Source organism: Biomphalaria glabrata, chromosome 17 (assembly GCF_947242115.1).
Source record: "Biomphalaria glabrata chromosome 17, xgBioGlab47.1, whole genome shotgun sequence".
Classification (NCBI taxonomy): Eukaryota; Metazoa; Mollusca; class Gastropoda; family Planorbidae; genus Biomphalaria; species Biomphalaria glabrata.
Genome location: NC_074727.1, coordinates 1193815 through 1320207, shown reverse-complemented (window position 1 = coordinate 1320207; position 126393 = coordinate 1193815). Strand labels below are relative to the sequence as shown.

At 36.0% G+C, this 126393-nt stretch overlaps 2 protein-coding genes across 3 annotated transcripts; one reads left to right on the top strand and one right to left on the bottom strand.

The window, feature by feature from the left end:
* The first annotated feature begins 50826 nt into the window (after positions 1 to 50826).
* Positions 50827 to 107532, top strand: LOC106073145 (structural maintenance of chromosomes flexible hinge domain-containing protein 1-like). The gene is made up of 51 exons (XM_056015214.1): positions 50827 to 51009; positions 54181 to 54256; positions 55090 to 55248; positions 55491 to 55573; positions 56237 to 56376; positions 57077 to 57094; positions 57362 to 57512; positions 57632 to 57751; positions 59682 to 59845; positions 60284 to 60380; positions 62259 to 62472; positions 62602 to 62722; positions 63402 to 63461; positions 63572 to 63695; positions 64494 to 64688; positions 65149 to 65262; positions 65365 to 65471; positions 66133 to 66215; positions 66800 to 66910; positions 67096 to 67173; positions 67393 to 67512; positions 68035 to 68179; positions 68927 to 69026; positions 69126 to 69195; positions 69969 to 70105; positions 70427 to 70561; positions 71356 to 71515; positions 72073 to 72140; positions 72834 to 72979; positions 73535 to 73661; positions 73836 to 73913; positions 75953 to 76102; positions 76657 to 76782; positions 77599 to 77678; positions 78165 to 78322; positions 78412 to 78521; positions 79852 to 79910; positions 81815 to 81899; positions 83203 to 83334; positions 83620 to 83769; positions 84409 to 84541; positions 98909 to 99028; positions 99402 to 99487; positions 100022 to 100144; positions 101417 to 101518; positions 102303 to 102391; positions 102628 to 102734; positions 103409 to 103479; positions 103589 to 103760; positions 104676 to 104834; positions 105931 to 107532. The coding sequence occupies exons 1-51, from the start codon at positions 50875 to 50877 to the stop codon at positions 106194 to 106196; spliced, it is 6114 nt and encodes a 2037-aa protein (XP_055871189.1). The 5' UTR covers positions 50827 to 50874; the 3' UTR covers positions 106197 to 107532.
* Positions 107533 to 108090: 558 nt separating this feature from the next.
* On the bottom strand, positions 108091 to 125931 carry LOC106058184 (mitochondrial folate transporter/carrier-like). Of its 2 annotated transcripts, XM_056015215.1 has the most exons (8): positions 125433 to 125931; positions 123362 to 123524; positions 122455 to 122543; positions 121952 to 122103; positions 121704 to 121817; positions 121054 to 121199; positions 120136 to 120298; positions 111246 to 117294 (listed from the first exon to the last, which is right to left on the bottom strand). In XM_056015215.1, the coding sequence occupies exons 1-7, from the start codon at positions 125608 to 125610 to the stop codon at positions 120154 to 120156; spliced, it is 987 nt and encodes a 328-aa protein (XP_055871190.1). In that variant the 5' UTR covers positions 125611 to 125931; the 3' UTR covers positions 111246 to 117294; positions 120136 to 120153. The 2 variants fall into 2 exon arrangements, with proteins under 2 accessions (XP_055871191.1, XP_055871190.1); XM_056015216.1 differs by lacking the exons at positions 111246 to 117294; positions 120136 to 120298 and adding an exon at positions 108091 to 110621 and having other exon boundaries at positions 125433 to 125930.
* Positions 125932 to 126393: the final 462 nt, after the last annotated feature.

Here is a 126393-nt window from a genome sequence, read left to right as displayed (position 1 = left end):
TCGCCAGCAAGCAAATATTTCAATAGAATAAATTTCAAAGCAAATAAGTCGTGGGACAAAAACAAAATTTAAAAAAATAAAGGGGGGGGGGAGGTATAAAACAGTGACAAGGGATAGAGTGAAAAAAAAAGAATTGGGAGATTGAGAGAAAGTTAGGGAGAGAGAGAGAGAGAGAAAGAAAGAGAGAGAGAGAGAGATAAACGCTTTAACTTGAAGAATACTTTATGTGGAAAGATCAAACTAAATGTGAATTGGGGGCGGGACACATCGACTGAACTTAGAACTACCTCAGGGTAATTTAAATAACTTGTACTTTAATGACAGGTATACTTATTACCCTGAGACAGTGTTTCTCAAACTGCGAGGCGGGCACCTCGGGAAGGGGCTGGAAAGCGACGTACTGACAAAGATGGGTCGGGAGGTTCTTTTTTTTTTCAAGGACAAAGACTCCGTTCATTTTGCATAGTAATTAAAAAATCCAAACGTGATTATTAATCAATTAAAAACGACAACAAAACAAATTTTTAAATATAAAATTGACATCGTTCGTGACTGAGCCGGCCTCGGATCGTATCATCTCCTTAGACGAGATTTCATACTGTTTTCGCAAGAGTCGTCTGTAACAAGTTTGTTTCTGCACTAGGGGGGCGTTACTAGTAAAATGTTTGAGACACACTGATCATCCTATCTTATAAATTACTGTCGTTCATTCTTAACAGACGATAATTATGTCCAACGCCCATTCATGTGTCAATCTAGTCGTGCATGCTAAGCAGGTACATAAACCCTGATCATGTTTCGGTCTTTAGACTTCTCAGCCTTGCTTTAGTATACAGAGCTGGAGCCTTGATCATGTTTCGGTCTTTAGACTTCTCAGTCTTGCTTTAGATACAGAGCTGAGGCCTTGATCATGTTTCGGTCTTTAGACTTCTCAGTCTTGCTTTAGATACAGAGCTGAGGCCTTGATCATGTTTCGGTCTTTAGACTTCTCAGTCTTGCTTTAGTATACAGAGCTGAAGTCTTGATCATGTTTCGGTCTTTAGACTTCTCAGTCTTGCTTTAGTATACAGAGCTGAAGTCTTGATCATGTTTCGGTCTTTAGACTTCTCAGTCTTGCTTTAGTATACAGAGCTGAAGCCTTGATCATGTTTCGGTCTTTAGACTTCTCAGTCTTGCTTTAGTATACAGAGCTGAAGCCTTGGTCATGTTTCGGTCTTTAGACTTCTCAGTCTTGCTTTAGTATACAGAGCTGAAGCCTTGATCATGTTTCGGTCTTTAGACTTCTCAGCCTTGCTTTAGATACAGAGCTGGAGCCTTGATCATGTTTCGGTCTTTAGACTTCTCAGCCTTGCTTTAGATACAGAGCTGGAGCCTTGATCATGTTTGGGTCTTTAGACTTCTCAGCCTTGCTTTAGATACAGAGCTGAGGCCTTGATCATGTTTCGGTCTATAGACTTCTCAGTCTTGCTTTAGTATACAGAGCTGAAGCCTTGATCATGTTTCGGTCTTTAGACTTCTCAGTCTTGCTTTAGTATACAGAGCTGAGGTCTTGATCATGTTTCGGTCTTTAGACTTCTCAGTCTTGCTTTAGTATACAGAGCTGAAGTCTTGATCATGTTTCGGTCTTTAGACTTCTCAGTCTTGCTTTAGATACAGAGCTGGAGCCTTGATCATGTTTCGGTCTTTAGACTTCTCAGTCTTGCTTTAGATACAGAGGTGCATGGGCGTAGCCAGGGGGGGGGGTTTCTTGGGGTTCAACCCCCCCCCCCGAAATGAAATCCCCCCCCCGGGGGGGGCGGAATTAAGTGACTGATTTTTGCTTTCATTTTATTTATTTTAGGTGAGATTTTAATACTAAATCATCACTTACCACAGCACAGCCGAGGCAGTTTTGAGTTAAAAACCCTCTATTAGGGGGTTTTGAGTTTAAATCCCCCTACCAGGGGGTTTTGAGATTTTAAAAACCCCTATCAGGGGGTTTTGAGATACAAATCCCTCTACCAGGGGGCTTTGAGTTTAAAACCCCCTACAGGGGGTTTTGAATTTTAAACCCCCTACCAGAGGTTTTTGCAGTTAAATCCCCCTCTTCTATAAAACAAATCAAAAAAAATGCAAACAACAATCCCCAAATTCCAACAGCACAGTTGAGGAAGATTTTGATTTTAAAACCCCATCCAAAATTTACGATAACCCCATCTTCAATATAAAAAAAGCAAATTACACACTCAAAATTCTATGAGCGTAGCCAAAGGGGTTTTGAGTTTAACCCCCCTCCCCCTTCCAGTTGGGGTTTGAAGCTAAAAAGTACCTCTTCAATATAAAAAAAAAGCAAATTACACACTATAAAATCTATGAGCGTAGCCAAAGGGGTTTTGAGTTTAAATCCCCCTCCTCCAGATGGCTTTTTCTTTAAAGTTTAAAACCCCTCCAGATGGTTTTGAGTTTAAAATTCCCCTACAGAGCGTTTAGAGTTGAAAACCTCTCTCTTCAATATTATTTTAAAGCAAACTACAGTCACCAAATTCTATGATCGTAGCTAAATGGGGTTTTGAATTAAAAACAAAAAAAAAAAAACTCCAGAGATTTCTCAACAGATGATTTGACGGAAAAACTTTCCTTGTCGATATAAAATCTAAAGCGAAATACAGGCATGTAATTCCAAGAGCGTAGTCAAGAAAGGTTACAAATTTCTACCAGTGGCTTGGGCTCCATTAATTAAGTGTGAATAGTCTTCTGCCGAAATTGAAAATCATTAAATGTGTCTCAACAAAGATGGCTAAGACAGATTTTAGGAGTCAGTCAAAGAGATCGGGTCTAAATCAAAGAAATCATATGCCGAACTGGGAGTCGAATCCTTAGTAAGGTTGTGACAGAGCGTCGCATGAGGTTTTGCGGGACATGTTTTCTGACAAAATGAATTACGCAAAATAAGAGTTGCGGAAACAGCTTGCCGGAAAATGCGCCGAACGGCGCGAGAGGGACTAAGTCAGTAAGAATAGCACATTAGGTTTTTGAAATAAAACTTTTTAATAGCAAGATAATGCACTGTAGATACCTCAGAATATGCATTTTGTTGGCTTTCAATACCAGAAATAGTGCTCGGCGGCGGGGCTTCGCCCCGCGCTGAGGGAGCACTGCAAACTCCCCCAGACCCCCTTGCTAGCAAGGGCGGGGAGTCTACAATAAACAATAAACGTCTTCCGAAAGGGTCAGAATGTAATAAAGATTAATTATGTACACACACACACATATATTTTTTTTTTCGCGGGGGGAGGGGAGAGGTCGGTCCCCCCCCCCCCCCCAAAACCCTCTCCGAAAAAAAATCCTGGCTACGCCCATGCAGAGCTGAACTCTTGATTTCAATTTCTCCAAACGCACATATTTCGTGCAACTATCAGTTTTAGTTCGGGTTCATTGCGACAGTCCAGTTCTAATGTTTGATTGTGTGCGCTGTGTGTGGGTAGATAAGTAGTCCTTGGTTAATCCGCGGCGGAGCATAGCGGTGATTGGGTTGTGATAAATACGTCAGCGACCTATTAACTGTTTGTTGTAGTTTGTTTTTTTTAAATAATATTTCATTCCGTTATAGGTCGCTGATGTTTTGAACGCCATATCAGTAATTCTTTTCAGTTTTACTTTTGATCAGCAATTAGATATTACTTGTGATTTTGCTTTCAAATTCTGGAAACCTCCGCTGACCTACACTGCGAATAATTTAATAGTACTTTCAAAGTATTTTTGGTTTTAGTTTCAATCACTGCGCCTAGTACGAAGTACCGTTCACGAGACGGTAGAGCGCGCAGGGAAATAGCGCCACTACTTTCGTGACCCCAAGTAGCTGATGTGATAAGATTGTCATCTTAAGCAGAGCTACAGCGTTTCTCAAACTGCGGTCTTTGGCTACAATAGTTTCTTATTGTCTATAACGTGAACATTTAGGTTTGAGACACGCTAGTGTTAAAAAGTTAGAGACACACTAGTGTTGAAAAGTTAGAGACACACTAGTGTTGAAAAGTTAGAGACACACTAGTGTTGAAAAGTTAGAGACACACTAGCGTTGATAGTGTTGAAAGGATTTAGATTAGTGTTGAACAGCTAGAGACACATTAGCGTTGACAGTGTTGTAAAGATTGAGACATCATAGTGTTTAACAGATAGACATAGTAGCGTTGACAGGGTTGAAAAGATTGAGACAAACTAGTGTTGAACAGTTAGAGACATAGTAGCTTTGACAGGGTTGAAAAGATTGAGACATCATAGTGTTTAACAGATAGAGACATAGTAGCTCTGACAGTGTTGAAAAGATTGAGACAGATTAGCGTTGAACAGCTAAAGACACATTAGCGTTGACAGTGTTGAAAGATTGAGACAGATTAGCGTTGAACAGCTAGAGGCACATTAGCGTAGATGGTGTTGAAAAGATTGAGACAGATTAGCGTTGAACAGCTAGAGGCACATTAGCGTTGACAGTGTTGAAAAGATTGAGACAGATTAGCGTTGAACAGCTAGAGGCACATTAGCGTTGACAGTGTTGAAAAGATTGAGACAGATTAGCGTTGAACAGCTAGAGACACATTAGCGTTGACAGTGTTGAAAAGATTGAGACAGATTAGCGTTGACAATGTCGAGACACGCACGTAACTGAGGTACAACTAATGTTGAAAAAAGAAAGATACAAATATGTTGAAAAGTTTGAGACATTATTCAATGATGAAAAGGTTGATACAAGCAAGCGTTGAAAAAGTTTTCTTGGATGCCTTTGTGTATTGCGCATGTACAGCAAGCTCTTTTGTGGAACAGACAACTCACACGAGTCAATATTTGTGCTTAAGTCCCCTTGCTAGGTAGTCAAAAGGTTACATTTATATTAGATAGATAGATAGATAGATAGATAGATAGATAGATAGATAGATAGATAGATAGATAGATAGATAGACAGACTGACAGATAGATTATTTTTATATATCAAGAAAATATTACGAAACGAGAACAGACACAAAATTGAGCAGTGAGATTCATAACAAACGAATATTCACATTTGACTAGAGTAACACCATTAGTAAAATTACTAAATTTAGAAAGCCTTCAGGACAGAAGACTCAAAAGTAAAGTAGCAATTATACATAAAACACTGAATCATAATCTTCAAATACAAAAACAAAACCTAACAAAATACTCAGAAAGACACAAAAATAAAGGACTATTCTTTTTCCAAACGCAAGGAAAAAACTCCTTCTTCCCCTAGTGCTATTAAAGCATGGAATGAGTGGCCTGAGTCAGCCAGGAAAACCAGTGAGTTTAAGTCATTGATTAACATGCATGACTAGATTGACTTAGGGACATGCGTAGGATGTAATTATCTTCTTTTAGAAGAAAAGTTTCTATTTCATTATATATATATATATATATATATATATATATATATATATATATATATATATATATATATATATATATATATATATATATGAACACCATTTAACCAGTCTTCATGAATTGTGGAAAGTAGAACAGAAACAGCTTCAAAAACAATTTTCTTTATTCAACAAATTAAAAACCATCTTTGTTTGCAAGAAACAACAGAAATCCTGAAGTATTCGTTGATACGATTGGTTGGGCCATCTGATTAAATGATCTGAAAAAAGGGGGAATCCCCACAGTATTCGTTTTTCAAAGGAATGATGTAGACGAGAGTCTTCCCAGAGTTCAATTCAAATAAATCGTCCGTTAGAAATTTGTTTCCTCCAAAATTGATTCGAAAATGAATCATAAAGAAAATTTACTTTGAAAAGTTTCCTTATATAAAATTAAAATGTACCATTACTTTAAAAAGTGTATGTCATTTTATGAAAAAGAAATAATTTGCATCTTGGTGGAAGAATCCCACCACTAAAATGTAACAAGAAAAAACTTTTCTAAAAATATATTTTTAAAAAGACAATACCTCCATTATTAAACTAAAATTGAATCAACTTCAAATTTTCTCAGTTATGGCATAATAACGGTAATACGGCTGACTACACCATGTTGGATCTAAACCTAGATATAGTCTCCAGCCAAAGTTACATTTATTTGTTACTTTGAAAAAAAACAAACGGTCAAACTAGAGTTTTCCCCATTTGGCCAACGAGCTAGTGATTCGTTTCTCAGCGATATACATCAACTGTTAAATGTCTCGGAAAATCGTTAGAACCGTTTTTGAGATCAGCTGTCCAGGTTCCTGGATCCATGTTTCTTACTTAACTCTTTCTCTCCGTAATTATTTACCACATTCTGGTGGAATCAACGCTGGTATCGTCAGTTAGGATAGAAAGAGTTAAATAAAAGTATTGTCAAAACGTAGAAGGGCACTTTGAAAGCAAACAAGGCAAAGATAACTTCCATTTACAAAAAAAAAAAGGGAAGATAATTTGGGAAATTCCCCTACTTTACATTCTTCTTCTTTCCATGATGTCTTAATATTTAACGATATTTTGGTTTAACTAATCTTGGAGTCGCGGTGGCTGGGCAGTAAAGCGCCTGGCTTCCAAATCGGGGGTCCGGGGTTCGAATCCTGGTGAAGACTGGTATTTTTTTAAATTCCGGGATCTACGGGTGCCTCTGAGTCCACCCAGCTCCAATGGGTACCAGGGATTAGTTGGGTAAAAGTAAAGGTTGTTGGTCGTTGTGCTAGCCACATGACATCCTCGTTAACCGTGGCCAACCGAAACAGATTACATCATCTGCCCTATAGACCACAAGGTCTGAAAGGGCAATTTTACATTCACTTTTTACCTTATATCTTCAAGTATATACTTTGCCTAGATAGTAGATTTGGATGACCAAACCTAACTCCTAAAGTATTTCGTGTCGACTAGTACAATGGACCTCATTCACCAATCGTAAACAGACAACATTTAGCCACGTGGTTCTCAATCTCTTCTATATAATTTACGATCTCATGTTTAATTTTATGACGGTTGTCACGTGACAGTTTGTTTCGTTGTTTTCTCACGTGACTAAATGTTGTTTGTTTACGATTGGTGAATGAGGTCCATTTCACTAGTGGACACAGCATTGACCAAAGAACTTGGAGAGATGAGTGGCTGAGAGGGGAAAGCCTAACTATCCAAGGGGGTCAAGTTCGAATCCCGACTCGAGGAGAGATGAGTTTGTTGACAGCCTAAAAGTAGCAAGGAAACTTACTCCTATACTGGTCCACAAAAGAGGTTGGATCATAGCGCACTGGCTTTGCGCCGAGATTGGATCATAGCTCACTAGCTTTGGCGCCGAGATTGGATCATAGCGCACTGGCTTTGGCGCAGAGATTGGCTCATAGCGCTCTAGCTTTGACGCCGAGATAGCGCACTGACTTCGGCGCCGAGATTGGAACGTAGCGCACTGGCCGCATACGGCTTCGGGAATGACACAGCTGGAGATCACTTACAAAGGCCACGGGATACACATTTGAAACCAAAGTAAATTCACTGCCGAGGACAAACGTAGACGGCCAAAAGAATATCTAAATCGACCAACGGCTGACATTGATTATGTCAGCGCTGGATGTGGCTAAATATGTAGGTCGCAGCTGGGGCTACGTAGCCACGCGAAATACTGCATTCCTCAGTAATCTTCGGGCTCTAAAACAAACCTTATAATGATTCTTTTGTTTCTTAAATCGTTCTTATACATTTTAGTTGAGTTGAAAAAACAAACAAACTTAGAAGTGACTGTAAATATATTCTACTTCCTCAAATAGTTTTTAGTTCTAGAAAAAATTAAAACAACAGTTAGCTTCCAAAACTGTGACAAAATGTTTTATAGATAGGTGAACGTTACACATATGCACATTTCAAAGCCACTGAATATAAATATAAAGAACAGAGAGGTAGGTAGATAGTATACAAGAGCCACTCTGTCGCTGTCATGCTAAGACTCAAATGGAGATGTATTTATAGAGATGCCATTATCAAGTAAAATGAAAATAAATAACAACATCCGATCGTCGTTTATTTGTGTGTTGCTGTGTGGAGTGTGCTGTGGGGAGTTACGTTGCTGTGTGGAGTTTGCTGTGGGGTGGACGATGTGTGGAGTTGTGCTGTGTGGAGCATGCTGTATGGAGTAGGCTGTGTGCTGTGTGGAGAATGCTATATGGAGTTGTGCTGCTAAGTGGAGTATGCTATGTGGAGTATGCTATGTGTAGTAAACTATGTGGAGTATGCTGTGTGGAGTTGTGCTGCTATGTGGCGTATGCTATGTGGAGTTGTGCTGCTGTGTGGAGTATGCTGAGTGGAGTTGTGTTGCTATGTGTAATAAGCTATGTGGAGTTGTGCTGCTATGTGGCGTATGCTATGTGAAGTTGTGCTGCTGTGTGGAGTACGCTGTGTGGAGTATGCTGAGTGGAGTTGTGTTGCTATGTGGAATATGCTATCTGGAGTATCATATGTGGATTATGCTGTGTGGAGTATGCTGTGTGGAGTATGCTGTGTGGAGTATGCTGTGTGGAGTACGCTGTGTGGAGTATGCTGTGTGGAGTTTGCTGTGTGGATTATGCTGTGTGGAGTACGCTGTGTGGAGTACGCTGTGTGGAGTATGCTGTGTGGAGTATGCTGTGTGGAGTATGCTGTGTGGAGTATGCTGTGTGGAGTATGCTGTGTGGAGTACGCTGTGTGGAGTATGCTGTGTGGAGTACGCTGTGTGGAGTATGCTGTGTGGAGTATGCTGTGTGGAGTATGCTGTGTGGAGTATGCTGTGTGGAGTATGCTGTGTGGAGTATGCCGTGTGGAGTATGCCGTGTGGAGTATGCCGTGTGGAGTATGCCGTGTGGAGTATGCCGTGTGGAGTATGCCGTGTGGAGTATGCCGTGTGGAGTATGCCGTGTGGAGTATGCCGTGTGGAGTATGCCGTGTGGAGTATGCTGTGTGGAGTATGCTGTGTGGAGTATGCTGTGTGGAGTATGCTGTGTGGAGTATGCTGAGTGTTGATGAGAATATACGACATAAAGATTTTTAGTGTATGTGTGTGTGTGTGTGTGTGTGTGTGTGTGTGTGTGTGTGTGTAGTTTTCAATGAAATTTTCTTTTGGTAGCACCAAGAATTGAAGGTAGCACAAGCCTGCAAGGTAGCATCATGTACTTATAAAACAAAGTTTAAAAAAAAAAGCGCCCGGCCTCCTTTATCTACCTTCTACTTTTTTAGGCTTTTAATAAATTTTAAATCTAATTTTTTCTTTTGTCACTTGGTATATTTCAAACACTTCCTTGTATCAACGCTTTGAGATCTATAGGTAAGTGGCAATTTACTGTTCTCAATGGACCTCCTTCACCAATCGTAAACAAGCAATATTTAGTCACGTGATCATATTGATAAAACAACGAAAAAAAAAACTGTCACTTGACAGCCACTGTGTATTAAAATTAGATAGTAATTTGTATAGAAGAGATAGAGAACCACGTGGCCAAATGTTGTTTGTTTACGATTGGTGAATGAGGTCCATTATAGGTCACTTATTTATTCTAAAGGTTTTTTTTTTAAGTTTGACTGTTCATTGAGTCTTTTATTAGACTGCCTGGTCGTGTGGATAGCAATCAGGGTTGTAGTCATTCGAGTTCGGACCCCTCCCGTCGCCTTCCCCTGCGGTCCTGCAGGAGGTCCGGACTAGGACATAATAATCTTCGATTCTGAAGAAATGTCCGTATTTTTATATAAGAAAAAGTCGATCAACTGGAGCCAGTTGTTGTTGTTTTTATAAGGCGCCAATCTTGTTAAGATGAATATTTTCGTAACTAATACTACACACAAACTGAGATGACATTGACAATACAGTCCATGTCACGATATATAAGCACTAGACCAGGGGTTCTCAACCTGTGGGTCGCGACCCCCTTGGGGGTCGATTGACGATTTGCCAGGGGTCGCCTAAGACCATCGAAAATATAAATTGTTATTGTCTACTCTTCTATTACTGTATGTGTGTGTTTGGGTGGGGGGGGGGGGTCGAGGCGGAGTGAGAGAATGTAAAAAGGGGTCGCCGAGCTTAAAAGGTTGTTATCAAGTCTAGTTCCGTCTGTGTTCACAATTAGTACTGACGTATCTGTATAAATGTATAGGCCTACACACAATATATATTACTCTGCTATTTGAGATTAACGAGCTTTCAAAATAGATCGTTATGTGAATAAAGTGTTTCAAAACAACTTTATTAAATTTACATATTTTATTTACATTTGTTTTTGTTTCAATGTGAAAAATTAATCAGGATAATAATCTCTCTCCCTTTCTCTCTGTGTTTCCATAAACAATGGTACACATTAAAGTGATCAGATGTACACACAAGCCATCTGTCAACGGGAGGAGCGTACGGCTAACACACAAACCTTTTTTTTCGCTTAGCTCACTGATTTGGAAGGACATAGAACACTTTTTAAAGGCTTCTCTTGGGGATTCCCCTTACAAGCTATTTTTAAGTATTGTACACCGAGTACCTATTAAAGCTTTAACTCCTCGGAAAAAAATTATTAGATTAATAAATTTACACTAGATATGGTCGCTTGGAAATCATAGTGGTAAAAAAATCGCTTTCAGCTAAAAAATGAATACCATGGGTCTTCTTTAAGCCTACATAAACATTGTAGTTTAAATATTGAAATAAGGGGAAGCGAATAGCTGGTTCGTCTGAAATTTCCTTAAAAAAAAAAAGATAATAATATATTTTTGGGGGGAAAAAAATGTAGGCTAACAGTAATATTTAACAAAACATCTAGTGAAGGGATGATAAACAATCCAATAGTGAAATTTTAAAGGGGAAAAACATTCAAACAGGCCAAATAATAATTACATTTTGGCTTTTCGCCTGAAATCAGCCACGATTTCAGTGAATTATAATGCATTAACCTTGGATCCACATATTAACACGAATAAGAGGAACATTTACAAATTTGTGGTTAACAGTTGAACTCTTTATGCTGTGTCTGTTGTATTTATGTGTATTTTTCTGCTGTGTTGTCTGTATATGAGAAAAGAGAACTTGTATTCCCAACAAATTTCCGTAAGGATCAATAATGCAGTCTTAGAGAAAATATCATTTGACAAAATAGAGCAGTGTCTGTCTTAAATCAGATGGTCAGTTGGTTAGTACTGAGTCTACTGACTATAGCTAATTAATAATGAGGGCAGGGGGAACAAAGGCTTGAGACTGGAGTTTTGTAATACAACGAACTATTTATGTTGATTAAACAAGATAACTTAATACATATTTTTTTTAGATGATACCTTGCGTTTTCCAATACTTTTGGTCCTGTGCAAGCCTCTTGTGTTTTTAAAAGTTCCTCTAAAACAAACCGCAGGATTCTGACTCGTACAGCAAGTCTATTTCTAACCGAGAACAGGAAAACCCAGACTGATGAGTACTTTTAACTAAGATTTTCCCACACTAAAGGAAACTTGTGTTTGATATGTGCCCATATAGAAAAGTACTTTTTTTTTTTAATGAAGATTTCCACACCCCATTTTTTGTTTTTGATTTTGACACAGAAGTAGATTTCTTCTGTTCGGGTTTTTTCTTGACTTTAGCTTTTGTGTCTCACCTCCCGAAAGTCATTGTTACCTTCAAAACACCTTCGGGGAAAGTAGGAAAACACATTATTATGATAGATTACATGAACCTACAAGCTAGCACATTTCTTTAAAAAAAAAAAGATAAAACTCAAGTATATATATTATAAAATTATAGGCAATGGACCTCATTCACCAACCGTAAACAAACAACATTTAGCCAAGTGGTGCTCTATCTCTTCTATACAATTTACGATCTCATGTTTAATTCATGATGGTTGTCACGTGACAGTTTGTTTTTTTCATTGTTTTATCAATAAGATCACGTGACTAAATGTTGTTTGTTTACGATTGGTGAATGAGGTCCATTACAGCTCATTTGCAAGGAGTACAGACTCTTACCCTGTTCTAACAAAACTTTTTTTTTTTATTAAAGAGACCTCGTTCTGATAATCTATCGACGGATACAAAGAAACAAACTTGTATCTCATTTGTATGACTATTTATTATCTCATATCTCACATGAAAAAAAAAAAAAGAAGTCAGTTATGAGGCACGTCTTATAAAGAAACATGTTTTGTACGATTTAAATGACTGCCTCTAATACTTTAAGAAGATGGGCAGGTGGTCGAGTTGATAGAAACTTTGACTTGTAAACGAAAACTTTGGTGGTCACGTAATGACAGAACCTGGGAATCTCTTTGGAATTTCCCGAGTTGTCCGTCATCACCTGACATACGTTTGGAGCTAGTAAAAATAGGAAAAAAAAATATTTCAGAAACTCACGTGATCGGGTAAAATCTGCATGACCTAACGATACCTTATAGACAATAGTTTCTGGATTGAGATAGCTGGCTCAGTTTGTGTTTCGTTTGCTCAAGATGGAGAACCTGACTCAGTGACCTCACAGTTCTAGTCAGCGTAATAAATCACCAGAACGGGCTTACAGATCGAGTAAGGGCGCAAAGTGCAAAGGTTTATTACGACTTTAACATTGGGGTACATACTTTTACCTATCCCTTAGTCTGTTGGACCGTTGGGGCACCATGCAAGATTTGTAGACCGTCTTTCTCCATTCCGCACTGTCTTTTACCTTAGTTTGAACCTCTTTCAATTGCAGGCCCGTCCATTCTATACATTGTCTTCCCATCGCTTTCTCTGTCTGCCTCTTCTTCTTTTTCCTGGTACTGTTCCCTGAAGGAAAGTTTTTGTGAGCCCTGAAGACCTTGTAATATGGCCATAGATTTTTAGCTTGCGCTTTTTTACCATAGTTAGCATGTCATCATGGGGTCCAATCGCTGCAGTAACCCTGTCTCTAATCTCTTGGTTTGTGATGGGGTACATTAGACATTCCAAAAGATTTTTTTTACATAAGACAACCCACAGATACTTTCTATATTTAATTAAAACTATATTATTATTTAACTATATTAAAAATATATATATTTAAATTATGTTAATCATTGTAGGCTAAACATCTTAGTAAAATATACAGCATTCATTTTAGAGATTTCCGGCTATTTTTCTATCAAAATAATTATTGTAAACTCTTTTCGCAAATTTCTCTATTCAAGTCACAACTTCGTGGAATCTGGATCCAGGAACCTAGATCCAGAAGAAACCAGGATCCAGGAAGCTGGACAGCTGATCTCAAAAACGGTTCTAACGATTTTCCTAGAAATTTAACAGCTGATGTATATCGCTGAAAAAAGAATTAGTAGCATGTTGACCATACGTGGAAAACTTTGGTTTGACAGTTATAATTTGTCAAATTAAGAACAATAATAGTAAATTTGGCTGGATACTATATAAGTAAGAAAGGGAAAAAAAAATTTGAGCTAACGAACAATCATCTTCAAATATTTCTATTCTATTTCTTCCTTTTTGTCAGACCTTCTGAAAGTGTATATTTGTGTGAATTCTTTTTATAATTCCTCTTTTCAGCTTGCAAACTCTTCATGGGGGAGAACTGGAACATGGACCCGTGATTGGTATTTCTAAAACGGCTCTAACGATTTTCCTAGAAATTTGACAGCCTACGTGTTTCTTTGGGGAACAAAAATACTAGCTAGTGAAAACTCTGGTTTGACAGTTATAATTTTTCAAAATATATTCATATTGAAATTAAAATTTTGGCTATTTTGAACACGCTTTTCACCGGGTATTTCCGCACTTGACTCAGACATTTCTTTGTACTCATTAAGAGTTCAATAAATAAAGAGAAGTGAACATTTTGCGCACCGTCTTATGGGTAGAAATAGAAGAACCAGATTGTGCAAGAATACCGGAAACACTCCTTACAATATTGAATACCGGAAACACTCCTTACAATATTGAATACCGGAAACACTCCTTACAATATTGAATACCCGAAACACTCCTTACATTAATGAATACCGGGAACACTCCTTACAATATTGGTTACCCGAAAACTCCTTACAATATTGAATACCGGAAACACTGCTTACAATATTGGGTACCCGAATCACTCTTACAATATTGAATAACCGAATCACTCCTTACAATATTGAATCATTACAAGAAACAAACAGTATGAAAAAATATTTCATAAGCAACATAAAGAAGGCGTGGTGGCTGAGTGGTAAAGCGCTTGGCTTCCAAACTTAGGGTCTCGGATTCGAATCGGGCGAAGGACTGGGATTTTTAATTTCGGGATCTTTAGGGCGCCTCTAAGTCCACCCAACTCTAATGAGTAGCTGACATTAGTTGTGAAAAGTAAAGGCGTTTGGTCGTTTTGCTGACCTCATGACACCTTCGTTAACCGTGGGACACAGAAACAGATGACCTTTACATCGTCTGCCCCATAGATCGCAAGGTCTGAAAGCAGTGGCGTAGATAAGGATCTGGGAGGCCCGGGGGAGCTCGACCTCTTTAGGGGCCCCTTCATTTTGTCATTCGACATCATGACATGAGATAATGGCGTAATATTTAATGTAAAAACACATTTCGGACACTCATTTAAGGGGGTGCCCCTCAAGTGCGGGACTAGCTACGCCACTGTCTGAAAGGGAAACTTTACTTTTAAGCAACATGAAAGGGAAATGATTTTCAAAACAACTTTTTATATTGCTTGTTCAAGTGTAAATGAAAAAGGAAATGTATATTCCAAGAAACCACTACGTTTAGAATGTGTTTGACCTCAACAGTTTGACATGTATATCGTCTGCTAAGGTCAAGGTTCATTTGATACAAAAACATATTTTGTTTATTCTGTTTATTTTTATATTAAAGTGCGGTATCCTCTCTATGCAGTACACCAGCTGTGGGTCCGCGACAAAACAATTTCAGGCTGAATTGAAAGCGTACAAATATTCAGAGGTACAAAATAACTAGCCTTCCCGTCCCTTACCAGAGAAGTCTAACGTACTTTTCAACAGTACACGTAGTCGACTTCAACAAATGTGTATGGGAAATTATCCATGTGGCCGTGGTCATTATATACAAAAGAATGCCTTTCAATTCTTGTATCAGAGTTCATTGTAAAAAGAAAGATTCTGTAAAAATGATTATTTGCAAAATATTTGTAATAGGTAATCATTTATAATGAATAAACAAATCAAACGAATGGTTACCGCAGATTGCGACGATACCAGCCTAAAAAAAACTCTATAGTTGATATATGATCTATAGTCTACTCTTCCGTCAGTCCCATGATTTCGTAACAATCTAAAATTTTCCCTTGAAAAAAAAAAAATCTCAAGTTCAGCAATTTTTGACTACTCGTTACTGGCCTAGAGATTTTTTTCACGGAAAGATTTATGTTGGCGAAGACGACCTCTGCCCGCCTGTTTGTGTGTGTTAGTTTGCTAGATTGTGTGTGTATGTGTAAATTTGCAAAAGTGGGTTACTTTTGCAAGTGTGTGTGTGCGTTGTTTCCAAGCGTGTGTGTGTGTGTGTATTTGTTGCATAGACTTTCGCCATCGGGGATTAAAGAAACAAAACGGGTCTTAAAACCTGCAACGTCCCAGAAGCTACGTGAGACGTCACTGAGCCAGGAGTGCGTACATAAATTTGTTGCAAATGTCAACACTGGAGGATAGAAATTCCAGCTTTGAGAAGCCCTGCTTTTGACCCACATAAACTGCTCTAGACTTGGTCACTAAGATACTTTATCCAGAATTTTGAATTTCTAGAAAATTTTCTATGAGTTTTTTCAGAAAATTGTAGATTACATTCTCATCACAGTGACATTGAAGGAAAATATTATCTTCAAAGAAATAGTTTCTTTCTATTTTCTTTTAAAAAGCTAATCTAGAAGCTTTTTTTTATATAAAAAGAAATCACATACAGAAGATAATGTCTAAAAGTTCTATTGTCTACCGAAGAACGGTTAGGGTTAGGGTAAGGGTTAGAACGAATAGTAATGGCGGGCATGTGTAGCAGAAGAACAATGAGAGGAGCTAACATCAAGGTATGGATAAGTGGATTTTCTGGGGATTTTTTTGAATGGCTTAATAGATTTTTAGAGCAGTGCTTCCCAAACTGTGTTCCGCAGAACCCTAGTGTTTTGTGAGGTGTGGATAGATGTTCCACGAAAGCCTGAAATAATTAATCTTATCTTATCTTATATAATACAGGCGTTACTTCAAAAAAGAAGATGATTACGTCCTACGCGTAATGCATTTAGTCATGCATATTAACCAATGACCTAAATTCTGCCAAGTCACTGGTTTTCCTGGCTAGTTCAGGCAACCCATTCCATGCTCTAATAGCGCTTGGGAAGAAGGAGTATTTGTAAAAATTTGTCCTAGCATATGGGACGAGGAATGTGCCTTTATAATTAATTAGTATGCCACCTTGTGAATTAATCTCTCAAAAAAAAAAAAAAAAAGATAAATGTTTCGCTATATCTCAGAATGTGCGAAGTGTTCCGTTACGGCAGCGGTTCTCAACCTTTTAAGCTCGGCGACCCCCCTTTTTACAATCTCACTCTTCGGCGACCCCCATCCACACAGCAATAGAAGAATAGACAAAAACAATCCATATTTTCGATGGTCTTAGGCGACCCCTGGCAAATTGTCAATCGACCCCTAAAGGGGTCGCGACCCACAGGTTGAGAACCCCTGCGTTAAGGAAAAAGGTTTGAGAAACACTGATTTAGAGTTAAAGGTCTATTTATTTAAAAAGAAAAAGATCGAGTTGAAACAATGACGTATCAATACGTTGACTGTTGAATAAGTTAATATGTATTAGACGAAGTACACATAACGTATAATAACTTATTTATAAAATTCTGAAGTTTTTTGTACAATAATAAATTTTTGTTTTGCTTCTGTCATTGGAAACCACTGGTACAAAAGACGCGTCAGTTGAAAACACACACCAAAAGATGTGTCAGTTGAAAACACACACCAAAAGATGTGTCAGTTGAAAACACACACCAAAAGATGTGTCGGCTGAAAACACACACCAAAAGATGTGTCAGTTGAAAACACACACCAAAAGATGTGTCGGTTGAAAACACACACCAAAAGATGTGTCAGTTGAAAACACACACCAAAAGATGTGTCGGTTGAAAACACACACCAAAAGATGTGTCGGTTGAAAACACACACCAAAAGATGTGTCGGCTGAAAACACACACCAAAAGATGTGTCGGTTGAAAACACACACCAAAAGATGTGTCGGTTGAAAACACACACCAAAAGATGTGTCGGCTGAAAACACACACCAAAAGATGTGTCAGTTGAAAACACACACCAAAAGATGTGTCGGTTGAAAACACACACCAAAAGATGTGTCAGTTGAAAACACACACCAAAAGATGTGTCGGTTGAAAACACACACCAAAAGATGTGTCGGCTGAAAACACACACCAAAAGATGTGTCAGTTGAAAACACACACCAAAATGTGACCAAAAGATGTGTCAGTTGTAGATTTATCAGAAACCAATACTCACATTTAATTTAATTCTTATAAAATCACTACATTTAGAAACACTTTCAGGTCAAAGTTGAAAGAAGTCATCAATTATCTAAGACTAAAACCAAAACTTGGAAATGCGGGCACAGAACAAAAAATAAAAGAAACTAACAAAACCCTTATTGCGCATTCCAGAGAAAAAAAAACAAATAACTCATAGATATGTTCTTTTCATGTGATATAAATAAAAAAAAAAGTAATGAAATTTGAGTTACCAGATTTTTATAGAGTGTATGTGTGTGTGTTTCTATGGTGACGAAGGGAAGAGGTTAGCGATTGATTGTGAATGATGCAAGATAAACGGTGTTGTCGTCAGCGGTCTTTGGTAGGGGAGACGACTCTAGAACGTCGGATTGAAAAGACGTGTTTTTGTAGTGAGTCTGAGAAAACCATTTTATATTATTACTAAAATCTTATCTTATCTTATCTTATATGATACAGACGTTACTTCAAAAAGGAAGATGATTACGTCCTACGCGTCATGCATTTAGTCATGCATATTAACCAATGACTTAAATTCTGCCAAGTCACTGGTTTTCCTGGCTAGCTCAGGCAACCCATTCCATGCTCTAATAGCACTAGGGAAGAAGGAGCATTTGTACAAAGTTGTCCTAGCATATGGGACGAGGAATGTGCCTTTATCTTTGTGTCTTTCAGAGTCTACTATATTTATTGCATTTCAAGTTGAGTTTGTTTACATTGTAATAAACGTTCTATTTAGTTCTGCTCATAAACAAGTTGTTCAAGTGTTTCAAGTTTCGAAAGTTAAGATATATTACACCTACAACGGTCTAGTTGTCTACCAGCAGTTTGGTGCCTCAAGTCAACGACCGTCAACAAACACCGATACCTTGTTGATGTCTAAGGGCTGAGCAGAAGGCTCTTCGAGCCCTAAGTTTGAAAAAAAAACCCTGCTTGGACGCCAAACAGTAAAAAAAACCAACCTGTGTGAACACACAGTTCTGTTTGGGAGAGACCCTAGACAATGCCTATGTAAAGCATTGCTGTTGACCGATGCATTTGGCCCCCAACGCGTGGGCTAGACACGGCCGAAGGCCGAGAATACACCGGGATCTTCTGCCATTTTCCTTCAATGTACCAAGGTAACTGTACGGGACCCGCCATTTATGTAACGGTCCCTTTGAGGAACAGCGCATGGATTGGTGACAGGTTTGTGGGGACTTTATTACAACCCCGCCCGTGCAATGGGTGGACTCTCGTCTACCCGTGGGCATCCTGTGTTGTTGTGGAGTCCTGTGTTGTTACCCGTTTAGCCTAGCCACTTCCTCTAATGGCCGTATCCACACGAGCGCCACGATGAGGCAAGGCAACGTGCTCGCGAACACTGATACCTGAACGTCCATGAGGAGATACAAAAATAGAACGAAGCTTATCAAAGAAGTGAAACAAACAAAAAAAGGCTTTACCTTTATTTAGTAAAAAATATGTCAGCAGATTAAAGTCTATCAAACTATTAATATTTAATCCGTGAACACACTGGGCGGTTAACGCCGTAAAGGAAAAGAATACCGTACGGCTGAAGGTATGAAGAAAAACGAAGAAGCTGTCACGTGTCACGTGACAGCCTAATGGATGTCATAAAATATGTACAAAGTATACTCCTTATTGTTCTGTCTGTAAAATCTTTCTATTATTATATTATCCACGGACAAATTTTACTGTTTTAAAGCGTGGTCGAGAGGCTAAGTACGCTTGAACCTGGATTCGACATCCGACTCGGGCAGAGTTGTGTTTACTGAGCGCCTAAAGGCAGCACGGAAAAACCTTATCCTAGATACCCCCTCTCCCCCCCCCTCCCAAAACAGAGATTGGACCAAAGCGTTCTGAGAATGCTATAAGCATGAAAGTTGTGCTATATAAAAAGCCATAATTTATTTATTTTTATTTTATTTATTTTACTTCCTAATTTAAGATTAATGCATCCTAGCACTAAATTTCCGCAGAACAGAGGCCGATGGTGAAGGGAAGGGTTCAAACCCAAGGCCATGAAGATGCAGTAGCGTAGCTAAAAATTTTGGGGCTTCTGCATTTTGCGTAATAATTAATATTTAATGTAAAAACTATTCCGGGGGATTTTTTTATTTCTCCACCTCTCTCCCCCCCCTAGCTACGCCTCTGTGAAGAGCTCTTTTAAATAATGAATAAACCTTCGCGGCGTCAGGCCCCTTTAACAGAGAGACCACCTCGCCAATGCCTAGCGCCACCTCTGGTTGTGAATGTCTATAGCGCGTTCCACATACTTCCACATACTCTGCACAACGATAATTTAATATTCGTTCCTTGACTTTTACGAGTTTCTGACACTCAAAAGTTCGTAAAAGATATTTGTGTAGTCCAAATGGTTCGTCTCCAGCCAAAAAGGTACAGTAATTTGGGGCTTTCCGTGGGTGGACAATTTTTGTCAGGCAATTTCTGAGTATCATTCTCTAATGACTTCCATAATTTCACAACGACAGAATCCAAGTATTTACCAAAACTTCCTGTGTCGATATCGATAAAACTTGATTTGGAATCCGCTACAGCCTTTAGAAGCTCAGAAGCGAATGTTTTCCATTCTCGGCTCCTAAGCAGTGAAGAATATCTCTAGTACATGTAAGTACAGAAGCGATTGATTCCCACATCTCTGTTGTTGGTGTTATTTCTTGTGGAGTTCTTCTCCTTAAATAAGTTTTGTCTTTTTTTTTTAATCTATTTTTATATTTTGTTTGTTTCTGCTCTCTGTCGCCGCGAAAGTTACGTGGGGTAACTCTAGTCCGATTTACAGAAATAGAAGAGTTATCTTTCCATGACTTTTTCATCGAGGGTTAGAGAGTTGGCGTGCGTGCGTCGTGTCCCTCATGGTTGGGCGACGTAGAGAATTATATATACAGATTCTTAAGTTACACCATCTATAAGACTGGGCGCGTTGTAGTTGGCCCCTTTATAGATTTATCCAAATATGTTCACAATAACATGAACTTTTTTATTTTTCTCAGCCACCACGTCCCCGTACAAAATGAACAATAAAAGCGTGATTGCCTGCCGTCATTCACGTCCAGTGCACAATGTCCTTATTGACGCCTGTCAGTATACGACCTGCATGCTTGACTGAAATATATGAATGAATAGGTTTGTGGTAATTTATGTTTTTGTCATTGTATTTGTGAAATGGTTTAAAGAAAAAAGCAAGGTTTAAATGAAACGAATTTTATTCGATATACTTAAACTAATGAATACACCGTTATAATCACACACTTCGTTTCAAGAGGTCTGCTCCTGATACTTTCGTCTGCTCCTGATACTACCGTCTGCTCCCTGATACTACCGTCTGCTCCTGATACTACCGTCTGCTCCTGATACTACAATCTGCTCCTGATACTACCGTCTGCTCCTGATACTACCTTCTGCTCCTGATACTACCGTCTGCTCCTGATACTACCGTCTGCTCCAGTCTCCATTGAGTACAATAAAAGTTCACTGAATGAAATAACGGATGGACACAGCAAAAGTTGTGGGTGGGGTTTCAAGAGATACGAGAGTTGTTAACTTTTATTTGACCAATCATATCCGTCTTTCCCATTCTGTGCGAGCATGTAGGGGTGAAAGAAATGAATGAAAGCTGTTAGAACTAACTTTGATAAGACTTGCCGCCAAGGTAATGAGGTCACCAAACACTATTACTTAGGCACATTGGGGGGAGGGGAAGAATAGGCTCTAGGTCAAATACAAGATCCATTTCAATAACACACTATCATAGTAGGCCTACTCTATCCGCATTCCTGATAAACAAATTTCAAACTGGAAAAGTCATGAAAAATGGCAGGATGTGGGGGTAGCACCAAAGATCCTGGAACTTAATCAAGTTTAGTTTTCTTCAGCCACGAACTAATAATTGTCTTTGAATTTTGCCAGCTATTGAAGTAAATTGAAGTTCCTTCTGTATTTCATGAAGAAAATGACTTCCTTTATCCAGGAATGGGAGTGGGGGGGGATGTACGCGACTGCAACTAGCAACAGAATAGGAACTGCCTCAAATCATGTCGGAGAATGTAATGCTCATACTCCACACTCCACAACCAACTATTATGTAGTTTCTTTTGTAATAGGAAAATGTATGAAATTATGAACAAAATTTATCTGGAAGTTTTAGACAAAGTAAACAGCTTCTAGATTCCATTGTGCAACATTGGTGTAAAGTTTATAAGCTTTTATTCAATAGATTAGAAACTAACAAAAATTGCAATGATTTCGGGGATTAAGGATGAGTGCAATATTTCTTATCATACTTATGTGTATTAAATAAAGAAATTACTTCATAAAAGAAGCAATTATACATAAAACACTGAACCATAATCTTCACATACAAAAACAAAATTTAATAAAATACTCTGAAAGACACAAAGTAATGGCACATCTCTCGTCCCATATGCTAGGACAAATTTGTACAAATACTCCTTCTTCCCTCGTGCTATTAGAGCATGGAATGGGTTGCCTGAGCTAGCCAGGAAAACCAGTGACTTGGCAGAATTTAAGTCATTGGTTAATATGCATGACTAAATGCATGACGCATAGGACGTAATCATCTTCTTTTTTGAAGTAACGTCTGTATTATATAAGATAAGATAAGACGATTGGGTCCTACGCGTGTCCCTAGGTCAATCTAGTCATGCATGTTAACCAATGACTTAAATTCCCATTCAACCCATTCCATGCTCTAATAGCACTAAGGAAGAAGGAACATTTGTACAAAGTTGTCCTAGCGTATGTAACGAGGTATGTGCCTATATCTTTGTGTCTTTCTGAGTATTTTATTAAATTTTGTTTTTGTATTTGAAGATTATGGTTCAGTGTTTTATGTATAATTGTTACTTTACTTTTAAAGTCTTCTATCCTGAATGGCTACTACATTTAATGATTTTGCTAAAGGTGTTACTCTAATCCAATGTGAATATTCGTTTGTTATGACTATATTTGAATAACTAATATGGCAGGAACATGTAGACCTTCGATCTATATAAAGGCATGTAGTTTATTGATCAGTTACTTTCAGTTGGTGAACAATAGAGTTTCTTTATTGAGACGCTGTGTGGTGAACGGGTGAACGAATGGAAAACTACACGGGTACTTGACATGACTATTACAATCCTCACAAGAGATTAAACCATATATGTATGTGTACATTCAGAACATGCTATACTACTACTATTTAATAAAGTAAAGTAAGACTTTTTAGGGCTTTGAGGGCAGCGAGAGTGTCATGTGGTTGATACAACGACCAACCGCGTTTAATGGACCTCATTCACCAATCGTAAACAAACAACATTTAGTCACGTGATCTTATTGATAAAACAACGAAAAAAAAAAAAACTGTCACGTGACAACCATCATGAATTAAACATGAGATCGTAAATTATTTAGAAGAGATAGAGCACCACGTGGCTAAATGTTGTAAAATGTAAAATGTTTTATATGTTTCGGATGTTCCTTCAGAGTTGAAGATAATTACTTCCTAGTGCAAACCTCCCGTAGGACGACGGGGGATGGGAGCGGGCAGGGTTTGAACCCGGGACCATCGATGAATCTGAACGACAGTCCAGCGTGCAAACCGCACGACCAGGCAGCCATCCAATGTTGTTTGTTTACGATTGGTGAATGAGGTCCATTGAGACCATTTGTTATAGAAGACCTCAGCACTGACCTGCGACTTCGCAAGGTGTGGGCAGTTTAGAGTTTAGATGTTTGTTTGTAAAATGTTTGACATGTTTCGGATGTTCCTTCAGAGTTGAAGATAGTTTACTTCCTAGTCCAAACCTCCCGCAGGACGACGGGGGATGGGAGCGGGCAGGGTTTGAACCCTCGACCGTCGATAAATCTGAACGACAGTCCAGCGCGCAAACCGCACGACCAGCCAGCCACGTCGTACAGACCCGTGACGAGGCAACGAGCGTTTGGTCTCCCCTGTCAATAGTTTTCCACATTGCATGCCTTCTCTGACGATTGGTCTCAACGGACCTCATTCACCAATCGTAAACAAACAACATTTAGTCACGTGATCTTATTGATAAAACAATGGAAAAAAAACTGTCACGTGACAACCATCATGAATTAAACATCGTAAATTATATAGAAGAGATAGAGCACCACGTGGCTAAATGTTGTTTGTTTACGATTGGTGAATGAGGTCCATTTACCCATTAGAGTTGGGTGGACTTCACAGGGACTTGAACATGAGACTCTCTGTTCAGAGGCCGATGTACCCCTCTAGTACCACGCCCCTTCACTTCTACTGTTACATTCTGTTCTAAACATCAAAATATCCGATAAACGTATGTGTCTGTCTTCATATAATATATGAATGTTTTGGATGCAAATAAGTCTGCCTCTTCTTTTTGTAAAATGTTTTACATAATTCGGATGTTCCTTCAGAGTTGAAGATAGTTTACTTGTTAGTCCAAACCTCCCGCAGGACGACGGGGGATGGGAGCGGGCAGGGTTTGAACCCTCGACCGTCGATAAATCCGAACGACAGTCCAGCGCGCAAACCGCACGACCAGGCAGCCATCCAAGTAGGCCTTTTCTTCTATCTTGATACTGTTATCTGCCAGCCCAGAGGATCTCATTGTCTGGCTGTATAGTTTTAATATAATTTATTCTTGTTATTTACATGAAGGAGAAGCAGACTATAAGGAAGCGATGAGAAGACAGCAGTAAGAAATGGGCAGGCCTGTCTATGGAAGAAACCATAATCCTGACAAAAGACTACTTTTTTCTTTTCTGAAAACGAAAAGTTCTAAAATATCATGATATCGGATTTTCCCTATCTTTTCTAGTTTACGAGATTTAAACGGGACGGACAGACGGACGAACGGACTAAGGGACATTTGAAGCTAAAGATGTATTAAGTATATAATCTGCTGAAATTGTACATCTGAACATAATTTTTATAACCAGGAATGCCGGGAAAAGAAGCAAGTAGGTCAAACACGTGGATAGAAAAATCACCTTTTTTTTTAAATATTTTTTTTTAAATGGAAGGAAAGCTTTAAGCATGTGAGTATTGGGTATCAGTGGTTCTTTGGTATGGTATTTTTCCACTTCACTATTTTCAAAACATTTTTCAAGGAGATTATTTTTAATCCGTAAATAATCAAGTAGTTCTTCTTCTCTACGAAAGCAATCAGAAGATTTTCTTAGAACATATAGCTAACGGGTTTATGCGCTATCCCTAGGGCACATAATTTTCTTGTTTCTCTCAAACTTTGTTTTTTTTTTTGTGTTTGCTGGGTATTTCGGGGTAATTTATTCAGCAACACTTTTGATGTCTTCACTGTCCCCGGAAGGAATTACAATTTCCAAATATTGTTAAAATATTTGTTTCAATAGGAAACCAAGATTCCATCCGGATTGGGATAGGTAATCTCCGATTTTAACGGGACAACGATTTTGGCCTTTGATCACAAAAAAAAAATAAGCGAACGCATGACTTCACTTAGTTATTCACACAAACCTACACTCTTTTTTAGCTTTGTATAGTATTGGTAATATTCCCGGATCACTCATTTTTATTTTTCCCATCCATATTGTTTGGGTAAGGCTCGGATATTTCATATCCTGGAACAGAGTCGAAATAACTAGGTCAGGAAAGATCCGTGTACTGTTTCGAAAGACTTGACTATTCATATATAGGTTACGTGACGCACGGCGCATGCTCAACAAAAAAAAAAAAAAAATGTTTGCGTAAAGACAGGTAAACGCTTGAACCGTGACCGTAACGCCCTCTATGACGTAGAGTCAATGTGTAACTAGTCCGGATATTTTGAAAGACACTGAGCTCTATTAGCTGTAGTAACGCTCGTTAACTGCTAGATTTACACATTTATTGAGAACTTCGAAAAACAAACGCAGGAAATGCGTCATTACGCCAACTTTCAGCATACTTGGAGATGACCGCAAACAAAATATTTGTGTCTTTCTCTGTCCGGCTTCAAACGTTTAAGACGAATTCTTAAGATTTATTTTTTTTTTCATTTATAAAAAATAAAATGTTATTTAGTGGACATTAAGAAAAGTCGTAACCCTCCCAGCGGGATTTCTCAAAGTTTATCATCACATTAATCACATTTCTCTTTGTACCAGCTCCGCCTTGATAAGAAATATTTACATTTAAAGCAAACAAGATATTTAATTTATATTGACATTTATGTAAACAGACAGGAATCTCTGTAACTTATAAGATAAGATTTTTGTACTTCGTTTTGTGGCTACTTTAATCTTGTATTAGAATATAGTTAAGGCTTCCTCGTGGGGTGTCCCGAATTAACTGTTCATATTGACGAATACCACTTCTATTGCAATGCAAACATAAATCAGATTTAATAATTTGAATATGCGTAGGTCGCACCGGTGTTACCTATAAATTACAGCCGTCCAAAGAGAGGATATTTATGGAAATAGGTTTTCGAACTGGCAGGAAGACTTGGTGAATACAATCAACATGTCACAATGATGATCTATTTTTAGCATGACCCCAAAAAGGGGAATAGCCGCTATTAGCTTTGTGTGGTCTGTTTGTCCGTTCGTCCGTCTGTCCGTCCCGTTTAAATCTCGTAAACTAGAAAAGATAGGGAAAATCCGATATCATGATATTTTAGAACTTTCAAAATTCTGATGCAACGGCTACTTTTTTCTTTTCTGAAAACGAAAAATTTAATTTTTTAAATCAACTATGCAAGCAGTTTTTTGTTTGTTTTTTTTACATAAAAATACACCATTTTTACAACTATTCACAACTAAAAGTGAAACACACAGAAGACTATTTAGTAAGAGAGGTGACTTTTTACCATGTTTTTGACACATTAATGCAGACGGTTTTAAATTTTTTTGTCAAAAAATATTTTTTTTAAATTGTATTACTAAATTACTAAATTTCTGTCATTCTAATTACCTTAAATTTACAAAAAAAAAAATACTTTTTTTTAAAGAGAAAAAAATCTATTTAGTTGGCATCTGAATGAAACGTAATTTAAAACAGCAATAAGTAGGCCAAGTGTTTTATATTATACACGTGCACTGTAGCACCTTCCCCCAATGCCCCATCTTAGACACATAACTACAGGGTGTCTTTTTATCTTCTTCTTATCTTATATAATACAGACGTTACTTCAAAAAAGAAGATGATTACGTCCTACGCGTCATGCATTTAGTCATGCATATTAACCAATGACTTAAATTCTGCCAAGTCACTGGTTTTCCTGGCTAGCTCAGGCAACCCATTCCATGCTCTAATAGCACTAGGGAAGAAGGAGTATTTGTACAAATTTGTCCTAGCATATGGGACGAGGAATGTGCCTTTATCAGAGTATTTTATTAAATTTTGTTTTTGTATTTGAAGATTATGGTTCAGTGTTTTATGTATGATTGCTACTTTACTTTTGAGCCTTCTGTCCTGAAGGCTTTCTAAATTTAGTAATTTTACTAAAGGTGTTACTCTAGTCAAATGTGAATCTTCGTTTGTTATGAATCTCACTGCTTTATTTTGTGTCTGTTTCAGTTTCTTAATGTTTTCTTGAGTTGAGGGGTCCCAAACGGAGGATGCATATTCTATTATTGGCCTAACCAAGGTTAAATAACATTTTAGTTTTATGTTCTTATTTGATTTATAGAAATTTCTTTTAATAAATCCTAATGCTTTGTTTGATTTGTGTGGTTAGTCGAACTGACAATACAACTGTATCGGAAACAGTTTAGACACGAGCTCGTCTCTTCTTTTTTTGTATCGACGGTTGTAGGTGTTGATAGTTTGTACTTCATAGTTTCTTATATTCGTTTTGAAAATATGAAAGAAACCTGTCTATTTTTACATGCGGGGGCCGATTTTGAGTTTTGTGTTTCCACACAAACTGTCTTTTAACTTTTTGTTTTTTTTGCAAGCTTAGTTAAAGAAGGACGGTGTAACAGAGGTGTCGAACCAGGCAGCTTTTTGATCTCACTGGCAGCAGATGGCGTTTGACAGAGACAGTTGGAGATCACTCACTAGCAGCAGATGGCGTCTGGCTGAGACAGTTAGGGAGAGCTCTCACGAGCAGCAGATGGCGTCTGACAGAGACAGATGGAGAGCTCTCACGAGCAGCAGATGGCGTCTGACAGAGACAGATGGAGAGTTCTCACCAGCAGCAGATGAGACAGTTCTAGAGCTTTCACTAGCAGCAGATGGCGTCTGACAGAGACAGTTCTAGAGCTTTCACTAGCAGCAGATGGCGTCTGACAGAGACAGTTGGAGAGCTCTCATTAGCGGCAGATGGCGTCTGACATAAACAGTTGGAGAGCTCTCACTAGCAGCGGATGGCGTCTGACAGAGACAGTTAGAGAGCTCTCACTAGCAGCAGATGGCGTCTGACATAAACAGTTGGAGAGCTCTCACTAGCAGCAGATGACGTCTGACAGAGACAGTTGGAGAGCTCTCACTAGCAGCAGATGGCGTCCGACAGAGACAGTTGGAGAGCTCTCACTAGCAGCAGATGACGTCTGACAGAGACAGTTGGAGAGCTCTCACTAGCAGCAGATGGCGTCTGACAGAGACAGTTGGAGAGCTCTCACTAGCAGCAGATGGCGTCCGACAGAGACAGTTGGAGAGCTCTCACTAGCAGCAGATGGCGTCCGACAGAGACAGTTGGAGAGATCTGCCTAGCAGCAGATGTAGTCTGACAGAGATAGTTAAAGAGCTCTCACGAAAGCCGTGAGTACACATGAGGCCCAAAGAAAAACACCGTAGACAGGCTAAAAAAACGAGTAAAAATTACTTTGACTGCATAAAATATGACAAAATTTGCAGGTAGCTATTAGGTTTGTGCGTAGTCATGTGCGAAATTTTATAGTCACCTTTGACTAGAGTAACACCATTAGCAAAATCACTAAAATTAGAAATTTTTCAGGATATAAGACTTTAAAGTAAAGTAGCAATTATACATAAAACACTGAACCATAATCTTAAATTTCAAATACAAAAACAAAATTTTAATAAAATACTCAGAAAGTCATAAAGATAAAGGCACATTCCTCGTTCCATATGCTAGGACAAATGTGTACAAATGCTCCTTCTTCCCTAGTGATATTAGAGCATGGAATGGGTTGCCCGAGCTAGCCAGGAAAATCAATGACTTGGCAGAATTTAAGTCATTGGTTAACATGCATGACTAGATTGACCTAGGGCCATGCGTAGGACGTAATCATCTTCTTTTTTGAACATAGAATAAGATATTTAAAAAAAAAAACAACTAACAAACCATCCTATCAACAACTTTATTTGTCCAGCCAGTCAGTCTGTCATGAATAGTCTCCACAAAAGGTCACTAAGGTCAGACACTATACACACACCTGTACGTCTGTCGCAGGTATTGTTACATGGATTTTGGGTATGGGAGGGGGTGGTGGAATATGAAAGACGGCTCAACAAACACACGCATCACAGGTCAAATTTAGAATTTAAAAATAAACAAGAAAATATTTTTAGAATACTTCTAAAAGCTTTTATTAAGCGTACTTGTGTCAATTAGTTTGGATCATTAATGTAATTAAATTTGTAATAGATCTAAACTAACAATAAAAAAAGAATTTATAAAAATAATTTTTAAAAAGGGGTAAAGACCTGAATTTGAACTCACTCAAGCCTTCTCAGGCTTCAGGCTTCTCAAGCCAACACGGTTACCACTTTGCTAGTGAAGAACTTATGAACATGGAAGATTATAGAGTTATCAATTGTTTCTAAAATTAAAAAATACTTCTAAAAAAAAAAAAGCTTATATTAAGCGTACTTGTATCAATTAGTTTAAATCAGTAATGTAATTAAATTTGTAATAGATCTAAACTAACAATAAAAAAAGCATTTATAAAAATAATTTTTAAAAAGAGGGAATGACCAGAATTGAAATATATGTCTCAAGCTTTCTCAGGCTTCTCTAGCCAACACGGTAACCACTTTGCTAGTGCAGAACTTATGAACATGGAAGATAGTAGAGTTATCTATTGTTTCTATAGTCTCATCTTATTTTTCAGGTTTATGCTCATTAAGACTCAGACGATGACCTATAAAGGGGACTAATTCAGCTTGGTCAATTAAATTTCTTTCCATAGTTCGAGATACCAAACAAAATAATTGATTAGCAATAGTTAATTGGTTAACTAATTAATTTTTTTTTTAAATAATTCTTGTGTTATTAGGTAAAAGAAATAAATTAGCTAAATTTCAGCTTGATCCGAGTTTGGGTGTGGGAGAGATCACGTGTACAAACTTTTTACCAAACAGACAGACAGACAGACTGACTAATTTGTGTGTGTCAATTATTATAGGGCTTTGTAAAACTTCCTCTATCTCGAACTAGAGTTCCTTCAGTGTGGTAGTCACGTGCTGTATGCCACGGAACCACATATCCATATATCCTCTATGTTGTCCAACCTACAGTCTAGTAATGGAACAAAGTGTGACCTTCGACCCACACTTCAGAGTAATTTACTAACCTGATAGTACAACGTATGCTTAGCCTGGATAGCCCTTCCCTGAAACTCCACTATGAGCTGTTTACTTACTTCCCCTTGGACTCACCACTTGTACTCAAAGGAGTTATCTGTCTTGTCTTGAGTCCAACTAATAAGATTTCTAGTGTTTTCTCTCCTCTTTTCACCCACCTCACACTTCCCCGCTCTCCACCCCCCCCCTTATCACCACCTCTCCCACCCCCCCCTCTCTCTCTCTCAATCCACTGACATCATTTATTAAATGACATAACTCAAAACACAAAATATCTCATTGTCGATTACAATGGCTGGGCTATTCCCGAAAGACGTCAGGCAATAACAGTACCGCTGAGGTTGTCAATTGTAGTCAAACTGAATTACCATTTGATTGGATCAATAAAAAATTATCTTATCTTATTATTTATGTAATTATTTGAAGTCTGTGCTGATACAAGGATTACACTTAGACGTTTACTTCAATAGGTTCTTAAGTCTAAACAAGAGAAACATGGTCGACCTCATGTTACTGTTGTAAAATGATAACTATGAATTATGGATATATGTTTTATGCAAGGCCTTATTAAGCTAGAACGAAACGTGAATTGACAAAAGATATTCATACTTCGTATTTTATAATGCAGTACCTACACTACTTCCAATATAAAGAAGCATTTCAAATTTCACAACAACAGTACACCCATAAGATAAGGCAGGGGTGGCCAACATGTGACGCATGTGTCAAAAGTGGCGGATTGCACCCACAAGATAAAAAAAAAAAACAAGGTTACAAAGACAGTTTGTGTGGAAACACAAACTCAAAATCGGCCCCTGAAGTGGTCCACCCAGGCAGGAAAAAAATGCAGGTTTCAATATTTTCAGAAGAATATCGGTATTAAATTTTATCAGAAGAGGTCCACTCAGGCAGGTAAAAAGGCAGGTCTCAATATTTTCATATCATAATGAAATTCTATCAAAGGCAAATGACAGAGAAGAATGGAGAAAGAAGGTTGACAGATCCTGTGTAGTGCCCCAAAGGTCCAGCAGACCAATGGATAGGTGAAAGTGAATGTGAAGTTAGATGTGAACCTGGCCTAATTGATGTCTTAAAATGAGTATCTTATTGATCTAATTGTTTTGTATAGGGTCAATCTCTCATTCCAAGCCTCAAGAAAAAAAACTTAATATATATTTAAAAAAATTCCTTTAGTTTTGTCTTTGATGATGATATTTTTATATTACTTTTTATTTGTAAGTTCTCACATTTCACAAATATTAAATCATAAAGAATTAAAAAGAAAATTTGAAACATGATTAACCTATACTTAATTACTTCGCAAAAATATAATACTAGTAATGAAAATATTATTTAATAGCAAAGACATACTTTTTTTTTTAAGGAAACCTCCGAATTTGCGCTATTCAATTTTAGCTTTGTCATCATATGAATCCTTTGGCCTTAGGCCTCTTTTCTTTGCCTCTTTTTTTGTGGGGGGGCTTTATATGCCTGCGGATGGTGTCAGTGCAACAAGGACTACGTTTCGGGGTTTTCCCTTTTGCCTGGCACTGCGAATAGTGTCGCTTAGTGCAAGAATGACTGCGTTTCGGGGTTGTCCCTTTTGCCTGGCACTGCAAATGGTGTCACTAAGTGCAACAGGGACTGCGTTTCGGGGTTTTCCCTTTTGTCCTGGTACTGCGAATGGTGTCACTTAGTGCAACAAGGGCTGCGTTTCGGGGTTTCCCCATTTCTCCATTCGTCTCCTCCATTGTACGTACATCTCTACGTCCTTATCCGGAAGTCTACTAGTGCTCTCGCAGCCGGAACAAAGAGATAAATCTACTACTAATATTTTTGTTTTTGTATAACATGAAAATGTTTTTAAAGACTTTTTATATTTGGCCACTGATTAAGAATGCAAAGACTCAATCACCAATTTTTCCAACTCTCTGTCTCTTTCCGTTCCGTTCCATTTAGCTCTCTCTCTCTCTTTCTCTCGCTCTCTTTCTCTCGCTCTCTTTCTCTCTCTCTCTCTCTCTCTCTCTCTCTCTTATAATAAGCACCTTTATAAAGTTTTACAAATACTAGTGTTACATTCCGGCTAAGCCCGTGAATTATTATATAAGGTAATAAACCTGGTGGTGACAGATGGAGGTAGTGGTGTGTCTGTGTGTGTAGACAGCCGACACAAATCGCCCCAAGTCAAGTACAGCCAGGACGCCTCGCTAGCACGAGATGGCGTCTTGATCCTGGTCTGCGATCGAGTCCGACACAACGAGCCCAGTGTGTGAAGTCAGACCTGAACAGTTGAACCCAGTGCAAGCCCGGAACGAGAAGTTGAGGCCAGTGCAAGAGTTGATACGTCGGTACGGTTGTTAACTGAGAAATATTTGTACAGCCTGTGTTACGTGATGCCTATTGTAAAGTATTGGCTGTAATTTATCGAGCATTAAACCTTCATGTTATTTTGGAGCCCTGGGTTGTCTTTAGTTAGATTCGTTACAGTATGTTACAATGAAATGGTCTAAGTCTGAATCATCTGAATCTATAGGCGTATCATTAGATTTGTATTAACTCTGAGTAGATTAAATATTTGCTTATAACTAGGAATTTTTGGGGGAATAGGGGTAGGGGCGGGGTAAAAAAAATCATTTTATTTACCGACGTTCACACGCAAAATCATTATCATTCTTTGCTTTCCCTCTCTCTTTCTCTCTTTTGTCTCTTTCTCTCTCTTTCTCTTCTCTCCTTCTCTCTCTTTCTTTCTCTCTCTCTTTCTCTCTCTCTCTCTCTCTTTCTTTCTCTCTTTCTCTCTCTCTCTTTCTTTCTCTCTCTCTTTCTCTCTCTCTCTCTTTCTCTCTCTTTCTCTCTCTCTCTCTTTCTCTCTCTCTCTTTCTCTCTCTCTTTCTCTCTCCTTTTCTCCTTCTTTCCCTTTCACTCTCTCTTTCGCTCTGTCTCTCCTTCCCTCTTTAACTCTTTCTCTCTCGAGATGTTGTTAGGCTAATTTTTTTAAAAACTTTAGATTGGACTGTGGATGCGAAAATGACGTGATGAATATTAAAAATAAGATGACTTAGGGCGACTTAGGGCGACTTAGGCCAAAAAAAATATACTTAAAAAATACAAGGAGTCTTAGTTTTTGTGCTATTTTTATTTATGACTGCTGCTTTTCTGGATATACCAAAAAATAACGCGAATGACGGCGTTCAGGCTGAGAGTCTGTCAAAACCGTGTCTTGGTGAGCTCCTAATGGTAAAATGAACCTGTATACGAAATTCCATACGAATACGTTAGATAATTTAAGAGATCAGTAGTCTTTTAGGAATATAGACGCCACGTAGCATAAAGCAGCTATTGCATTAAGTTTATTTTTAGATTGCATTTCTGCAGCGCAAGGTCATGGCTGTATGTTGTTGTCAAGTAATGACAAGTTAATTTAAAACGATGACTGTTTTCCATAAGCTTTAAAAATAGTTTGGACGTTGCTAGAAAGGTGTGTGTGTGTGGGGGGGGGGGCTAGAGTTAGTACTTAAAGACTTAAGCCTATTCAGTTATAGAGAGATCAGCTAGTATAGTAAATGAATTTAAAGACTAAAGCCTATTCAGTTTCAAGAGAGATCAGCTAGTATAGTAAATGAATTTAAAGACTAAAGCCTATTCAGTTTCAAGAGAGATCAGCTAGTATAGTAAATGAATTTAAAGACTAAAGCCTATTCAGTTTCAAGAGAGATCAGCTCGTACAGTAAATGAATTTAAAGACTAAAGCCTATTTAGTTATAGAGAGATCAGCTAGTATAGTAAATGAATTTAAAGACTAAAGCCTATTCAGTTTCAAGAGAGATCAGCTCGTATAGTAAATGAATTTAAAGACTAAAGCCTATTCAGTTTCAAGAGAGATCAGCTAGTATAGTAAATGAATTTAAAGACTAAAGCCTTTTCAGTTTCAAGAGAGATCAGCTCGTATAGTAAATGAATTTAAAGACTAAAGCCTATTTAGTTATAGAGAGATCAGCTAGTATAGTAAATGAATTTAAAGACTAAAGCCTATTCAGTTTCAAGAGAGATCAGCTCGTATAGTAAATGAATTTAAAGACTAAAGCCTATTCAGTTTCAAGAGAGATCAGCTAGTATAGTAAATGAATTTAAAGACTAAAGCCTATTCAGTTTCAAGAGAGATCAGCTCGTATAGTAAATGAATTTAAAGACTAAAGCCTATTTAGTTATAGAGAGATCAGCTAGTATAGTAAATGAATTTAAAGACTAAAGCCTATTCAGTTTCAAGAGAAATCAGCTAGTATAGTAAATGAATTTAAATTGAATTGCATTGTACATTTATGTAGTGTGTATATTATTAAAGTGATTTAAAGTTCAGAATTAAAAATGTGTATTCTTTTAAAAGAAGATTTTAGTTTAGTGTTCATACTTTGAAGCAGTATCGTCCGGCATCACGATATTGTTGGAGAATCTTGAAAGTATGTTAATTAGAACATGACCAATTGCATTGTCCGATCAACACAATCTCATCGTAAAACCAACCAGCACATCCTGTTATCTGGCACTCAAACATAGCGTCACAATAGACAAGGGCAGTAAAAATAGAAAATTAAAAGATGTTGACTTCTTATTGAGTTTTACGTAGCATTCCTTTTGTTATCGTATCGTATGAAATGGTTAACAAAGAAATCGATGTTAAACTTTCATTTGGCGGCCCTCGCGAAGATTTTTATTTAGGTGGCTTTTAGCGATTTCAGTACCAGAAATAAGATATTGTATTACAATAACAAACAAGATAACTAATTATCAATAATTAATTGACTAATTGGTTAATTTTTTTTATTGAGTCATGTTTTGTAAGGTGCAATAAATGTTTAACGTTTCAACGTGATCCGAGAATGGGTCTGGGAGAAACATCGTATGCAATTACTTAAGAGGACAAAACCCGACATATTTAAACATACATGTGAATACCCAAGTATTAACTTCCCTTGTTGGCATAAAACAAAATAATTATTTAACCAGTCATTAATTGACTAATTGGTTATACGGTTATTTTTTTTCTTCATGTATTGTTTAAAGCAGTGAATAATTGCGCAAGCTTCAATTTGATCCGAGAATGGGTATAGAAGAAATGACGTTTTCAAACTTTTTACCACACAGACAGACAGACAGACAGACAGACCGAGTGAATTGATATAAGCTTTTTATTAAGAAGATTTAATAAAAGGGAAGTGTATTCACGCTAAAGTGCAAAAACGATGATCACGTGATGTTCTATTTACCGAAACATCTCAAACTTGCACAAAAAATATCACAAAACTTGGGAACAAGGAAGTGAACTGGACCAACAATTGATGAAAGATTTTCTAGATTTATTTAAACTTTGTTGTGTAGGTCAGAGACTTTCTTGGCGGAAGCTTTTCAAACTATCAGATAACACTTCATGAGAACTCCGAGTCAACACTGGAGGTGATAGATCAGCATGGTACCGACCGACACTAAACGGATTAGGGGGAACGAATAGGGATTGTCTACTAATGAGATTTAAACGAATGCGATAAAAATAGAAATTTTGTTCTTAAAAAAATTCGTTTATGGAATTATGAAAACTAACCTGATGATATAGAAGTTCTTACAGTAAGAGGATGATTAGTTGTTGCAAAGTGGGGGATTTTGTGTTGTAAGATGGTAATACGGTGTTTTAAGGTGGTGATTGGGTGTTGTAAGGTGATCAATTGTAAAGTGATGCATAGATTTTGTAAGCTGATCAATCGTTAAGTGATGAATAGATTTTGTAAGGTGATGAAAAGATGTCAAGTAGTGAATCATAAAGTGGTGATTAGGTGTTGTAAGGTGGTAATAAGGTGTTGTAAGGTAAGGTGGTGATAAGGTGTTTTAAGGTGAATTGTAAATTGGTGAATAAGTGTTGTAAGGTGATGAATTGTAAATTGGTGAATAATTGTTATAAGGGGATGAATTGTAAAGTGGTGAATAAGTGTTGTAAGGTGATGAATTGTAAAGTGCTGAATAAGTGTTGTAAGGTGATGAATAGTAAAGTGGTGAATAACTGTTGTAAGGTGATGAATTGTAAAGTGGTGAATACGTGTTGTAAGGTGATGAATTTTAAAGTGGTGAATAAGTGTTGTAAGGTAATAAATTGTAAAGTGGTGAATAAGTGTAGAAAAGGCAATGAATAGTAAAGTTGCGAATAGTTGTAAGTATATGAAGCTTAAAGTGGTGAATAGATGTGTAAGGTGATGTATTATAAATTGGTGAATAGGTGTTGTAAAGTGTTGATTGGTAAATTGATGATTAGGTTTTGTTCCAACCATAGCCCAAGCTTTCATCTCATTTCTATAAGATGATCCATTGTAAAGTGGTGAATGATATAGAGATGGTGGAATGTTGTAATGTGGTAACTTGCAACGTGATGAATATGTGTTGTAAGTTGATGAATTGTAAAGTGGTGAATGGGTGTTGTAAGGTGATGAATTGTAAAGTGGTGAATACGTGTTGTAAGGTGATGAATTGTAAAGTGCTGAATAAGTGTTGTAAGGTGATGAATAGTAAAGTGGTGAATAACTGTTGTAAGGTGATGAATTGTAAAGTGGTGAATACGTGTTGTAAGGTGATGAATTTTAAAGTGGTGAATAAGTGTTGTAAGGTAATAAATTGTAAAGTGGTGAATAAGTGTAGAAAAGGCAATGAATAGTAAAGTTGCGAATAGTTGTAAGTATATGAAGCTTAAAGTGGTGAATAGATGTGTAAGGTGATGTATTATAAATTGGTGAATAGGTGTTGTAAAGTATTGATTGGTAAATTGATGATTAGGTTTTGTTCCAACCATAGCCCAAGCTTTCATCTCATTTCTATAAGATGATCCATTGTAAAGTGGTGAATGATATAGAGATGGTGGAATGTTGTAATGTGGTAACTTGCAACGTGATGAATATGTGTTGTAAGTTGATGAATTGTAAAGTGGTGAATGGGTGTTGTAAGGTGATGAATTGTAAAGTGGTGAATACGTGTTGTAAGGTGATGAATTGTAAAATGGTGAATAACTGTTGTAAGGTGATGAATTGTAAAGTGGTGAATAAGTGTTGTAAGGTGATGAATTTTAAAGTGGTGAATAAGTGTTGTAAGGTGATAAATTGTAAAGTGGTGAATAAGTGTAGTAAGGCAATGAATAGTAAAGTGGTGAATAGTTGTAAGTACATGAAGCGTAAAGTGGTGAACAGATGTTGTATGGGGATGAATAGGTGTCGTAAAGTGATGTATTATAAAGTGGTGAATAGGTGTTGTAAAGTGTTGATTGGTAAATTGGTGATTGGGTTTTGTTCCGACCATAGCCCAAGCTTTCATCTCATTTCTCTAAGATGATCCATTGTAAAGTGGTGAATGATAAAGAGAAGGTAGAGTGTCGTAGTGTGGTAACTTGCAACGTGATGAATATGTGTTGTAAGTTGGTGAATTGTAAAGTGGTGAATGGGTGTTGTTAAAATCTTAAACAGTTTATTTAACAAAAAAACAACAACTGATAAATAGATTTTTAAAAAGTTGGTGAATATACAAATATACCTATGCACATTTTTATAAACCAGTCAGCCAGATAGCTATACGTTGGCCTTCACCTTCAAATCAAACGATGACTACCAGTCGTCTAGTTTCTTCCAATTCTTTCCCAGTTCTATTAAGTGAAATTTGTAGGTCGCTTCAGTCATGTGGTCGTAATGACCAACTTTTTTTTTTGTTTTTTTTTACAGTTTTCAACCTAGTATTGAATGTAGGGAAGACTGGATGTCAACAGGACGTGGCGTTGTTTACATCTTGTGATATATATATATATATATTGTATTTATCAGAGACAAACAAAGGAGTTTCCTGACCTACTAACCCGGATGTTAAATTCACATCACGTTCTTGCATATCTGATGACTTGACTTGATGGTTTCCCTTTACTGAGGCATAGCAAGGAGATAACTGTACCAGAATTAGTGTCAAGTACTGTCTGTACTTAGGTGTAAGGTCTGGTTAATGTACTAGTACTATCCGTAGGCGTTAGATTCGAATGTTTTCACTACCTAACTATTTTTAAGTTGATTCCCAGTATCTGTGCATTTTGTCCTAAGGTACGTCTGACACTGGTTCTTTATAATTTCACCTGAACGCTCTGACCTAAATGCTATGCTAAGTATTGGAAATTTTTACAATTAACTAAACTATGCAAAGGGAGCTAAATTTTAACTTAACTATTGCCAGACTGTAGATGTAATAAAACGTGACCTCAAATCAGTGAACATCAATACTGACCATTGGGAAGACATAACTCTAGACCGCACCAGATGGAAAGAGACAGTGACCAAGAAAGCTGTGGACAGCGAAAGAACATGGACCTAAATGCTATGCTAATTATTGGAAATTTTTACAATTAACTAAACTATGCAAAGGGAGCTAAATTTAACTTCACTATTGCCAGACTATAGATGTAATAAAACGTGACCTCAAATCAGTGAACATCAATACTGACCATTGGGAAGACATAGCTCTAGACCGCACCAGATGGAGAGAGACAGTGACCAAGAAAGCTATGGACAGCGAAAGAACATGGACCTAAATGCTATGCTAATTATTGGAAATTTTTACAATTAACTAAACTATGCAAAGGGAGCTAAATTTAACTTCACTATTGACAGACTATTGCCAACTTAAGAAAAAAGAATTGCGCTTTGCAGTTAACACTATCTCAAGCGTAGCAGTTGGTCTTCCTATCAACTCTTCTATATTACTGTTAGTTACAATCGCATCTCGAAAGACATCCTCTACGGACAACTCGCGACTGGCTCAAGAAAAACTGGTCGCCCCCACCTCCGTTACATAGATGTAATAAAACGGGACCTCAAATCAGTGAACATCAATACTGACCATTGGGAAGACATAGCTCTAGACCGCAATGATGGAGATATACAGTGACCAAGAAAGCTATGGACAGTGAAAGTACATGGGCCTCAGCTCTGGAAGAAAAACGTACAATGCGAAAAATGGCCAGCTTCTCTACCACCGAAGCAAAAGCCACCTTAACCTGCGATATTTGTGGACGGGAGTGTCTCTCCAAAATAGGGCTCCACAGCCACATGAAAAAGTGCGCCAGATGAACAATAGTCGTTCTCCGACTGAAGGAGGCCAACTCACTAGTGACCTATTTGTTTTTAAATAAGTTTTGAGTGTTTAGAGTGAAAGTCTAACATATTATCGGAGATTTTCACGAAAAACTCAACAAGGTCAAGGATGCTTAATTAAACTGCAAACTTGCCAGCTATATAAAAGTACCCTAACCCTAACTTAAAAATTTCATTCAGTGGTGTTAAAATCTGCACAAGAATAATCATGTCATTTTTTAATACACTTTATCAACACTTTATTTTATCATAGATCGAAATAATTATTATGTCCATTTAATCTAAAAATTGCTAAATAATAATTATGAGACGAGAGTACTCTTCTTTTTGATGTTCAATTACTAGATCTAGATCTAAAAATTAAATTATATGTTAAATAGTTTAGCGTTGAAAAAAAATACAACGATACTCTATAACTACTTTACAAAACAACGCATTGTTTCAACTTTAAAAAAAAAAAATTCTCATTTTTTTGTAGTGTTGAAAGATCTCCATGTCCAGTCTAGATATAATATATATAGGTCTGTGCGTATGACTTTAAAAAAAAAACCAAGCTTTTCAAAACGTCCTTTATTTTTTACGCCGGATACACTAAAAAGCTACCTATTTATAGTTTTTCCCGACCTCTATGTCTAATACTGTTAAAGATAGGCACAGGTTTTACAAATGTGTGGTGGAGAAAAGGGTATGGGACGTCCTAACGGTCGGAGGGCGTCTCCTACGATTCGGCGTGAACGTTCCTTTGCAATGGGTGACCGCCCATTGTGGGGTGGTCATCCACGATTTGGCTGACCAGCTCGCGAAAACCGCGGTCGCAACGGCGCTCGAACATGATGAACCGTGCACGTATGAAAGTGTACGATCCCTGGTCAACCAGCGCATGTTGACGCTTTGGCACGACGGCTGGGATTCTTCGGACAAGGGACGTGAGCTTCACAGGGCAATGAGTAGACCAGACAAAAGGGATGCATGGTGGCAACTGAATCGTGCGGAAACAGGCGGTCCTAGCCCAGTTCCGGGTCGGATACTGTCCAATTGGTGCTTACCTCAGAATGGTGGAAGGAGAATTACGAGACACGGTGTCGCCATTGCATGGAGGACGATGAAACAATAGACCACATTTTTTATGAATGCAGAGTTCTGCACGAAGGACGTTTGGGACAAGGCTTAGAGAGATACCTGGTTCATGGCCGACACAGAGGCTGTCCTTGTACGGGGACAAGGCAACCTTAAGACTCACTGCTCGCTTCCTCTCACGTGCTCTAAGGGAGTAATTCTCAGCATGTTGTTCGTTGTCAATGGGGTTTCTGACTCAGTGGGAAAAAAGTGGGGAAGGGAAGAGAACAAATTGGAGTTTGGTAAATCAGCAGCTTTAAACAAAATTCAGTTCGTCAACTGTGCTACTGCCTCCAGGGCTAGCTTTAAAATCACAAGAAACTGAAATAATTTTTTTTTTCACAGTAAATTGTCTAATTTTCATACTTAAATTTCTTAGTTTAATTGTATTCAGTTACGTTTCGTTGTTTCATAATCTAAACTCTTCAAATGCATTTGTCAATATTCCTTCTTCCCTAGTGCTATTAGAGCATGGAATGGGTTGCCTGAGCTAGCCAGGAGAGCCAGTGACTTGGCAGAATTTAAGGCATTGGTTAATTTGCATGACAAAATGCATGACGCGTAGGACGTAATCATCTTCTTTTTTTGAAGTAACGTCTGTATTATATAAGATAAGATAAGAATGATAATAATTTATAAGTTGAACAACTGAAGAGTAAATAAGCGCCTGTGTTTGAGCGTTCTCCCTTGGGTCAAATACATTTCGGATGGTGCCACAACTTAATCTAAAAGTAGATCTAGTATTCTCTGACACCAAAACGTTGAATGCGTTGTCCCTCGGAAGTGATGTAAATACTGAACAGACAAAGAATTCTATGGAATATCTTTAAATGGAGCTTATGGATCCTGATATCGGTTGAATACACATTCCAAATGCCATGTCAAACATGGATTAGCGTCACAAGATGACGTCATTCAACAACTATGTGTTACCCTTAGAGAATACCAAAGTCTGCAATAAACAGTGAAAAACTATTGGTTGAAAATACTTGCGGTTATTTATAGCCTTGTGCAGGACCAGTCGCGGTCGTGACAGTGCAATGACCCAGTTTGTGAGACGAGCTTAACATAAACAGTGAAGCTGTCACGGATGGATGGTTATGATGACGCACGGGTCACACATTCGAGCGTCACTCCGAATATGACGTCAAACCATGTTGTCTCTAAGACCTCGACATAGTTTCAGTGTTTTTGTCAATTTCTTGCCTGTTTAGTGAGCCCTACTTGGTATTTGTCCAAGACGGTACGCGTCATATTGGCAACGAGGTCGAGTTGACGACGAATGGCGAAGACATTGAAGTTCATTGAAGTATGTCTTGAAAAAGAATGATGCATATGTAATTGTTTGCGTGTGTTTTTGTATACACGTTTTGGATTTAAGTTCGTTGTGTAATGATTGTCATACCACCTAACATCACACCTTTGGTTAAATCACTCAATTTAGAAAGCCTCCAGGAGAGAAGACTCAAAAGTAAAGTAGCAATTATACATAAAATACTGAATCATAATCCTCAAAAAACAAAATCTAATAAAATACTCATAAAGACGAAAAGATAAAGGCACATTCCTCGTTCCATTTGCTAAGACAAATTTGTACAAATGCTCCTTCTTCCCTAGTGCTATTAGAGCATGGAATGGGTTGTCTGGGTCAGCCAGGAAAACCATTGACTTGGCAGAATTTAAGTCATTGGTTAATATGTATGACTAGATTGCCACATATGTAAAAAAAAAATGTTTATCATTCTTTTTTTAAAAAAAGGCAAACTAAAATGAATATTTATTATGCATAAAACTTTCAGAGGAGGCTTGGTGGCTGAGCGGTAAAGCGGGTTCGAATCCCAGTGAAGACTGGAATTTTTAATTTCGGGATCTTTGGACGCCTCTGAGTCCACCCAGCCCTAATTGGTACCTGATATTAGTTGGGGAAAAGTAAAGGCAGTTGGTCGCTGTGCTGGCCACATGACACCCTCGTTAACAATAGGCCAACAGATGACCTTTACATCATCCGCCCTATAGATCACATGGTCTGAAAGGGGGAACTTTTACTTTACTTTTTTTTTTTCATAAAACTTTCAACGCGAAAACGACCACAACGCCAAAACGGCGTCGTCAAATCGCCCTGCTTTGGTTCAGGATGTTCCATGATTAGAGTGGCATTTATGGTAGTAACATTTTCTAAAGTTGTACTCTTTAATTTAAAAAAAAAGGACCACCTGATCGTGTAGTATGCGCTTTAGACTGTAGATGGTCCCAAGTTCGAACCCTGCCCTCTGACCTTCCCTACCCTCTTACAAGAGAATATGATTTTTAAAAAGTTTCATTTCTAAAGGAATGTCCGAAACTTAAATGGTAGAGTTTAAATCAACATGTAGGCTACGACTAGTCAATAAACACAGAGATAGAAAAACACATGCGTAGAAAGGATGAGATTAGAAGCAGGGTTAATACAGCTATGGACCCCATTGTCAAAAATGCAAACTCTTTGGCCATATCACTAGGTCCTCAAGGATAGCAAAGACCTTCCTTCAGGGAACAGTACCAGGAAAAGAAGAAGAGGCAGCCAAATAAAAGCGATAGGAAGACAAGAGTGGGCAGGCCTGTCAATGAATACAGTTCTAACCAAGACAGAAGACAAGAGAGGAATGGACAAAAGGCAGTCAACAGATCTTGTGTGGTACCCCAACGGCTTAACAGACTAAAGGCTAGGTGAAGGAATACTTAGGACATTATAATCTTTTTTTTTTTAATGAACGTATGTAATTGTGTAAGCCAAGATTAGAAAATACGAACTAAGACTAAATATACAATTGTTGTACAGTAATACTAAATACACATTTGGTGTAGCTCTACTTCATACACTGAATTTTTTTATATTTTTTTTTTGCAGCACCGTTTAATAAAAAGTTAAATAATGGTTAAATATTAAATAAAAAGCATTTATCATTAATTTATTTACTACTTGCGTCATTTTCGTCACAAATGTACGTACGCTCCGCCCACCCTAAGAATTAATTAATGAAAAATGGGTGAAGGGTCACTTCCTAGTTTCACCAGTGCTAACAACTTAATTAAAAAAAAAATGTTTATTCCAAACAAAACAATTCTACAAAGCGAACAAAAATGTAAACATATTTTGATGAGCGAATTTCTTGTCGTCTGCTGTCCACGCAAATGACCGAGAAATCTGACACTGGAGCGCTTCCCTTTGACCTAGATCTCAAGTGACGTAAGCGAGCCGTCGGTTGCGACACAGCGAGCCTAGCTTGGTACAGACAATTAATTAATGAAAACAGGAAACGCGAGAGAACTCTGATAAACAACAACAAAATATTGTTTACAAAATGTGCATATCTGTATTGTTTATTTTAATAACAATCGGGTCAATAGTCTATTTCCTGTCATCTAGATTGAAACAAACAAACAAGTAACTAAATATTTATTACATCACGGACAGTTCTAGCTTTAATATAGAAAATTGTTCTAGATTATGGATAAAGGATAATTTGCTTGAAAAAGCAGAATCTAAAATAAAAACTTGTATCTAAAATGTTAAAGAACTGCGCGCGGTGGCTGGTGGTTCAGCTTCCAGCTTCTGAACCTGGTCTTCTGACTTTTGGGAATTTTCAGGGCGCTCCATCCAACTCTAATGGTTACCTAGCTTTAGGGGAGGTATCCCTAGAGAAAATTGAGTTTTAGGTCTAGGATATCGATTTTTAACTAATAACATAATTAAGTAGATCAATTATTTTTCATTACATTGCAATCATCTTTATTGCTTAAATCTGTGTCTAAAACATGTTGTTTCAATGTTTTTGTAAGGGTTATGAGACAAAATCTTAATAAAATTTATACTTTAAACTCATTTTTCTCAAAATGTTAGTTTTTGCACATGTCATTGTGCTTTACTAGGAATTTCTCCTAAACTACTTGATAGATTTTGATGAAATTTGAAACACTTCTTAAAGACATCATTTACTTTACTCGTACAATGCTTTTTTTTCAATATTTTATTTACTTTTTTTTTAAAAGTATTTTTAATTAATATTTATCCTGTTTTTTTAGGTCTAAAAAATACTAAAAATTCATAAATTTGTAAAAAATTTAACATACTTAAATCTTTAATTCTGACATTGTACCAATTTAGAGGATCCTTTTTTCTTATCTTTTAATTTAATTTCATATATTTCTGATCAATAGTTTTTACAAAATTCAGAGTTTTAATTTGTATACAATAAACAATATGGCCGCCGTTACCATGGCAACCATCATTAAAAAAACTTTCTTTTTTAGCGTTATTTATTTTAGAATATCATTATATGTTACCATACCAAATTTCAAAGGCCTAGCTTTAGAAATAACAAAAATAAGATTTTCAGGGATACCTCCCCTTTAGTCGAGGAAAGTAAAGGCGGTTGGTCGTTGTGCTGGCCACATGTCACTATGCTTGTCAACCGTTGGCCTAAGATCTTATCATCATCTGCCCTATAGATTTCAAAGTCTGAGAGGGGAAACTTTTTTTATATACCAATCTATCGAATAGAAGTAAACCAACATTATCAAATATAATTTCAACTAAGTTTAAACATTAATGTAGTTTACAGTAGTTTATCATCAATTAAAAAAAAATAGTTAAGCTAAACTAATAAAGAATAATTAAATTTTGACAACGTTTCTGGATTTTTTAGGCCAAAGATTTGCAAAATATCAGGCATAACATTAATATTTATAGCGAACTTTAGTAAACCTTTTTAGTTTAATTATGTAAAAATATAATAATATTTTTATTTCACAAAGAAGTTACATCAAAAAGAAAATTATATCAATGTTTTGCACATGCACAGCAAAAGTTTATAGATGTCATGGACTGAAGTTTCGTTCTCAAGTTTGTATCTAGAACGTACAGAACAAAAAATGATGAAGCGTTCAGTGTTGAGTTACTCTTTTTGAAAGCCTCTGCCACTGTTGGATAAGTTGACAGGCTGCTGGAGGAATCTGTTGGATAAGTTGACAAGCTGCTGGAGGAATCTGTTGGACAAGTTGACAAGCTTCTGGAGGAATCTGTTGGATACGTTGACAAGCTGCTGGAGGAATCTGTTGGATACGTTGACAAGCTGCTGGAGGAATCTGTTGGAGACGTTGACAAGCTGCTGGAGGAATCTGTTGGATAAGTTGACAAGCTGCTGGAGGAATCTGTTGGATAAGTTGACAAGCTGCTGGAGGAATCTGTTGGACAAGTTGACAAGCTGCTGGAGGAATCTGTTGGATACGTTGACAAGCTGCTGGAGGAATATGTTGGATAAGTTGACAGGCTGCTGGAGGAATCTGTTGGATACGTTGACAAGCTGCTGGAGGAATCTGTTGGATACGTTGACAAGCTGCTGGAGGAATCTGTTGGATAAGTTGACAGGCTGCTGGAGGAATCTGTTGGATAAGTTGACAAGCTGCTGGAGGAATCTGTTGGATACGTTGACAAGCTGCTGGAGGAATCTGTTGGATACGTTGACAGGCTGCTGGAGGAATCTGTTGGATAAGTTGACAAGCTGCTGTAGGAATCTGTTGGATAAGTTGACAAGCTGCTGGAGGAATCTGTTGGATAAGTTGACAGGCTGCTGGAGGAATCTGTTGGATAAGTTGACAAGCTGCTGGAGGAATCTGTTGGATAAGTTGACAAGCTGCTGGAGGAATCTGTTGGATAAGTTGACAGGCTGCTGGAGGAATCTGTTGGATAAGTTGACAAGCTGCTGGAGGAATCTGTTGGATACGTTGACAAGCTGCTGGAGGAATCTGTTGGATAAGTTGACAGGCTGCTGGAGGAATCTGTTGGATAAGTTGACAGGCTGCTGGAGGAATCTGTTAGATAAGTTGACAAGCTGCTGGAGGAATCTGTTGGATACGTTGACAAGCTGCTGGAGGAATCTGTTGGATAAGTTGACAGGCTGCTGGAGGAATCTGTTGGATAAGTTGACAGGCTGCTGGAGGAATCTGTTAGATAAGTTGACAAGCTGCTGGAGGAATCTGTTGGATACGTTGACAAGCTGCTGGAGGAATCTGTTGGATAAGCTGACAGGCTGCCGAATGAATCTGACGGATAATTATGCTGACAGGGTTCAGAATAAATCTGATGGATAAGCTGACAGGGTTCTGAATGAATGTATTAGATAAGCTGATAGGCTTTGAATGTTTTTCACTTGGGAAATAGTTGGTAATATTTTCAACCAGCACACCGCCTTCAGCTTCTTCGCCTATCCCTTAGTCTGGTGGACAGTAGGAGCACCACACAAGATCTGTTGACCGTCTTTCTCCATTTCTCTCTGTTTTTTTGGCCTGGATAGAATCTCTTTCTTTTAAAGAATAAAAAGCATGGCGCTTTATAATCATAAAAGTTAAAGTAAAGTATTCTCAATCTATGTGGCAAATGGTGTAAAAGTCTTCTGTTTCTATGGTCGAGGGTGTCGTGTGAATAATACAATTACCAGTCGCCTTTACTTTCCCCAATGTCAGGTACATCGTTAGAGTTGGGTGTTGTGTGAGCTAGCCAGGAAAACCAGTGACTTAGCAGAATTTAGGTCATTGGTTCATATGCATGACTAAATGCATGACGCGTTGGACGTTATCTTTTTTGAAGTAACGTCTGTATGGGCCTGTATTATATAAGATAAGATAATAATTAGTTTTAAAATCCTCAATATATTTCACATGGAAATAATTTAACAATAAAAAAACTGTATTCGTACAACGCATTCGTTTTTTTGGATCTATCCGCGAAAATAAATAATTATTGAAAAAAAGTACATAACAGGATCAAGTCAATTCAGTCTTCTAATTACCCCCCTTGTTATGAAGAGTGTGTTTATGTGTTTCCTAGGTGACTGTGAAGAGAGGTTAAGCGATTGGTTAAAGCAATGGCTGTGCAATGTATTATGATGAAATATGAGCTGATCTGTCATAATGTATGCTAAGAACGACAGACGACTAAGAGACCTGAAAGAGTAAAAAAGTGTTTTTCTTGATATATTTTGTTTAAATATCAGTTTATTTCATTACTATTAGATCTATACCTCATTTCAAGATAAATATATGAATATTGAAATAAAAGTTATATTTAGTTTGTTTTTTTTTTCATGAAAGACTTTTATTCAAGTTATTTCAGATTCTATCATTTAATATGCGACTACATTAGTTTAGTTGTTTACTAGCTATCTAGTGCTATAAGTCAACGACGGATCAGCAACACTGAAGTGGATTATTGTTGTCAAACTGAATTTCTATTTGTTTGGACAACAAAAACCAAAGTATCTTATCTTAAACTCTGCTGATTCATTAAATGGCAACTGGTCGTGTGGTATGGTCTCTGGTTCGAACCTTCCCTCTATAGTCTGGATAGACTCTAATCTACAAAATTGGCAGACTAAGTGAGTTGGCAGTGAAATACAAATGCCTGACATTTCAGTTTAAAAAATTTAATTTGTAGAGAACTTGGTTGCCTTGAAGCACCCAAGTGGAAAAAAAATGTTTAACAAGGAAGCCTAAATAAAGAGGTGCAGGCTCAAACTTTAAGCAGGCGACTAAAGGGAGATAAATCACATTTTAAAAAAGGGGATGGTATAGCTATACAAAAAAATAATTAGTACATCACCTCCACTTAATTCAAAATGAAACATTTTTAGATTTCAGGGGAGGGAAAGCACGGTGACTGAGTGGTTAATCACCGAAACTGGGCTCCTGGGTCCGAATCTCAGTGAAGACTTTGTTCGAATTTCGGGATTTTTAGGGCATCCAGCTCTAATGAGTTGGGGAAAGTAAAGGTGGTTGGTCGTTGTGCTGGCCACATGACACCCTGCTCGTTAACCGTTGGCCAACGGATGACTTTAACATCATCTGCCCCATGAATCTCAAGGTCTGAAAGGGAAACTTTCTTTAGGGCCTACTATTTCTATACTTTAAATTAAACAGGTATGGAATAGTATATCCGTTAACCTTTTTTTCTCCATTATTTTCTGTCATTTGTCTTTGATAGAATTTCATTCTGATAATATTGAAACTTGCCTTTTTACCTGCCTTGGTGGACCACTTCGGGGGCCGATTTTGAGTTTGTGTTTCTACACAAACTGTCTTTGTAACCTTGTTTTTTACTATCATTCAAAGTGAATTTCAAAGTGGCCTATTTGGCGACCCTATCAGCCCATTTGGTACCATATACAGTGGCGTAGCATCCATGGCGCGAAAGGGTTCAATGAACCAGGGCCCACAAGCAATAGGGGCCCACAGCTGTGGCGTAGCAACCATGGCGCGAAGGAGTTCATTACGCTTGGGCCCATGCCTCAAGGCCAGTTGGAGCCCATATTAGAAATTAGGAAGAACATTTGTTTGTTCATTTGAAACACTTTTAAGTCGTTTAACTCTGTTAAGAAGCTGTAAAAACATTGACTTTTAAGACATTACTACTTATATGCAGTCCTAACTGAATCAAACGTTATGACATAATTACTTTTTTTAAGAAAAAGGTACGATCTTTACATTGGAATGTCTTTACATTTAGTTTACTTATTTTTTATCACACACTAAAATTGTCTTATTGGCTGGAGAGGAGCCCATCAAGATGTTCTTGAACCCGGAGTACTAATGTGATATTTACTTGTGTAGAAGGCAGTGGTTACGTCCTATAGTCCTCGCAGTACTGGTGTGATATTTACTTGTGTAGCAGGCAGTGGTTACGTCCTATAGTCCTCGCAGTACTGGAGTGACCCGGGTACGCTGTTCTGCCTCATTGTGGCACCCGGGTGGAAACGGTTACTTGAGGGGGTAACTAGGCTAAATGAATGGCGAAACATAACTCCCGTGGGGATGCCCACGGGTAGACGAGAGTCCACCTCTTGCACGGGCGGAGTTGCAAAAGAGTCCCCATAAACCTGTCACACATCCATGCGCTGTTCCTCAAGGGACCGTTACATAAATGGCGAGTCCCCCACGGTTAGCTTTGTATAACGAAGGAAAATGGCGGAGGCTCCCGGTGTCCTCGGCCTTCGGCCATGTACAGCCAAGCATGCGTCGGGGGCCAAAAGCATTGGAAACAGCAATGCTTTCCATAGGCATTGACTCGGGTCTCTCTCAAACAGAACTGTGTTCTCACATGTTGTTTTTTTCACTGTTTGGCTACCAAACAGGTTTTTTTTCAAACTTAGAGCTCGAAGAGCCAGCTCTTAAGACGATCAATCAAACGGTACTGGAGTGATATTTACTTGTGTAGCAGGCAGAGGTTACGTCATATAGTTCTCGCAGTACTGGTGTGATATTTACTTGTGTAGCAGGCAGTGGTTACATCGTATACGTCTACAGTCTCTGGCCATCACCTAAATTAAAATTTAACTTAACACTAATAGTCCAATATTTAAACTACATGCTTACATATTACTTCCTAATGTGTCTTAAAACGAATAGATATTAATTAATAATATCATTTTATCCCGTGCTTTTAAGAATGTCCGCTTATAATACTGTCATAATTCAGTCACAAGAAACACTGGCACTTGATTTCCAACATCAATTCGGTCCAACACCAAGCCGTGTTTATGCCATCTCCCATTTAGCTCGAGCCTGTCACACAAGTCCTGGGTTGGATCCCCATACTAAATGAAATATAGATGTTAAATGTTTTCTTGGAGGTTCAGCGAGTGCCTATTTAAATTATTCCGATAGCGTATTCCAGCGGTGGTTGATTTTGAAACCAATACGATGCCAATGCCCATACATTCACATCGTATGACCTCAAAACCATCCATTCGAAGTTTGTTTCTTTGTTTTCTTGCGGTGGTTGATTTTGAAACCAATATGATGCCAATGCCCATACATTCACATCGTATGACCTCAAAACCATGCATTCGAAGTTTGTTTGTTTCTTTGTTTTCTTGTGGTGGTTGATTTTGAAACCAATATGATGCCAATGCCCATACATTCACATCGTATGACCTCAAAACCATGCATTCGAAGTTTGTTTGTTTCTTTGTTTTCTTGCGGTGGTTGATTTTGAAACCAATACGGTGCAACGCCCACACATTCACATCGTAATGTCTCAAAACCATCCATTCGAAGTTTTTTTGTTTGTTTGTTTTTTCTTTTCTAGCGGTGGTTGATTTTGAAACCAATAGGATGCAATGCCCACTCATTCACATAGTATGACATTAAAACCATCCATTAAAACCATTTTAAAAAAAGGTACGATCTTTACATTGGAATGTCTTTGCATTTAGATTACTCATTTTTGACACACACTAAATTTGTCTTATTGGCTGGAGGGGGGGGCCCACTAAGATATTCTTGAACCCGGGCTCACGGGTACCTTGCTACGCCATTGACCATGTAGCCAGTCCGCCCCTGATCATAATAGTAAAAGTAATCATATTCATTTGTAAAAAGTGTTTTAGAGTTGCCCTATGATTAACTTAAGACCCATCGGAGCTTCGCAAGCTACCCAAAGGCCGGTACATTGATTTATATGTACACACACACACCTTTTTTTTATCGTCCCTGACCTAAACAAAATAAAACTAGATCTATCAACAGACGCCATTGAGGGAAAAAAAAACAACTTCGCTTCATTTAGCCAAAATGGCTGCGCCCATAGAAGATTCCGATAATTTGTTAATCTTTGTGCATGACCGTCGCACAGAGGCATCTCCAGAAGTAAAACTGTCGCTCTCTGGTATCCAGTCATATTTAGCCTTTAGAGACAAAATAAAAGAGGTAGCCAATCATTTAATCTAGAATCTAGATTAATCTACTCTAGACTAGATTTCAAGCCAAATTCAGAAATGGCCCAACCAAATGATCAACAAATGATGTCTCTCAAAATCAAATGAATTCAATTTCAATACTAATAGTTACACTTACACTACTTACAGTTATACGTTACATTGTATTAATCTTTTGACTATTATCAATTATGATCTAGATCTAGATTCTACTAGTCTAGATTAGGCTAGATCAACAATCTAGACTCTACTAGCTAGTTAACTCTAATTCTTCTAGACTTCATTCATGAATCATGTCTTCCATTCAATTTATAAAATCATAAATGTACATTGTATTCATAAAGAATCCTATACATTAGAGTTTAGACTTAGAGTCTACTGTCTAATACTACTATTAATGAACAAATACTATACTAATTAATAATGCTATCTAAACATACTTTAAAGTTACAGTATCTTTTTAACATTTTTCCAAGGACCAATTTTTTGACAAAGTTCACCACCAGACCACCATGTCCATAGTTTGCTTTAAAAATATTTTGAATTTTGGCATTGATGGTCCATTGCATCAGTGGATTAAGGATTTTCTGATAGGGAGAGAACAAACTGCAATGATAAATGGCTCTAAATCAATAACAGTAAACTCAGGTGTAATTCAAGGAACAGTCTTAGGTCCACTACTATTTTTAATTTAAATAAAAAATTTACCAAATTGCATTAGTTCAGGAACAAAAGTCAGATTATTGGCAAACAATGGACCTCATTGACCAATCGTAAACAAACAGCATTTAGCCACATGATTCTATAAATCTTAGATATTATGTAATCCATAAAGGCTGTCACGAGATACATATTTTTCATTGATTTATCAATATTATGACGTGTCTAAATATGTTTATTTATGATTGGTGAATGAGTTCCATTGCATAATAAATAGAACAATAAAAACAACACAAGATACAGAAATTTCACAAAGAGAATTAGATGAATTACAGAAATGGGAATCAAATTGGAGCATGTCTTTCAACCAGAAAAATGTCTGTTATTAAGAGTAACAAAAAAAATAAAACAAATTAATTCCACTTATCTTATTCATGGTAAACCAGTAACACAGACTAAAAATGCAACAACCGGTGTTATAATAAATGAAATGAAATGGAATCACTGTATTGATGAAACTATTGTTATAAACCTGGTGGTGGCACAGATGGGGGTAGTGGTGTGTGTGTAGTCAGCCGACGCAAATCGCCCCAGGCCAGCGCTAGACGAGCGGTCAACCGTGACGAGTTACGACGATCGGCCGAGACGAGTGTCAACAAGAGAGTTCGGGAAGGATCGCCGACGTGAACAGAGCTCAGGGGCGTCACGAGAGTTGTAGTCATCTGACCACCTAGAAACGTTGAGCGGCGTTCTGTCCGGTTCTAGAAGGCCAGTAGGGACCCTATATAAGAGCGGAGGTGACGCAGTCAAGACGGTTCAGAAAGCGGGTTCACGACAGGAGTTCAGAACACGGTCGACTACAGCACAGTTCAACAGTGTGGTTCTGTACGGAGCATTACGACGGTTCAGTGCGGAGTACTGTCAAGTACAGTTGAGAAGAACGGCGTCTTGATCTTGGTCTGTGATCGAGTCCGACACAACGAGCCCAAGTGTGTGAAGTCAGTCCCGAACTGTTGAACCCAGTGCAAGCCCGGAACGAGACGGAGAGGCCAGTGCAAGACTTGATACGGCGGAACGGTGTTATCGGAGAGATATTTGTTATCGCAGAGCTATTTGTACTGTTCTACGTGCTGCCAATTGTACAGTATTGGCTGTTATTTATGGACATTAAACCTTTACGTTATTTTGGAGCCCTGACTTGTCAAGTTCTTTAAGTTGGTGGTGTATGGTGCAGTTTGCAGAAAGCCTGGATAGTGAGATTCGTAACACTATAAAAAAATGAAACAAAGCATTAGGGTTTATTAAAAGAAATTTATTAAATAAAAATCAAATAAGAACATAAAACTAAAATGTTATTTAACCTTGATTTAGCTACTAATAGAATATATATAATATATATATATTATATGCATCCTCTGTTTTGACCTCTCAACTCAAGAAAACATTAAGAGACTGGAACAGACACAAAATAGAGTTGTGAGATTCATTACAAACAAATATTCACATTTGACTTGAGTAACACCTTTAGTAAAATCACTAAATTTAAAAATTTTTCAGGAGAGAAGATTCAAAAGTAAAGTAAAAATTATACATAAAATATCATCTTCAAATACAAAAACAAAATCTAATAAAATACTCAGAAAGACACAAAGATAAAGGCACATTCCTCGTTCTATATATGCTAGGACTAATTTGTACCTTCTTCCCTAGTTAGCCAGGAAAACCAGTGACTTGGCAGAATTTAAGTCATTGGTTAACATGCATGACTAGATTTATGATGCATAGGATGTAATCATCTTCTTTTTAAAGTAACGTCTGTATTGTATAAGATTATAAGATAAGAAGATCATTATCATAGAGTCCAGATAGTGAGAGTGAGATTGATTTTCTAGATCTGACATTGAAATAAGACTTAGACTACTAAGAGAGACATAAGACATGATAAGACTGATGAGAGATTAGCTGACTACTCTCAGAATTTTATATCTATTAGATCTAAATCTAGACTTCTAGTACTCTAATATTATTTAAATTGATATCAGGATCTATACTCTGTCAATCATGCTAATCTGTATTATTCTGTATACTAAGTTTATATCTTAAACTATTTCTCTAAGGGAACCCTTTTCACATTCTAATCATTTAATGGAACACTTTTCTTTTTTGGAGTGGTTAATTCATGTGCTGGCCTACTAGTTAATTATTTCAGTAGATTATGAAACTACCTATTCAGGCCAGTGTTCTGCGGAACACAGTTTGGGAAACACTGCATCATATTCTTGTCCTTCCAACCAAATTAAATTCTATCGTATTATTTTTGTTAAAATGTTGTTGTTTTTTATTTTCACTGAAAGATAAAAGCTCAAAGCATGTTTGTATAACCACATATGCTATTATATACGATATATAATGCATCTTATATTGTTTTAGTTAGAAGATCATCTTGATTTAAAATGTTTATGCATGCTCTGTACTAACTATTGTCCTCATCATATGTTTGAAGGTTCTCAAAATAGATTCAGATGACTTTGTGATAGCTACAACAAGTAGAGAAGAAATCAAAGATCAAGAGTCATTTGGTAAATGTTAGATCCACTTAGTTTTTTTTTTTAATTGTTGGGGAGTTGTGGAACAAGTAAATAACAAAGACAGGCTGGTAAAAACTCTTTGGGTATAAAGTGTTTTTAACTTTGTGTCTGCAATCACAGTTTAAAATGGCACATGGAGCAATACCATATATATTCTTGAATCTAAGATGTACCCCTTTCAAAGCCACTAAAATTTTTTGGGGAGTTGAAGATTAGAAAAAAAAAATTTAAGACGTGATTCCTATCTATTCCATTGCATCAATATTGTATCCTTTCACGCCTCAAGTAAATATGCCAGCCTAACCAATAGCCATAAAATACCCGTTATTGGCATCAAGGATGAAAGACAAGGAAATGGAAAAGTTAAGAGATTGTCGTACTCTGCTTAATTCTGAGGGCAGTGATATTGCTGAAGACTTTTAATCCTCTTTCTCTAGCAATGAAGATGACAACCTCATTAATGTACTTTTCTATAAAAAAAAACATTTTGTAAACATTATGATACCGCCTGACATATCTGTTTATTCTCAACCCCATTGTTAATCATCAATGATATGAAAAGAAATATTAAATTAGCTGCTGCGGCACATGTCAATTTACAAGTATTGGTTACTCTCTTTTTTTTTCAGTCGTTACAGAGAACTAGACACTGCATTTTAATAAAGAAAATTTAATGAATATAAATAGAGCAAAAATGTTTGAGGAAGTTTTACTATTAAATATAATGAACTATAGAATTCTAAAATAAAAAATATGGCACTTATCAATTTGTGCTTTTTCGTATTTTATGTATTCATTTCTTTAAAACTATTTCTCCTTTACAGAGTTTATTGAAAATGGGGATACATTTTACATTCTCAAAGAAGTCACACAAGAGTTATGTGCTCCTACCCATGAAAGAGTGGACTATCTTCCCCACTATGACACGATTGTTAAAGGTGGCATGTATGAATACTATGCGTCTGAGGGACAAAATCCATTACGTAAGAGATAACCTTTTTTTTTTAAGAGAGCTGTATGGTTAGATGATTCAGTAAAATTTTAGTCTTGGCAAGGATGGGTCTCATGTTTTGGGGCATGTGAAGGATAAACAGAGTCTAATCCAAAAGTTTTCAGTGAATTTTTACTATTATTAATAGATGATGTCGTAAAATAAATCTTTTTTTTTTTATTTAGTTTTTTTTTTTAAATAAGTACTAGCCTAAAGATTCTATTATCTCTACAGCATATGCTTTTGCTGAGTTGATTGACAACTCTATAGCTGCAACAGTACTGAACGATGGTCCACGCCAAATTGAGCTGAGACTGGTATGTTTTTTTATTTAAGAAATGTTCTGTTAGGTTAAGAACATTGGGAATCTTGACTTGTGCTCAATAGGCTATTTCTGTTCATGAACATTATCATTGATAACTTGTTCCCAGGTCCCAATCTATGTTCTCTCTGTTATGCTCCAATCAAGACTTAAATCACATATATGCGTCTGCACAACTGCTCAGCTTTTCAGGCGCTCTTTAAAGAAGTGGATAATACTTTAGTAAACATTTAAAACGTTTATTCAGAATTTTAAATGGTCATCGAGTCTTCTACCCTAAGTGTCTCTATTGTCATTTCTTCTAGCGTCTCTAAACATGTCATATTTCCTGTCTAATTTTATATACTCTTTTAGTCCAGAGATAAATGCTCAAATTATTATAAATATGTATCATAACACTTGGATATTTCCAATCGGGTTTTCAAGTTTATAAAACAATTATGGAATTTTATGGAAAAGCAAGAAAAAAATCATTTTCTGTGAATTTTTGAAAACAAATGTTTGTTTTTGGTTTGAAATGAAAACAAAGTTAATTTAAAGAATATTTTTTTCAATACCTCCATGATAATCTGAGAATAGGGAGATAGGTTTTAATTTTGGATGTTTGCAGACTATCATGTTTCGAATCATTTAGCTTATAATTGTTTTCATCTTCCAGTACTTAGACGATGCGGCTGTCAACAAAAACTGTATTGTTGTCATTGACAACGGCAAAGGAATGACTCCACGTCAGCTTAATAACTGGGCTATTTATAGACTTTCAAAGTTTACAAGGCAAGAAAAGAGATTAAGTCAAGGGTAAGATTAATTTCCTTGTAACGCTATAACCCTGGATAACAATTGGTGAGGGGATGCCCAACTCTCAGATGATTGCTAGACTGACTCATTGACCCAAAATGGCCCATCTCAGACTGGCTCAGCTAAAACAAAAACCTCATAGGAAGCAACAAGACATCGCAACAAGAAACAAAAAAAAAAAAAATTTGCTATGTGGAAAGTGAATTGAGACACATGCACCGAATCAAGACACAACAAAAACTTAATTGTGCCTAATTTTTCATGGTACACACCTCAATAAGCTTTATCTCATTTTCTGTGCTTTGGGTCTGCTATTCAATTTAAAATGTTTAACGTTCTGCAACTGAGAAGATTAAATTCATCTTGGTATTTTTTTTACCTGACTTTTTTTTATTGGGTTTTTATGATATTAAGCAAGAAATATGAAGTATATTAAAAAATTTTAAAAACTCTTAATCCCCTGTAAATACTTTGAAACTCAGATTAAGTAGTGAACTGACAAGATAGAAGCCAGTGCCGAGTTGAATAACTAAGTTTGATTGAACAAACTTTGACAAAAAAAATTTGGTCTAGATTTGATTTCAGTTCCCCAACATAGTTGGAACATTGTTGTTTCTTGAGACTTATTTTCAAAGTTATTGTTATTCTACTGCTTCTAGTTTCTACTTTTTAATACATTTTCTTGTTTACTTTTTTATAGGAAAAAAAACAGTAAAAGGTAAAAAAAAAAATTTTACTTAATTTTTTTTTATAAATTTGATTGAGTGTTGAAGTATGTACCAACTCAAGGCTTTGTGTGGAATAGAGTGATCTGTGTGTTGATCCTCTTTATAAACTGTTTGATAATTGGTTCAATTTTAAGTTGGCTGTATTTTCTTTGTTGTGTATTTCTTTACACCATCTTTCAATATTTTTAAAAAAATTTTCAGTCATAACATAATTTGTTTCATTATGCGTATATAGCTCATTAATTTATTTATGGCAGCAATCCAGACATTGAAATTACGGAGCAGAAAATTGTGGATGACTCCCTCAGTCCAGCTGGCACCTGGGCCCCAAAGTTCATGAACAGTGACATCTCCTACTTTGGGGTTGGAGGGAAGCAGGCAGTCTTTTTCATCGGGACATCTGTCAGGGTAAGAAGGATTTTGTTAAAACAAAAAGATTTCTGTTTGCAGCAGAAAATGTTTTGAGATTCTTAAATTGAACTATAAAACAAATACCTAGGAAAAACGTGTATGCTTGCTCTCCCTAGATGATCAGTAAACCCAAAGATTCTACTGATGTCCATGAGCTGGTCATCTCAAAAGAAGAATTTGAGAAAAGAGAAAAAAACAACCAGTCCATCTATACAGGATATATTAAAAACAGAAAGGTAATTACTATCATTAACACACATTAAATTTGTACATGCAGCTTCTCCTACATTGAGATCTAAACATTAAGACCTAAGCTAGTCTTGTCAACTTGACTGTTTGGTTTGGTTTCTCATTATGCCTTACTATTCTTACTAGCCAAGATTCGGGTAGTAGCTCCCATGCTGCAGTGGTGTTAAATACAGCTTTAGCTTTGTGAATAATGAAACCTGCTAAACGTACATGGGGATGTGGTGTCAAGCTTGTTAAGATCCTAGGGTCTTTGTGGGTTTTTTTTGTGTGTTTTTTTTTTTTGTGATGACCCAAATCTAACTGGCTAGTATGTTATCTCAACCTTTTCTTACAAGAAATAATAACTGTTACCATGATCGAAATGTTACAAACAGTGCAGGATTGTCGACGTGGGGGCCAGCCAAAAAGTCTGTGTTACAGCTTTCTATTATATATGTCTAAAGCTGTTCAGAAACTACCTTAGTTTCACTACAAGTCTAGGTATCCCTGGGTTCAGCTGTAATTATAATAACACTTAACAACTTGATCAAAACACAGAAACTTTATTATACTTCATGGCACATATCTTTATCGCTAAAACTAACACACTTCTGGTCATTCGCCCCATACTTTCAAACTGACATATATCTGTAAAAATAGATAATACACACATAGACATTCATTCATAACAGTCTGCATGTGTACTCTCCCTGACATAGAATATAAAGTCTGCATGTGTACTCTCCCTGACATAGAATATAAAGTCTGCATGTGTACTCTCCCTAGCATAGAATATAAAGTCTGCATGTGTACTCTCCTTAACATAGAATATAAAGTTTGCATGTGTACTCTCCCTAGCATAGAATATAAAGTCTGCATGTGTACTCTCCCTAACATAGAATATAAAGTTTGCATGTGTACTCTCCCTAACATAGAATATAAATTTTGCATGTGTACTCTCCCTAACATAGAATATAAAGTTTGCATGTGTACTCTCCCTAACATAGAATATAAATTTTGCATGTGTACTCTCCCTAACATAGAATATAAAGTTTGCATGTGTACTCTCCCTAACATAGAATATAAAGTTTGCATGTGTACTCTCCCTAACATAGAATATAAAGTTTGCATGTGTACTCTCCCTAACATAGAATATAAAGTTTGCATGTGTACTCTCCCTAACATAGAATATAAAGTTTGCATGTGTACTCTCCCTAACATAGAATATAAAGTTTGCATGTGTACTCTCCCTAACATAGAATATAAAGTTTGCATGTGTACTCTCCCTAACATAGAATATAAAGTTTGCATGTGTACTCTCCCTAACATAGAATATAAAGTTTGCATGTGTACTCTCCCTAACATAGAATATAAAGTTTGCATGTGTACTCTCTCTAACATAGAATATAAAGTTTGCATGTGTACTCTCCCTAACATAGAATATAAAGTTTGCATGTGTACTCTCCCTAACATAGAATATAAAGTTTGCATGTGTACTTTGCCTGACATAGAATATCATGACAACTGAATTATTATGTACCTTCAGCACTAATACAGGGGAAGGGGTTAAGTATTCAGCTTCTGAACTAAGGGTCGTGAATTTGAATATTGATGAGGCTGGGATTTGTTATTTATAGTCTCCTCCAGCTCTAAGTGCCAGACATGAGTTAGCTGGCAACCCACTTTGGATATTGGCTAGCTTTAGATATCTGCTCAGTAGACTGCTAGGTCTCTATAGGAAAGTAATCCTTTATTTAGTGCTAATTATATCCTTCATTATATAATGATGTATCTGTACTTTCAGCACTAATAATATCAATTTACAATTCATTATTGCTGTTTCATATTCACTAACGCTAACAAGTGACTAGACATTATTGTTGCATCTTTAGCACCCTTGCTATCACTTGATTAAATAAATTTGCTGTGCATTTCTAGCCAGGAGACACATCGCACATACATTCAGAGGAGGATAACCTGATCAAACTTATCACAGAGGAACCAACTAGAGGCAGTTTCACTGCAGTGGTCATCCAAGGAGTCAACACACAGCATGTGACCTACTTAAAGCAGAACTTTAAGATGTGGACCAGACAGTTGGCGTAAGTATTGGATGTAACATACACTCTCTAAGATTTGGAAAACAATAACTTAGAATATCTTTAAAAAAAACAATTACAAATAAATTGCAAATATTCTGAGACAAAACTCAAATATATATACAAACTGTTTTTTAAAGGTATAGGTTTGTTTTTTGTTCAAAAATAAAATAAAGTTAATTTTCTTTTTACTAATCACAAAAACTTTTATTTTTTTTATCATTATTAACATAAAAAAGGGCAAATAGTTTTTAGTTGTGAGTTTAAAATAGCCTCAAGAAAAGAAAAGAAAAAACAGCCCAATGCAAAAAAGGCTTTGAAGCACTTAACATAGCCTAAAAGGATTGTGCCATTAAAGAACAGAAACTGTAGTTGTGATCACTAGAATGATTTTCTGTCATGACTTGCCAAAATGAACTATGATTGAATTATTATCTCCAGGCACATCTATCATTTCTATCTTCATGGACCTGATGGAAATAAAGAAAATGTCAGCATATCTCCAGACACATCTCCCTTCAATAACATCAATATTACTGTAAGTACTTCATTTTTGTACATCTTACAGTGATGGGAATTTTCCAAAAATTTTCAGAATTCCAAAAATTTATTCTGATCTGATTTTCTAGCAAAAAAAATCCGAAATTTTCCTGACATTTATTTTTGAAACAAAAAAAAAATCCAATTTTTCAATTTTTTTTTTTTTATGAAAAAAAAATCAGATTTTATTATTTTTCCATTTTCGGAAGAATGCGAAATAAAATTTTTTATTTGTTTTAAACATGCGATTATCCCGTCTTTTGACACAGTTAAAGTTCTATTTTAAAAAATAAATCTTGTGTTATCGTAATGTCTTATAAGTCTAGATCTCGGTCTAGACTAGAGTGACTAGAGTGGTTTGAATCAGTCTAGATAGATATATTCTAGATAAGATATCTAGTTTCTTTAATTTGAATACTTTTTTATCTAGATTATCTTGGTCTAGAGCATATAGACTTCAATGGCTGCTTCAGTGCTTGACAGCTTTTGAAAAGTTCAGAAAAGTATCAGAGTATCATGATGCCTGAACGCTATGCGCTTTTAATTTTTACTCTGTTGATAGATTTTTCTAATTTGAATCCTGCCTGACGACTGCCATGAGTTCTAATGGGATTAGATTTAGACATCTAGATCTATTATAAGAATTATAAGATCTAGATCTAGTAGACCTACCAGCCATCTATATAGATTTTATAGATATTGGACTGTTTTACATGACTGTAATAAGTTACTGAGTATATGTCTGATAGAATATAGATCTAATAATAATATATTGGATCTAGAGTCATTAGAGATGTAGATCCAAGTTATTAGATTTAAATAGAGATAGATTATAGATAGATCTAGATCTATAGTGAGAAATATAAAGTTTTTTCTATATCTAATATCTATATCTTTAAAAGCCCAGTGTGATAGATATCCACTTCTTGTAAACAACTTGTGTCAGCATGAAAAAGAATCACTTAAGGAAGCCTCAATATGCAGTTTTATTGCTAAAAATTCTTTTCCTCTAAGCATTGCTCCTCATCTGGTTGTCCTTCCTTGTCTTGTTAAGAGCTCAGCACAGATTCAGCAGCTTTCTCTCAATTGCGTTTCAAAGCATTTTTGGTGGACTTCATGTGCAAAGTTTAATACCTAGTTTCTCCCATACAAAATTTAATAATCAGTGAAACAAACAGAAGTGTAGCTCATACTTTTGAAGTATTTCCAAAACTCAAGCATGTCTTGATTTTCAAACACATTAATTCTTGTTATTTATGGTCTCCTCCAGCTCTAAGTGCCATACATTAGTTAGCTGGCAACATGATACCCACTTTGGGTATTGGTTATAGATGTTTGAGAGAGAAGTTGTTACCATACCAGTAAAACACATATCTATTATAGAATGCTCTGACTGCCTGGACCCAGATATAAAGCATCTGCAAAAAGCTTTCTCCTCTCATCTATATCTACAAATAATAGTGCCATGCATGCATTTTGTGTGCGTGTGTGCAGTAACCCTAACCCTAACCCAGCTTATGCATTGTAATTATTATATAATACATTATTTAAAGAAAATATTAAATAAAATGATTCTACATAATTAAAAAAAAAAATCAGCAACATTTTTTTTTAAGTCGCCGTGACAGGCCAGTTCAAAAATGGGAGTGTACAAAATTTCCTAAAATTTTTGTAAAGTCTGTTCCCATCACTGAATCTTATAACTTAGACATTATTTATAGACACTATCTTATAAGATAATTTAGTTTTAGATAATTTTTAGTACACCTGGCATTTTATTTACATTTTACTGTTTGGCTTGAGGCCTGTTCATGTTACAGTTGTTACCAGATGTTATTTAATTCTCCCACACATTAATGCTTTGTTAAACTTGCAGGTAAATGTTCACATCCGAGGTCACCCGAATCCCAAGTCTGTGGAGCTTAGGACTATAATTGATGATATGCAATCAATGTTTGTGAGAACTGCTGCCAGCACCTTTGATTTTAAGGCCTATGTGGATGGGTCCACTGCTGTAGAAGGGGTGATCAGGTATCACCCTTTTCTGTATGACAAAGAGACTTATCCTTCAGACATCTATGGAGTGAAAAGTTAGTACAATCCTTCTTAAGACAATATTAAAGGCCAGCTTCTGTATTAACTAAATCTTCAACCTGTAGGTCTTGAATTGAAATGTATTATACCTAAAATGCTCACTCTACGAATATCTTGTTTTCTAGTTGACACAGAACCTGAGGATGACCATGGCTATGCCATCAATGATCGTCCAGCAAGAGGAAGAAGACCCATTTTTGAAACCTATTGGAATGGTCGACTCATTCCTTATACAGTCATTGAAGAGTAAGTAATGAGTTTTAGACTGACTGGATTGATGGTCATTTTTTTGGTCATTGATTCCAGTAATGGATATTTTAGGATTATTCTTTATAGATTTAGATTTAGCTCCTTCTCAGTTCAGGGCAGCAAGCTCTCTCTCTACAGAATTGGTCATTGGCTACTTCCATATCATATTCCCAGCTGTTTCCTATGGATCTTAGCTCTTCTAATAAGTTGTTCTAATAAGTTGCTACATTATGATAAAAATGGACGACTTTGCTATCACTTTTTTTTTCTTTTTGGCTTCCATCCTATTGTTGATTTGAGCCAATGTGTTTTGTTTTGTCTATGGGTATGTCTAAATTGCATGTGAAGTTTGGTCACCATTTCTCTTAGGGCATGTGTAGGAGAGAACTTCTCAATTCTTTTCTGTTATGGAAACAAGTAATGCTTGTTGGACCTCACACCATGAAACAGCTAGTTTGGCTGCTCTTTAGTTTAACTGTATATTTCATAAATATCTGACAACTAAACATCATCAGCTTCATAGAAAAAAAAATGGAAATAATAATGATGTGTCTTGATGCAACTGTCTTTTGAGGTTATATTTACACATTTCTAGTGGCTCTACCTCAATTTTCAAAATAAATTTTATTAAACTTTCAGTAGTTTGATAAAGGGACATAATCTTGTTTATTTCCAGCTTTGACTGGTGCTCATTACCAAAGAGACAAAAAAACATACCATCCGAGTGCTACAACAGGTAACTTTTATAGTTAATTATTTTTTAAAACATTTTTTAGAATGAAGTTTAAAGAGAAGATATTTAAAGGCACTCTTTAAAACTTATTCGGTAAATAAATTTGTTATTAGAATTTCTGGTGTCTTGTGGACGAATGATAGCTTCCAGGTCAGCACCAACAAGCTGACCTTCATGGACCTAGAGTTGAAGCTGAAGGACAAAAATACAAACTTTGTACGGATAGTCAACGGTCATGTGAGTACTAAAGAATATGTTAAGACCATGTCTCTGACCAGTCACATACTGACTTGCTTCTCTATCTATTTCTTTAAAACTTATACTGAAGAGTGTTCTGATATAGTATCACTGACCTAGTAATGCAGTTGCAAATCTCTCACACAGTGAGGCATTGTGTGTAATTGCTGGACTCTTTTCTAGCTAATGGAGAGTATCTGAGCACATCTTCTTTGAACAGATTCTATTGTTCATCTTTTTACAGTTATAAGTATCTTGCTTGAACAGATTCTATTGTTCATCTGTTTACAGTTATAAGCATCTTGCTTGAACAGATTCTATTGTTCATCTGTTTACAGTTATAAGCATCTTGCTTGAACAGGTTTTATTGTTCAACTGTTTACAGTTATAAACATCTTGTTTGTACAGGTTCTATTGTTCAACTGTATACAGTTTTAGGCGTATTAAAACATTTAACCCAAAACTATTTTGTATGGACACTGTACATACATCTAACATGTTGCGAACACATTCTCAAAAAGTTACAAACAGTTGTAAGCAGAAAGAACTGATACAATAAATCACATCACACTCTTACATTAGTCAGGAAAATGAGAAGATACAGATCATTAGGAAATAATACTTATTACACCGACCACCAAAAGAGGTGAATTTCCAAATGTTTGCTAAATCTCATAATTCACGTTGTAGAGCAAAGTGAAACCTATGAGCTGGAGAAAAAAATATTAAGATTTATTCTTTTTAGTTTGTTAGTGAATTTTAAGAGAATGCTATTTGAGCTTGGATTCTCTCCCCCAGGACAAAAGGACCAGCATTGAACGAGAGTTTCAGTCCTGGCTAAAGGAATGCAATGAATTGTATGACAAACAGATTTTCTTCTTGGGCAACCAGGGTCAGGTGACCAGAACTGACCTGCCCCGACACAAACAGATTCCCTGGACCAAGTTCTCTATGGTGGAGTGGGATGGGAAAGTCTATGACACTGGATTGATGGTAAATAGAAATACATGACATTGTGCTTGTTTAACATTGTTATTATTATTATTATAGCTTTTATATAGCGCTACTTTCATGCTTATAGCATGCTCAGAGTGCTTTTTGGTCCAATCTCATTTGTGGACCAGTGGGGGGGGGGGGTATCTGCCTTTGGGCGCTCACTAAACGCAACTCTGCCCGAGTCGGGTGTCGAACCTCGAGCCCCCTTCTAGGTAGCCAAGACAAGCCAAGTTCAAGCGCACTTGGCCTCTCGACCACGCTTCCCATTGCCCATAAAGGCAACCATATAATGACATTTTTTCTCCTTAAAGTTGTTTGTTGAGTGAAATGCACTTTATAACACAAAGAGCAAAGACATTTTTTATATTTGCTTCATTTTGTCTCAACTTTGGTTTTGTAAAAGAAGAAATATTTAACAGCCTAGGCTTTGTCAGTGATTTGATCTCTTGTTTCTTAGGTTAGAATTTTGAGAACAACCCCTGCACTTTATGGTACCATCCAAGCATTTTATCTCTACGGTGAATATGAGGGAGACATCTATGCCATGGGAGGTGACATTGAAATATTGCAGGTAAGATGCAGGAAGCCTGTCAGACATTAGTACAAGTTTTTAACATGTTGTATTGATTAGTGTTGACTAGATCATAAGTGATGTGGATGTCTGTATCTCCAGGAACCCCAGTCTTTGTACTCGGAAAGAAGATTTGTTCCCATCAATAAACTAGACAGAGGGACTTCAACGTTGCAGATTAAAAAATACATTGAAGAAGAAGAATCCAAGTAAAGTGTTGTTTTTTTTTTCACCTTATTTGAGGGATTGTTTTGTTTTGTTTTGTTATCTTTTTATTTTATTTTTTCAATTTTCACAGAGAAAATAAGCTATTTTAAAATCACTAACCTTTATTACAGCCACTGCTTGCAATTTTGCTTGAGAACATTTCTAAAATCCAAAATTAAAGCTCAGCTTCTATTGGGTATTTAATTTGAGGAAGCTGTCCAGCTTGCTTTTTTTATTATAGTTCGTCCATTTCACTATTAATACTGTTTCAGGAACTGAAATGATAGAGCACGTTTGAAGTATCATATATCTTGTTAACTTATAGTCTGATTTGAATGTTATTTGTACAAAGTATAGGGGAGACTTTTGACTGTCATGCTAATGTTCAACCACTAATTGTTAACTAATATTGGCAAGGTGCACAATTACTCTTCACTCTTCTCATCTTAATTCAGATTGCTGAAAGTCATTAACAAAAGTGAGAAAATGATATCTCTTAATGCCAATCATGATTTAAAGTGTTACAATTATGTACTTATTATTACCATTATGTGTATGCTGTTTGTAATGTGTGCACTGCAGCATAAAAACAAAAATAGCTTTTGCATTTTTTTCTGATTTGTTTATAGTTGTTTAAGTCATCTACTTTTTTTTTTTCTGTAGATTACCTGATCATCTGATTGTCACATGGCCAAATGGAATGGAAGTTGTACAGAATGAGAAAAGAAATGCTGGTAAAACTATAGGTCAGTGCTACATTTTCTTACACAGGCAGCAGTGAAAAAGATGAATATAGTTCTATCCAAATATGTCCGCTGTCTAGCTAAAGGTGATTGATTGAAAAGAATTTAAAATTATTATTTTTTAAATACTTTTTAATATAGCACAGCTTTCTTGCTTATAGCATGCTCAGATTGCTATGGTCCAATCTTTTTTGTGGACCAGTGGGGGAGAGGGATATCTGGGAGTAGGTTTTCCATGCTGCTTTAAGGCACTCAGTAAACGCAGTTCTGCTTGAGTCGGGTGTCAAACTTGATTCCCCTTGATAGGTAACCAAGCCTCCTTAACCAAGTGGTTTGACCACACATTCCACCATTTATAATTTCCAGTTCCTCAAGTTAAAATATGATTTAATTTTTCAGGAAATAGGACAATGCATTTGGCATGGCATGCTGTTGACAGATTTACATTTCCTGGTCATTAGAGTTACAACCAAAGCATAACCTCAGATGCTAATGTAGCTTGTGAGGAAAAAAATAGGCACAGTTTTTGATAGGACGTAAAAAATTGACCACATGATATTAGGTTAAAAATTGCTTTAATATTTCAGGTGATATTAAAGTCGAGATTTCCAACAAGAGAGGAGAGAAGATCTCCAAGATTCCTTTTTCAGCAGCAGGCACAAAGAAGCTGTTGGTGGAACTGAAGCTTATTTGGCATGGTAAGATGTCTGCTTAGTAGAATTGAAGCTTAACTAGCATATTGGTTATTTTCTGAAGACGTATAAGATTTACATGACATGGCATTGATATGACCTGTTGTGCATGTATTTTAGCCTTCTACCATGCTGATGCTTGATTTGATTTTATATTAACGTAGTGTTATGTTTGTTTTTTCCTCCTGTAGCCTCCCATGGAGATGAAACAATTGTCTCCCTTGTATCACAGCATGGTAAAACTTGGCCCTACTGGTTCAGGAAGATGGGTGAGTGCTTGCAAGTCTAAATGATTCTTTTAGAGCTGCCTGTTTGGTTTCAATACTTGCTTTAATCTTAAATGATCAACTGTCTCCTACATAATGGTTTTTTAGTACTATTTTAAAGTTTGCTTTAGTCTTTAATGTTTTCTTTTCATGTATATTAATTTACACATGCCAAGTCATTCAGGTTAAAACTAATTTGTTTTCTTTGTATGTGTGTTCCAGACAGTGCTAAAAATCTGGGCAACTACACTCTACAGCTGAACACTGTATTGAATGAATCAGGGAACACGTTGTTTGCTGGGAAAGAGTTACCCTCTTATAAAATCAAGTTCTCAGTCATAGGTCAGTGATAAAACATTACATTGATTATAGAGCTGTATCATCTTTGCCTAGTCATGTGAATCACTGCTCTCATCCTTAATCTTTGAAATCGAAGACATTGCCATTTCATCGTTGCTGTATCTTTACATAGCTGATTCCTAATGTTCTGTGAATATTTCAATATATAAGTTAATGCTAAGTACGAAATCCAGCATTTTTTTAGAAAGCTTGGGCATACTAAACAACTCCCTTGAATCTTAAAATGCAACTTTGTTCTTAATTATTATTATAGCTTTTATATAGCGCTACTTTCATGCTTATAGCATGCTCAGAACACTTTTGGTTCAATCTCATTTGTGGACCAGTGGGGGGGAGGGGGTATCTAGGAGTTGGTTTTCCATGCTGCCTTTAGGCACTCAGTAAACACAACTCTGCCCGACTCTTGGCCTCTCCACCACACTTCCCATTGAAAATAATTTTAAAAAGCCATTGGATACTATCAAAGTTGACTTCATTTCACACATTTTTTATTCTCACCAACAGAAGCTGATCCTGAAAAGTTCACAGTTGGCATCCTAGATGGACCATTTAAAGTTGGCGTCCCTTTTCAGATTCCTCTAGAATTTCAAGACAAGTACAATAACTCTACCAGAGCTCCAGCTAAACTTAAACCCATGTTGGATGCTGAGTAAATATTATACACTTTATACTCACTTGTTTGGGGGATTTCATTATATTGGGCTGGAATATGAATGAAGCACTAACTGGTTAAGGAATTTTAGTTAAAGAGAATAAAAACAAATATTTGTTTCAATAAATAAAAAAAAACAGCATAAATCCAAAGTAAGGTCCTTTGTTATTTTAATTTGCCTATATACAGGCTCCTTAATTTATTTTTCATTATTCTTTGTTCATATTAACATTGATATGTTAACATATGGTAACATTGAACTTTTCATAAAGCAACATTTAACAATTAGCTCATATATAAATGTTTCAAGACATTTTACTGCACAATATGTAATAATATGGTACAATCTTCTAAAAACAGGAAATATTTACTAGGCCTGTATTTTAACTGACTAGTAGTATGATATGAATGTGCCATGGAGTTATTAGCTGCTTTTTAGTCTGACAAATGATGATTGTATTTACACTTTGAACACATGAGAAGTTTAGGGTTATCTGATGTCAGTAGGGTCAGGGTCATTGTGTAATCTATTTAGAAATATTCTAATTGCAAAAGATGAAATATAAAGACATAAACAAATTAAAAAATATCTTCCTTGAAGTCCCAGGTTAGAGGTGATGTTATTGTAGCACGCTAGGACTTCTGTAGATACAAAACATCAAGTTTTATCAATCAAATCATTTTAGAAAAGCCATTGCACTTTCTGTACTGTCCTAATTGTCTGTGCCCTGTGTCTCTCCGCAGTGGTCTAGAACTAAGCTATGAGAACACACAAATCAAAGGCAACAGTTGTTTCATCAAAGGAGTGGTCGCCAAGGGCATTGTCACCAGAAGTTCTGAAAAGGTTTTGTCATTTATTTGTTTTAACTGGTTAGTACTTGTCACACTTTACAGCAAACACTTAACCACTGCATTGAATTTTTTTTTTCTCCTCTTTGTCCAGAGCTTCAACCTTAAAGTCTCGATCCCTGGACTAGAACAGACTCACTTGCTGAAGATTCGACTACTACCAGGTAATGAACTATTTCTCATGACCATTAGGGATCCATAAGAATCCGAGATTGTTGTATAATTGTATAATTGTAAAATCAAGATTCACCAGAACCTGTCCCATTATCTACATGTTTCATGTGGTACTGTTTTCTAGCTTTCATATCACTGAGGTGAAGGTGCCTTATTGAGAGGGTTACATGGTCCTTAGCCCAGCTCGAAGGGAAGTGAGACAAGGTTGTCACCCTTACTGGTTGAGATAGAATAGTGCCAATCAATCACCCCAGAATGAGGGATCAGTAAAGAACTTCTTCTTATTCCTAGGTTTCAATTCAATCTTTCTAATAGTTTACACCTGGTTTTAATGGAATTCACATCAGATATCTTTTAGACATAAAGGATCTTGACCATCAAGTTTTAAAAATGTATATTGAATGGTCATATTTGGTGACCAAAATAATTAGCAATCTATCATTTTATTTCTTTCTTGTATAATAGAAATTCAACTAGTATGTTCATCTTTTATCAATAAATGCAAAGCTAGGTAAATAAGATATTGTCAGATGAATAGGTCAGTTTTACTTTAGAAATCATAATATAGACAATATATAGAAAAATTTTAACAAATTGTATGCATCAACACAAGAAACACTGCAGAATGTAGGTTTTGTCTATGCATTTATCAGAGAGGAAAAGAGAGCTCTCCAACTGATCACCTCACTGCATGACACTGACTTTGTGTTTTCCAAGCATGCAAATATTTTGTATTGCCTTACACCATGTTCATCACCCCCAGGTCCTGCAGCAAACCTTGTGGTGAAGCCAGAGACTGAAATTACCATAGAGAATGGCTCCGCCCCAACATATTTCCTTGAAGTACAGGACATTGCTGGGAACATTACATCAGGAACAAAGTTAAATGTTGTCGCTAAGGTAATCCCATAGAAGTGCACAATATGAATAAGACCTAGTTTCTCTTGTGTAGACTGTAAGACCTTGTTTCTCTTGTATTGTTTAGACTGTAAGACCTAGTTTCTCTTGTATTGTGTAGACTGTAAGACCTAGTTTCTGTTGTATTGTGTACACTGTAAGACCTAGTTTTTGTTGTATTGTGTAGACTGTAAGACCTAGTTTCTCTTGTATTGTGTAGACTGTAAGACCTAGTTTCTGTTGTATTGTGTACACTGTAAGACCTAGTTTCTCTAGTATTGTGTAGACTGTAAGACCTAGTTTCTCTTGTATTGGCTGTTCCAGATGATGGGTGCTAGTGGGTTGCCAATTATGGTGATTGACTGCTCAGCGACTGGGACAGCTACTCTGGTTTGCAAACCAATCTTCATTAAGAATATGTCAGGGGAAAAAAACATCACAGTAGTATTTGATATACAGGTAAGTGAAAAGTTTTATGTCTGTGGACTTGTACCGTGAATTGTTCCATTTCAAATGTGTTGTGCTTGCTGATCAGTATTGCATTATTTATTTTCATATATGCTAGTGACACTTTTGTTCTTGTATGGTAAATACAATATTTTTAATCAAAAGGAAGCCATTATATGAAGATTAAGACTAAGACTGCTTTATTGATCCTTATGGAAATTTGTTGTGATTACAAGATAACAAAGTCCCCACACTGTTGCCCTACTGGCATCCTACACTGCATTCTTGTTGCTGTTTTTTCACCAATCTCTGGCTACACTAGTCTTACAATTTAAGGCATTGTCCTCGATTCCAAAGATTAATTATATCATGTGACCCTGCAGACCCAATTGTGACCTTCCTATTTTGCCACATCTGATAGCTTTATAGAGTTAATTTGCTAAATCATAGATTGCATACCGTTTGAAATGTCAGTTCATGTAAATAGTTGTATGATTGAAAACAAACTATAAAATGGTTTGTACATCCATGAATAAAGAAATGTTTATTTGGTCACTAAAATTGTTTATATGCATGATCCAAGAAAAAGATATAGTTTTATAGAAATTCCAAGCCTGTGAACATGCTGGTACCTTCACATTACTTCACTTGGCTAATAGCCTAACGATAGATGACAGATCTAAGGGTTAAACTAATGTGTTAAAATTATGTGTATTATAAACTAAGGTTTCACCTAGTGCTGTGTTGAAATTAAGAATGTTTGTGAATCTTGTACATTGTAATAGACGCATTCTCATGTACTTCAGGGTTCAAGGGGTATGAGCCCTATAGAAAGGATCATTCGAGTCGTTCCTAGCAACAGAGCCTCTGTCATCAAAGCTTCCTACAAGTCTGGCAACAAAGAAATAGAAATAAAAAATGGAGACATACTAGAGCTGGAGGCTGGCACAGAACTGAATCCCATTAGTAAGAACAATTTTTTTCAAAATACATTTTTTTCCCTCAGATTAACAAAATGATTCCATTTTTTTGTCAGGCATTGACTTGTAAAATGTTTTACATTTTTCGGATGTTTCTTCAGAGTTGAAGATAGTTTACTTCCTAGTCCAAATCTCCCGCAGGATGATGGGGGATGCGAGCGGGCAGGGTTTGAACCCGGGACCATCAATAAATCCAAACGACAGTCCAGCGCGCAAACCGCACAACCAGGCAGACTTTTTATGATGGAATCTCTTTGATTGACTAATGAGAGTTAAATACAACCTTTTAATGCAGCAGTCAACACACCTTTGACTGAGAAGATGTTTCTTTGTAGCTGTAACTGTCTAGATTTCCTTATTCTCATTTGTTAGATAATGTTTGACCCTAGAATTGGGTAGTTTATTCAAATTAAAGTTTGGTGGTATTTCATCTCCCAGTGTGCTGTTGAAATAAAGAATTGCAGTTTTCATATTAATGTCTCATACCTAAACTCAATGACTAACCTGTTTCTCTCATTCCACTTGTGTTGTTTTTGTCTCTAGTGTTTGAAGTATTGAATGAAGCTGGTGAAATATTGGAACTTGATGACAAGTTGGCAGCTAAAATCAAGGTGAGTACTTGGATGTTTTTTCTCTTCTGAAAAAAATTCAGTATTGAACTCATTCTCTGTGGCTCTAGGACCATTGAAACTTTCTCCCTACCTCGTTCTATTCAGACCTGACATTATTTCTAACACGTCTGGACTCTTAAGCTGGAAGATTCTATTACTTTTATTTACTGCACTTTCCAAAGTAAAAAGCTAGAATCCAAAAGTTTAAATGGTACATATTCACTGCATTTTCTTAAACAATCAAAACCCTCCCTCTTGTGTCAATAAACAATTTTTTCACATTGTAAGTGTAGTGTATCTTTGTATATCTTTATCAAAAGGTATTTGAATAGAATTCACAACAACAAAGAAATGTGACTGCAGAGAAATGTTAACATCTTTATGATTTATTCTACAATGTGCCAGCCAAGAATGTTAACATCTTTATGCTGTACCCTTTATTGTGCCAGCCAAGAAATGTTAATATCCATATGCTGTACTTTACATTGTGCCAGCCCAAGAAATGTTAATATCTTTATGCTGTACTCTACATTGTGCCAGCCAAGAAATGTTAACATCTTTATGCTGTACTTTACATTGTGCCAGAAAAGATATGTTAACATCTTTATGATGTACTCTCCATTGTGCCAACAAAAAAATGAAATGTACTTAGTTCTTTTATCGTTTTTAACTTTCACTTTGTATTTCCATCAGGTCAACTGGGCACCTAAGTCTCTCAAAGACCAGTTGCAGAGAAAATGCTTACCTCCATTAAAGGTGTCCACTTCAGTTCTAGAACCAAAGTATTGCAGCATCAGTTTGATGGAAGGGGAGGGCATTGAGCTTCAGTTTACTGTCAGGTACAAGTCATAGGCAGGCATAGAGCATCATGGATATCAATTAGCATTTTAAACTATCATAAGGCATTATAAACAGCTAGGTAGCATCATAGACAAATCATATACCTAGAAAATTTAATGTCATCAAGTTCATTATAGAGAGGCAATTCTAAGTCATTATGGACAACATTGGATTATATCTTTATTCCCGGTTGAGCTTAAAGCCTTTAGTAAACATACAGTAAGTTCTAACTCTAGACCTAATTAAAAATGAGTAATTACATAACAAAGTATACTTAGCTTTATGTTAATTTTTTGAAGGTTGGTTAGGGGATTAAAAAAAACTAGACATGTGACGTCTGATAACTATAAAGTGGTGATAGCCACATGGTATATTTTATTTGTAGATTTTTTTTTAATGTAATATTATTTCCATCATTTTTTTAAATTGTTTTTTATAGATAAAAATGCCATGTTTTGTAAGTCAAGTAAGGCTCTCTTACAAACATTATAAAACATGTAAAGGTCTTTTCCTTGGCATGTGTAATGAGCCCTGTACTGTTACTATGCTTACAGATCACTCCCAGCCCCAGCCAGTCAGTTGTTGTGTGAGCTGAAAGGAGAGAGTTCCACTTTGTTAGGGGAACAACTCCAGGGAGCCATCCTAGTCTCAATGAAAGACAAATTTGGCAATCAGGTTCCGGTAGGTCATTGTGTCCAGCTTGTGGTCAATGTGTCTATATAAATCAGGGTTGTATACAAAACAAATAACATCATTGTAAACATTGACTTGTATGTGTGTCTCTCGTCATTTCTTTTGAACTCATGACACCCGGGAGGGACACGCAGATAATTTTTGTTTTTCTTCTTTCCTCAGTACTTAAACTCGTGTAAAGAAATCAGCTGTTCTGGAGATGGCTTGAAAGTTCAAGAACTTATTAAAACACTAGATAATGTAAGTAGATCAGCTTGGATGAGAATCTGGTTTTCACAGTATCGCATAATGTATTGGCTTGTTGAAGAGGAAAATGTTCTCTTTTTTTTAAAATCCATTTTTAAGCTAACATGATTTCTTTCAAACTAAATATTTCTACATTTCTCTATTTTTTTTTTAACAAAAGTCTATTCATTAGATATATATCAGACTATAATAATGTTATAAACTTGGTGGTGGCACAGAGAGGGGTAGTGGTGTGTGTGTAGTCAGCTGACGCAAATCGCCCCAGGCCAGCGCTAGACGAGCGGTCAACCGTGACGAGCTACGACGGTCAGCCGAGTCGAGTGTCAATAGGACAATTCGGGAAAGATCGTTGCCGTGAACAAGAGCTCAGGAGCGTCACGAGAGTTGTAGTCATCTGACCACCTAGAAACTTCGAGCGGCGTTCTGTCCGGTTCGAGAAGGCCAGTAGGGACCCTATATAAGAGCGGAGGCGACGCAGTCAAGAGGGTTCAGAAAGGGGGTTCACGACAGGAGTTCAGAACACGGTCGACTACACCACAGTTCAACGGTGTGGTTCTGTACGGAGTATTACGACGGTTCAGTGCGGAGTACTGTCAAGTACAGTTGAGACGAACGGCGTCTTGATCTTGGTCTGTGATCGAGTCCGACACAACGAGCCCAAGTGTGTGAAGTCAGTCCCGAACTGTTGAACCCAGTGCAAGCCCGGAACGAGACGGAGAGGCCAGTGCAAGAGTTGATACGGCGGAACGGTGTTATCGGAGAGATATTTGTACAGTGTACGTGTTGCCAATTGTACAGTATTGGCTGTTATTTCTTCAAGAATTAAAGTGTTACGTTACTTTGGAGCCCTGAGTTGTCAAGTTCTTTAAGTTGGTGGTGTATGGTGCAGTTTGCAGAGAGCCTGGATAGTGAGATTCCTAACAATAATAATTATATTTATTTATAATAATTTATGGCAATGCCTTTGATTCTGAAGATTAATGATGAGTGCAGTGTTTCACATGGCTATGCAAAATAAAAATAGACCTTTTGACATTTTGACAAGGTTTTAGGTAAAAAAAAAATTGTATATTTTTGATGTTCTGACCATAGTATGGGGGCTTGTCTTCAAGTCTGAAGATTAAGAAGGACTGCAGTATTTCATATGGCTACACAGTAATTCCTCCAGCCTGCGCTGAATATTTGAGTATTTTTAAAGTCATAATCCATTTGCGCAGTACTATACCACTGAATGCCTCCCACAGTGGCACAGCGTCCTATGGATAGGCTTGGATTATATAGCAGTTCTTCTACTACTTCTAGACTAAAACAACTCACTCTGTCACATGTGGTCCACATAGTAGTCAAGCATTAGTATTAAAGATTTTCTCTTTTGATACAAAGATCTAGGGCATTGGATTAAGGTTGAAGAGTTGTCTATATTCATAATCAGAACTATCTGGAAATAGTATAAGCATTTATTATCACATAACTGGAAATAACTTATTGCCAGATAACTAACAAAATATCTATTGTCAGATAACTAACAAAATATCTATTGTCAGATAACTAACAAAATATCTATTGTCAGATAACTAACAAAATATCTATTGTCTGGTAACTAACAAAATATCTATTGTCTGATAACTAACAAAATATCTATTGTCTGATAACTAACAAAATATCTATTGTCAGATAACTAACAAAATATCTATTGTCAGATAACTAACAAAATATCTATTGTCAGATAACTAACAAAATATCTATTGTCTGATAACTAACAAAATATCTATTGTCAGATAACTAACAAAATATCTATTGTCTGATAACTAACAAAATATCTATTGTCAGATAACTAACAAAATATCTATTGTCTGATAACTAGAAGAAAAAAGCTGGGTGGGTACTTATTGTCAGATGCCTAGAAGAATTTAGGTGATTTTTTTATTGACAGATGAGTGGAATGAGACATTATTGTTTTATCAAATTAATTTTTTTATATTTTCATTTTGGTGAAAATAAATTTTGACAAAAGACTTCTCTCTCTTTATCAGCAAAAATGTCTGATCAGCAATCTTATCTTCACGTCCATGGGGATGAAGGAAGTGGAGGTCAAGTGGAAAGAATTAAAGTCATCAGTCAAGTTTGAAGTTAAGGCTGGAGCCCCAACCCAGTTGGAAGTGCTAGACTGGGTTGTGGATGAGGTATGAGGTGTCATAGTATTGTCTTTATACCCCCCTCCCCCACTGGTCCACAAATGAGATCCGACCATAGCGCTCTGAGCATGCTATAAGCATAAAAGTGGCACTATATAAAAGCTTTTCAATAAAAAAAATTAAAACAATTTGGTTCTATTTTCTGTAAATGTTTCATGCTATCTGTAATGTGTTCTTTCTGTAGTACAAATAAGCTATTTTTAGCTAGCTACATATGTTTTCTGTAGCTAAGGCATGGTACCTGTAACTAATGCATTACTCTAGAGTTGATTCTTGTTAAACGATCAAACCACATTTTATTTTTGTCCCAAAAGTGGGCTGGTCAATTATTTAACATTTTTGTGTTCCAAAAATTTGTCATATTTTAGGATTCAGTCGGGATAAGTGGCTGCTCCCAGATCAACCTGTGGTCAGACTAACTAGATTCACAATGTGTCCACTTGCTTACATTTTACCCTTGACTAGAGCTTCCAGCACATGAATTGTTAGCTTCAACTTTCCATATGACTTACAGATTTCCTTGTTTCATCTCTCCCTCGCAGCCTATACTGGTATTCAGTGGGAAACCACTCAGTCAGCCCTTCCGTGTTCAGTTGTTGGATGCCGAGAAGAACCCCTGCCACTTAAACAATGTCAAGGTTCAAATTGTCAGAGATCAGAAGTTAAAGGTGAGTTACTTGACACAGAGCAAACTCGACTTATTAAGGTGAAGCAAAGCAAAAGCAAGGACAGGAGCATTGGTCTGACTTTCTGAAATTCTGATAACTCTTTTATAATTATCAGTCAGTACCTTTCAGAGATCTGTCAAGTGTATTTTTATAATATTTTTTATTAGGAATTTTAGGTTAAAATTAAAATTAATAATATGATAAAATGAAAAAATTAAAACATCCTGTAATAATAGTGGATATGATTAGATAAAGAATTAGAAATAATTTCTGTAGTAAATATCCAATCTCAAACATCAAAATAAATCAAAGCTAGGATCATTGTCTCTAAATCTGCATCAGCAAAGGCTACCAGCATTTATTCCTTCGTTCTCATGGAACATTTGCAACGAATCGCATCATGTCATGTTTGTAAAATGTTTTTGTAAAATGTTTTGTAAAATGTTGTAAATGTTTGTTTGTAAAATGTTTTACATGTTTCGGATGTTCCTTCAGAGTTGAAGATAATTACTTCCTAGTCCAAACCTCCCGCAGGACGACGGGGGATGAGAGCGGGCAGGGTTTGAACCCTGGACCATCGATAAATCTGAACGACAGTCCAGCGCGCAAACCGCACGACCAGGCAGCCATTTCTGGAAATGTAGATAAAGGAGTGATACTCAACTCAATACATCAACTCACAAAATCCAATTCACATTCACAATGCATTTCTATTTGAAAAAAAACAAAAACAAAATTGTAACCAAACACAAAGTACATTTTATTTTCTTGAGTGCTCCAACTGTTTAGTATGATGGAAGGCATTTGTCTCCACAGCTTCATCCAGCTCCTGTCTTTGTCCGAACTGACAACTTAGGGATAGCAGACTTTGGTGTACTGACCATCACAGCCAACAGGTAAGCAAGTCATAAAATTGTTGACATAGAAAGTAAACTAAAGGCTTTAGGGAATTTTTTTTATACTTGATGATGAGATGATAATAATAAGGCTTGTCTTCAAGTCCGAAGATTTATGAGGAATGCAGTATCTCCCAAGGCTATGCAGCCCCAGCTGTGACCTACATATTTTGCCATTGTGGAACAATTATACTTGATAATATGTAGCCTTATTGCTAAAAAAAAAATGTTCTTAAAAGTCAATAGCAAATAGTAAGATTGCAAAGTGTGGTTTAGAAAATTTTCATGCAACCATTTGATCTTTTACTCTTCCTTTGAGTTCTTAGTTATTCTACTCAAACAAGTATAAGCTTGAAATCATGGTCCTATCCAGTCCATGCAATAAGCAGAAACTCAGTTGTTCTTAATTAGTTTTAATATGATTTGTTCAAATTTTCATCTAAACTTTTTGGGACTAATCCATAGCCAAATATTACTCTGTTTCAGTGGTATCTATGACATACAACCTAAGGCCAATATTTTCAAAACTGTCATCAATGGACCTAAATTTATTGTTAACGTCCAGCCAGATCCATTGAAACCATCCGCTGTAGAGGTCAGCTACAACCCTAAGATGACCATTACAGCTGGACAGACCTTTCCAGGTAAGGGCAGTTTCATCCAAATAATATTAACCCACTAAAAAAAAACTGGGACTACTTATTGTTACTGATCGCTTGTTGTTTTATTTAAGACTTCACAGTTACAGTCATATCGGAAGATGGTAGTCTGTTGAGATCTGCTACTCTAGACCAGGTGTCCATGAGACTGTGGAGGAAAGAACCAGAGGCAGCGAATGCTAAGGTAGATAATTATTTCATTATATTCAAAATCAGATACTGATTTCTTGGAATGTAAAGCTGTACACTTATGTTGTAATTATCATAAAATGCAGAATTCTTATTTATCAAACAAGTAAAAGAGGCTCTAGGGTACAGGCTAGGTGATGGGGTTGGTTCGGATGTCTGTGGTTCGAGTCCTTGTCAGAGCTTATCTCTGTTTCACCAATTTTCTTTCACCTTCCCTCTATAACCACTGTACCCAAGTTTTATTGCTATCAATTGCTGCAGCTATAAAATAACCCCATTTATGTTTCATTAGTTTAGGTACTACCTCTTCTGATGATATCTATATGCAATGTTTTGATATGGTCCTCTTGTAGTGCTAGTTAGAGATTGTTATGTAAAGTAAGTTCCCTTTTCAGACCTTGCCATCTATAGGGCAGATGATGTCAAAGTCATCTGTTTCTATGGCTCACTAGCTCATGGTTAACAGGGGTGTCATGTGGCCATCACAACAACCAACCACCTTTACTTTTCCTCAACTAATGTCAGGTACCCATTGTAGTGACCTAATAAAATACTACATGAAGACATGTCTTGATGCTAGCCTTTATTGAACAAGAATGACAAAACAGTTCACAATAACACAGTACACAAACACACACAAGCTGACCTAGACACCATGACATTTTGACACACTAGAACAGATCAGTTCACAACACACAACAAGAAACATAAATACACAACACCCATTAGAGCTGGGTGGACTCAGAGGCATCCTAAAGATCCCAAAATTGAAAATCCTTGTCTTCACTGAGATTCAAACTAGAGATAGATGCAATTTAAATTAGTCCAAAAAGTCTCAGGCTTCGCAAGTTTTGTTAGTCCTAAAAGTACAGTTGTTTGGAAGAGCAAATGGAGAGATGTAAGCAGGCGGGTCACATAGCCCCGTAACTCTGAATGGCAATATTGGTCCATATAGTTTTGCTGTCTAGAAAGCTTCTTTTATGGGGACCTGGATGATCAAATCAGATGTTAGACTTGTACCTGGTCATTGCTAGGCAATGGGCCCGGTTCAAAGGTTGTGGTTCGAGTCTTTGTCAGAACTTATCTATGTTTCACCATTTTTTTTTTTCACCTTCTTCTCTTAATGACAATTGTACCCTACTGCTGCCGTGTTTGTGTCTTGTTTGTTCAATACTAGAATGTTGCAGCACAAATAATAGAACTATCTTCTCTTTGTAAATGTGGAGTTCTGTTTCTTATGCTTCTCCTTGTTAAACTTGTATTCATTTTGTCTCAATATTTCATTTTTAACCAATTTGTTTATATCTTCTGCTGCCATTTGCCAGCCAGAAATTATACAATTTCAAGCCAGTAACAAAGAAGATGTTGGAACATTTTCCTTCAAGTAAGTTCCATCTGTCAACTCTTGCTACTATTCGTTCTAACCACGCCCTCATTGTGTGGGATACAAATTTACACCATTCCCAAGTCAGCATTTTAGTTCAGAGCATTTCATTAATTTTTATTTTAAGTATAGGAACAAAGTAAAAATTTGGAGGGGACAGAAGGACTGTTAGTAGATCTAATAGTAACAAAGTAATCATGAAGTACCCCTTTCAGACCTTGTCATCTTTAGGGGAGATGCTGAAAGCTCATGTTTCTTTGGCTGATGGTTAATGGGGTTGGCCAGCACAATGATCAACTGCCTTTACTTTCACAAAATAATGTCAGGTACCCCAAAATCTGGAGCCCTGCTTTTCACCCAGATTCAAACCCAAGAGTGGTTTGGAAGCCAAGCACATCAACACTCAGCCCCTATAAGTCTAATAGATCTAGTTTGTGTCTTAGTTTCTTTAGAGAAGTAGTTATCTTATCTTCTTATCTTATATAATACAGACGTTACTTCAAAAAAGAAGATGATCACGTCCTACGCGTCATGCATTTAGTCATGCATATTAACCAATTACTTAAATTCTGCCAAGTCACTGGTTTTCCTGGCTAGCTCAGGCAACCCATTCCATGCTCTAATAGCACTAGGGAAGAAGGAGTATTTGTACAACTTTGTCCTAGCATATGGGACGAGGAATGTGCCTTTATCTTTGTGTCTTTCAGAGTATTTTATTAAATTTTGTTTTTGTATTTGAAGATTATGGTTCAGTGTTTTATGTATAGTTGCTACTTTACTTTTGAGTCTTCTGTCCTGAAGGCTTTCTAAATTTAGTGATTTTACTAAAGGTGTTATTCTGGTTAAGTGTGAATATTCGTTTATTATGAATCTCACTGCTCTATTTTGTGTCTGTTCCAGTTTCTTAATGTTATCTTGAGTTCAGTTGATACAGTTACATTTATAGGATCTGCAACTGTTGATGTGAGAACTACTGGTGCTTGCTTAGAATCTGATGGTTTATACTTGCCCTTTGCATTGCATTTTCCTTTACTGCTGATGTCACTTTCACAATGTCACACCCTCTGTCTTTTTTCTTTTTTGCTTTTATTTTGCAATATGTCCCGAATTAGCTGCTCTGACCCTACAATGGCAGGCCTAATTTCTCTTTTGTTAATCACAATGTCTAATTTTGTTATCCTCTAGTGAGATAATAAAAGCATATGTTGATCTTCAGATCTGGTTTTACTTTATAGCTTAATTCAGGAGAGGTAACTGAAGACTAAATTTTAATTTGACTTCCATTTCTAGAGTACTTTTTCAGAATTTCTAATTCTAATTGGGTTCAGATGAGTATATAAGTTTTGTAAGTAAAGTTCCCCTTTCAGACCTTGTGGTCTATAGGGCAGATGATGTAAAGGTCATCTGATTCTGTGGCCTACAGTTAGCGAGGGTGTCATGTGGCCAGCATAACGAGCAACCGCCTTTACTTTCCCCAACTAATGTCAGGTACCCATTAAGGATGGGTGGACTCAGAAGGGCCCAAGGATCCCGAAATAAAAATCCAAGTCTTAACTTGAAGCCAAGCGCTTTACCACTCAGCCACCGCACCTCCCCATAAGTTTTGAGCCTGATGTTAATTCATTTCTGTGCATTATTTTAGAGGTTAATTTATTAATATGTATTCTTGCTTGGAATTTGTATGTCTACAGTGTCATTAAACTTAATTTTTAGAAATATATTTTTGTTACCAAATTCTGTTACCACATCTTGAGAATAGTTTTTAGAAATGCCTCTTGCAAAATACTATAAACACATTTGTTCTTTAAATAGTGAATGTATTTTACAGTGTGTCATTCATTGTGACTTAGTTAATGTCTAACTAATCTGTTCACACATGTCACTCTTGTGTTTCCTTGTACCAGAAAATGTCAAGTTCCTGAGACTTCTGGAAACTATAATGTAATGTTTGTTTACTCTGGTGGTTCCGTGGAACTACTCAGTATTGTGGTGAGTAGCAGAGTAGTCTGGACTTAATCTTATACCAATAACATGTTTTGATGTTTCTGTTATCTTGTCTTTTATAATACAGACGTTACTTCAAAAAAGAAGATGATTACATCCTACGCGTCATGCATTTAGTCATGCATATAAACCAATGACTTAAATTCCGCCAAGTCACTGGTTTTCCTGGCTAGTTCAGGCAACCCATTCCATGCTCTAATACCAATAACATATTTTGATGGTTCTGTTCATACAAATAACATATTTTGTCATGTTCAAAGTGGATAAGATAAGTCATACCAATTTTTATATATCGTAACATAATGAACATTTTTTAAAATCTGTGTCAATCATAGCTCTAATAATTAATTTCTAACCTATCTTTCTCTATTTACTGTTTTTACGTTTGTGCGTCTGCAAATGTTCTATTATACAGTTGGTTTTTTTTTTTTTTTGAAAGTCTGACACTTAATAATCCAACACACTCAATAAACCGATAGGACATAAATTCATGTAATTAATGTATACTTTAGTGCATATAGTTAGGTGCGCTTATATTGTAGTTCAGTGCAGCATTTAAAAGCTGTAAGTTTTCTATTTTTAAGATTAATTCATTTCCTTTTTTGTCTATTGTTTATATTATACCCTTGAAAGTTTATGAGATTATCTTATTAGATCATACATAGAATTTACTTGACATATAGATCTTATTACATCATACATAGAATTTACTTGACATATAGATCTTATTGCATCATACATAGAATTTACTTGACGTATAGAACTTATTACATCATACATAGAATTTACTTGACATATAGATCTTATTGCATCATACATAGAATTTACTTGATGTATAGATCTTATTACATCATACATAGAATTTACTTGACATATAGATCTTATTGCATTATACATAGAATTTACTTGACGTATAGATCTTATTACATCATACATAGAATTTACTTGACATATAGATCTTATTGCATCATACATAGAATTTACTTGACGTATAGATCTTATTACATCATACATAGAATGTACTTGACATATAGATCTTATTGCATCATACATAGAATTTACTTGACGTATAGATCTTATTACATCTTACATAGAATTTACTTGACATATAGATTAAATTCATTGAAGCACAGCTTTTAGTACTCAGTAGTTTGACATTTTTGGTAATGCACTACTCCTTAAATCCCATAGACATCTGATTATCAAAAGTCAACTGTACAAGTCTATTGATTCAACTTTAGCAATCCAATGTTCTATTATACAATTAATGATACAATTTACTCTACAGAATACATTGATTGTTAATCCTGGGTCTCCGGCTGAACTGATTTCACTGGATCGTAGAACCACACCAACTGTTTCCAACACCAAAAGTGCAGCAAGCAGGACGCTCATCAAATCTTTAGTTCTAGAGCTCAGGGTACGTGTCTTCATCTTCTGCATATGTAGAAACGTTTTGTTGTTTTGAGGGTTGATTCTCTGATGAGAAGACATTTTCTCTAATTCATTCTTTTTTTGTAGGACAACATAAATGTCTTTTCTTTTTCTGTTATCAATTTTTTGAGTTGCCAGAAAGTTCCTCCTGCTCTTGGTATATAGAAAACAGTGATTAGTGGATTTTTATTTTTTTTTTTTTTAAATCATATCTATTACTTATAAGTCCTCTAATCTTTATACACATTGGTTTTTTTTATTGTTTGCATAGGATGAATTCCACAATTCATTGACGAAAGGTTATAATGGAAAGGTCAAAGTTCAGATCACTTCTGCTAAAAAGATGGATGAGATTCCAGTGTTTGTGAATGGAGACACCCTGAGGGAGTTTCCACTCCTGGCTGGACAGTGCACTCTCCAGGTATGGTCAATTGTTTATCACACCCTTATCCTTTTCTCTTTGACTGAAACTTACAATGAACTATTCAACTTCATTAGGATCATGTTTTCTTGCAAACTTACAGTATCTCTTTAGTTTCTAGTTGATTTCATGTATTTAACTAATATATGTTCTACTTAGATATTCAAATGCTAACATTGCCCCTGTTAGGCGCTTCCACGGTGTCTAATACAAATCAACCAAATGGAGGTAGCACTCAAAGCAATATGTAATCCAATAACATCGGCAAAAGGCCGAACAAACAGGTAGAAGTTAGTCGACGCTTATTCTGAATGTCGAACAATGAAGGGAATCGTCGAATGTCAGCTAACTCTATACGTTCATAAAATGCTACCTATCTCTACGTTGTCCTGGAAGTCGTCTGTTTACGTCAGCGGATATTTCGTTCTATATCTAAAACCTATTCTTGTTTTTACTAGTCACGTCATTGTCACCAAGTCAAAACTTCCCCTATTTCCGAAAACAAATAATCAATTCCAAATCGTGCCATAACACCCCCTTAATGATATGTGCTATTTCAGTACCCAAAGGGTAACTTTTAGTTCTTGTATGATATGTGCCAGTTTGGTTGACTAATGCTAATGTTGTCCGTGTTTATAGAATCTCATCTTACAAGAGAACGCTAGTGGTAAGGATGGCTTTGAGTACACGTTGAGCTGTACAGTACAGTGTGAACTCATCCCCAAGAACAAACCTGTGCCGCCACTAGACATTCCATTCTTGTTTTATAATGGTAAGTAGACTTGAGTCACTTGTGTCAACCACTGTCCAGTTGAAATGTAAAATCATGCAATGTCCACTGTCCAGTTGAAATGTATAATTATGCTATGTCCTCTGTCGAGTTGAAATGTATAATTATGCTATGTCCTCTGTCCAGTTGAAATGTATAATCATGCATTGTCCACTGACCAGTTGAATATAAACATGCTATGTCTACTGACCAATTGAAATGTATAATCATACATTGTCCACTGACCAGATGAAATGTATAATCATGCATTGTCCACTGACCAGTTGAAATGTATAAGCATACATTGTCCACTGACCGGTAATGCTCATGTACAAGGCACTTGGTTAACCATCTTTTAAATTACAGACTTCAAAACAAAAGATAATTATGTCCTATCCATGTGTCCATCCGATCATACATTTTAATCAGTGACTTAAATTCTTCTGAGTCATTGGTATTCCCTAGCTGAATCAATGAACTCACTACAATATTATGTATTTCATTGCACAAATATTTTCTATGACTTATTTTCAGCTTATCAACTGGTACACTTTTATTTAAGTTAATATTCACAAAGTTTGCTGCCTATCAACTGACATATTTCTTTGAGATAACCCTCTGAACTAATAAAATTCAACACCACCACTCGAACAGTAATTACTTTCTTCTATAATTATAAAATAACTTGAAATATATTCACATTTGCATATAAATGTCAAATTCTCCATAACTTTACCTTTCAACATTTCATTCTGTCATTGTAATAAGCATGGGTCAGCCATGTTATCTTAAAAATCAGGTATTACACATATCAAATATTCTTTACCTAACAAAATATGATTACTTAACTCTTAAATGACAACATTTTACTCTGCCATTAAAAAGACATTTTAGATTTATTCTGATTTTACAGGTCTTTATACATTCTTCAACAAATGTAATTTAATAAAATGTTTTACATGTTTCGGATGTTCCTTCAGAGTCGAAGATAGTTTACTTCCTAGTTCAAACCTCCTGCAGGACGACGGGGGATGGGAGCGGGCAGGGTTTGAGCAACAGTCCATCGCACAAACCGCGCGACCAGGCCAACCACCCAATCACAAATAATAATAATTTAATAAATGAAACATACAAAACACATATTACATTTCTCTATTTTAATCAGTGTTTAAGTCGAATTGAGATGTGACTCTAGTTTAGAATATATATAAAAAAAAAGAGTGATTCAATAAATAGAGAGTCTTTGAGGGGAACATTTATGCAGTGATTGAGATTTAGTTATGGATGTGTTTGGTATATGTGTGTTGTGAGTGAATATTAGGAGCTTACTTCTGTGCCAGTAGGTGTAGTCTGTATGTAATGATTTAATACACAAAGAGATTTAGTGACTAACACATTTCAAAAATACAAATTTTGAGAGAGAATAGAACCATTGGTATAATACAAGTAATACAAACTTAGTTCTGCATCCATACATCTTGTAGTTTACTACCAGAAAGCCTGTTGGCTCTGAATATTATATACTTCTGTATCCTTACATCTTGTAGTTTACTATCAGCAATCCTGTTGGCTCTGAATATTAGATACTTCTGTATCCTAACATCTTGTAGTTCACTATCAGCAATCCTGTTGGCTCTGAATATTAGATACTTCTGTATCCTAACATCTTGTAGTTCACTACCAGTAAGCCTGTTGGCTCTGAATATTAGATACTTCTGTATCCTAACATCTTGTAGTTCACTACCAGTAAGCCTGTTGGCTCTGAATATTAGATACTTCTGTATCCTAACATCTTGTAGTTCACTACCAGTAAGCCTGTTGGTATATGTGTGTTGTGAGTGAATATTAGGAGCTTACTTCTGTGCCAGTAGGTGTAGTCTGTATGTAATGATTTAATACACAAAGAGATTTAGTGACTAACACATTTCAAAAATACAAATTTTGAGAGAGAATAGAACCATTGGTATAATACAAGTAATACAAACTTAGTTCTGCATCCATACATCTTGTAGTTTACTACCAGAAAGCCTGTTGGCTCTGAATATTAGATACTTCTGTATCCTTACATCTTGTAGTTTACTATCAGCAATCCTGTTGGCTCTGAATATTAGATACTTCTGTATCCTAACATCTTGTAGTTCACTATCAGCAATCCTGTTGGCTCTGAATATTAGATACTTCTGTATCCTAACATCTTGTAGTTCACTACCAGTAAGCCTGTTGGCTCTGAATATTAGATACTTCTGTATCCTAACATCTTGTAGTTCACTACCAGCAATCCTGTTGGCTCTGAATATTAGATACTTCTGTATCCTAACATCTTGTAGTTCACTACCAGTAAGCCTGTTGGCTCTGAATATTAGATACTTCTGTATCCTAACATCTTGTAGTTCACTACCAGCAATCCTGTTGGCTCTGAATATTAGATACTTCTGTATCCTAACATCTTGTAGTTCACTACCAGTAAGCCTGTTGGCTCTGAATATTAGATACTTCTGTATCCTAACATCTTGTAGTTCACTACCAGTAAGCCTGTTGGCTCTGAATATTAGATACTTCTGTATCCTAACATCTTGTAGTTCACTATCAGCAATCCTGTTGGCTCTGAATATTAGATACTTCTGTATCCTAACATCTTGTAGTTCACTACCAGTAAGCCTGTTGGCTCTGAATATTAGATACTTCTGTATCCTAACATCTTGTAGTTCACTACCAGTAAGCCTGTTGGCTCTGAATATTAGATACTTCTGTATCCTAACATCTTGTAGTTCACTACCAGTAAGCCTGTTGGCTCTGAATATTAGATACTTCTGTATCCTAACATCTTGTAGTTCACTACCAGTAAGCCTGTTGGCTCTGAATATTAGATACTTCTGTATCCTAACATCTTGTAGTTCACTACCAGTAAGCCTGTTGGCTCTGAATATTAGATACTTCTGTATCCTAACATCTTGTAGTTCACTACCAGTAAGCATGTTGGCTCTGAATATTAGATACTTCTGTATCCTAACATCTTGTAGTTCACTACCAGTAAGCCTGTTGGCTCTGAATATTAGATACTTCTGTATCCTGTAAAATTTTTTGTTTGACATGTTTCGAGTATTTCTTCAGAGCTGAAGATAATTTACTTCCTAGTCCAAACCACACAATAAGTCAGAACGACAGTCCAGCGCGCATACCGCACAACCAGACAACCATCCATCCTTACATCTTGTAGTTTACTATCAGAAAGGCTGTTGACTCTGTATATTAGATACTTCTGTATCCTATCCCTAAACACAGCAGTAACTGCTCCATAGACTTGCATGCCTTGTATTTACACCTAGCTTTGGTCACTAGAGCCACTTTCCTGTGGACATATATATATAAATTTATTAGAATAGAATATAGTCCTACACTTCAGTATTCTTTCAATAAGCAACCAATCCAGAACAATGTTTTTCATTGTAAATAAATAACTACTAATGTTAAAATAATTGTCCTGAAGCTGATTTGTGGTAATGGTCACAGAATGGTACCTAAGATATAACAACAGTACAGTAGGCTACATGTCAAATATCACATGGGCTTATGTCACAGCTATTCAGGGCAGTTATTTTCTTCTTAGTAAAATTGTGTAACAAAATATCTTTGTAACTTTGTTGTAAGTTCAATGGATCTTCTGTCCATTGTCTACCTGTAAGAAATGACTTGGATTTTACACATTTGGAAACAAATTTTCTTGAAAGTTATTTAGGATTTTTTACTCTACCCATAATTCATGTTTAATTCTTGTCTTTTTTAATTTCACTTTATTTCCTCACCTCACTCTTAATAATAGCACATTTTGTTATCTCTTCTATAAAGAAAATGATTCTTAGTTTAGTTGAAGTGAAACTTAGATCCTAAATAGCTTTGTGCTACGTATGCACAGGAAATATTTTTAATATAGAGGATATGTAGCTTGTATGTTACAATGACATTCTTAAATGTTGTCTTCCCATCACTTTCTCTTGTCTGCCTCTTCTTCTTTTTCCCAGTACTGTTCCCTGGAGGAAGGTCTTTCTTTAAACTGGGGACCCTGTGATCTGGCCATAAAGTTTTTAGTTTGTGTGGGTTTTTTTAATTTGCTCAGAGGGTCATTGTGGGACCCAGTGTGATTCTGTTTTGAATCTCCTCATTTGTTATGTGGTCTTTATAGGTGATAACTAGTATACTTCCATAGCATCTCAATTCCATTGCTAGGATCCTCCTCTCTAGTACTGCAGTTAGTGTCCAAGATTTGCAAGCATACAAGAATTTGGCCATCAGAAGGAGTGCATCAGTCTGATTTTAGTGCAAAGGCCATGCCTTTTTTTTAAGTTTTGCAATTACAATTCTGGCCAGTTGTTCAGGTTGAATTCCTTGGTCTGAAACAATAGCTCCGAGGGATTTAAAACTTTGAACAATTTTGGGCTTTTTGCCTCAGAATTTTGAAGTTGGATAATTAATGATGCAGCTGACAGTTGATCATGGGCTTCAAATTTGCACTAAATAAGAACGTTTACATTTTGAAGAAAACTTCTCTATGCTAGTAACTTAAGCTAGCATGACTTACTAGTGATGGAAGATAATTTCTTTACTTACGTGCTTAGATGCCAGACCGCCAACGTGGCTGAAAGCTTCTCGGACCTGTAGGCATTAGAGCAGGGAATGCAAGAGTTGTCTTGCCTTATGGTTAGCACTACGAGATGACCGCCCCTCACTGCTGGTGGGGCTGGAATGGTCAGTGTGGCTTGACTGTTGAAGCTGATCTCCCTGTCTGCATGAATGAAAACAACGGGTCCCAAGACCAGGATGTTGTTGACAAAGTGATTCAGATGTTTCAGTTTCTCTAGTAAATTTTGCGAGAGCAGCACAAGCTGCAGGAATAAACCAACATGAAGAGTTGAATGATGGATCTATATTGTACGCTTTATAGAATATTGAGATATTATAGAATTGAAATAAAGGGAGGTAATTGAAGGAAGGATGTGGGTTGATGATTGAACTGTCTTAGAATTGTAGATACAACTAAAATATAAAGTTGTTTTTTCTTTGTGAATTAACTGTCTCAAAGTGTATAAAGTACTTGTTACTGCATTACAGTCATTTCTTGATCTAATTGAGATATTCTGGTTTTAGAGGTCAAAGGTTATCCTGGGTATGATGTTACCAATACAAAGACTGAGTGACCTAACTCTCCCCACCAAATGGGAGAATCCATTTTCTGGGACTTCATCAAACAAAAAACAGAATGAACTCTAAGCATTGACCTTAATTGGAACTTAATACCTTCATTTGGGGGATTACTTCTGTGTGAACATCTAGGTTTTTCAGAGACTTGATATTTTCATGCTTATTTCTTGTAATGACTTAGTCATTCTGAAGGTGTTGAGGCGTCAGGTCTAAGACAGTGTTTCTTACATCTTTTTAGCTTACTATCTAGTGCCACATGAAGTTGCTGACAATGACACCATGTAATGTACAGACAGGTCTAAACAGTGGTTCTTGAATCTTTTTAGCCTACTATCTATTACCACATGGAACTGATGACAATGACACCATGTAATGTATATAAATGACACTCATCTCAAACCTGAAGACTTATTTGAAGGCTGTGATTGACTGCATGAGCTGGTATGGAGACAGTAACTGCTGGGTGACCACTGGACACAAACTGACCACCAGTACCGGTTACTGTGAAGCTCTGTGGCTGCTGGTAATCCATGTCTGGATCTTCACTTTCTTCTTCAGGTCTTCCTCCTTCCTTTTGTCTATCCTCAAGTCTGCTTACATTTTTGGGGCCAAAGCTCCAGTTACTCTGAGACTTTCTTTTCTCTGTCTGACTGAAAATAGAAACATTATACACCTGACATGGGAGCTTGGTGGCCAAGTGGTTAAACATTATACACCTGACATGGGAGCTTGGTGGCCAAGTGGTTAAACATTATACACCTGACATGGGAGTATGCTAGCCAAGTGGTCAAACAGTGGCCTGCAGAATCATGGGTCACATTATATCCTAATGTATGTTAAGTTTTCTTGTTATTAGATTTAAATAATACTAATAATTATTTATTTATAAAGCGCTGTTAACAAAGAAAATGACTTTTTAAAAACACCATCTCCTATATTTTCTTATAAATTACCAACATTCCTTCAAAAAAAAAAGATCTCCAATCATGTGCAAAGCATTACTTATAACAATAAATGCATGAATGTTAAAATTTGGCAATTGGAGATCATTGACTTTAGTCATTGCAACTCACATGAGTTGAGAAATCTTTAAGCAGTTGGTTTACATTCTGTTAGTTAAATCTATGAAAAGCAGCATCATAATGTCAGACACGACTTCTTTTAAACTAAAGCATAAATAAATGCCGTCTATCTATATTTGTACATTTTTTGAAGACATGGAAATGTAGCTAGCTCGTAAATAAAAGTTGTACAAATAGTTGAACTGAAACCTATAGTGGTGCTGAACAAATTGACACTTCCATCGGTAGAAGTGGGTTTGATTGTGGTTTAGTCTTACTTATAAGTTTTCTAAATTGTAGGAAAGGGATTTGTATGAAATGGTGATGGGGAGGGGGGGGGGAGATGAACAAATTTTTTGTTTGCTTGTTTTTAAAAGACAATTATTATGTTTTTTTTGTTTGGTGTAATGCACAAATCGTAAGACAAATTTCCATACGGACAATAAAGATTATTATTATTATTATTTTTATTATTATTATTACATTGTTACAATTTTGGGTTTGGAATATTTTATTGCAAAAAATAACAAATAACAACATAATATCGGTGAGATGTTGGATGAGTTTTGTTGGTTACTGATGTGGATTTCTCACCTATGCAAATGATTTTGTGCTTCTTTCTTTGGATTATTGGAGTCAATTAAAATGTCTAGGAATCATAGCCAAGGGTTCTGTAGTTATACAATTACAAAGGGGTTCGTCCTATGTTTGTTTTGTCGGGAGCTAACTTTGAGTTTGAGCTAGTCTGAAATCTAGAATGGGTCAGTTTTGGGCATACATGTTGTAATCATGGTCAGGTGTGGGCCAGAGATGTGGCCAATGTGATGTATGCTGTATTGACATGAAGTGTGGCCTTTGACCAGGTGAATGGTAGAGAGCAGTAGTTTTGTTTTAATTGCTGATTTTATATTATGCAATATTATATTGACAATAAGTCATTGCTTAAGTTTATTTTATTACCAATGCATTATTATCTATTCACTGTATATACTCATGGTGTAACATTAAACTAATATAGTCTCTTCAAAAGCCAATTAGTGAGTCCATTATGCTGAATGGTTGAGTTAAAAAGGTTACATGCCTGGACATCTTGTAAACTAAGATCCTAGAAAACCAAACTAATAACTATTTTAAAATTACTTATTTAAACACATGTGGTCCTTTTGAATTATTAATAATAATATTTAATGCAGATATTATTAGGTGAACTATAAGTATATAAAAAAAAACATTAATCTAACCTTTGACCTCCACTGTAACGGTGCCTGACAGTTGGCTGTACGATGCTGTTGTTAAGTAGATTCTCTACATGGCTACACACCCCCAGCAAACTGTAGTCTGTACCATAGTTGTCTCCCTTGACACCCGGCTGTTGATGCTCTGGCGAGAAGTTCATTGCCTTGTCTTTTCTGAACGTTTGCGGAGAAGCGTGTCGTCCATTGAACTGATGGAGAAGAGAGTCCAGACTTCTATTTCTCTTCAGGCTTTTGGTCTTTTCCTTCATGCTAAAGTTTTCATCAAAGTACGTCTCAGGGCCAGCGTCTTGTTCACTGCTGAAGTCTTCATCTTCTTGCGTGGACAGGACGTGGTCAAACATTTGCCCCTGTCCTCTAAAATATTGACCTTTAATCCTAATAGAATTGAGAGACTCGGTATATTTGTCCACTTCTTTCTGTCCATCATTGTAGTAGTCAGAATATGTCCAGTAGGCTCTTTCATCGTCTGAATCTCCATCACTGTTGGAGTAGCTGGTTCCATCCACTACTCTGTAAGATCTCCTCTGCTTTTTGTCAGCGTAATCTACAAACCTCTTTTGGATATTTCTGTTTCTTTTACTTCTAGGCATTGAGTTCCCATAAGGATTGCCATTAATGAAATCATCGCTGTATCTTCTTTCTCTTGATCTATGTCGTCTGACATCTTGGTGGGGATGTCTGTAAGACGGTCTTGACCTTGGCCCGTAACTAAAATTCAATGTTTCCTCAAATCTGTTATCTGCATACCTTTGGTTGGAGTTGGCCCTGTGCCGTGTGTGACTTGATTGAGTCCTGTGTTCCCTCTCTCGGCGGGTGCTTGGCAGCCTATTTATTACGCTGACATCAAAGCTGTCTTGTAGACCACGATGCCTTTCATTCTCACTGTCGTACTCTGATCCCTCACTTGAATGTTGGAGATCTTCTGCTGTGTAGCCGATATTTCTGTGGCTATATGTCCTGTTGACTTGCGACCTGGGCATCATTCTGTTTGTCCTTGAAACATGGTCATGTTCCTGGTGCCTGCCAGAATCACGAGGATTGGTCAGGATTGTGTTATCTTTGACAGACCTTGACCTTGCCTTGCCAGTTTGCCTATCAAAAGTCCATTGATTTCTGGCAGGTTGACGTCTGCTGTGTCCTCCTGCTTCTGTGCCACCAGTCTCCACTTCTTCCTTACTGTAATGAATTGGTAAATTGATTGAATGAGATGATCTCAGTGTAGCTGAAGGATGTTCTGACTTGGTTCCTCTTGACTTCCCAAAGAGAATGTCCCTTAGACTTCTTACAGACTGAAATTTCTTTGGTTTTCTCTTACCTTTGTGTTGGGTTGGGACACCTGGTTGGACTTGTGTTTCCTGTTGCATGTCAGGGCCATAGCCATTCATCTTTTTCAAGGAATGGAAATGATTGTCATCATTAGATGCTAGCCCTGCCATTGGTTTAGTTTCCTTATCAAGCCATTTTTCACTTCCAAATGTTAAAATGGAAGTTTGCACTTTCTCAAAGTTAACTTCCTCTTTTAGGTTTGCTTTATCAATTATCTCCCCATGGTTGTCGTCTGCTGGTTTTACCTCTGGCTCAGTTTTAGCCAGTTTGTGATTGCCCTTGACGTTAAAGGTGTGTAGCCTGGGCAGCCTGAAGAGAGACTGGGGCAGAACAGTGAGCTGGTTATTGGAGATGTCCAGTACCCTGAGCTGCCTGAGTTTGCCAATGTCATCTTCCAGTTCCACCAGCTGGTTGCCATTTAAATACAGAAACTTGAGCTGTTTAAGTTTATACAAGCCTCTGGGAGGAATCTCCAGTTCATTGCCTAGACAAAACATTAGAGTTGATTATTCATTTTTAGATATACCAACAATGTATTTAAAAATAAAAAAAATATATAATTTCAATAGATGAGGTCTAGTCTGCCCCATATATGGGAACCTTCAATTTCTTTTTAAAAACACACTCTGTTATGTTTTTAAGATTTAAAATTGTAAAAGTTTGATACTACAAGTTGTGGCTAGTCATTGTAGCTATTGTTTTGTACTCTGAAAGGTTTTCTTACTATACAATCTTCTTTCATGCTTATAGCATGCTCAGAGCGCTTTTGGTCCAATCTCATTTGTGGTCCAGTGGTGGGAAGGGGGGGGGGTGGAGGGGGTATCTAGGAGTTGGTTTTCTGTGCTGCCTTTGGGCGCTCAGTAAACACAACTTTGCCCGAGTCGGGTGTCGAACCTCGAGCCCCCTTCTAGGTAGCCAAGGCAAGCCAAGTTCAAGCGCACTTGGCCTCTCGACCACGCTTCCCACAAATGTCTCAAAACATTTCAAACCATCAAATATGCAACCTAATGAAACTAATTTATTTCATATTTTATTTGTCCATAATCTATAATAATAGTTATTGTCCAGAGTGACCAGGACCAAGCCAAAAACAAATAGCTTTCAGTTAAGTTTACTTTTTTTTTGTTTAATAATGTCAATGTCAACTGACCAGCGACTGCCAGTGAGATGAGTCATGTCATGTTCAAGCGCACTTGGCCTGTCAACCACACTTCCCACAAATGTCTCAAAACATTTCAAACCATCAAATATGCAACCTAATGAAACGAATTTATTTCATATTTTATTTGTCCATAATCTATAATAATAGTCATTGTCCAGAGTTTTGTGACCAGGACCAAGCCAAAAACAAATAGCTTTCAGTTAAGTTTACTTTTTTTTTGTTTAATAATGTCAATGTCAACTGACCAGCGACTGCCAGTGAGATGAGTCATGTCATGTTCAAGCGCACTTGGCCTGTCAACCACACTTCCCACAAATGTCTCAAAACATTTCAAACCATCAAATATGCAACCTAATGAAACGAATTTATTTCATATTTTATTTGTCCATAATCTATAATAATAGTTATTGTCCAGAGTGACCAGGACCAAGCCAAAAACAGCTTTCAGTTAAGTTTACTTTTTTTTGTTTAATAATGTCAATGTCAACTGACCTGCGGCTGCCAGTGAGATGAGTCGTGTCATGTGTTGGACTGAGAACGTAGTGAGTAGGTTGTTGGATACGTTCAAGTAACTCAGGCGTTTGAGATTGGACGGAACATGACGTAATGCATTGTCTTGAAGGTGAAGCACACGTAGATTCTGGAGGGGGACAGAATAAACATTGTTTAAAACTATGTGTCACGCTTGACAAGTAATTTCAATTTAACAGAAAATAAAACTCTTAATACCCAGACAAGCATGTGTATGCTTCATTGAAAATTTGTCTTCATTCCAATATGTTGAACTTCTCTCTCTGACTGTTTTTGTTAAGTTTATAATTTGAGTTAATCTCAAGGTGGAGATTGTCCTAAATTTGTCTCGCTGTTGTTTAACTTCATGTTTTATTCATGGATATATTAAGGTCTTTTTTTTTTTCTGATTTTTTAAACAAAAAACAATAAAGTGTTGATGCATTATGGTCAATTTTTTGAACAAAAAGTATTCATGGAGGAAAAAAATCCCTTTATAAGTATGGCTCACCTTTTTCTGTAATTTCTATTAAATTCTGTAAGCCATGATCATTTTAAACCTGGCATTGTATCTTTAAATTAAAAGTACCATTGGTGTGTGGTACATGCACTTTGACTTACCTGTAATGTTGACATGTGTGGTGGCAAGAACTTTAACCCATTACCCGCTAGAGTCAGGTACCTTAGGTGTTTGAGTGCCAGCAACATAGAGCTGATAGAAACGAACTTGTTCTGACTCAAGTTTAACTCTCTCAGACCTTTCAGACAGTCAAAGTCTACGGGAAGGGCAGCCAGTCTGTTCCTAATCAGGAAATAAAGAGTTAATGTCTTTTTTAGAACAACTGTGGTCTTTCTTCCAAAGTGTATGTTAATAGATTTATGTATAGATTTGCTGTTATATTTCTTCCTTCTATCTACCAGGTATTAGTTAGACTATTTAGATGTACCTGTACTGGGGATGTTTTGAACATTGTATTGTATTTATATGTAACATTTTATCTAATTCTAAAAACAAATTTAAAAAATTGATTTTCTCTGAGAAATTATAGAGCAAGTCAAAATAAAGCAATCACATCAAAATAGCAGTTTCTTTTGATGGCCAAGTATTTTAAAGTTGTTTTAGAGGTATAATAAAATACAGTTGTTTTTCTTTCAATGTCATACATGTTCTGGCAGTATTTCTGCTTTTTTTTTCACTAAATGCTTCAATACAGATATTGTTTATTCAGCTTTCTGGGATTTTATATTTGACTATGCAATAGAAGTAGAATTTTATGTCTATGATTGTACATTTTCTTAGTTTACTGCTAATTGTGTCTTGATAGCAAACAAGACCCTAACTTACTTGGCCAGACTCAGAGCTTTCAGTGATGTCATTTTGGTCACAACCAGTGGCACATGGTCAAACATGTTGTCGCTCAGGTCAAGCTTTACCAGCTGTCTGCATCCTTGCAATGACACTGGCAGATGCCAAAGCTTGTTGCCATGGAGATCCAGAATCCTCAAACTAGACAAGAGGCCAACCTGAACAGTGAAATGTAAGATGACTCAGTTTTGCAAACCTTGTCAATGAACTGAACAAGTTGAGTCTGATTACAACAGTGTTTGTGGCTAGAGTTCTCAGCATTGTATGTAGAGAATGTACTGTCTATTGTATCACTACTTGTGGCAAGACTATTGCACTTTATTACCTCTTGGGGCAGTTGTTCCATCTGATTCTCTCCCAGTTCTAGCACTCTCAGGCTGTTTAAACCTCCAATACTGCTGGGCAGATCTGTCAGTCTGTTGGCAGTCAGCTTTAGTTCTGCCAGACTCCTGCAATTGGCTAATGTCTCTGGAAGATTGACCAGCAGGTTGTGTTGCATGTCCAAGACTCTAAGCAGTTGAGAGAAAGTGGCATTGCATTTATTGTTGGTTTGAAAGTTTGTACATCACCAACTTGAACTCTTAAGCATTTTTTTATTAGCATTTTTACCAAGAAAGTTATAGTAAGTTACCTGTTTCTATGGATGATGGTTAATTAGGGTGTCATTTGGCCAGCGCATGACTAACCCATTTTAATGTCCCTCAACTAATGTCAGGTACCCATTAGAGTTTGGTGGATTCAGAAGCACCCTAAAAAACCTGAAGTTAAAAATCCCTCTTCAGCAAGATTTGAACACAAACCCATTGGTACTGGAGCCAAGCACTTTACCACTCAGCCATCATGCTCCCATTTATATGCTACTTTATTTCTAATGTGAGGATTGACTTACTTGAGCTCTCTGAGATATGCTATCATCAATGGCAGGTGATCTATGTGGTTGTTGGCCAGTCTCAGCACCTGGACACTGGTCATGTGAAATGTCTCTGGTGGCACAAGCCTTAAGTCACGGTCATTCAGGTTGAGTTCCACATAACCTTTAGAGTTTTTCATCACCTGGTCAATAGATTTAGCCAAGAAACTTTTTCTTAAGTTAAAACTGCCCTTTCATTCTTAATTATTCTAAAATGATGGATAAATACATCTACTTTTGATCCTTACTAATTCTAGTCTTTATCAAATATGAAACTAAATAGGTTCTCTTAATTTTAAATAGTCTTACCTGTATTCTGAGTCTTTTAGCTGCTGGGAGATGGTCAAATTGGGTCAGACTATGTAGATTTGGTGGTTTTTTCTTCATCCTGGACAGTTTGTACAATTGAGCTCTGTATCAGAGACTTGGCTGAACGTTTTTCACTGGTGCAAAAACTGTGTAAAATATTATTGAAGGAAACTCGTTCCCATGTTGACAATAGAACACAAATATTGTTGTCGCTGTTGATATTCAGCTAGTAATTAAGTTAAATATTAAAATATGCAAACCCTATCTTATTATATTGTCTGCTGTAAATGTAAGTTATGAAGAATCTCATAAACTTTGTCCTGTGTCTGAATGTATTCATCAAATCGCTGTCAACCTACAGTATTAATGCTTCTATTACATTTGGTTAAGTTTTTTTTTTCAGCACTACTGTACATAAGTCCTTATAGACAATGTGACCAACTGAGTATGGTTTGATCACTCCCTGCCAATAGACAGCCAATCAATAGCACTGTCTGATAAACTTTAATTAAATATCCATTATTTATAGTTTCCCTTACTCTGAGTTGGTAGCTATCGATTGATTGGAGGATGATCTTAATCTGTACAATGTTCTTTACATGCTTGGTATTATGTCATCTGACCACTCACTAGAGTCACTGTACATTGAAACACATGACTTTTCTTTTTAAAAATCTCAAAGGTTTTCTTCGGTATTAAAATATGGCATGATCTCTATGAAATATTTCAATCACACAATTAATAGCATTGACTTCTTTCCTCTGATTGCCTTTCTGCTCATTATCTCATTTGATTAATCCAGATATTGGCTCCCTAGACTCACCACTTTAACTGATTATATCCTTTCATACACATTCTTAAGCTTATCTTTTTTACTTTGGCTCCAAACGTAAATACAAAATTGATTTAACAATAAAAACAGTGCTTTTAGTGAGGGATGCTGATAAATCTACTTTTGAACTCAGTGATACTGTTGAAGCATTAAATCAAAGCTAGACTTATCCTGACAGTATAGTTATATTTAATACAGTGGTTCTTATATAGCATCACAAAAACATGAATACAGTGAGTCTTTTAATTAAAAGTTCAAAAACATTTGACATGTTAAATACAGTTGTTCTGTAACAAAGAATAAAGCCAAAATAAGTCCACTAACTAACCTGCTATTTCCCCCATTTATAAAAAAAAAATGCCAATGTCATTTAACTAATGACATTATTCCCAGTGATGCCTACAGCCCACAAACATTTATATCATGTTTGTCTATCATGCAGATGCCAAGAAACAACAACAGATGGCAAGTCTGTCGGTGGAGAGGGATACTTTACAGAGCACAATTAAAACCTACAAATCTATGTTTGAAACACAACAACAGCTCATTGCAGAACTCAGAGGTCAGTAGTCAATCAGTATTTAGACACTAGCAATAAATAGGTGTGCAACCTCTTCCAATGCACCAGTTAAATTCACCTCAGACAGACGGTATTAGTGATCAACGCTCTGTGTGGCAATGTGTAAATCTTGAGATGAACAGCAATTGGTATAGACTGCAAAAGAGCTTACAGCTCAGAAGCAAATATCTGACTAGTTGAAGAAGAAATGTGCTATTAAAATCTTATATTTCATTCTTTGACTTGTGTGTTAGACTTGTGTGTTGGACTTGACTTGTGTGTTGGACTTGACTTGTGTGTTGGACTTGACTTGTGTGTTGGACATGACTTGTGTGTTGGACATAGGTCTTATGAAAGTTTTGTTTTTTTCTCTCAGCTGCTGTGAATGAAACCTTGAAGGAAGAACAAAATCTGAGAGGTGAACTCAGAAAACAAAATATTCCTGGCACTCAGCTCCAGTCTGTAAGCAGTGAAGTTCTTGTTTACCTTCTGACACAATTTTATTTATAATGTTTTTAGTCACTGTAAAGTAAGCATGGCTGATTAATGTCTCGACTATAGAATGTACGGGAAGCATAGTCGAAAGTAAGTACGCTTGAATTTGGCTTGACTTGGCTTGGCTACCTATGAAGGGATGAGGTTTGACACCCGACTCGAGCAGAGTTGTGTTTACTGAGCGCCTAAAGGCAGCACGAAAAACCTTCTCCTAGATACCCCCCACTGGTCCACAAATGCTATAAAGCATGAAAGTAGCGCTTTATAAAAGTTCTAATTTATTTTATTTATTTATACCTTATTTAATGGCTAGATCTAGAAACCTCATTGACCTCAGTACCAGTCATTATGACTTATCAGATGGCTCTAACCAATCAGAATAAATAAATAATTAAATCTGGATTTGAACTCAAGCCACTCTTCAATTAGAATATCCTAGAAGGATTTGCCTAGCAATAAAGTGTTAAACCTGCTCTAATAACTTATAATATTAACTTTTAGGTTGAAACAGTGGACAAGTTGATAGCTGCCAGAGTTAAAGAACGTGAGCAAGTTCTGAGGTCACCAAGACGAACTTGCTCCCTCTCACCAGCTGAAACTTCTGATACAGACATTCTTGGCAAGGTCAGGGTACACTTTAATCAAATCCATTAGATGTTTAGGCACTTTAATAAGTATTTGAAACTAAACTTAGTCAGAAGCCTTTTGTTTTGGTTAAATTTTTACTTTTTTTTTTAAAAGTGTAAATGCAAAGTTTTTAAGACTAAGACTAAGACTGCTTTATTGATCCTTACAGAAATTTGTTGTGATTACAAGGACTCGTTTCTCATATAAAGACAACACAACAGAAACATACACATAAATACAACAGACACAACATAATAGTCACCCATGAATTAATTTATAAATCTAAAACTGTAACCAATATCTGGCCGCCTGGTCGTGCGGTTTGCGCGCTGGACTGTCGTTCGGATTTATCGATGGTCCAGGGTTCAAACCCTGCCCGCTCCCATCCCCCGTCGTCCTGCGGGAGGTTTGGACTAGGAAGTAATTATCTTCAACTCTGAAGGAACATCCGAAACATGTCAAACATTTTATATCATATATATATGCAAGCTTGTCCAACTGAAACAAAATGTAGCTTACAATTTATTTCACCAACAGTCTGTTCTGCTGCGCTTACAATTTATTCTGTGGATCAAAGTTTGAAAATGTTTCGGTATTTGCAATTTTTTTTTTTCAGACTGTCTCAAACCAATGGACATTTAAGTTCATTAAATAAAAGTAAAAAAATAAAATATATATACTGTTCATCTTAACTACAATACATAGCTACTGTGTTAACTTTGCATATACAGGATGGCCAAGATAGAATAAGGCCAAGAGTTTATGGCTTTCCAGATGGTCAGATTTATCTACTTTTTTTTTGTGGGGTAACTTTAAGTGTACAGTAGCCACTAGCATACTATTGAACAGTTTAAATTGAACTTTCACAATAATATTGTGGAAATTGCACCAAATTGCACTGAAAAAAGGTTTTCTAAAACACATTGAAACATGCTAATTTTTGCATCAATGTTCATGGTGCACACTTCGGTGAACTATGAAATGCTTGGTACTGTATGTTGTTGTTATTCTGTATTTACTATTCTTAAATAAAAATTATACTATATTATAATTTACCTTTCTTTTGTATTTGTACTCCTATAATCTTACCAGGCCTCTTTGTTTTGGCCACCCTGAACAATTAACCTGGCTTTGCCAATGAGCAAAAATGAGCCTGTTCTAATAAAAGAAAGATTTTTTTAAGCTTTTCAAATGTTAACTGTTGAAATGAATTCTGGACAGGTTTCTTTAATTTAAGTTTCTTGTTAAATTTTGCTTTGTCCTCTCCAGATTGCCCATTTAGCTCTTGTTCAGCAGGATGAAATTGCCAGAGTTTTGTCATGGCATATGTCAGCAGATATGGACTGTGTAGTCACTTTGACCACACAAAAGGTCAGTATTTGCAGTACAAAGGCACATAGTTTTTAGCTTCCGCTCACAGAAACACAAACCCACTGACACATATAAATGTTGTAACTCTTTATTCACTAAGACTAAGACTGCTTTTTTGATCCTTTTGGAAATTTGTTGTGATTAAGGCTCATGTCCTGCTCACTCTAACAAATAACGTAAAACAGGAAAACACTGACTTCAAACTCTTGCTGCCTTGAAGCTATACCTAAATAAAGTAATAGTTGTGGGAGACAACCATGAGGAAAAATCAGGAGCTAGTGACCTTTAGGCAGTATGCAGGACACATTGCTACATCCTGGCAAAACCTACGATGCTGTTGATCCCAAACTGTTTCAGCACTTGCTATTCCTTAGATAAATCAGCGCCAAGTAGAGGGGGGGGGGGGGGGAACTGCTGTGTGGACAACCATATCTAATGCCCAGACTTTTCATCTCATGTCTATGAGATAAGTCACAGTCATTCCATGACTGAATGAGGTTATAGATATAAAGCAAGGGGACATTTCTTTTGGTCTCTGAGATTATACGAAATGCAGTTTAAAGTTATGATAATATTCTACACTGGTGACGGTGTCAGAACCTTTGCTTCATCCAAGCATCATTGGAAAACAGTCATGGAACCTAGTGTCTCATTAAGTGATGTCTCTTAACGTTTGAACTCACTGTGTTAATCAGTGGCTTATATGTTTGTGTTGTTTGTCAGTCTGTGTTCTAAGTTGTCTGCCATATATTGCAATTTTATTACCTGCTGTTCTGTGCTTCAGGCCAAAGAAGTATATCAAAGAACCCAAGGTAGACAGCAAGTGCTTCCCCTTGACTCAATCTACAGAAAGAATTTACCAGAATGGGATAAGTAAAGAATTATTTACATTTTTATGTACACTCAATCATCTTTATCAATTCAGTGCAACAGATTTAACAATGTGTATTCACATTTACTTGTAGGATTTCTGCTTATTCAGAAGATCTAATGCTATTAAATATTATTGTTTTCACTGAATTTATTTGTTAAGTTGATGCTTTCAAATGTGTTGAGTAGGATTTGAACTGACCCTTAAGTTATTATCTGTGTGCTATATTGTTCTACAGGCCACTGCCTCACATAAGGTTTCAACCCAAATACAAACCAGCAGGTAATCCAGTCTATGCTAGGAATCTACTTGAGTTTACACGAGATGAAGAAAGCTGTAGAGTTGGTAAGTGGTTTCTTATCCTGATAGTTAGTTTCCCAGAGTTTAGTCTGACTCACCCCATTCTGTGGTATATTTTAAATTCTATTCTCTAATTTATGTCTTTTTGTTTTCCTATGGAGACTCTGTCTAGTACAAAAAATTTAAATAAAACAAAATGGGCTAGAGGTTAAGTCATTTTAAGACCAAGACTCAAACTGCGTTATTGATCCTTATTGGAAATTTGTTGCGATTACAAGGACTCTTTTCTCCAATTAAAAAAAACAACAGAATAAAGCTTACTGAGAATTTCATCAAATCTGTTCTGTTCAGCAGTTCCTATGACTACTTGGTGGGAAGCGTGGTCGAGAGGCCAAGTGCGCTTGAACTTGGCTTGGCTTGGCTACCTAGAAGGGGGCTCGAGGTTCGACACCCGACTCTGGCAGAGTTGTGTTTACTGAGCGCCTAAAGGCAGCATGGAAAACCAACTCCTAGATACCCCCTCGCCCCCACCGGCCCACAAATGAGATTGGACCAAAAGCGCTCTGAGCATGCTATAAGCATGAAAGTAGCGCTATATAAAAAGCTATAATAATACTCTACCTTGATATTACATTGCTTTGGATGTGATCTAGATGTGTCATTCCTGTATGGATAGAGTGTTGTACTTGCACTAACATTGTTGTATTTTTGGGTTCCAGTATTTGGTATGTTATTGGGAGACACACTGATATTGGACACATTGGACCAAGCCAATCAATACAGACAAGAGGTGAGTAAAGAGAGTGTCTTCCCTTTGTTTCTTTTTATCTACTTGATCTTCTTTTTTCTTTGATAGACATTCAATGAAAATAAAAATTACTTGGTAACTTTCTTGTCAGATTATCAAATACACTCACTGTCCAACCATATTGACCAGAAGTGGTGACCGTATCCGCAGCAATGGAAAGTTTGGTGGCACTATGAACAAGGCTCCACCAATGGACAAGCTTAAAGGTTGTGTGTTTGGCCAGCCCCTGCCTATAGCATATCATGCTCTGTGTACTCAAATAGGTAAGTGTCATGTGGTGTACGGGGGCGCGGTGGCTGAGTGGTCAAAGCGCTTGGCTTCCAAACCTGGGGTCCTGGGTTTGAATCGCGGTGAAGACTGTGATTTTGAATTGCTGGATTTTTTAGGGCACCCCTGAGTCCACCCAACTCTAATTGGTACCTGACTTGAGTTGGGGAAAGTAAAGGGGGTTGGTCTTTGTGCTGGCCTCAAAACACCCTGTTCATTAACCACTGGCCAAATAAACAAATGACTTTAACATCATCTGCCCTATGGATCACAAGATCTGAAAGGGGCACTTTGCTTTACTTTACTATGTGGTGTACACGTCATGTTTGCCACACAAACGTGAACAGTTAGGTCTCCTGCTTATCATTTGTCAAGTCTTTAAATTCGGGCTCTACTATTTCTAATCATGCTTTCTGTATTCAGAGTGGGGACCTCTGTTTCCAGACTTGTTCTATTTAAAGCATTATCCCTGCCTGTTGCTCTATTCTTTGTGTATTCTTATTAGGTCAGTGTTCCTTGTTTCTTATTGTGGTGATACAAGTTCCTTTAAGTCTTTAATTGCAAAGAATTTAATAGTAATATAATGTTCATAAGGCTAACATTTATACACAAACAAATCCACTAGATGTCTCCTTTCTCATTGTTGACAACACACCCATATGACTACTCTCCAGTCCACTAACTGGCCAGGCACATTCTCTTGACCATGTGTCACAGTTGACCAGGGTATAATAACTGTCACAACACTTATCATGTTCATTCATCTAGGTGAATCAGTCCCCTGTATATTGAAGTTAAAATCCTAATGGTTTTGTAGTTTCTTCTCTGGTGATATTCCATACTTCTATTTCCTGTCTCAATGAAAGCTTGAAGATATATTCAGGTCAACACTGTCTTTGTTCTCCTACCAGAAACTCTAGAGAAATATAAAACAGCCCTGGCAGCCAGCATCCAGTCTCACGATGAGTTGCAGGAACAAATCAATTTACAGAAAGATCCTGAGACTCTGGAGAAATACAAAGAGTGCAAGGAAGCTGAGGTCAAGTTGAAGGAAGTAGAACAGAAACTGGGTTAGTAGAGTTGTCTGTCTGACATGTAGAGTTGTCTCTCATTAGGTAGAAATGTTTGGATTTTCTTGTACAAATTATACAGGTGATCTCAAATTAAAAAAAATGTTGTTTTTTTTACAAATCTGAAGCATAATACTAAATAGCCAACGTACCTGGATAACAATTAAGTTTGGAGAATAAAGTACAAGGTCTTAACATATTACATTGACATACGTCTTAACATATTACATTGACATACAAGCTCTTAACATATTACATTGACATACAAGCCTTAACATCATTGGCATATAAGGCCTTAGCATATTATATTGACATACTAGGCCATAATATCATTGGCATATAAGGCCTTAATATAATATATTGACATACAAGGTCTTAACATATTACGGTACATGGAAAAATATTTTTTTTTGCTCAAAGCAAAGTTCTTAATTTATTTATGGATATTAATTTTCTGTCAACACATTCTTGATCTTTTTACATTTTAAATTCATTCTTTTTTTTTTTTTTAATGATATCTGATGATCAAAATGTTTGTTTCTGTACCAGTACTCTCTCTAGTTAACTTTTGAGAGCCCCTATCCACTACATTATGTTTATGTGTATCTATGATGCTTTATATTCATCTACTTTGGAAGACTTCTATTTACTCTCCTCTGGTGTTGTATGAGTTATTCATGCATTCAGGTTCTTGATACATATACAAACAGCTAGTCCAACTTGTAGACATGTTAATACCAAACTTATCTGAACTTTTTTTAAAAAACCAGAATGAACATAACTTCTATTGACAAATATACACACATTCAACTTCAATGTAGAAACCCAAATGAAATATTGATATCTTAAACAATTTAAACCAAATACAACTCACTAAACTGCATGTCTGTCAGTGACTCTCTCTTGTCTATAGATCATTCTCTCCTGCATTCATAACCTCAACTGCAATGGACAACCTTGTGGTTACATCAGAGTCTATTCAAACAAATAATCTTCCATCATTGTTACATCAGTAAACCAGGCAATAGTGAAGCTTCACTTCTTTTTATTTACTAGAATAAAGTGTGATCCACTATTGTCTCTTATTGTTTCTCAGGGATGAATATGCCAACAAGAAATCTGAAGCATCAGACTTCTACTCCAACTGGCACAGAACCTGCTTTGAAAAAAACTAAAAGTGAACAGTCACCTGCTACTCCTAGTAGACTTTCTGTTGTCCACCCGTCCCCAAGGTCAAGAAATGGTCCTAGCCCCATCGTTGTGGATCCCTCTGCCACTCCATCGCGGATGAGCTCCAGGATAGCCTCAATGACCACAGTCATTTCAGAGGATGGACGCAAGAGACTGAAAAAATCACTGTAAAGATATGCTACAAGTAGGTTGTGCTGACCTGGTGTGAGGTCACTGGGGAATCGGACCAAGCACACTGTGACAAAATTCCTTTCATTGGCACTGCAACATTATTTTTTTTCCTGCCACTGCCAACATAGAGGTCGTCTTCCTGCCACTGCCACTAGCTTTGCCCTTCTAGAGTGAGAAAGTCTTCCTATACCAACTCTACTTTTTTCTTATACTGTACAGTACGGTACTTCAGTACGGTATTAGGGGAAAAAATCATATTTCTTTTTGTATGCAACAATTACAAATAACTTTGAACACCATTATAAATTAACCTAATTAAATCTTTTTGCGTTTTGGTTGATTGTAAAAGTAAAGCACATTATGAGCAGCTAGAGTTGTAACAAGGCTGGGTTGTTTTCTCTCCTGCTGGCAGCAAAAAAAAAAGTCTCTAACTGATGAGAGAGAACTCTCCACTAATGAGGATAGACATAGTTCATTACAGTTTAGAAGGCAAAGACAATTTTGTTTTCATATATATAATTCTCCATATTTTTAATGTAATATAAAAATCTTGAATGGATTTTTTTTCTTCAGATGTTGAGATTGTGTTTAAGTTTTTTTGTTTGTACATTAGACAGGCGTTATACTATAGAGACTATAGGCATTATTTGTATAGTGAACCAAATCTATGAAGATGGTCTTAATAATAGTACAGACTTAAGCGCAGCTGATTTCGTGCTTTGTCAAATAGTGTTCAAAAACTTTCAATGTGTTTTCAATAATTTGAATGAATTTTAATATAGTACATCCTTCTTTATGTAGTATCTAAAAGACAACTTAAAAATTGTAGAACTTTTGGCCAATTATTCTGATTCAAGTTTTTTTTTTATCTTTTCCAACACAAATTAAATAGGATTTTTCAGCATCAAACAAAATTATAAGTTAAAACAAGTCTCATTCATTACTTATATCAATAGGTTTCATATCTAACAATAAATATTAAGATTTTTCTGAAATGGAAAATGTGTTGCTTTTGGTCTGAATGTTCAACCTGCAAGTGTTCTCAAATTATGCTATTTCATATGTCTTGTCTGAATTGGAAGAAAGTTTTTTGGGGGTTTTGTTAGGTTGTTTTTTTTTTCAATGCTCATGTGTGTTTTTGTAACATATAATATCAGCATTTAGTCATTCATCTCCCATTCAGTCATTGATTCAATCATTTCTCTTTTCTTCATGTTTATGAAAAGGCAGCAGTCAAACAAAATTTGAATTCCTTTTGTTTTATTGGTTTTGTAAGTTGACATTTATGTGTATCAGTCACTCAGTTGATTCAAGTAAAATGTATTTCATAAACTTGTTTGTATCTTTAGTGTTTGATTTTTTTTATTCCCCTAGGCACTACCTTTAATTACGTTTGAAAACAATGTATACAAAAACTAACAGTACACCGATTGCTTTACAGACTTAATTATAAGCAAGATTGCTTCAATTAAAACAATGCTTGATTCATCAAACACTGAACAGAAACAGAGATTCGCAGGACATATCCTTAGACTTTTTTACCATACCAAGCCATAAGATGGAGGTTGAAAAAAAAAAAGTGAAAACAAGGCTGTCCAGGTTTAACATGGTGTTGTACTTCTTAGAAGACCTAAAATCTGGGAAGAGGCTGTGAAAGTCGCCTATATCTATATGGAGAGTGCTAAGGGCAGACTGGTACAAGAAGGACCTAAGCCTAAAATAAGCAATATTAGGTGAATGGTGTAATGTGAACTAAAAAGAACATTGCAAAAAAAAATATTTTATATTATTGGGCTTTTATAATAAAGCTTTTGATTTTTTATCCAATGAAGAAATGATCTTGGGATTATCTTGTTGAACAGACATGGGAGAGAATAAAAGAAACAGGAACAAAATTAATTTAACTTCATTTAATCACATGAACAAACAAACATAAAAACACTTCTATTTTAAATAGCTAAAGTAATGACAATCTATTAAGTACAACTATTTCACACTTTATTAGGATTCATGTTTGACAAGATCAGTGGTTCAGAATGGTGCTAGTTAGCACCAATGTGCACCGACACCATCCTTTTGGACCAGTGTTTCCAATTGAAATGATTAATTGCATACAAAACATTAAGTTAAAAAAAAAAAAAAATTTTAAACTTATTAAAACAATTACTTAGTTTCTAAAGAGTTAATATTCATTTAAAATTACAAAATGTTTTATTTTCAGTAAGACTCGTATCAAAAGAGCTGAATATTATATATGATGGTGAATGTTGTTTTTACTAATGTACAAAATCAATAAATAGCATTCAAATATTTCAAGAAAAACATGAAGGTGAAACTAAATCATTTCTAGAGATTTTCATCAACAAAAAACAGTATATAATTGAACCAATATAGAGACCTGGATTTTAGAAGAAACAAAAAATGTAATACTGTGAGATTTCAGAGTTTCATGTCATTCAATGTGTAGCTATTTTAGCCATAAGTTTTGTCTCTTAGTTAGCATTCTTGTTTGAACCAGTACAATTATACAAATGAACTAAAATTAAAAACTGTTTTTAAAAAATCTGATTAATTATGAAAATAAAATAACCTGATACCTTGTGTAAAAATGATTTGATAATATCATACAAGGTCTAGGCATATTACATCATTCTCATTCAAAATTGCTTCATCCTTCTACAAGTCTAACACTTATGTGCATGTCCCACTATTCCCGTAGACAATATTGTAATGGACGATCTAATAAATTGGTCAATAATTCATATCAACTTTTCTTTCAAGTAGAGGTTTAGTGGCTAGGTATCAAGGCACTTAGCTACCAAACAAAGGATCTCAAATGTGACAGTTGTGGAATTAAATTTTGAATATTAAGGGTTCAATAAGTTCACTGAACTCTAGCAGTTACCTGACAGTTGTAGGACGTAATCATCTTCTTTTTTAAGTAACGTCTGTATTATATAAGATAAGATAAGTTAATTCTGCCCTGGTCACATGACAACCAGCTGACAACATCATCTGCTAGTTTCACAAGGAACTTTTACATTTTTAACTTAACTAAAACTTTACAAAGCTAGAACATAAACATGAGATAAAGATTTTGAAAAATTACCAAATAAAACAGAACAATGGTAAGGCATTGTTGACTAATGAAAGAAGATAACTATAAGTTAGAACAATGACAAGTTAAATATTAGGTGTACGCACAAAAACAAAGGATAAGCCAGAGGATTATTTTCTCCTAGAATGATGAGACATTAAATAAGTGGTAGATTTGTACAGGAGGTAGCTTCAAAGATGTAGCGCTTTACATCACCGTCCCTACTTCAAATTTCCACTGTTGATGATCATGACAAAAAAAGGCACATGGTAAACTGCAGTTTCTAATGGACCTCATTCACCAATCATAAATAAACACATTTAGCCACGTCATAATATTGATAAAACAATGAAAAATATGTATCACGTGACAGCCACTATGGATTACATAATTTGTATAGAAGATATATAGAATCACGTAGCTAAATGTTGTTTGTTTACGATTGGTGAATGAGGTCCATTGAATGCCTCAGAGAGGGAATTTTAGCTGTAGGCTCTTGCAGATTTGTAGTTAAAGAGACATTTGAAAACTTTTCTTTTTTAATATTCTTATATGTAGCATTATAACATGGGAAATACAAAATGTAATATTTAGTTCAAATTCTTGATATATTTTCCTTAACTGAAATGAGGGACAAAAGGCTAACTATCACAGTCAAACTTTTACAGTGACTTCAAATGCTTGCTAACATTTTGCCGTGTTGTTACTGATTATAAATGTAAATGTGTCAAGACCAACTGATTATACACAAACAGAAAGTGTCTTACAAATACTGAGACTCTTGGCATGAATTAGAAACATGTATGCTTGATCTAAGCTGTTTGGGACTTTTAATTTTCAATATGTTCACAAAATTGCTAACTACCATAGCTATTCTTTATAAGACTGAGTCTAAGAGACTGATGACACTCAAATATTAGACAATATATGTACAGTACTCCAAGCACGAACTCTTGTCCTGAGTCTCCGGATAATGACATAAACTTGAGCACAAAGTCCAGGAGTCTGATTATGGTTATAGAATCACAACTGAACTCTTCTCTTCAGATCATGACTTTAAATGTGGTCGCTATACAATAAATGGTCATTAAGTCACAGTGTGGTTTGCAATTTATCATGAGCACTCCGCAACAAATGTCACTCTATAAAATGTTCATTTTGTTATCACAGTTTGACTTTGAAGATTTTTTTTTTACAATGTGGCCTTCTTATTGTTCGTCATCACAGTGATAATAGACTCGTAGACTACGAAAGTAATGGCGCAGGCTGGTGTCACTCTAAGAATGTTGGGCAGCAGGCCTTTGTAATAACCAGTTACTCCTTCATAGCTGTAGATCAAACAAATAGTGTTTGGTTAGTTGGATCAAGAAGTAGGTCAAACAAATAGTGTTTGGTTAGTTGGATCAGGAAGTAGGTCAGACAAATAGTGTTTGGTTAGTTGTATCAAGAAGTAGGTCAAAAAAATATTGTTTGGTTAGTTGTATCAAGAAGTAGGTCAGACAAATAGTGTTTGGTTAGTTGGATCAAGAAGTAGGTCAAAAAATATTGTTTGGTTAGTTGTATCAAGAAGTAGGTCAGACAAATAGTGTTTGGTTAGTTGGATCAAGAAGTAGGTCAGACAAATAGTGTTTGGTTAGTGGTATCAGTAAGTTCATCAGAGAAGGCTTTATGGATATGGAAGTTTTTTTTTAGTGTTAATGAACAGAAAATTGTCAGGTTTACACAGGTTTCAGTTACAAAGAAATAGCTTTGTAATATTTGTTCTTCTCTATTATCATGACCATGAGATGGCATCTAATTAATTATTTAATGTCTGCATCTAATTACAAAACAAGGTTGAACACAAGAAACAAAGGGCAACAACTCTAGTTTGTTACAGGCAGCACAAAGTTTGAACTAAAACTAAACTATCACAAAACACAGAAAGAAACAACAACAAAAACACAAGTGAATTGGTTTCAAGACTAAATAAACACTGTATTTTAATATAAGAAATATTTCCATCATTTATCACACACAGCTCATCATTCAGCACATGTAGCATCTAAAACACATCAATTTATAGTGAAGTCAAAATCAATGCAGTATTGCCTCCAAATAAGTTGTCTCTTGGCAATACTCTTTTATCAAAGTCAGTGAAAAATGAAAATCTGGCCAACAAAATGCCCAATAATGAAAGCAGCCTACAAATAATAGAAATTGACCAAATTGATAAAAATCTTTTTTTTTCCCCACAATATATAACAAGAAGCATAAACATAAACATCCAAAATATAAATGTATTCTCTACAGAGACATTGGGAAAAAAAAGTTGTTTCAAGAGATACAACAGTTCGTAATGTCAGACTAGGAAGTCTAGAAGAGCTTATAATACATTGAAATAAATGTAGTTGTACATAGCTATAAAACTATTTGACAACCATATGCACTATTCAATAAGACTTTTAAAGAGATACAGGTATTCGCATCAGTTCCAGGATTATCTTAAGTCAGTTCATTTATACATTTCTGTTAAACAATTAAGCTTCCAAAAAATATCATTTGTTCGTACCAATTTTATTTTTTTTTACTCGTTGGTCAGATCTAAAAACCTGGGACTACACCCAATAAAAAAAAAAACATAGCACTGTATATACAAAGTCATGGATGACATTAACATTTATTGGATGACTTCAACAGATAAACTGGATGACAAGCAAGATTCCCAAAAACAAAAGTTTAGAGAAAAAAAAATCATCAACAAGGGCTTTTTCTGTTTAGACATATTTCTAAAAAAAAATTTGTCGAATTAATAAAAAAAATTAATTTCATAGTACAAAACTTTACACAAAATAAAAATTTTATATTTTTTTTTTGCGTTCTTTTCCTTTGTGGTCATCAATTTAATGTAACTGTTACAAGTGTCTCTTGTTAGAAAAATAAAACTTAACGTGTTTACATGATTGTCTAAATATCAAAAGTCTTGGGGTTAGCCAGTACTTCAAAATATCTCGCCGATGGAAAAACTCACAAAAATCAATTTCACACAGACCATTTTATTTTAGGTTAAGGTTTAGGTTAAGGTTAATGTTTGTGACATTGACTAAATAAGCTATTATGTAAGAAACAGAGAAATCTAATTAAGTCTAGTTAAATAAGTAATTTAAAAAAAATATTTTTTTGTGCATTTTCATAATAAAAGAAAATAAAAATAGGCTTTCTGTACTTTCAAAAGTTATGTTTTTCTTACTTTTTTTATATGTATTTAGGATCTAAGTTTAGCTTACTTCACAACTATGGTAGTCAAATTTTAAAGACTGAAAGTTGCAGGCAGTTGGCAGCTAGATGTTTATCTATGAGATTGGCAGCTAGATGTTTATCTATGAGATTGGCAGCTAGATGTTTATCTATGAGATTGGCAGCTAGATGTTTATCTATGAGATTGGCAGCTAGATGTTTATCTATGAGATTGGCAGCTAGATGTTTATCTATGAGACATTTTTTTAAAATAAAAAATAAGAGTTTAAAGCCACTATTAAATGTTTTAAATAATTTACGTTGTATTCAGTAAATAATAAAATGTATAGCTTAATGGTACTTTTTAGCTAATTAAAAATTACTACAAGATGCAAAAAATAAATATACTAAAACAAAAAAATATTTTTGTATAATAAGAGTTAAAATTTGACTAAATTGGCCACAGGATCGACATTTAAAGTACCAGTAATTGAATTGCTAAATTTTTCAAACTTGACTAAATTGGCCACTAGGAGTGAAGTTTACATAAACTATAATACATTAAGCATGGAGGCTTCTTACAAAGGCTACGGGATATACATTAGAGACCAAAAGAAAATCCAATGACAATGACAGACAGACGCCAAAAAGAGAACCTAAATGGACCACCGTCGGACAACAGTTATGTCTGCGCTGGATGTGGCAAAGTATGTAGGTCGCAGCTGGGACTGCAATCACTTGCAATAATCATCAATAGTTTTCAGATTCAAAGAAAAGCCTCATTTTCAAACCAATAAATAAAATATACATATAAATAAAGACATAGGTGGGTGATGATTTGTTCATAAAAAGGAATCAACACATTGATCACTTCATTGTTCTGCTTGTTGTCATGTCAAAGGTAGGCCAAGCTATAGGTTTAACTTGAAATAAGTCATTTATTAGCAAATGCCAGAAGTAATGTTTTCTGGGGACCAATACACATGGTGTAGGTAACATGTAAAAAGGGATGTGGCATGAACATAAGGACAATTGTGTCATGGTCATGTACTTGCATGTGGAAGGGCAAAAAAAAACAGCAATAAAATGTTTCCAACTTTGAGGTCTACTTAATGAGACCGTTTGAACAAGCAGGTTTCAAGCACTAAATAAAACAACAGTGCCATCCCACAAACGGATGATCATATTCCTGTCAATCAATAAATAGGTCGGTGGATGCACTCAAACTACATAATAAATCAAAAGTGGATGTAATAAATAAAAATGAAATGTAATTCTTCTCTTCACCAGGTACATCCACACACTCAGTTCTCAACACCACTGCAAGTCATACACTACTTTTACATACTCCCTGATAATTATTTTCAAAGGTTGGGGTGTGGTGTGGGGGGTGTGGGGGGGGGGGGGGGTGTGTGTGCAAAAGATGACTTCAAAATTGATTTTTCTACATTTTTTATAAATAATACTTATGTAACATTTGTAGTTTACACTTAAAAATTATCAAGTTTTTTTTAATGAAGGGATTCGGCAATGACCAGTTTAAACAAAAACATGTCAACCCTAAAATGAAAGTCAAAAAACAGATTTTTGTTTTTTCAATTTATAATCTTTTACTACTCACAGATGGACATCATTTTTCTCCCTTGCATAGATTGGACAAGCAGGTCATCCTTCTTGAATGGAAAAATGCTACAACACATATAAATGATATGTGGGAAGCGTGGTCGAGAGGCTAAGTGCGCTTGAACTTGGCTTGGCTTGGCTACATAGAAGGGGGCTCAAGGTTCGACACCCGACTCGGGCAGAGTTGTGTTTACTGAGCGCCTAAAGGTAGCACGGAAATCCAACTCCTAGATACCCCCTCCCCCCCACTGGTCCACAAATGAGATTGGACCAAAAGCGCTCTGAGCATGCTAAAAGCATGAAAGTGGCGCTATATAAAAGCTATAAATATATATAAATATATATGTGCATGTGCCAGAAAAATAGATGAAATTCTAAAGAATTTTAAAGAACTGAGTAAATTTTACCAGATTTCATTATCAATTTTACATAAAAATATACCGTATGTTTAACCTCAGATTTCGCCAGTGGATCCACATATGGCTATATGAAATTTCCAATTATCCTACAAATTGTATTAGTTGTGATAGGTTAAGTTTCATAGGTTTAGTCAAGGGCCCGCACACCTTGCTTCAGGGAACAATACCAGGAAGATGAAGAAGAGGAAGACAGAGAAAGCGATGGGAAGACAACATCAAAGAAAGTACAGTCCTGTCAGTGAATGAAATTCTATCCAAGTCAAAGGACAGAGAGGAATGGAGAAAGACGGTTGACAGCTCTTGTGTGGTGTTCCTATAGTTCAACAGACTAAGGGGTAGGTGATGGTGAAGTCAAGAAAATATTTGCTTTTAGATCAATGAGACAGATGCTCGCAAAAGTCACAAAGAATAGTTAAATGAAAAGCTATTTTTTTTGTACTAAAGCATATTTTCAACTAGAGGAAAAGAGAGAGGCATTGAGAAATACTTAAGTGTCTCCTTTATACTGTGAATGTTAGTGAAAAAGAAACTCACACATGTTGCGACTTTTAAAAAGGTTCAGTAAAATCTGTGAAGCATGTTTAGTCAGTCTACCAATGAGGATCTACTCTGTTAGTAAAGCATATTCGATTCTTTCTGGTCAGCCTGGGTCTACTGTAAACTGCAGAGGAGAAGGGGGGCAATTCAGGTTGTTGACTTCAAAACTGTTTTTGTTTTGGATTGTTTTACTTTGTGAGATGGTTTTTTTTATTTGAATGTAACTAATAAAAAAGGAGTGTGGTTTTGTTCCTAGTCCAGGACAGTTGGACTTTTGGTTATAGATAGAGTTGAAGTGTAGACTCTAATTATTTTCTGTGTAGTCATTATTCAGTCTATGGGATATTGAGCTGTTATATTTTAATTCATACTGGATATTTCAATTGTCTGAACTGAGCATGTATTATATTACAGCGTATGTAATAAACGTGTTATATATCCGTGAATTGGCATTCTGAATCTTTATATGCGTCATTACGGTATTGCCCAGGACTTAAGTACATTTAGTAATCACCATTGAAGTACATATTAGAGAAGGGTTATTAGAGAAGAAAGGAGTTTTGACACTTACCAAGAGTGAAGTAAGTTGAATTTTGGAGGAATCATACGTGAGTATAACTACCATTATATATAGATCAGCTTTTCTTCACAGTAGACCAAAATGACAAAAATTCTTTACCAAGAGTGGAAGAGTGAGTTGTGATTGAGTTCAGTTTCAAAACAATTCATGTGGATTTTTTAAAAAGACAAAAAAAAAAATAAAAAAAAAAAAATAAACTTTTTTTTTTTTCAAATTCGATCAATCATATCTACACAAATTTAAAATTATTAAACTTTAATGTTTTGTTTAAAGTTTTACTTTGTGATGGAAAACAAAAAAATATATCCGAATCATAGATCTAATTTTAAAATATCTACGAGCTATCATAAATGATAATTTTTAATAGTTTTTTCCTCTAGTTTGTATTTTCAGTCCAATAAGTTTTACTTACATGTTTGCATAATACTATTCCAGTCTATTCAGTAATTAGAGATTTTCATGTACTCGAGACATAATTGAAAATAAGTTTTTTTCCCCTGAATATTAAATACTTGGCTCCTCTAATATTTTTTTGCTAATATGTATAGAAAAAAAATTAAGCAATTCTCAAATAATAAACTTATTATTTGAATAATAATAATAATTCAAAAAATTTTTCTTAATTTTTCATCTTCATAAATACAGATCTTTACAGGATGTGAATCCTATATAGAATATATATATATATAATCATATAGTGAGTTCAACTATGCAAATAACAAAAAGTGCCACACACACAAGAACAAAAAACCCAGTACAACCAACAAAAAATACCCCCAAAAGTTGAGGAGTAAAGGCTTTAAATAAACACATTTTTCTCGTCTCTCTGTTGACTGTCTACCCTGTGTGGAGTATTCCATATATGACTATCACCAGGAATTTGGGCCTGGAATGTTTGACATGAAGATATGATTATTATGTACAAACATGTCTAACAGTTTTAATATCTTTCAAACGAACAAGCAAACAATGTACAATTGACATTAAATTAAAATCTTTGTGCAGTTTGAGGTCAGGATTATTTACACAGAGAGAAAATCTAAAACTTGAAAAAAGTTTGTTTTGATTCAGAATGGAGACACAAAAAAAAGGTTTTTTTTCTGAAATTTCACACACAGGCATTTTTGTGTAACTACCACACTGCACATCATAACATTTTCATCTCATGGTGTGTTGAGAATATGGATTTCATTTTTAAATAATGAAAAAAAAAATTTCATACACTGATGTTAACTCTTTATAAAAAAAATCTTCACTCTTACACAAACCAGAAAAAACAATTTTCGTAAATCAGGGTGCCTCCTTATCATAAATAATGATCAAAGTTTAGTTTCTAGATAACTAAAATATCAAAGTCAAACACAATAGAGTACCTATACATTGACTAGTACAGTCGACTGAAAAAAAAACAGACCAACTAAATACTATAATAAGTTGAAATTTCTGGACGTGCTGCGAAAGCAAATACTTTGGTTGCAATTCTATTGGCCCCAGGAGAGATCTATACCAGTTTTTAAAAAGTTGGATGCCTGGTTTTAAAAATCTTTGTCGCAGACTGTTGTAGAACTACAGGTCAGGAACTGAAGATGTGCAGGTCAAAAAATGTGGAGATAAAAACAGCATGAACTGTGGAAAATAAAAGAGAGAACATATAGAATTATCACAGCTAGAAAACACATTATAAATTGAATAATGCATAATTTTAGATGTAAGGTGGGCATTCTCTATGTGTCAAATTAGGTGTGTCCATTATATATTGATAATTCTATTTTTCTAAATTTAATATTGACTTGTCAACTGTTTCACTGACATTTTATTCCACATGAAGTGCAACTCAGTTAAAATGTTGTTTTGATACATCAATGAATGAGATCAAGGAAAGTAATCTGTACATCAGCACTTAGTCTAAAGATATAATCAATCAAAAGAAATCATTGAAATGTTTAGCAAGATATGTGCAAGTGAAAGTTGTCTTTAAATAGTTTCAGTTAGTTGAATTACAGTTCTGCTTGAAAATGCTTGCTTTTCCAACGTGTCCTGGCTACTGAACAATTTAATGTTCTCTGAATTATTCTATTTAGTCATTTAAAAATGTCCTCATAAAATATGACCTTCAATCCCAAAGAGCAAATGTATCAGAAAGGAGTTCTTGGACAATTCAGTATTTTATATGTAGTGTTCTTATATAAGACTCTAGAGACTATTTTGTCATTAATTCAAATAAGTCTGCATTATTAAAAAAAAGTTAATGTCAATCACACACACACACAAAATAGTAAAGTAAATTGATCAATTCTAAAAAGATCCAGCCATAATGGATACATATTTTAAATTGAACCAGCTGTAATGGGTACATGACATTCCTGAGTTTGTCCAAATGGATTCACAAAATCCCTAAGTTCGTCCAGCACCGTTACAGCACATTCCTTAGTGGACCAACTGTAATGGGTAAATGATCCACATTGTTCTGCTCACAAAACTGTTAGACTACAGAAGAGATCATTCTTTCTAGGCCAAGTACTTTGCACTGACTGACCTATAGCAGTACCTTCTAACCCTTTCCCAGTGACAAATCAAGGTGTGACAACTCAATACAGCTGTGTTTTCAACAACTGTTTTCAAAAAGCCTTTATTAACATCATCATTGTTCTGCTCACAAAACTGTTAGACTACAGAAGAGATCATTCTTTACTTACTAGGCCAAGTACTTTGCACTGACCTATAGCAGTACCTTCTAACCCTTTCCCAGTGACAAATCAAGGTGTGACAACTCAATACAACTGTGTTTTCAACAACTGTTTTCAAAAAGCCTTTATTAACATTAACATCATCATTGTTCTGCTCACAAAACTGTTAAATTATAGAAGAGATCATTCTTTCTTACTAGGCCAAGTACTTTGCACTGACCTATAAGCAGTACCTTCTAACCCTTTCCCAGTGACAAATCAAGGTGTGACAACTCAACACAACTGTGTTTTCAAAAAGCCTTTATTAACATCATCAACATGAGGCAATCATTTCTTAGACTCAACAAAACATTGCCACCATTAGCTTAAGAAAACGTATCAAGTGACATAATTCAACATTGCCACCATTAGCTTAAGAAAACGTATCAAGCGACATAATTCAACATTGCCACCATTAGCTTAGGAAAACGTATCAAGCGACATAATTCAACACTGCCACCATTAGCTTAGGAAAACGTATCAAGCGACATAATTCAACATTGCCACCATTAGCTTAAGAAAACGTATCAAGTGACATAATTCAACATTGCCACCATTAGCTTAAGAAAACATATCAAGTGACATAATTCAACATTGCCACCATTAGCTTAAGAAAACGTATCAAGTGACATAATTCAACATTGCCACCATTAGCTTAAGAAAACGTATCAAGTGACATAATTCAACATTGCCACCATTAGTTTAAGAAAACGTATCAAGTGACATAATTCAACATTGCCACCATTAGCTTAAGAAAACATATCAAGTGACATAATTCAACATTGCCACCATTAGCTTAAGAAAACATATCAAGTGACATAATTCAACATTGCCACCATTAGCTTAAGAAAACGTATCAAGTGACATAATTCAACATTGCCACCATTAGTTTAAGAAAACGTATCAAGTGACATAATTCAACATTGCCACCATTAGCTTAAGAAAACGTATCAAGTGACATAATTCAACATTGCCACCATTAGCTTAAGAAAACGTATCAAGTGACATAATTCAACATTGCCACCATTAGCTTAAGAAAACGTATCAAGTGACATAATTCAACATTGCCACCATTAGCTTAAGAAAACTTATCAAAGCAATTTATTTGAGCTACATTTAGTTATTTTCTTTCGTTCAAATATTTCCAAAGTATAAATATAAATTGACTTTTACAAATGTGCCTGTTGAGGGGTAAAAAAAGAAGAGAGGATGTAATATGACAGAAATTAAAATTTTAAGCATGCAACAATTCTTTACTTTATAAGTTTTTTCTAGGTTGTTAAAAATGTCAGAAGTTCCTTCAGAATTGAAGATTTTTACACCCAGCCCAAACCTCTCAGAGACGGTAAGGGGCTAGTGGCATCAGTGTTCCAGCAGTTTATTAATAGAAAATAATGAGAATAAGGTATTAAAGTGTTGGGCTACACGGAAATCACATACAAATAACTAATACTATTAAATGTCAGTTTTGGACAAGTAATGAAGTATTTGACTTTAAAACTGAGGAGCCATGACTTTGAAGACTCGAATTTTATACTTTGCCAGGAGCCATCCAAGTCTACTAGGTACCAGACCACAGTTGAGGAAAGTAATGCAAGTTGGTCATTGTGCTGGCAACATGACACCCTCCTTTAACATCAACCAAATAAACATTAACTGCCACATTAATCATTAATTTTAAAAGTCATATAAAAATACCTTCATTTTCCCTATGTTAAATTGTAAAACAGTAAAAACTCACCCAGTATTGAAGCCAACATCAAACATCCTCCAAAGTGTCAATATCTGGCTCGGTGTGCAGGTTGAGTACAGTTTCATAGATGCCAAATACAATCATGATGTTGGGAACTATATGAATCATGTAGGCGTTCAGTCCCTTGAACAAACCACGGCATGACTCTTGCCTGTAGGACAATGAGGACTAGATGGCTTCGACTCAACAAGCCATTGCTAGCGTAACATGCAAATGGCCCTAACAGATATATCCCCTAACCACAAGTAAATGTTTAAAATATATTTGAATGAACCAAACATTAAAAGTTTGGTGCATTGTTAAGCGTCCTAAAATATGCATACAATTATTATGCAGGTCAGAGTAAGATGAAGCTATACATTTGATTTCTAAACTAGTTTTTTTTTACTCAAAATGTTAAAAGTAGTTTCCAATGCAAGATTTCTTAAATTGTATACTACAAATTTCATATATGTCTTTAAAAGAAGACATGAATAAAAGATGAATTTAATTTTATAAATGAAAGTAAACAACAACTTTAACGAATATTTACTCATGATAAAGAAAAATTGTGCTTTTAAGATTTTTGATTGTGTAAATAACTAAGAATTGGGTAAAGACTATAATTTCTCATTTAAAAATATGATGTATAAACATGTTTAAATTTACAAGAACAACACTAGCACAGAATAAGTCTGTTATCTAAGGTTGGAAAGTTTATAGATAATGCAGTTAAAATCCTAATTGTTAAATCTAGTTGCATCCTAACCCTGGCCTACAGTAGTTTTTTTTCAAAGACCTTTTAAACTTTTTTTTTCTTAAATTATCCACACAAAAAAAATAGTTTTAAAAAATTAACATCTGGACCCTAAAAAACTTTTGTGCTGCCTGCGACATGACAACATTTACAATATGTCTGACACTTACACCCAAATTTGTCTGATTACATCCCAGGCTCCTTTGTACTGACGGTGTTGGTCTTGTAACCTTGACCTCACAACTTGATATGGATAGGTTGTGGCAGCAGCTACCATTTTGGAAAGTGCAGCAAATGTTAAATATTCAACAGACGTCTGGAAACAATGTAGAGTTTAAAAAGTTAAAGATTTAAGGAAACTTTGGTAAATCAATATTCACACACACTATCTTTCAAACAAGATAAGAATTTGTGTAATACAGAAACTGAAAGTTTTGTAAGACTGTATATTGTTTAAATTGTAATCATCTTGTGCATATTTTATACCTCGTTGTAGTAAATTAGCTTTTACATTGAATTTTTATATGTATATATATATTAGTTTCGCATATATCATTAGGAAAAACTCAAAGCAGTGTCTTGTGTTATTGTTCTTTCATTTTATTACCTATTATCTTTTACTTCTTATGAATTAGTTCCCCCCTTCCCCAAATCCAGCAATGATCCTTGGGAAAAATCAGAACTGTTATTCAGAACATTCTAGAATGCAAAATAGTTCCTGATGTATGCCACAACAGCCAAGATCTGCCACAATGTCTAAAGCCCCCAAAAGAACTAAACCATTACATATTTATAAATAATTGTCAAAGACAAAGATTACCAATCTAGTATTCAGAGGCTGATTTCTATAGCTGTTATAAAGTGTTTTCATTTCTTCATAAGTCACAAACTGTACAGCACCATGAGAGATTCCAAAAATACCTGGCAAGTAACCCTGCATTCAATACAAAAAACAATTATTAATAGCATACTGGAGAACTTTAAAAACTAGGGAATAAATTAAAATTTCATAATGGCTTTAGCATAGACAGGATAAAAAGAAAAGTGCTTTTTTAACTAGCTTATTACCCGATACAGTCCACGAACTCCTTCCGACTTGTATACATTACTCAGTGTTTCCCACATGCCCAAAAACTGGACATTTCCAGGACTTCCATAATGCAGACACATGCGTGTTTTAGAAACCCAAATAGGATTGGTCAAACTCAAAGTTGCAAGACCTTGTTAGAAACATAAGTAACAGATGTGAACATTTTCAAATCAGAAAACTCTTTCCAAATAATATGAGGAAATCTATTAAACCAAATTATGAAAAATAGATTATATAACTAGTCACAATGAAAAAAAATTATTTAGCTTATGAGGGTTCTGAATAACTATACATAATATGACATTTGGTGAACAATTTCTGGGATATAATTTTATGTCTTTAAAAAAAAAAAAAAAAAAAAAAAAAGTAATTAAAAATAATTCGCCATCCTTTAAATTTAAGCTTTGCTGATTCTGTTTCACAAGATGTGAATCATAATCCCTTTCAAAGACAGATTTTCAATATTTCTGTTTGTACTTACCAGCAAAACTGGCGATCCACAAGTGATTTCCTGGACCTAGATTTTTATTTGAATCCCCTTCTTGCATCCAACTTTTTGTGGTATTGTAACTGGAAAAAAAAATTAAAAACATTTTTCTAGGTTTATGTCCCTTTTATCACCAATGTAATTAGGGATAGTGGTCAAGCATTTTAAAACTGAATTATATATGATAGCTGTTAGGGTTAGTCATTCATAGTCAAAAACTTGATGCCAATACAGGCTTGTTTGGCACATCTATCTTCCCAGAGTTTTCCTTAAAAACTTAGCAATTGTGAACAATTTGTGTGTGTGCCTCTTTACAAGTCAAGACAATAAATATGTGACTTTTTAGACCTGTCTAGACAGAATTCATCTAGTCTGGTATGTCCAAAAAAAAAAAAAAAAAAGATTATAGAGTTTCCTCTTCCGCAATAAAATGGGGATAGTATGAGTTGAGGTTTGGCCTGAACCATTCAAAGTACAAACAAACCAAATCAGAATACTCTAGAACTAAGTACAAAAATTAATTATTCAAATTAACATTTTGAAGTGATGATTTCATTAAATCATAATTCTTATTTTTTTTATTATTAAATTAAATATATCTCATTGTTTTTTCAACATTTACATTATAAATATATGTAAACTTGACTTTATAAATTATCACCAGCAATAACAATGCAAACAAAACACTATTCTCACAAATCATTGTCTTGTACATTTCAAGACGAACTATCCTTGTACCACATATAATAGCACTAACTTCTAAAATAAAATACATGCCGACAAAAAATTTAACTAACTTACAAAAAAGAAATAATAAAATCCCCAAGAATGTCACAAATAATAGTACTAACTTCTAAAATAATTTGATTAAATGTTCTAACAAATAATGGTATCAACTTACAAAAAGAAATAAAGTCCCCATGACAGTCCAGCTCCGGTTACATTAGGCGTAACTCCACGATACAGTCCTTTCCAGCCTTCAGAATGAACAATCGAGCGAAAAGCATCTATGACACCACGATACTGAGGTCTTAGAACAGCAGCATGACCCTTTCCTTCATCAACTGGAATAGAAAGTGAGCATCATTCAATATTTACACTTAAAACAAGCTACAAAAATATAGTGTAAAATTTAATTTAAAAAAAAAAAAGAGATAGTTATATGATCCATTTTAAATTTAGTGTCCATGAACCCTTAGAAAAGATACCAACAGAGCTAGGCAGGCCTTATAATGGAACCCCCAGGGAACAAAACATAGAGGAAGACCAAAAAGAACATGGTGACGCAGTATACTAGAGGAAGCCAAGAGGACTGGAAAGAGCTGGGAAGACATCAAAAAACTAGCAAGAGACAGTGGAGAGTGGCATGTTTTTGCTGAGGCACTATGTTCCATAAATTTATTTTTTAAAATAAGTTGTTTTATTTTTTCAAATCTATAAAATATATTTATTTACTCTGTGATATTTTTCTATTAAGTATCCCTTTAAGACCTTGAGATCTATGGGGCAGATGATGTAAAGGTCATTTGTTTCTATGGCCCATGGTTAATGAGGGTGTCATGAGGCCAGCACAACAATCAACGCCTTTACTTTTCTCCAACTAATGTCAGGTACCCAGTCACTACACTCTACAAACTATTTATGAAAGTCAAAGAATGATAGATGATCAGATGCAAGATCACAGACTCACTGAGTCTAAAATAGGCTTTAGATAAATCTAGAATCCAGTGCTTTTTTTGTGACGGTACGCACCGGTACCTGGAAGAGGTCAGTCATCAGTGAAGCTGAGGGTACTGGAATGACATGGGAGCAGATGAAGAAAGCTGCTCAGAACCGAGTACGGTGGAGAGGTGTGGTTGCTGCCCTATGCTCCCCTGGGAGTGCACAGGATTAAGTCAGTAAGTCACGCACCGGTACAGCATACCAACACCTTTTTCAACGTGGTGGAAAAATTATTACTTTTCTTGCATTTTAACGTAATTTATTATTAATTTATTAGTAGATCTAGTTAAAAGTTAGGCAATCTATCACTGAGTTCCGCACCTTTTTTTTTTTACGAAAAAGCACTGTTAGAATCTATAGTAATCTATACTTTTTAGTCTTTAATATAAAAATAATTTTATAGAACGCTGCTAACAAACAAAATATGTAAACTCAAGGCGATGTGATTTAATAACATTTTAATTAATCATTATTATAATTATATCTACAAACATAAACACAAGAAGAGCTAAAATAAAAAACTAACCATGCTACTAATATAAAAAAAAGTTTTAAACAGATCTTCTAAGTCTAAGGCAAGGTCTTACTTAATGTTCTTCTTGAATGTCATGTAGCCTGTCTGTTTGATTTGATTTGTTTGATTTGTGGCACATCAGCACAATTTAGGCAATGTCGTGCCTGCAGTCCCTTAAGGACTACTCTCTCTCTAAACAACAGGGCCAGATTCTATACAGTCATATCATTAAAATCAAGACCAGCCGGTTGACCCAGAGCGGGCCATCTGGGTCTCAGGTCTAGGGGAACTTGGAGCCAAAGTATTGTGTTGTTGTGGTTTATCCTTAGATAGCCACCACTCAAACACCAGGATCTCTTTATCCCCCCTTACCCGTCGCAGTCCACGGCAAACGGACTGGTCTAGGACGTAGTGAGAATTTAAAGTTAAGAAGACAGTGTGATGATCAATGAAGGCAGACTTAGGAAAAGAGGAGGCAGACACAATGATAGAAAAGAAGTAGGGCACTTTTGAGCTCCAAAAGTGCTAAGGAAAGAGGAGCGCAGTTTAACGTCATGTCTCGGGACGATAGCCTGTCTGTTGTCTGTCTGTGTCTGAGATCAATGGCTGAATGGGTTTAGCCATACTATTACTAGAATACTAGATCTAGATCTAAATATATATAAGGCTACTTAGTAGATCTATATTCTATAATATAGGTTACTAACTGAGTGCAAGGACTAGGAAAACAACTTACCTTGAAATCTAACTTTAATAAGATCCAGAGGATGAAGAGCAAGAGAAGAAGCCACTCCACCTAGTACACCAGCTGCCAGATGTTCATATTGTATATGTGGTAATAGTCCTTGTTTAGTATTTGATGAAGTGTTATTAGGCGACGACAAAACTAACTTTGTCGATTTAGAATCCATCATCACTAGATCTAGTTGTTGAATACGTCCACGTTTAATTTGAAAGACTAAAGTAAAAGGCTTGTTGTCAACACAAAACAAACTTACAAACTCTTGAAACTGGTCTGATCTAGTCTAGACCTTGGCTTTTATATTCTAAAAGTTTAAATGAACAACGAATTGTCATCTAAAAGACATGTCGATATTGCGGAGAAAACCTCTTAGTATTCTTTCTATTCAACTTTGTGATAATAGAAATAAAATTCCTTCGTCTTGATCTAAAACCATGGTGGCCTTTTAGAGAACCAAATGATGTAATCTAGATCTAGATCTAAAGGGTCTCGAGCTAGATCTAGGTTAGTGATAATTGTTGGGAAGTTATTCGCCATGCTGAGATTTTTTTATTTCGCATTTATTTTTCTCCAATTACATTTGTGTGAAGTGGTATTATTTCGTTAAAGGAGGAGTCCATTTACGGTGATCTTTGGGGCTGAGTAGATTTTTTGATTGTCTTTTGGAACATGACTTCTGTTTTCCGAGGTTTATAGATAAGCCCAAAAGAGGCGGCAGTGTATGCTAATTCGTTGACCGCGAGCTAGAGATCATGTTCATTGTGAGCTAGAAGGGCACAATTATCGGCTTGATGATTTGAACATTTTCTTTGCCGTCTGAGCGAAACCTTTGTAGATCTAGATGCCTTCGTACAATCGATGTCTCATTCAACCCAGCATTACGCCAAAAAGATAGCGAACAGAGTAGGGTCAAGTACACAGCCTTTCTTTATGCCATTTTCTATTGGGAAGTGAT

What these genes read in the sequence shown, in the direction of transcription:
- LOC106073145 (XM_056015214.1), top strand. Translation starts at nt 50,875, where the DNA reads ATGGCTGCGCCCATAGAAGATTCCGATAATTTGTTAATCTTTGTGCAT. An exon ending in CCATCCGAGTGCTACAACAG is followed by an intron (nt 63,462 to 63,571) that starts GTAACTTTTATA and finishes ATTTGTTATTAG; the next exon opens with AATTTCTGGTGTCTTGTGGA. An exon ending in GAAGATTCGACTACTACCAG is followed by an intron (nt 69,196 to 69,968) that starts GTAATGAACTAT and finishes CATCACCCCCAG; the next exon opens with GTCCTGCAGCAAACCTTGTG.
- LOC106058184 (XM_056015215.1), bottom strand. Translation starts at nt 125,610, where the DNA reads ATGATGGATTCTAAATCGACAAAGTTAGTTTTGTCGTCGCCTAATAAC. An exon ending in TATTAAAGTTAGATTTCAAG is followed by an intron (nt 123,525 to 125,432) that starts GTAAGTTGTTTT and finishes TTTCTATTCCAG; the next exon opens with TTGATGAAGGAAAGGGTCAT. An exon ending in GAGTTCGTGGACTGTATCGG is followed by an intron (nt 121,818 to 121,951) that starts GTAATAAGCTAG and finishes TATTGAATGCAG; the next exon opens with GGTTACTTGCCAGGTATTTT.